The 104,137-nt window shown below is 42.0% G+C and overlaps 4 protein-coding genes and 1 long non-coding RNA gene across 11 annotated transcripts; 2 read left to right on the forward strand and 3 right to left on the reverse strand.

Annotated features, from left to right (window-relative positions):
• Nucleotides 1-16,407: 16,407 nt before the first annotated feature.
• On the reverse strand, nucleotides 16,408-27,411 carry LOC126649438 (uncharacterized). The gene is made up of 3 exons (XR_007631041.1): nucleotides 27,368-27,411; nucleotides 25,884-25,962; nucleotides 16,408-16,707 (listed from the first exon to the last, which is right to left on the reverse strand). It is a non-coding gene; the product is annotated as an uncharacterized LOC126649438 (long non-coding RNA).
• A 57-nt stretch (nucleotides 27,412-27,468) lies between these two features.
• SAP18 (Sin3A associated protein 18) lies at nucleotides 27,469-30,747 on the forward strand. The gene is made up of 4 exons (XM_050333356.1): nucleotides 27,469-27,587; nucleotides 27,839-27,948; nucleotides 29,480-29,602; nucleotides 30,273-30,747. Exons 1-4 carry the CDS (start codon nucleotides 27,474-27,476, stop codon nucleotides 30,427-30,429), a joined length of 504 nt encoding a protein of 167 aa, XP_050189313.1. The 5' UTR covers nucleotides 27,469-27,473; the 3' UTR covers nucleotides 30,430-30,747.
• A 7,488-nt stretch (nucleotides 30,748-38,235) lies between these two features.
• SKA3 (spindle and kinetochore associated complex subunit 3) lies at nucleotides 38,236-50,182 on the reverse strand. 2 transcript variants are annotated; one of them, XM_050332644.1, is made up of 9 exons: nucleotides 50,063-50,182; nucleotides 47,845-47,909; nucleotides 46,765-46,930; nucleotides 44,070-44,475; nucleotides 42,246-42,346; nucleotides 41,262-41,452; nucleotides 40,853-41,059; nucleotides 40,608-40,726; nucleotides 38,236-39,762 (listed from the first exon to the last, which is right to left on the reverse strand). In XM_050332644.1, the coding sequence occupies exons 1-9, from the start codon at nucleotides 50,163-50,165 to the stop codon at nucleotides 39,729-39,731; spliced, it is 1,392 nt and encodes a 463-aa protein (XP_050188601.1). In that variant the 5' UTR covers nucleotides 50,166-50,182; the 3' UTR covers nucleotides 38,236-39,728. The 2 variants fall into 2 exon arrangements, with proteins under 2 accessions (XP_050188601.1, XP_050188599.1); XM_050332642.1 differs by having other exon boundaries at nucleotides 40,853-41,065.
• A 161-nt stretch (nucleotides 50,183-50,343) lies between these two features.
• Nucleotides 50,344-51,933, forward strand: MRPL57 (mitochondrial ribosomal protein L57). Its single transcript, XM_050333184.1, has 2 exons — nucleotides 50,344-50,430; nucleotides 51,452-51,933. The coding sequence occupies exon 2, from the start codon at nucleotides 51,457-51,459 to the stop codon at nucleotides 51,766-51,768; it is 312 nt and encodes a 103-aa protein (XP_050189141.1). The 5' UTR covers nucleotides 50,344-50,430; nucleotides 51,452-51,456; the 3' UTR covers nucleotides 51,769-51,933.
• A 754-nt stretch (nucleotides 51,934-52,687) lies between these two features.
• Nucleotides 52,688-101,480, reverse strand: ZDHHC20 (zinc finger DHHC-type palmitoyltransferase 20). Of its 6 annotated transcripts, XM_050333168.1 has the most exons (15): nucleotides 101,324-101,465; nucleotides 99,117-99,224; nucleotides 83,842-83,868; nucleotides 78,965-79,059; nucleotides 74,817-74,937; nucleotides 73,364-73,433; nucleotides 72,168-72,200; nucleotides 71,232-71,352; nucleotides 66,244-66,279; nucleotides 64,992-65,124; nucleotides 63,243-63,369; nucleotides 61,898-61,987; nucleotides 60,924-61,039; nucleotides 60,437-60,514; nucleotides 52,688-58,273 (listed from the first exon to the last, which is right to left on the reverse strand). In XM_050333168.1, exons 1-14 carry the CDS (start codon nucleotides 101,439-101,441, stop codon nucleotides 60,477-60,479), a joined length of 1,233 nt encoding a protein of 410 aa, XP_050189125.1. In that variant the 5' UTR covers nucleotides 101,442-101,465; the 3' UTR covers nucleotides 52,688-58,273; nucleotides 60,437-60,476. The 6 variants fall into 6 exon arrangements, with proteins under 6 accessions (XP_050189125.1, XP_050189129.1, XP_050189126.1 ...); XM_050333172.1 differs by lacking the exon at nucleotides 99,117-99,224 and having other exon boundaries at nucleotides 101,324-101,480; XM_050333169.1 differs by lacking the exon at nucleotides 60,437-60,514 and having other exon boundaries at nucleotides 101,324-101,469.
• Between the last annotated feature and the right edge of the window lie 2,657 nt (nucleotides 101,481-104,137).

A 104,137-nucleotide genomic window follows, 5' to 3' on the forward strand; every position in this document is an offset into this window, starting at 1 on the left:
ATTCTTCTCAGGTACTATCATCATTTAATTGTAGAAATCTTTAATTATAAAATTGTAAAGACATATATATCTAATTTCCAAACATATCATTTTGTACAGTCCCTGTATTTTCCTTTTACGTTTAACTGATGTATTTCTTCCGATATGAATTGTAATTATTTCTTGTTCTATTTACTATTATCATTAATTGTCATCTATATAAAACATCTCTTCCAATGTAAATTATAAAACAAAAAAGGAGGAGATGTTGGCGACCAGGTCTATGAAATTGTGGATAAATGGAGTCAATTTCATATCTGTATAGAGCCTAATCATGGTGGTTAAAAACAACATGTATTATAAGTGATTTTTAGGTGACATTGCCTTCGAGCTGCAGCTGCAAGTATCACCATGTAGCAAGTGGTTGCCATGGACCTCGAGCCCAAGAGCAGGTGTCAGCAGCCATTGGACAATTCGTGGAGCCACAGCAGCTCGACCAATCCCTGTTATTCCCTGTCGTTATGTTATCCCTGCATACATATGCATGATCTCGCCATGTTTATGTATTACCCTTTACCCAATCCAAGTTGGAGGATTAGCATGCTCCTCCTATTCTCCTCCCATGTTCTTGAACCTTCCTCCCACAATCCTATATAAACCCTCCATTTTGTGTTAATAAAGATTCAGCCCTGTCGACCCTACACCGAGCTAGCTGGTTCCTGCATTCCACCAACAAGCAGTGACTCCAACAGGGGGTTACTCGTTTTTCATGTTCTTTCACCATGGTAAGGAGACAAGAGGTACCAGAGGAGGGCAGACAGGCACTTCACATCTGGAACACAAGCTGCAAAGGATTTTTGGATGCAAAGGTCATGTTTGACCTTGTTATGGATGTAGCTGCCTGGAATCAGAATCATAGAATAACTAAGATTCGAAAAGACCTCTAAGATCATCAAGTCCAACCATTAACCCAGCATCACTGTGTTCACCACTAAACCATGTTCTCAGTGCCACATCCACATGCCTTTTGAACACTTCCAGGGATGATGACTCTACCACTTCCCTGGGCAGCATGTTCCATACCCGACCACCCTTTCAGAGAAGAAATTCTCCCTAATATCCAATCTAAACCTCCCCTGGTGCTACCAGAGGCCATTTCCTCTTGTCCTGCCGCTTGTTCACTGGGGGAAGAGACCGACACCCAGCTCACTGCAACCTCCTTTCAGGTAGTTGTAGAGAGTGATAAGGTCCCCCACATGAGCCTGTTTTTCATGAAAGCATAAATATTATGGGTTTTGATATCTCAATCGTCTTTAATAAAGACAATTCTCCATGAGAAATAATCCCCACATACCAAATACAGTAATGTCTGGACGTGGGAGGCTGGCCCTGACCCCTCAGCATGACAGATACCCATGCTAGCCATAAGCAAGGGGTACTGATACAGGGTGAAAACAATAAGAGAGTAAACTTTCCTATATATATGCATATATATTTAGATCATTAACATGGAAGTAGCCTGCAGTCCTGAAATTCTTCAAAATTCTTAAAGTTCTGTTGCAAAGCTGAGAGGGGCTCATTATAGAGTCCCTCTGTTCAGCAGGGAAAATGCCAGTCTTGCAAACACTTAAGACACGTTTATCTTCAGTCATGTGACTAGTCCCACTGTTTTCAGCTGGACTGAGAGCACGTATGAAGAGAAGTCTGTGCATAACTGTCTTTCCAGGATGGTAGCTATATTTACAGCCTTTTCCAAGCCATGGACACTATTTTTGTAAGTAATATTACTCATGGGCAGTCCTATCTAAGGATGTTTCCTGAGCTTGTTTATCATAAATATTTTCCATGCCTTCCACGCAAAACTGTCAATAGTGCTTATAAATTAAAAGTGCTTATAAAAAAAATAGTGCTTTTAAAGTTTTGGCTTGGGAGAAGAAGTGACTGCCAATAGAGTGCTACATTTCATGAGAAAAATGCAGCCTGGTGCAGAGAAATTGTTTAGCACCTCATCTGAAGGCAGTCACTTACTGTATATAAATTACTGTCAGAATTTCAATAGTGTCATTGACTGGAATATATTGCAGGGTGGGGCAGGGGGAAAGAGAAATCTCTGAGTCTGGAAAGCTGAAAAAATCCATCAGGTTCAGACCAGATTCCAATGTCGGCAGTATATTGCAGGATAATGTGGTTCATTTTGCAATCTTCAAATACCTGCAAAACTGAAGTAAATTTCAGATGATACGACAGATGCAGCATGGCTTCATTTTCTGAATTACTGCTGTGCTTATCCGATGAAGCATAGCAACAAGATTGCCCAAACCAGACATTGCTCAATGGCTTGAGACCTTTTCCCAACAAAGTTCAGGCTTGTTTAAAGGAACAGCATGAAGATAAAATTTGCTTACTCTGTGCTAATATGCTCTTTTGTAAGATTTGCTTGTCAACCACATTCTTAAATCTAGGTAAAACAGATCTATTCATTTATTTTTCTCCTTTGGAAAGGTTTGTTTTCCTTTTGCATTCCAATCGATCTGGGAATGAGACTCAGCTGCACTATTTCACTTCCTGGTTCCATCCAGCTGCACTTTCTGAATTTCATGTGTTTGCACAGAGTTGCTGGGATAGAATTCCCGCCAGCAGAGCAGCAAGAACAGGTGAGATGGGTTGCATCAGCTCTTCAGGAAGTGCCTGTATTCAGCTGGTCCACTACAGATGAGGAGACTATTTCTGCTTTTACCCTTTAGAAACCCAAACTAAAGGAAATCACGTTCCTCAAAAGTACTAGGGACATTGAAATCAGCTAGGTTATAGCATGATACAACAACTTAGTCAAAACATGAGTTGATTTTTGTAAGTTTTTTTTGAGATTACTGTGTCATCTCTTTGGTGATTACCATCAAGTCTTTCTTCCCACCTATCTTCTCTACGTAAGGTTTCTCCAGAAGGAAAGATGCTACATAAAAAGAGCAGTACAGTTTGTCTGTGCGAGCAGCAAATCTGTTCACAGACTAGGCTATGAGGTAGTAATCTACCATGAGTGAGGGTCAGTGTGTTTATTCATGGCTCCACTTCAGTGAATGACAGATGTGGATCTGTGGTGACTACAGCACTCATGTCCTGCCTTGCCTGAGCAGCTGTCTGCCCTGTTTTGTGGGCACAGTGGGAGAGACCACAGCTTCACCATTTCACATTCTTTCAGCCACCTGAGACAGTGAGGGATGTGGGAGCTCTGTGCAGCTCTATCCCCTTGCATATAATGCTGTGAGTTGCCTCATCCCCTCCCTGTACTCTTGTTTCACTGTTTGCTGGGCCACAGTGTGACTCTTTCTAAACCATTGTATTTGGAAACAATTACCAAATCGTGCTGCTAAAAATACTCCTAGCAACCAAATCATTATGATGTGTGTGGGATGAACTTTTTCTTTACACAGCACTGGTAGCCAATAAAAGCTTGAACCCATTTAGAAAACATGAAAAGGGAAGGTAAAGTAAGAATATCAGCAGCAATGTCTAGTTCTCTGCCAGTCTTCTTCAAAAAGAGGGAAGCACACATGTGATATGATTGTGAACATGTGAACTTAGGTGTGTATTAGCATACAGGCACAAAGACTTTGCTGATAGTGACATCCTTCACTAGGAAAACATGTTTAGAACCAACCAATGTAACACAAAATGAATTATATGAAGAAAAAAAGGCTTAGCAAAATCATCAAAATGTTCTTGTTTCAACACATTGATTTTCTTTGCAGAATGATACTGGGCAATCATTCTTTCCAAATCATGAATGCAAAACCAGTTTGAAACAGGAGTTATGAGTCCTCCAGCACAGTACGGACAACACAACCTATATGTGAAAATAATGTATATGTTTTACCATGATGCAAAATTGCATCTGTGTCAGTCAAAGTTATGCTCATTGCTTCAATAATTCAGTAGGTGTATGGTTTAGGTATGCTTTTTCTTTTCTTTTTTTTTCCCCTCAGGAGTATGTCTGTGGGATCTATCACAGCATTCTTTTGGGGTGGCAAAGGTGAAGTGAACGTAAGGGTACTGGTACTTCAGAAATTCATTTTACTTCAGCACAAAAGATATGAAATAGAACAAATCTGATATGGAAACTGCCTCAGCTTTGCAGAGAAACACGAACCCAGACTCTGGTTAACTGGGTAAGGCACCCTGGATGCTCAGACTGCCTTTATAGCCCTCACACAGAAGGTTCAAAACTGAATTTCACAAGGGCCCATGTTCATATGTACTCTGCTTCCAGCCCCACACTTTGTATCAATCATTGACTGCAGCTGGAGCCCAGCAGCGCCCAAGAGGACTGCAGGAATGTCGGGACTTTGTGTGGAATTTCACCAGTTCGAGCCAATTGTGCTCTCCATTTGGAAATGAATAGCCGATGTTTTCAAGTCCCTGCAATCAGCATAATGGCAACACTTTGTTCAGATGCAGTGCAGATGGCTTTTGAACATCACAGCCAACCAATTCTGAAATTTTAGGAAAAGTTTTTAGGCAGTGTCCTTCTGATCCTGGAGAAAAGTGAAGGGGGTAATGCAGGTCATGTGAAGCCCTGGCATCTGGTCTGGGCATCAAGCAACCATCAATCTGCCCTGTAATTATCTTTTCATCAACAGCCTGGCACAGTAGCATCTCCCAGCATAACAATACCCCCACCACAGCTTTGTCCTTCCTGCCACAGATGCTCTGAATGATTCACCCTCTGGACAGAAAGAAAAGGTGTGGGAGGAACACATGAGCTTTCAAAGCCCTTGGCTTGATGCAGAAAATGAGAGACTCAAACTTGTCTTCTGGTGAGGACAACGGTAGTTTCCCAAAATGCCTGTGTGGGGAGAGAAAAAAAATGAGAGAGTTGTGAGAAACACCTACCTTGGGGGAATAAATGAGGCACTTTTCTTCTCCGGTGCTCTGGAGAAGAAAATACAAAGGAATTCCCAGAGTGGCTGGTATGAAGGTGAGGGTTTGTGACTATGAAACTCCAGGGGGAACACAGCATGGGAGACCAGCACCAGAGCACATGGGGAAGAATGAGCCATGTGTGTAGCCTATGGAGACCACAAAGTGCCCCCTGCCCCATGCACACACCCACCCACCCACACACCAGTGCAAGGGCATTTAGGGACCATCCAAGGCTTCAGAACAGTGACTCCGTGGAAATGTTTCATGTTGATTTTGGGGGAGGAGGTGGTAGCCTGGTCTATTGAGCCAAAGATAACATAGATCAGCTTTTCTCCATCCCTGCCCCACTTCAGGACTGACAGGAAACCATTTCACTTCTCCACCTGAGCTTCCCTGTATGCAAGGAAAGAGGAGTAATTCCCATGTCTTGGAAAGACTAGGAAATCTCTGGATGAATAGCTTCTGTGACCTATCGTCATGTTGAATTGATATCTCAAAGTCCAGCATCTTAAATTAACATCAGTTTAAAAGAAAGCTGTGTTCATTTCTCCAATAATGTACTGTACCTATTTAGAAGGCCTGATATTAAAGCCCCGTGTAGCTCTACCCATGAGAAAATTATGTATACTTTTAAAGTAGCTATCAAATTTGCATTTTGCATTAGACTGATCTATCAGTTTTAAAACTGTTGGCCGATAAGGAATTTATATTTTTACCTTTACAATAAAGGACACATTTTGAAGTGAGTTTATCAAGGAAAGGATGTCTTTAATATGTTTCAACTGTTATCCTGAATCCACTGTTTTGTTTTCTGTTATCAGCTTTGAGAGCAAGAGAAGAAAATCTCCTATTTCCTGTGATAGAACTGGTTAATGGAAACCCTGAAGTCTGGAAAGCAGAAAAATAGTGTTCAATTTCACAGAAAATATAGAATTAAGTTATTATATCAGTATAAGATGACACATGCTTTGTCCACTGAGTAGCTCATACGTAGGGGAAACCTGAGATTTTTTTTTTTAGATAAGACCCTGGAATAAGAGATAAAAATGACTTATGAGACAGAGATCACATTTTACTCATATGAATCCCAAAATAGCAGTGAGCAAAACTTTCCTGAAAATGGGTACTTCCAGTTAGTTACCAGCTTGCAATTAATGCCTGGTCACTAAAGCTAAATGTCACATTCCCCAAAAGCACCACTGGAAAAGCACCTACTAGACACCTTAACAGAGAAACTTGGCGGATAATTGCCAACAGGAAGACAAAATGTTATAGAGATGAAGCAGTCACAGCAGGGGATGCACCAGCTCACATCCACAGGGTTAGTTAGGAACCCACATCCATTTGATTGCAAACCAGCCTGAGTCACGGACATTTTACCACAATTACTCCTAACTGTTCCCAGAGCAAAAAACAAGACCATTTCAGGAAGCCTCAAGGTGTCAACATCTTAAACATTTATCAAGATCCTTCTTGTCCTAAGTAGGGACAATAAGATACGGCTAGAGAGAATAAATAGGGTAATAAAGGAGTTCAACAGTGAGGGCCAGTAGTAGTCCAGTATCCTTGGAAAAAAAGACTAGACAGACTACAACCATCTCAGCTTACAAACATACAAATGGTTCTCTCCCAGCTAAAGGGTAGAATTGAGTCACAAGTTAGCAGTTTTAATGGGCTGCCTTATCAAAAACCATACAAGGAAAAGTGATACTTCAGAAAAGGACAAGAAAGTGTCAGATTAGATATCAATTGAACACATTTTGGGCTCCCAGCTTAATGTGTGGTTTGGACTACATGTGGGTCTCAGAGGAAACCATTCCTCTTCTGAGATTTTGCTGGATCTGCCAGACTCTGTAAAAGGAGGGAAGTATAGTTGGAAGATTATCAAAAAAACAGTGACCATGGTAATGAGCTTTGGATAAGATCTTTGAACAAGACTTGGATCTGTCCCTGTAAGCTTTGTTATTATGACTAAGTCAGCTCTAAAGGAAAAGAAATAACAGTAATGATTTTCAACTGATTAAATTCCGAGAGAAACTGGTCATGAAGCATAGTAAAGGAAGGAATGGGACAGAAAAAGGGGCACTGGCATCTGTTCAGAAGCACTATTAATGTGCATTCAAAGACAATTAAAATAATAGTACAGATGGGCAAGGAAGTACATGGATGAAAAATAGACACATAGTGCAAAGGAAGAGAACTAGACAGATTGCAGACTGACATCACTAATGCACAAGGAAAAACGGATGAGCCGATATAAAATGTGGAAATCAAACTGATTGGAGATTGAACTATGTGCATTCATATACTCTAGATACACTGAATAAGACTTCACTGGAAACAGGGAAACAGAGATAAACATCAGCTGTAGACAGAAGCACTGAGCTCTTAAAAACCCCCCTATTTATGCCTCTGGTTTTAAAAAATCTGCTTTTGTATCAAAGAGTGAGGGAAGTAGGTGACAGAAGTAGCCATAAATTAAAAAAGAAACAAAAGTAAGACCATGCTGAAGCAAGGCAATCACACATGTCAAACAGCTACTAAACGAGAACATTCCAGAGAGGCATGGGGAAAGTATCTGTTAATCTTGCTATACGTAATGGTGCACCAGAAGGCTGGAATTGCTATCAAAATAACCCCAAAACCATAATAATGGACCACCTCTTCAAAGCAGAAATTAATTACATCTCTGCAGAGAAGATGGACAGAGGAGTTGAAGAGAGAAGTGTGAATGTTCACAAGGAACACAGCAATTCAAGGGCAAAGCCAGGACCAGAATCCTAGAATCCTCACCTCCTGAATAATGATCAACAACTAGATCATACTGTCAGTTTAAAAAAAAAAAATTACAAAAGGATGCAAAACACGAAGAGTCTGAGGGGAAGTCCAATTTCTTGGTTACGAGGTATTGCCCAGACACAAAGCTCTAGAGTAAACCTGTAAGACTTAGATCTTGCTCAGATCCTCACTGCTAGGCCTCTCTTTGACACACAGTAATTTTCCAGTGGTGCTGTAAGCCTATTGCTCCATCTCATTTTCCTAAATAAATTGGCTTTTCGTGGTGACTGTGCCAACTGAGCTGGCCTGACGCTGCATACCTGCCACATCTGCAGGACGGCGCTGAGCTGCAGCGGGTGAGGCGCCAGCCGCTGGCTCACGGCATCTCACGGCATCTCACGGCACAGCAGGGCTGCAGCACTCTCCTGCTCAAGTTCTGCCCACAGAAGTGGCAGGTTTTCAGAGCTCCTGCTGAGCCCAGCACTCAGCCACCACTTTTCTGGCGCTCTAAGAGAGGGCCTGAGAGCTGAGCAGTTGTGTGGTGCAGTTGTGAGGGGCAGGGCTCCAAGGGAAGCCTCCACTGTTTGGATTGCCTGCAGGAAGGAAGTGGGATAACATACAACTTGGCAAGGCATCTCAAAGCAGCATAAGAAGCTCCAGTCAACAAACCTCACATATTTTCTTGGGGGAGAAAGAATGATACTGAGTACAGGAAAAAACTTCAGTCACACCTCTGTGTACTCTGGGAGCCGAGATCCTGTGTGCTTTATGCTTGTTTACATAGCTTTATCAGCACAGAAGGACACCAGAAAACCCAGAGAGGGTATTTACTGTTGTCCGTGAGGTGAGCGACTTGCACAAATAAAGTAACTTGGCCCAAATCCTACAATTCCGTTGGTATAATCACTAGCAGGATGGAAGGATGGGGGTTAAGTATCACGAGAACAGAAACAGGAAATTGCATGTTGGGACTTATCATGTGCCACACGTCCATTTTAAAGAGAAAATTCTATTGAAATCAGGTTCAGGATTGCAGCCCATAAAAATTTGTTGGGGAAAATTCTGAGAGACCACTGTAGGTGTACTGGGTTTGCATGGCAAGGTTTGGGTAGCGGGGAGGCTACAGGGATGGCTTCTGAGAGAAGCTGCCAGAAGCTTCTCCCATGTCTGGCAGAGCCAATGCCAGCTGGCTCGAAGACTGCTAAGGCTGAGCCCATCAGTGATGGTGGCAGCCCCTTTGGGATAACAGGTTTAAGAAGGGGGTGAAAAAGAGCTGCACAGCAGCAGCTGGAGAGGGGAGTGAGAAAATGTGAGAGGAACAACTCTGCAGGCACCGAGTTCAGTGAAGGAGTGGCAGGAGGTGCTCCAGGTGCCTGAGCAGACATTGCCCTGCAGCCTGTGGTGCAGACCATGGTGAGGTAGCTGTGTCCCTGAAGCCCATGGAGGTCCATGGGGGAGCATAGATCAGCTGCAGCCCATGGAAGACCCCAAGCCGGAGCAGGGGGATGCCCAAGGAAGGCTGTGACCCTGTGGAAAGCCCATGCTGGAGCAGGATCCTGTCAGCACCAGTGGATCCATGGAAAGAGGAGTGAATGCTGGAGCAGGTTTGCTGGCAGGACTTGTGACTCTGTGGGGGACCCATGTTGGAGCAGTTCATGAAGAACTGCAGCCTGTGGGAAGGACTCATGTTGGAGAAGTATGAGGTGGACTGTCTACCGTGGGAGGGACCCCACACTGGAGCAGGGAAGAAGTGTGAGGAACCTCCTCCTGAGGAGGAAGGAGCAGCAGGGACAACATGTGATGAACTGACTGCAGCCCCCATTCCCTGTTCCCCTGCACCACTGTGGGGGAGGAGGTAGAGAATTCAGGAATGAATTCAGGAAGAAGGGAGGGCTGGGAGAAAGGTATTTTAAGAATAAGGTTTTATTTCTCATTATCCTTGATTGATAACAAATTAAATTCGTTTTCCCCAAGTTGAGTCTGTTTTGCCCATGACAGTAATTTGTGAATGATCTCTCCCTGTCCTTATCTCAACTCATGAACTTTTTGTTATATTTTCTTTCCCCTGTCCAGCTGAGAAGGGGAGTGATAGAGTGGCCTTTGGTGAACACCAGGCATCCAGCCAAGGTCAATTCACCTCAGTGGGAGACTGAAAGTAGGACTCAGCTGTCCACAGTGTTCTACTAGGATATCATCAGAGAATAATATAACATGAAAACAGCATCAAAACTGAGACTTCCCCCTCCAAAAATGCTCCACCACCACATGCTCATGTTTAATGACTACCATTATCACTGCGTGTCTCCTAGTCTTCCACAGTTTTTCAACCCACACCTACCTTGAACTAACCTCCCACATCAGCCACTGCTTTTAGCTCACTTCAGGAATAAACAGTTCCTTGTCTAAAAAGCATCACAGCAGTCCTAAACATACATTCAATTTTTAGTTGTTTTCTTTTAGTCTCTGCTGTATGTTACCTTTGCATACTGAGCTAGAGCTCATAAAATCTTAACTCCAGGATTAAAGCAAAAAGGCTCTGAATGTTAGGGTGGAACTTCTGTTCATCACCAGTCAGTAAACTGTGGATTGGATGTGATTTGCAAATAATTAAAATACAGAATTTGGTTACAATCAGTTTGTAACTTAAATGAGTAAAGTCTTCTTTAAGTCTTGGAATGTGAAAAACACATGAATAGGAATATTGTTATACGGTAAATCAAAGTGAATAAGGACACAGAAGTCACAACAAGTTGTTTTAGAGCAGCATCTCATGACAGCATGCAAAACGACTTGAGTGACCCTTGCTTTTCTATCACCATGACTACAAATCATGGAATCATAGAATGGTTTGGGTTGCAAGGGATCCTAAAGATCACCTAGTTCCAAACCCCCCGCCATAGGACTGGAACACCTTTCACTAGACCAGGTTGCTCAAATGCCATCCAGCCTGGCCTTGAACACTTCCAGGGATGAGGCATCCACAACTTCTCTGAGCAACTGTGGCAGTGCCTCACCACCTTCATAGTGGAGAATTTCTTCCTAATATCTAATCTGAACCTGCCCTCTGTCAGTTTAAAGTCATTGTTCCTTGTGCTGTCATTACATGCCTTCGTAAAAAGTCCTTCTCCAGCTCTCTTGTAGTCCCCCTTTAGGTACTGGAAGGTTGCTATAAGGTCTCCCTAGAGCCTTCTCTTCTCCAGGCTGAATAATCCCAACTGTCTCAGCCTGTCTTCACAGGAGAGAGGCTCCACCCCTCTTATCATCTTCATAGCTCTCCACTGGACTCACTCCAACAGGCCCTTGTTATATTGGAAGCCCCAGAGCTGGATGCAGTTCTCAAGGTGGGGTTTCATGAGAGCAGACTAGAGAGGGAGAAGGGAGAATCCCCTCCCTTAACCTGCTGGCCACACTGCTTTTGATGCAGCCCAGGTTGCAGTTGGCTTTCTGAGCTGCAATCATACATTGCTTCTTGTCAATGAACACTCCCAAGTCCTTCTCCTCAGAGCTGCCCTCAATCCATTCTCCAGGTAGTCTGTATTTGTGCTTGGAATTGCGCTGGCTCAGATGCAGGACCTTTCACTTGGCCTTTTTGAACTTCATGAGATTCACATGGGCCCACCTCTCAATCTGTCAAGGTCCCTCTGGATGACATCCCTTCCCTCCAGCATGGTGACTGCACCCCACAGCTTGGTGTTATCGGCAAACTTGCTGAGGGTGCACTCAATCCCACTGTCCATGTGGCTGACAAAGAGGTTAAACAGCACCAGCCACAATTCCGACCCCTGAGGGACACCACTTGTCATTGGTCTCCACTTGGACATTGAGCTGTTTACAATAACTCATTGAGTGTGACCACCCAGCCAATTCCTTATCCACCAAGTGGCCTATCCATCAAATCCATGTCTCTCCAGTTTAGAGACAGGGATGTCATGCAGGACAGTGTCAAACGCTTTGCACAAGTCCAGATAGATGAAGTCTGTTGCTCTCTTACCCATCAACTCTGTCACCCCATCACAGAAGGCCACTGAATTTGTTAGGCATGAATTGCCTTTAGTGAAGCCATGTTGGCCACCACTAATCACCTCATTTTCCATGTGCCTTAGCACAGCTTCCAGGAGGATCTTGCCAGGCACTAAGGTGAGACTGACTGGCCTGTAGCTCCCTGGGTCTTTCTTTTTTCCCTTTTCAAAAGTCTTCTCTGTGCTCTGGCCATTTCGTGCTTCAAGTGCTATAATTTATTCACAGTTACTCTCCATGCTCCTTTGTACTCCCTTCAGCCTAAAAAGATCAGTCTAATTGCTCTTCCGTCTATTTTCCCCTTCTCAAAGATTCCAGATGCTCAAACGCTCTCCGCAATGCCAACCCCTTGGTGTGTATGGAGCAAGAGGGCAGGCTCAGGCTATGACATGAATTTCAATGCACACCAGATCTGTTTAGCCATCCTCTGTGTACATAGCGATATGGGTGGGCAAATTTGGAAGTTACTTTTTAAGCCTTGTGCAATGTTGTGAAATGCAAGCAAAGACTGTGTTTGTGTGCAATGAGTGTTTTTTGGGCCACTTGGAATTTCTTCACGTCCATTTGAAACATCACACTAAATCCTCATCTTGGCAAGTGACAGGAGGTGCATAGAGTGGGTGACACCAAACGTCAGTATCGGTGTAGCTGAAGTTTTTTGTCTGGTGACCCATGAAACATGGCACTCCCCTCATTGTACCTCACCATTTCTGCCTGCACCTTTCTAGAGGGGAAATGATTTTCTATTCTGTCCATGGCTACCCAGTTTCAGATCCCTGTGGCTTTTTTAATTTCTTCTCCTGAAGTCCTTGCCATTATTACATATTAATTCCACCTCAAGCTGTTCTTTTTTCAATATAAAAGAATCAGTTCTTTCAAATCAGATTTCATTACTTCCTCTATTTTTCTGGGTTCTTTTCTTTCCTTTTATTTCACATTGTTGGTCTCCCAATAAAGACCTAATCTGAAGCTTTTAGTTTCTGTCTCAGTACTTCTTCTTGAAGTGGTTCTTGCTTTTCTATCACCATGACTACAATTTTTCTCTATGCTCTGGCCATTACCTGTTTCAGCTACTGTAATTCACTGACAACTACTGTTCAGGCTTTCTGTACTCCCTTTAGCCTAACCAAAAGTTTGCTAATCTACATTCTCACACACACATAAAGGATCCCATCTTGTTTCTTATGCTTGCCATTGGTTCCCTGCCTTCTCACTCTTCAGAGGTTTTCCTTTTCTTTGCCCCTGTTCCCTTTCTTGCCTCCTGAGTGCCTCCTGATGCTATCCTGCCACAGTACCTCTAGCCTCCTCCCAGCCTCTGTTCCGTAGCCTGCCTTCATTTTGGAAGCTGTTGAAGTAATACCATTTTACAGGGAGATTTATGTGCACAGATTCCTTGGCTCCTGAAGGTCATTCATGAGGTCCATGGCAGATTAGGAAAGTTTTTTCAAACCCTAGTGTTTCTGAGTGGCATCCAGTCACTCAGCCCAGGGAGTCTCCTTCACCAGACCTGTCATTCAGACCTCTTGCTCTGGTGATTCTTGGTCTCTGCAGGATCCAGTTTTTCCCTGCAGGCAATTGTGTTTTTTCTTGACCACATTTGACTCCGAAATCTTTGGGAATGAGATTGGTGTCTTTGTATTTGCAAAGCACCCAGTTCACCTTTATAGTGCCATATAAATGCTTACCCTATCCTAATTATAGTAGCCAGTGGATTAGACACGCTGTGCTGTTCTCAGGGAGGAAGCAGACAGATTTCTGTGCATCACACAGAGGAAAGCGACAGACTGTGTTTGCTTGCTAATTAAAACATTTCACTGACTTTAGCTTGAGTAATATAAAACTGCCTTGAATAGTCTAAATGTGCCTCTGTGAAGATTTCAGATAAGATCTCTTGCCAGAACTGAGAGAATACCCTGGTAACTGTGATGGTCAGAGCAGAGTGCTGGCTCGGAAGCATGGGAACAGAAAGTATGACCCTGTTTGTTCCCTTGTCTTCTGGAGTTTTAGGGACAAATATTCCCAGAAAACTCTTTGTGTCTTACAGGATGAAAAATCTCCATAGTTTTTCTGGATTTATTGTTGTAACAGGTTCAGAGACCCTTGGTCCTCCTTCTACTGAATTAGCACAGCACTGGCTGGACTAATGGTCACCCCTATCCTGAACCAGGGGAGTTCCTACAGGGCCACAGTGTGTTAATCCCATGTAGCACTCAACTGTCTCTTTGACTGTCTTTTTCTCATAATTATGCAACTGCGTTAAGTATGGATCAGCCTTGTCCCCCACTGTTTTATACCCAGGCTCACCAGAACCAAAGTAAATGAGTATCAAGTACATTTATTCAAGTTGTACTTTAATAATTTACTGTAAAGGTGAAAAGCATCAAAATAATCTGTATTGACATCAGGTCTCTGGTCATTGCCTGTCCATTCAGAGCTGGAGCGGGTTGCCCACAGAGGCTGCAGAGCCTCCATGTGTGGAGATTTGCAAAATCTGACTGGACATGGTCCTGGGCAACCTGCTGTTGGTGACCCTGCTTGAGCAGAGGTTTGCACTAGATCACATCAAGAGGTCTCTTCCTCTACTACTGAGACTCAGTAAGGCAAGCCCTACCAGACTGGTATCACCTACAATCCCTATGTTCCTCCCAGGCAGCAAAGAAATCTCCTACATGGGATGCAAAGCCCTTTGTCTGAAATCAGACAAAGGGTGGGGGGAGGAGGACCCCTTTTTCATCCTGTAATGAAAGTTTAGCTGGAGAATTGTTCTTTTCCTAGCCTTATTCTCCTATTCACAGTTTTGATCACTAACACTTGGGAATCCAGAGTACAACAAGCTGAATTTATTCATAGTCCGAGCACTATGAAAGCACCCTCTGAGGCAGTTTCCTCTCACACTGCCACACCATTGAAGGCAGCCCTGACCTTCGGGGACCACCCTCTTCAGGAATGGAGGGTTATTCAGCCTGCATCCTGTTTGAGAACCACACGCCCCTCCTGAGTACTGGCTCACTGCTGTTTCAGAGTGTTCCCACTGTGGAGTGGCGCTCCTGAAGTGACTGGTTGTGAGAGTGTGACCCCCTCTTCCTGGTCCTGGCTCAGAACTGAGCTCCCTTTGGGTCTACACAGCTAAAGCAAGACTGAACCCACAAACCTGCAAGCAGAGGTGTCAGCAACTTGACTGGTTTCAGAAGGAAAACACACCCTTGGGGTATAGCCTTGCATATCATAGCTAAATACACGTAGGAAGCAGTGATCTGGCTCCCTCTAATCCTTATTCAAGATAATGCCTTTGAAGTCCGTGTATGCTGCAGGCAGGGCCAGCTTGGCATTTTTGCCAAATCGGTGAAGCGTTTTGACATCAACTGCTTTCCTTTTCCCCAAAACAACAACTGGCTCTTGTTCTGCTTATTTTAATCCTGAAAAAAAACTTCATCCCATTTCCGTCTCGCTCTGCATTACTATGAGAGAACACCATTGCCACCACGGTTTCTCTGATGCATGAATACGCAGGCTCATTGCATACAAATCTCCCTTTTCTCAGTGCCCAGCCCCCTTGATTTGGGAGCAGCGTCTGCGCTGCGTTTCACACTGATTCCGGTGAGAGACTGCAGAAAGAGTGAGCAGGTTGCAGAACAGAGAACAGACTGTGCTTGCCATTCTTCATGCCGGGGAGAGTCAAACCAGTCCTTCCTCACAGGGAATAAGGCTAGAAAAGATCTAGTTTAGGTTGTACCTCTTACTATGGCAGAATTTTGTCTAATAGTGCCAGTACATACATGCCACACATTTTGCCTTGGGAGTTTGGTCCAGTGTTTTATGCTTGTTGGAGGTTTTGACTTGGGGCTATCCTGTGTCCAGATATGCTAAGTGTTTTCTTTTTATGCCCAGAAAAATTGCCTGCAGAGATGTTTGAGTATTGTCTGGACTGGAGCTTGGATAGGAAGGCTACGCATGTGGAAAACATGGACATATCCCCAGGACCTATACTGACCTATTGTACAATCTGCGTGCAGGAAACCAGACCAGGAAGCACTGATCTTATTCTATGAACGGGATATAATTACTTGGTGAATACACAGTAATTTCACAGTGTCACAAAAGTGTGAGATTTACCTCATATAAACAACATATCTGATTACAGAATCAGAGGAGTAATGGATTCACTGCTCAGCCACTACAGAGCATGACAGAAGCAGTCAACAACATTGAAACTGGGATCCTGAGGACACACAACAGGAACTGTTGATGCCAAGGGTATTAGACACCAACATTGCCGTAGTATCTTGGGTCCTGCTTTGAGTTGTACTTAATCCTTTGTGGTACGGCACAGCCCTCCTGGGCCTCTACCTTCTCATTCTTCCCCACTTATTTTTTCCCCACTAAGTACCAAACATGCTTTGAGGGACATCCAGCCCTATGCTGGCTGCAGGACGTGACACACTCATGCTTATCTTAAGCATCCTGAGGTGCTGCAGCTGCCATGTGCACTGCAGGTACAGGGTGGCAGAGCACTGGGATGAAGAGCAGGGGGAAATCAAAAGATACAAAGTCAGATACACAGGAGAAGTGTTTAATTTTGGGGAGCAGTACTTCCCTCCTTGGATTCCACCACTCCTCGCAGTCATGCTTTTATACTGAGGCACAGCTGTTTGCACGACCACAGGATGACCTAGAGAAAGGGAAATTCCATACTAAATAATGTTTTGGGTTTTGCCTGGGTTGTTTTTGCTTCAGCCAACAATCAGTTGTGCTGGTTTCATTGAAGCTGCCATTTGACTGCCTCTGAGCAGAAAGGATCAGCAGGGCCAAATGTCCCTTAGACCAGTGCTGTGCTGAAGAGCACAGCCAAGGTGGCACAGTAGCAGCAGGGATACCTGTCCAGCTTCTTCATTCCTCTCCACCACGTCACCGTAACCCCGTCATCCTCTCCACTGACACTTGGGAATGTTGTGCAGTGCCATGGGTGGCTGCTCGGTGAACTGCCCCAGGGAACCAATCCAGCTGAACAATAATCTGTTGGAATAAAACCAGAAGGGACCATTTTAAGTACCATCCCTTCCTTGGTGGGATCCACGGTACAGGCGGAGAGGAGCAACCAGGGGATGGCTTGGCTAACCTCACTTCTGCCAAAGAAGGCCCCCACGACCCTCAGCCTTTGGTGTGTGAAACCATGGCCTGAACATGGGTACCTTCCTCGTGCCTAAACTAACTGTATTCTCTTATTTTGTTTCTGAGGACAATCTTCCAGTCTGAAGGGAAGGGCGATAATGTTTCTTGAAAATTCACATTGTTTTGTTAGCAAATACACTCATGTTTGACACAACATCCACGATGTCTGCCAGATCAGCAGGGTTTTCCTTCTCTGCTCTGGCTCTTTTCCTCCTTTCTTTTTTCTTTTTTTTTTCCTTTTCCACTACCCTCTTAATTTAGACTGAACTCTCCTGTAACAGCAAGTCAGTGACTTGCTTTGGGCAAAACAATTTGTACACTAGATTTATTGTCTTCCTGCTTGAATGTCCATCTTGTAATATCTTCCTCATCCAAGCCCATCCAAGTTTTTCTCTCTTTTTTCCTCTTTACTTCAAGCTTAGTGTTTTGAAGGAAGTTGATCAAACTGAGCATTCTTGTGAATTTGAGCTGGCTTGCCAAGAATGTAAGTGATTCATCACCGTGTAAGGAAAAATGCTGGCAATAAAACATTTTTCCCCACTACCCTTTTTTTAAATGCAAAATACTGTTACTGCTCAAAACAAGCAGATTATTTTACTCGGTACAATGTTACCCTATTAATTGTACAACAACCAGAATTCTTAAAATACCTTTAAGCTCTATTCTTAGAAGAAGGAAATATTACCAGCAGAGGCCTTGAAAGCAATGAGATGTGAATTACAAGCACTAGTAAAGCACAATGACATGGTAACTTGCCTCATATCCTTCATATTGTTACCTTACCCTCAGCAGGACCAAATTCCAGCAGTTTTTCCTTTGCACTTTGTGTCATGGATATTTAAAGAACCCCTTGGGAAATGCAAAATAATTTCAGAGGGGAAAGGTATTACTTACTTGCCTGGGGACAGTGCAGGGGCTGAATCATCTAAGTAGTGAGGAGAGTTTAATATCCCAGTTTGTCCCCTAAGAAGGTGCTGGTGTGGCTGGACAGGTGCATGCCTTGGCTCAAACTCCCTGGGGGCCTGCCATGGCCACATTCCCTGTGCCAGGACACCTCAACTGCACTGTGCCTGTCTCACCCCTCTCCTGCTACAGGGCTCCAGCAAGTGAAGGTTTTCACACATCTGTCAAGCAGAGAGCCTGGCGTTCTGCACACTCCTCCCTAAGAAGTCAGAGGGCTTGTTTATAATTTGGCAACAATCAAAAAAAAAAGTTAGTTTGGGATTAGATATGCATTGTTACACTCAGGAAAGCAGGATTCATATTTTCTGGAAGTCTTCTTTTAAAAGCTATGACAGTAGCAAAAGACTGTGCTGCTGTTTGTCACAGCTTTGGCTTTGCTCCTGGCTGGGCCAGGAAATAGCGTGCACAAAACATAATTCCCACATTTCATTAATGTCCCGCAGCCTTCCTTATGCTCCATCCGTGACACACAGGTAGGACCTATAACACTTGCACCTGACATTTTTCAATCTTGCCAAGGACCAGCTGCTTTCAAGCATCTTTTACCATCTATTATCTCTGCTAGCTAGCCTTCAGTAAAGCCTCTCACAATCCTGGTGGTTGGGGTTATGGGATTGCTGTCCCAGCAAGAAGTCAGGACTCATTGAAGCAGCCTCAAGAAACTGTAAAATCCCCCACAGTTCACCTGTCAGCGTGTGTACAGAGCTGACTGAGCCCTACAACTCACAATCTGCAGAGCAGGACGAGGATGAGCTGCAGAGCTCCCAGAAGCAGGTGCACAGCCCATTCTTGGTGGTTTTCCACTACTGACACCACCAAAAATTACCAACTTAAGAAAAGAGGCTCTAAGAGTGTGAGATGAAAAAGCATTCATTAAAATCCAGGCATCCCTGAGTTTCAAATGGACTGAGAACTTCTCCATGAGTGACCAAATGATTTCATGTGCCATGTAAACATATAATGAAAACCATGTAATGCCTCCATACACCAAGTCATTTGTGTCCACTGGCCATATTTTCAAAGAAGAACTACAGCTATGTTAACACAAACACACAAATCTTCCTGCTTTGTTTGCAGCCCAAGGTGGATGGACACTCACGAATCTCTCATTCTGACTAGTCTTCATGGCTTCTGATCAGGAGCCAATTAATTACTTCTACAGTGTATCATTTCATCTTTAGTCTAAAATCCTTTCTGAATCTCTTTCTGAAAGCACGGTTGAAGCATGTTTGAGCAGCAGCTCCATATTTTTTTGGGTAAAGCCAAGTCTGAAAGAAGCGATCAGCAGTCAGACTGCTGAACTTCAACAGCATTTTAAGATTTAGCCCATACATCAGACTCTGTATGTAGAAGTAACTGTGCCCTGTCTTCGTAATATTTCACTTTAATATTTTCAAACCTTCATGCTTAGTAATCACTTGTCTCTAACAAGCAGGGAATCTATCCATACCTCTAGGAATAGAATTTTTACACTTCTTGTGCTTGAGACTTTCACTTCCTTTCATATAATGGGGTCTCTTTCTCTAGTATTTATTTCCTAGAAAAATCTGAGATCTCTTTTTAAAGACAACTTTGAGTCATTATCACTCCTTATCTTTTAAAATTCTCAACACTTGCACTAAATTTGTATATCAGCTGGTAATTACTATGCCTTTACATTCCTCAAACCCCAAAAACTAGAGCTTATTTTATGTTGCTTCACATTGAACAAATCTAATTTAAGAGGTGTAGAAGTGCCATTTCTCCTGCTCTTCTATGCCATGAAGTTTTAGAGAAATGATTCTGAGTTATTCTCAGCTTTGTAAGAAGGGGAAAAAAGCACAAAGTTAACTGTGAAGTAGTGTCAACCTAAGATTATGTTTTTCCTATAGACTTTTAAAATTGTTTCTTTCCTTTACCTTTCTTCATGTGCAAGAGTTTTCCCCCAGCAAGTCTGTGAGGCACTTATTTATACTTTTTGGAGTGCTGCACTTTCTTATACATCTTGTGAACACAAAGAGCGCTGCTCACAGCAATCTGAAATGTCACAGTCTGTCATGCTGTCACATAAATTGTCACATCATTCAGCTTGTCATTTGAAAGCATCGGGTTATGGACAGATGTTGTCTTCTGGCTCCAGCTGAACCACTGCAAGGAGGATGCCTTTTATTACTGTCCCCTCTGGCCCACTGATGTGCCAGCACAGCTGCTTGTGCGATCCCCTGCTCACCCACTGCCGGCAAGAGCAACAGGATTACTGTAAACTATTTAACTATGAAGCCTTTGCTAAGGTGTTTCATTGTAATCAGTCTATGGAGAGCTCACCGTGACCAGCTCTGCCAAGAGAGCTGACTGGGGAAGGAACAGCAAGACACGTAAAAGCATTGATTTCTTCCTGCCAGCACCCTGGCTGCTGAATGCACCTCTCCCCGAGTCCTTACAATCGCTGATCTACAACCCCCATGTGCTTTCATTGCTCTGCAGCAAGACTTCACACATTTGCAATAAAATGTCCCTTGAATTTCCCCAGCACCTTCTGCCATGTGCCAAATGGAATATAATACAGCTCTTAACTCTAGTCAAGCGGTACATAGAGAGATTAATCTTTCTTGGTCCCAGAAATAGGCATGCACAAATTTTCTATCAACTTTTCTTTCGAAGTTACTGTGACCTGGGGGGAGCCTAAGGGATTCCGCCTTACATTATGCCTGTTCAGGCATTACTCCTGCCACTACCATTAAGATTATGTCAGTGTTTCCACTAAACACTGTGTCTCCGAGGACGTTATGGTAACCAAGCTGTCAGAATTCATTCTGGACTCAAACATCACATATTGTAAACTCCTAGCGATGGACATTTCCTTTCTGTAAAAAAACCTGTTAGAGTTAATCAATATTGCAATATATATAACATAGCATTCTGAAAACAATTTGGTTTTATACTAAACTATTCAAGATGTTGCAGGTAATTTATTGCAGCCAGAACATTTTGGTCATATGTGGCCACTTAGAAGAAAAAAAAAAAGAAAGAAAAAAAAGACAAATTTAGAGCCACAAAGGACACTTCTGTGAGGCAGCTGAGCTGTCTCAGGGTGCTGAGGCTTTGCTTTGTGCTTGACAAGGCTTGCCACATGGAACTACTTATTTTGGAGAAAAGTTTTGCTTGATTCTTTATGATGATGCTTCTGGAGGCAGGACACAGGTTAATGGCTTACACGACATCAGCCTTTGTTATGAAGGATAGGCACTGCTCTCGTAAACTTTCTGCAGGACTCTGTGAGCCCCAGAAGGAAGCCAGAAAAAACATGCCTCTCACTGTGGCTGCCCAGAGAGGATTTACTTGTCAACAGTTCTCTCGTCATTAGAGAATCAGTGTGAAATGCCACAGACATGGGAGGTTTTTTTTGTGTTAAGATCTATCATACTGGGGCAGAAAACAAAAGGAAATACCTGTTCTGAGTGTGCAGGATGCACCTCTATTCACCTACTATTTTCAATAGGAACAGTGTGTGCCACAGACTGAAAACTCTTAAAGATGTATGGAAAGCTGAAGAGAACCACAGCCAGAGAGCTGTGTGTAAAATATATGCACTTTGGTACACTCAATTGGATATCTTGGAATCTTCTACTTTAGGAGACAAAGCTTAAGTATTTTAATATTATTCTTCCATGGGAAGGGAAAAAGATATTTGGGGGAAGAATCTGAAATAACCATCAACCTAATCTGCTAACACTTATTCATGGAAATATTCCCACCAAGGCATGAGCAGGACTATGTCTATTAGATGGAGGCACTCGCCCCCTTCTCAGACTTCTGTGTCGTGTTCAAGCATAGGATCACATTAATCCAGGAAGCAGGAAGGGAAGGAATTTGTTTGCACAGGAAACGTGGAAGACAATATTAAGGGCATCTCTTCCAGATGATGATGTTGCACGGGGACACACTGCCTTTGCCCTGCAGGGCATTTGGACAATACTGCTGTTGCCCTCAGAGCAGCTGGGGCAGGGGCTGCAGGTCAGGCAGCCTCTGTGTTACCCAGGGAAAATGCGTTTACTCAACAGGTGGCAGCAGTCCCTGCAAGCAGGGAAAGCACCAGCAATGAAAGTAACCTTCACACTGGGTTGGTTTCTCATGACTGCTTCCAGTACTGGAGCTGCCCCAGTGAAGGAAAACCAGGAAACAGAGCTACCAGGGAGCATCGGCAGGGGCCCACACTGCCAACCTATCTGCAGTGAATTACGGGCTGACCAGCTGCTGATGCTGGTTGTCCTCTCTATAAAACACATCTCAAACACAATTTTTAAAATTTCCACTTGCTGAAATGACAACCCATTTGTTCCTCCCTTACAGTGCACGAACGTTTCTGTACTGAGGTAATATCATACAAACAGTAGGGGGGAAATCAGGAATCTATGGTAGAATATTACCCAAGTTATAAATGCAGTTTATTACTCTATTGTGTGTCTACAGTTTCTGGAACATTGTAGCAGATGTATTTTATAGAGAAATGACAACATGTTTTAATGAAATCCAGGTTTAGATTCTGGCAACATTTCTTCCTTAATTTTATATTTTGTAACTGAGTCTACAACTCCACCAGGAAAAATCAATAGAATATTTAGTACACTTCACCATCTCACCTTCATAGGTATTTGTACAGAGAAGAAAATAAATTTACGTGACAGACCAGGAGTTACTTTTTCTTTACTTGAAACTGAACTCTGTTTTCCTCTGCTGACACCTACAAGTTCCAGCTTGTTCTGGTCTCTTCCAGGTGAAATTCAAGCAGTCATTACATTTTTCGCTGGATCTCTCTTGCATAACACATACTTGTTGTGTTGCACTGGATTGGCCTGAAGTGCTGTGGCTCTCCAGCTCCCTAATCACACTGCTCAGGGGAGGTGAACAGGGTCACACCCTGCATCCCTTATCGCTGCCCACTGCGGGGAGTAGTGCTCTAAGTTAAAAATAGGAAGAGCCCCACTGTCCCCAGCTCCTGTGCCCAGGCCTGCCGCAGAGCTCACAGACTGTGGACATCCTTCTGAATCCCTCACATGCCCAGGTGGACAATGTAAGTCTCAGCTGACTACAGAGAAATCACAGGGGCTTTTTTAAAAAACGATGACAGTTCAATCAAGTGTATTTGCTTTATGAGAATATTTCTGACACAGGAGTAAGCATCCCTGCCAAATTTTATTTCTTCCTCAAAAGCATGTGGATGCTGCAGGTTTTCTGACAAACTGCTGTAGGTATTTAAAATTAACAACAGAAATATGAATTGATAATGTTCATCTGCCTAATATGTTATTCTTGGAATATTTTTTTCTTAAACTGAAAAAAAAGCATCCTGAGGATGCTCTTTCAGGAAACACCTGATGTGGAATAGTTCCAGTCGAATGGCAGAATCATAAAATTTGGCAACAGCACAAACAACTTTCAACTTTAATCAAGGTCTTACACTGTAGGAGGCAGCTTGTTTACAAGGCACAGCAGTGGCTCTGCCTTGCATACACCACCTGTGTCCCTGGAGTGTGCACAAGGCTGCACAGACTGACCAGTGCTACTGTCATGTTAACAGTTAAAGCATTTGGTGAGACTGCATAACAGCAAGTGATCTTCAAAGCATTTTTATTAACTTGTGGTCCTTCTGATGACTTTACAAAAAAAAAAAAAAAAAGAAAAAAGAAAAAAGAAAGAAACATGTATGTAATTTATATACAAGTATACATTCCTCCCAGGCAGCCAAGTCTTGGTGGTCCTGAATTAGGATACCTTCTTGGGGTGTCTCTGCATGCTTTACACACGCAGTGACAGAGTCCTTTTCTGCATCCCAAAGGAACAGCCCATTCCAGCCAGTCTGTACCACACTGACTCACTCACCTGCTGGCTCAGGTGCAAGTTGAATAGGATCACAGAAGCCCAAGAGTTATGGTGCATTTTGTGAGCCCAAATCATCTAAATTCAAAACAGGACAGTGAACAAAAACTGACGATTAAATGAAAACAGTGCCATTTTCTAGCAGCACTACAGACTTCTTGAAATTCACACTAACTTTGGTACAAAACACAGGAAATTAAAACACTGTAGTGAAATCTACTGCACACAGAGCACTCTGAACCTAAAACAAACCTGTGATGTTACCATGACACACCAGTGATCGTATTTACAAAGAAATTGTGCCCATGTTCTTTCCTCCACCAGTTAAAGTTGGTTTGCAGTAGAAGCTCTATCAAATTTGAGACTTTGCTCACTCAGTTTATTGCAAAGGTGCTCAAAGTCGATTGTGTTGTTGCCAGAACAGGATAGTTGAACATTCTGTAATCAAGATAAAGACCAAGTCCTCTGTCAAACAGGCTTCATGACATACTTGTATAACCATGAAAAACTGAGGAGCTGTATGTCATCCTGCTTAGAAAGAACTCACAAATGTAGCCAATAAGCCAGAAGTTCTGGTAGCCCTGGGAACCTGGAAATAGAGTGCTGCAGAGGCTGAGGACAATTCATCTCCTTTGAACTTGCAGTCTTTTGGTCTTTTTCACACCACTTTTGGGTCTGAAATGTTTGGAGCTCCTTGTTCTGGTCATCTGTTACAATTTTTCTATTTCCTTGGAGGTTTGCTTCAATGGTTGATATCCCAGACTCAGCTGTGCCATTCCTTTATGTATCTTCCCAAGGACATTTTTTATTTGCTATCATCTTTCTGTTTTCAGTCATCCCATTATCATCCCATTGGTTTTAAGTCATCCCATATCAACTGCTCCTTTTGTTTTTCCCTCTCAATCGCAATTTACTTATGGTGTTTCATGGGCCAGTGGGGTACTTGACCCACAGTGCTCTTCACTAAATGGCTGTGTCAGCTTTGCCCAGTCCCATACCCTAATTGCACCAACATGACATCTCACCCATACCTGTCCTAGATGCTCCAACAAACAATTAACAGTTTGCTATTTAAATAACCACTTCCACAAGAACATGTGTTAACAATTCTTAAAGAGGCAATTCACACTTCTGAACCACTTGTCTCAGTGCTCTACGGGCATTCATATCTGAAAACGTTTGAGTCATATTTTGGGTGTCTCCTTCACAACAACAAAGGCTGGAGACTTGCTCCCAGACACAGTCTAACTCTGCCTCACTACCTCAGTGAAGGGCTTTCATTTTCCCTATAGCATACACTACATATGTGTTTGCACACATACACACTGTTTGCACAGAACACAGCGACCCTAAAAAGCAGAGGGGAGCCCTCAGCCCCCGAAACGTAGGGAAATGTGAAGGGAGAGTGAAGCAATGAGCCATCGCACTGTCACCAAAGGGACATACCCTATTCCCTTCCTATTCTCTCCCTCCACCTCCCAGCTGCTCCTGGGCATGCACTTCCCACTGCTCACCTTACGCCAGGTGTAGCAATTGTGGAATCAGTTTAGAAAGTGTCAAGTGCAAGACACTGACAGAAAATCAGCCCCTCAATGGAAAGTTTTACGTTAAATTATAGAACGTAACTTACTCTTGGAAGCACCTAGTGAGGGCACACCTGGCAGAAGGGAGGGGAAAAGCCCTCACGTGATTGAGAGTAAGGGCAGGCAGTGGTAGCTAAATCCCCTGCCTTTGGCAAAAACAAGCAGTTGGACTAACTTAGGTACACTTGGGACTTTGGCCTAAGCTGGTGGGAATCCAGTTTATGGTGTTATGCCTTGTTTAACCAAATGGACCCTCCCCAGTAAACCCCGCACCTCACAGTCCAGGTTATGGTTCACATAACTGCATTTTCATTTCCAAATAATTTTCAACCTTCTTTCCCAAATATGTAACATGAGAAGCCAAGATTTTAGACTAAAAATAAACTGTGATTGTTAATACAGTTCGTGAATAATAAATTAATTAATGCTTAAATTTACTTAAAACTCAATCCCACTAGGATCATTTTTCACATAAATAAAGCACTCCAAAAGTTCTAGCAGAAGGAAATACTCAGATTCAGAGCAGAACTGTGTTTTATTTGTTACAGCTGTTCGTTTATGATACCTGATTCTAGACACAAATTCCTTTGTTTTAGAAATGGTGGTTCATACACTTACCCAAAATGTGTATTATCAGCACAGGTATAATTAATTTTAGCAGCGTAGTAAACTGTGTTGTTGCCTGGGAAATCAAATCCTGCAAAAAGATGGCAAGGCTGAGTCATTCCCTTTGGTAACTCTATAACTTAATGTAGAGTAAAAACTATGCAACCCTATCCAGACTGCTATAAAAGGAAGTCAGTAAAATCTGAGGGTGAACTCTAGTAGGTTGTTGGTTCTTTTGTCTTATATTAGGTGAGCTATAAGTTCACATTTTAAATAAAATGCAGTTTGTTATATTAGGGTGAACTGCAAGAGCTTTTTTTTAATATATAGTATGGACTCATAACCCTTTTTCTTCTTTATAATGTACACAAGACACTTCATATTGGAATATAGTTTTATAACATTTTTCTCCTCTACCTATTTTTTTAATAAATAATACACTTGAAACATTTATCTGTGGTGTTTGGAAATGTGAAATCAAACCTTAGCGCACAGGTTGCTTTGAAGTTACAACACCTTAACAAACACCTGTCTTTTTTCGTGGTGCAGAACTTATTGTATTTATTTCTGACGCTAGACTTGTACTTGGGAAAGGAGCCCCTTAAACCTCCTGACTGTGAGGAGCACATTGCACCTGGGGACCCCGAGACACGGCTTCAGCGGCACACAGCTCTGTGCTGCAGCCTGCTGAAAGCACCAACAGAGCACTGAGAGCAGTGCAGGAACACTGCAACAATGCAGCATCAAATACAGCCGAATGGGATGGTTGAGGGACGGGAAAATGTGTCATACAAGGACAGGCTGAGAGAGCTGAGAGCCTGGAGACAGATATCTCGCTGTGTAAGAACATCTGGTGGGAAGGAGCAAAGAAATGACAGCCAGGCTTCTCAGCGATACCCCATCACAGAACCAGAGGCAACGAATGGGCCTATGCTGACATGCTACAAATTTAATTTAAACATCATAAGGAAAACAAATTAACTTTTTTTTTTTTTTTTTTTTTTTAACTGTGAGGGTGACTGAGCACAGGAGCAGGTTGCCTAGAGGTCTCCATCCTTGGGCACACTCAGAATCCACTCAGACCTGGCTGTGAGCAACCAGCCCTTGCTGATCCTGCTTTGAGCGGGAGTTTGGATCAGGCAGCCTCCTCTAGAGCTCCCTTCCAGCCTCAGCAAATCCCTGAGTCCCTGATATTTGCTCATTTTGCACCTGTAAGCATATACACTCCTGCATAATTTTACAGCAAAACTTAATTTTGCTTCACCCTCGAAATGAGAAATAATTTCCCAGCACCCGAGGAAATAATCTAAGTGTAAATCCTGTGAAGCAAACAAACAAACAAACCCCTCTTCCCCCCGTTCTGAGTAACAAACGACTTTCCACATTTAAAAAGAAGCTACCGCATCAGAAACGCGTATTTTGTGGTGGGTTTTTTTTTTTCATATATACTATATATTCCCATTTATTTGGTGAAATACATTCTAGATATGACCTACCCCTAATTTAGTTCATTCGAGTGGTACTTCCCTCACGCACAGGGCGGGGCGCCAGCACTGAGGGCGGCGCCCCACGGGGCCGCCCCGCCCTCCCCGCTCTCGCGAGATGGGCGGTGCGCGGCGGGACATCCGGGAGCGCCGGGACAAGATGGCGGTGGAGTCGCGGGTGACGCAGGAGGAGATCAAGAAGGAGCCCGAGAAGCCGATCGACCGCGAGAAGGTGGCCGGGATGGGCGGCGGTGGTGCCGCGCCGCCTCTCCGGGCGCGGCGGGGCGGACACCGGCGGTGGGGCGAGGGGGGGAGTGGTGAGGGTCTGGCGACGCCGTGAGGCCGCGGGACGCCGGGGTGGGGAGGGGAGGGCGTGGCGAGCGGTCCCTCATCCTGGTGCCCATCCCCATCCCCTGGCCCCTCATCCTGGTGCCCATCCCCATCTCCATCCCCTTGGCCCCTCACGCCCGCCTCGCCCCGCAGACGTGCCCGCTGCTGCTTCGCGTGTTCACGACCAACAATGGGCGGCACCACCGCATGGACGAGTTCTCCCGCGGCAACGTGCCCTCCAGCGAGCTGCAGATCTACACCTGGTGAGTGACCCCCCCGATCCGCACCCGGCGAGGGGAGCGGGGCCTCGGCTGGATGGTGCCCGGGTGGCAGAGGGCGTTGGGTGGGCACTGGTCGGAGAAGGAAGCGCTGGGGACGGTTTTGCCGGCGCTGGATAGAGCCGTTCTGGCTGTGCCTGAGAGGGGCACCCCTGGGAGCACGGCTGGGGCTGAACGCTCATTGCTGCACACTGAGACTTAGCGTGGCTGAATTGCCCAGTCCCAGGTGCACGGGATCGGTGGCTTGTGCTGTGGCCTTGGTTATCACAACGAATCCGTTCAGTGCAGGGGTTCTCCCGCAGTGGTTAAATTTTGTTCCAACAGCCCTGTTTTTCCAGTACAAGTAGTTGTCCCAGAAGGCTTGAACTGTTGTGTGAATGGCTTGTTGGTTTAACTCTCGAAAGCAGAGTAATGTGTTTATTTTTGCATGGTCAGGTAGCAGCGCTTTAACAGAGAGCTGCTTTTTATTACTTTCAAATTTATTTTGGAGAACTGCTTTACTCTCTGTTTGCAAACATGTTAGGTTTTGTTTGTAGTGTTTTGAAGAACGCGTTTGAAAATCAATTATGCTCATTTTTAAACTTTCTTTTTCCTTAATGGTATCTGGCACGGTTGTAGCTTGTGCATCGTGTAGTTGAATAAATCCATTTTTGTGGCTACCAAAGCATACAGTTCTAATTTACTTCTAAGTGGGATTTATGGACTCTGTCCAGACTGTTGGTGGTGTCTGAGCTGTTTGCCATCTGCAGAAGTTAAAATGGGCATTGTCTGTCAACACACTGCCCCTTGGTTGTCTGAAGCTCGGAGTGACTGTACAGTCTGTATAATTACAGATGCTTTAGTTGTGATGATTAAGTCCTTTTGTACTTGAAATTCTAGAAATGAGCTTTAGCCCTGCTCTGGTTGAAAGCTGGGAAAAGGAGTGCTGCCTGCTAGGACAGAAATGGAAAACTGTTAATTTCTTTCTGCTTTTACATTTCCACTAGTATTCAATAAACTATTTGAATATGCATGTTAACTTAGGTGAGGAGACTCTTAGACTCTGCCTTGTATAAATGCATTAATGCTTTACAAAAAATAAATAGACTCCTGCTGTTTAAATGGTAGCTCTTCTTAGAGACCTGGAAAAGCAGATGATGAAATGTGTACAGAGGTGAAGGGGTTTGCCTTAATACCATGGTAAATCAGACAGTAGGTAGAAGCTACATTTGTGTTAGGCTGTGTTGTACAGTAAGTGGCGAATTATCACAGGTGTTATAACCAATAACTAGAGTGACTTTGTGTGACTTGATTGTTTGATCAAAAAGTGGTGTTTGTCCTGTGGTGCAGTTGTGAAATCAGAGGCTCCCAGTGATGTGTCGGATCTGACTTTCAGGTAGGGATATAGAGTGTGCAAAGGCAAGGAAACATATGGTTAAGTTGTTGCAATGCTTTGATTCCATCTTAAATGTTGGGAAGCTTTTTTTACTGTTGCTTTTGAGAACATGAAGCACTTTAGTTTGTTTGTTCAATCTAGGATGGATGCAACTCTGAAAGAGCTGACCAGCTTAGTGAAAGAAGTTTACCCAGAAGCACGGAAGAAGGGCACACACTTCAATTTTGCAATTGTTTTTACAGATCTCAAGAGGCCTGGCTATAGGTAAATGGCATTTCTTCTCTGGCTTACTACTAGACTTTGGGCACCAAAGCAGTAAATTATTATTCATTAGCACTGATTTTAAAGTTCAGAACCCATATACCAGACTTTTGAAGTTCTATATGATGACCACTGCAAACCCTAAATTGTGCTTGGTGACCGTCCCTATTAATGTCTTCCCAAAACAAAGGCTCTGTGTGCATGAAGGCCTTGGTTGCTGTAGTGGCAACCAGCCGGAACACAAACCTTCAGCTGGAGGTAATGCTTTGTTCCTGGTAGGTCTTGCACCTGAGTTATAGCAATGATCTTGTTGCAGGTATCTCTCTTCCAAAATGGCATGAGCTAACCTTTGCCAGCATCCAGTGGATATACCCTGCTCTGGAATCTGTGGAGTCTTGTGCTGTGTCTGTTTGGAAAGGGGCAAGGGGTTCTTGCTAGTATTATAACAGGGTAAAAGATTCCCCCATCCTCTTCCCTGTCAGAAAGAGCATTTGCTGTAGCTTTTCTTGGTGCACCTGGTTCTGCAGAGAAAAAACCCAGCATCTTGTGTACACAGTCAATGCTACCTGGGGTGCAGAGGATGGCGTGAGAAGGGGGTTGTGAGCCAATACTCTTCCTGTTTTGGAGAAACCGGCCACTGATCACTAACTTGCATTTCCTCTGCTGCTCACAGGGTGAAGGAGATCGGCAGCACCATGTCGGGCAGGAAGGGAACAGATGATTCCATGACACTGCAGTCTCAGAAATTCCAAATAGGAGACTACTTGGATATAGCCATCACTCCTCCGAATCGCGCACCGCCCCCATCAAGCCGCATGAGACCTTACTAAACTACTGCTTCTTTGTATGATTACACATTCTCTTTATTCCTACTTGCTGTTCTAAAGCAGGCTTATTTTTTTGCTTTTGTTGCTAAGCACCTGAAAACAAAGCAGAGCACCAGAAAGGAAAGTTAACTCTTAAACCTTTAGTTTATTGTTTAGTAGAAACCCTTATTTTTAGCAGGGCCATCATCCTATCCCTGATTGTTGCAGTTTGAATAGCAAGTTAGTGTGTCCAGTGTTTCAAGGCTTCCATAAAATATGACCAGGAGGATTACAGGTGTTCTGTAATTCTGTCTTGTTTGGAATAAAGATTGATGTTATTAATCTTTTTATAGTGTGGTCGTGTATGGAGGTTCAAGGGTCTGTGTTAAAAGTTACTACTGAAGCTGGGGGTTGTTGAGAGTTTTTAGCAGTCAGCTTTTAGAATCTGAAAAATGGAGGGGGGGTAGCTCAGAGGTCTCAGTTGTCCATGGGCAAACTGGGCTGTGGGTCTGTGTGGTGTTGCCTGGTACCTTCGTAGAGGAGCAGGATGAAGAAGCGGCATTTCACGGCAAAACAGTGCAGCACCAGGAGGATGGGGCCTGTGGCTTCTTAGCTTGGTGCTTGTCAGCTTCTTCTGTCACTGCAGGAGGAGATGTTGAGACACACGGGTGCCTCTGGTCTGTGGCTGACCAGGAGCATCCAGCTGGTCTGGGCAGAGCCCAGCACTTGGTTCCTGCACACTGAGCCCCTGTGTGCTCAAAGAAAGGCCAGAGCAGGAGTAGAAGCCGTAGTTGCTCCGTAGAGCCTTTACCTTCCTTACTTGAGGCCTGAGCAGAGGCTAAGACTGAAGTAAGTGTTCCTGTGTGCTGAGGACAAGGCATGCTTTGTGTCATGAGCTGGGATCTATAGGTTTGTTTGGTTTTTTTTCTCTCAGTCCCTCGGTGCAGTATAGCCTGGGGGTTTTAAGTTCAGTTCTGCCCATGGCTTACTCCTCTGTCCCCCTTCTCTGGCTTCTAAGTTGAGTTGTAGTTTCAGCCTTCATGAATGTCTGTCATTCAGAGAATCACCTGTGCCCAAGTCACTTTTCCCCTGAAGACTGAAAAGTGTTCCCCAATTTTTAAGAGAGCTCAAGAAAATACACTACAAATGGTGCTTATAGAGGACTGCACCTGGAAGTGGCAGTGGAGCTGATCTAATGTTCCCAGAGTTGGGATGGATGGGATGGTTTGCCAGGATGCAGTCAGCTCTGGTGTGAGGGAGGTGCTCCACGATACTGCTGCTGTGAGGAACAGTTCAGTGACTTCTGTGTCACCCAGGGGCAGGCTTGGTCACGTTTGGGACCCCTGCCCACCTGCCTGCTGCCTCAGCTGTCTGGTGTTTGGCACCTTACAGACCTGGACAGACAGAAGAGTGAACACTACTGCCAAGTGGCCTCACCAATTGCCACAGGGCATCCTCTGTCCTGCCAAGTGAGTGAGGTGAGCACTGCAGTAACTGGCACATAATTACAGAATTGTACAGCTCCTACCTAAGGCAAGGACAGACCTACCATTAGGGGTATGCAGGAATATGAACATTTCCTCATTTTTGGGTCCTGGTTTTTGCTTTAATTGCATTTCATAAAATGAAATGTAGTCATTATATAAGGCAACAGTGGCAAGTGAGCCTGTGTCAGTGATTCAGCTGCTCTGGGAGGCAGCTTGGCTTTGCTGCTAGAATGGGAGACATGGCCCAGTGAAGGCTTGTGCCTGCCCAGCTGGCAGAGAAAAAGAACACCTAATGGCCTTGTATGTGGTGGCCCATGAAGCAAATTCACCATGAAATGAACATGTAGAAGTGCCTTCAGTAGCAAATATTACAGCTTGACTGTTTAGGTGAGGAGTTCACCTTCCCTTGACTGCCATGAATCTATAAACTTCAGCTGATCTCCCCAGCTGCTTTGGGAAAACATCTTGGGGAATGAGATTTGCCCTCAAACACTTGCACTTCACACAGAAAGGTGATGCAAAAGTGGAGAGAGTTCAACTTTTTGTGCCTATTGTTATGAGAAAAGACACTTGAGAGCCCAGTGTAGTTCAGGTTAGGAGTTCCCTACATCACAATCCATTAGGCAATCCAGGCCAATGGCAGCAGCTGCGAAAGCAGACAGCACCAGGGCACAACCATCCAGATGGGGCAAGAAGTGAATGGGAAGTGAAAGCTGTCACCTGCTGAGCTCCTACTGCACAGGAGGGAATTCACTCACAGTAACAAGGTTGAGTTTGTCTCTCTCAAAGCTACTATAAAAATTGAAGGATATAAATCCCTAAAAAGAGCAAAATATGTAGAGTGTGGTTTGGGGAAATAAAAACATGATCTCAAAATTCATTAACAGTGAGCAATCCCGTATGCCCAGGAAGTGGTGTAGACAACATTACATCCGGATTTGTCAATCCATGTGATTTTCTTTGTATGCAGCAATTTGATGAGGAATTTTTGTCTTCATCAAGGCAGCTGGATCCTTTTTTTTTTTTTGAATGCTTAAAGCCGTAACAAACACAATTCTGTTTCATGTCTGCACTTTCACCAGTAACCACCCTTCCAAAGCTTTTTGTCTCCCAGCTGCATAAGACAAAGAACAGGGATGACAGCTTTCAAAAAAAAGGTCTCCTGGCTTTGACCTTTCTTAGCGGTAAATCCCATGAACAGCCGAGACAGCTCTTGCCTCCTGCCCAGGCCCTGGCAGGGATACCACACCTACCTCACCTCCCTTCCAGGTGTTCCTCCAGGCCTCGCCTTATCCCTGTCCTTCCTCAGAGGGCTATTTTTCTCTGCCTCTAACCGGTGACACATATCTGGACCACTCCTGCAGCTCTCCAGCCCCTGTGTATCCTGGCTCCTCTGGTTGCTGCAGCAAGCCCAGTGAGCTGGGGTCCCCAGCAGGGCCAGGAGAAGTACTGCATGTCCTGCCTGTGGGGTGCAGCACAGTCAAAGGGACCCAGATATAGGAACCGAGGTAACTTGCCCTAATTTCTCCTTTTTCACCCTCAATAGCACTGGAGGCTGCTCTGCTCCCCTAGGTGGGGCTTTATGTTCATATGTTCCCTCTGATGTGCCTTTTCTGCATGTTCAGGTTTGGCTTGTCATGAAGGACTCTCTGCCATGCTTCCCCAAACAAACTTAGTTCTTACAACTGCTTTTCCCCCCCTGTCGCCATCATTTTATCCACCTAAACCAATGTTTTTTTCAATTTGATAAACAGGAAAAAAGTGTATCAAAAATGCTAATTTTTTCCACACCAAGAAACCCCCCACTGTTACCTTGTCACACCTCACAGAAATACTGCTCCTGCTGTTTATCATTAGCCAGGCTTTTCAGTCAACAGGGGGAGGAAAAAAGATTCTCTGCACTGTGCTCAGGCCTTAAATTAAGGGCTCTGTTTTCAGAGTCCCCTTCTGATTTCACCACCTCTCCACCACAGGTGTAGTGACACTTATGTACAGGAACAGACTACAGCCTCAGAGGTGGAGCCATGGCCTTCCCTGCGGTGGCAGCACAAGCCTCATAAACATTCTTCTGCAGCACTTTTGGGAGAGGCTGCCTGTGTCTCTGGTGGAGGAACTGGTATAGGCTTTAATTAACCTCCCGAGTTAAGGAATGAGGACAACTCACACACTTTGTCAATAACCTGGGTAGCATCAGACACACTCCTTCCAGCACCATGTTTGCCCTCTGACTGGAGCAGTTGTGGAGGCTTACATTTTACTTTACAACTCTGGTCAAAAGCAGAAACAGGTGTGAAGCAGTAGGAAAAAATTAAGCAAATAACTCAGCAAGTTCTTACTTTTGTAATGGAAAGCATGGAAAACCAAAAAGGTCTCCAAAATCATGTTGTGACTGGTTTCAGAGGGGCTAGGTTGTTTGGGACCCTCCCTGGGGTATTTCCAGTTTCATAGAACAGGCTTCAAGTAGAGACATCCTGGCCCAAAAACTCACTTGACCTCTTCAATGCACTCAGCAAGAAAATCGGTGCACTCAGCAAGTGACAGCTTCAAGGGCGCCTCTGGGTGAGCTGGCTGAGGCATGAGTTCTCCACACTGTGCTCCAGGCAAACACGAGTCAGTGTCTTCAGACTTGAGGAAATGGGGGGAGTTTAACAGGGCCTGAAACTGCACCTGTCCCAGGCTTTAGAGGACAGGAAGCAAGAGCTCCAGTAGTGATTGGTGGGGCATTTGAAAAACAGCACCCAGCACGCAGCAGTCTTGCACCAGCCCCCGGCTACCTGCCTGTTCAGCTGGGGCTGTGTGGACTCCTGTCCTGGGGCCTGTTGGAAGGCATGCTGCACTCCTGCTGCCTTTGGCTTAACCACTGCACTGGAGGGCAGGAGGCCTATGCTAAGAAAGGAGAAGGGAAGCAAAGGCACATAGAATTACTAAAGGTTTGAAATACACTCCGCAAGTGCCACAACAGCCCATGACAGCCAGAACAAACCACACCACCCTGCACCTACAGGCTAGGACAAACCTCACTTCCAAGGGTGTGCAGCAGCTCTGTTCCCTCCAGCCCAATTTATGCAAAACCAGCCAAGCAGTTGTCCCAGGAAGGGAGAGTTTGTGAGAAGAAATGTTGCGTGCTGGGATGAAGAAGAGGAATTGCTTCAGCTGCCACTCAAGTGCTTGTGGAGAAACAGTGTTAGGCAACCTTTCCAGAGGAGCTAGACAGACAGGCTACAATTCACCCAGCCAGGGAAGGAGGATGTCCTGGCTCCCACTCCCTCATCCTTTCCCTTCTCATGCCTCAGCAACCACCAGTGCCTTCGCGGGCAGACAGTGATTTGGGTCAGTGCACAGTCTATGAACAATTTAATCTTGGAAAACAGTAATTAATTCCTGGTGGTTGAGCAAGCAGGAATGGATTCCCCTGCAGCCACAACTACAGTGACACAACTGACAACCTATGGCGTGGGACCTGCAGCTGGGTCAGGAAAGGCGGGGCCACGCAGACTGCCTTACAACAATTGCGTAAGCAATCATTAGGGAACCAACCACAGGGCTTTGAGCCAGGAGTACATTGTGCCAAGAACTATGGAAGCATTTGAACACCTTCCTGCTGGGTATTCTGCAAACTATGCTTTGCTTGGTCTCTTCCCAGGAGAAGTGCCTGTGTAACACAGCATCTTCTTCCATGGACATTTCCCATGAATATGCATTTGTGCTACTTAAAACTCTTCAACTTGAATTAGGCAAAACAAGATCAAAGAAATTCACAGATCTGGTCAGCTCCCTACCATGCTGTCAACTGCCCCTTTGTAATAGTAGGTATTACTGTAAGGACAGCATGAGGCTTTACATTTAAGTTGATAGATAATATATAGCACCACCAACCAATGTCTTCCTGATAGAAAGTTGTATTCCTGTGGACTAACACACATGTGATTCCACAGTGCAGCCACTGGATGTTGTCACTGCTCTATATGAATGCCACAATCTCTGTATTACTGTCCCATGGGTAAACAAGGTGCTCCCAAAAGAGAAGGCAGATTCAACATCAGCTACAGCTGTTGATGGAGTACATGCAACTACCATGAGTAACGGAACATCTGAATTGTGAAAAGAGGGAACAAAGCAAATATTACATATTACAGAAAATTTAAAGGGTCCATGGTGCTTTAAAAAAAACCAAGGAAGCCTGGAATATAATTATTGCTCCAGTGATTTATAAAAACACCAATAAAAGCACAATGGGCAGCACTGAAAGCAACGCTTGTCAATTATCCCTTTGACAACCATCTGGGAAGTTTCATTTCACTGCAAGAGCTATATTTGTGTTCAACCTTAGGCAAAGTATTTCCCAGATAAGAAAGCACAGACCACCTTAAGGGACTTCCTTGGCAGAACTATTGAGATGCTTCTTTGACAACAAATGGGATTATGGAGAGAAGCTTCTGTTAGCTGACACATTTGATATACTTTAAAAAAATTAAAAAAAAGATTAAGAACCACAGAAAATGAAGGAAAACTAAAGGCTATGCTTTTTTGTTTACTTTCCAGATGTCCTTAAATACTGAAGTGCAATTTTTCACTGGGTTCAATCCTTTCTGACAGCAGGCTACTGCTAGAGGGTGTGACCCCATTCTCACCCTTCCTTTCCATCTGATCTAGCACTCACATGGGCAGAAGCTGAGTTTGAGATTACTGTTGGGAAGGACAAACTGAAAGAGAAAACAAAATTAATTAGCCTTTTAGTGTCTTGGCAAATGCAACAAATCCATTGTAAAACTGCACAGCCCCTAGACTCTGTGCAAGAGAACTGGGGAAACAGCCTCTAGTGGAAGCAACCCCCAGTTAAAGTAAATAAAGCACAACACAGAACTGAGTCAATTTGGCCTGTTTTCAGGTGACAATTGTCTCTCACAGAACTACTGCATTTGCTACTTATTTAGCTACTGTTTATCCAAACTGTACCTTCTGACAGGCCAGCGCTGTTAAGAGATTCATCCCACAACAAACCAACATGTAAATTTTAAGTTCTTTTGCATCATTCCCACTCTGACAGGTTATTACTTTAGTTTGCACCAGGACAAGCCTTTCTCCAGCTGCAACACTAGCTTAAGTGGAGTTTTACCCTCCTCCAGCCCCATGGCTACATCCTCAGTTGTTCCAGTATATCAGACGGCCACCTGTGTGAGAGGACTGTTCTGAGTAGGAGAAAAACAAAAAGACAAAACAAACAGGTAAATTTCTCTCCAGCTTATTTTGAATACAGATCAGTTTCCAACAGAACCACAGAATGGTTGGGGTTGGACAGGACCTCTGGAGATAATCCAGTCCCACACTCCCTGCTACAGCAGGTTGCACAGGATTGCGTCCAGGCAGGTTTTGAATACCTCCAAAGAAGAAGATTCCACAGCCTCTCCGGGGCAGCCTGTTCAAGTGCTTTCACTTGTCATTTCCCTCCCCTACCCCCAATACTCAAACTACTCTTCAGGCCTTCCTAAAAGGTTGTCAAAGGTGAAGCATGACAAACTCAAACTAGCTTTTGCTTTGCTGCTCTGATTGTATCTACCTCAGAGCAATGCTCCTCCTATAAGAAAGAATACAAGTACAAACAACATTATTATGTGTATTAGTGTAATACTGTAGGCAAGAAAAACAAAGCCAACTAGTAAAACTCCATTTTCAGATTCCAGAAAGTCTCATGCCTGTATCATGTCATAATAGCTTGAGTAGACCAGAAGATTTTAAGATTTCAATTGTCATATTGAAAATAATTTCTTTATCATAGTATTAATTGAATCCTTTTAATATTAGTTAACGAAATAGCTATTAAATGTAGCAGAAAATGTTAATAAGTAAGTAGAATGATGTGAGTGGCTTACAGTGAGAAGCCCAGCACTGCTAGGTACAACTCCATCGTTCCTAAGGGAGGAAAAGACAGCAGAGTGCTGAACTGTCCTCAAGTTTAGGGGAAAGACTTTTATAAGCCCTTCTGTGAATTTTGCTAGTTGTGGGTAGGGGGAATACAGCAAGATCCAGGACAGTAGTGCTGCTTGTTCCGTTCCACATTAAAAGGAGTCTTTCAGGATATTTGGCTTGCTTCAGGGCAAGAAAATAGTCACAAAGTGCTGTGGGGGGAGAATGAAGACTGTGAAACACTTCCTGCTTAGTACTGGTAAATCTGTCTGGCTGAAAGAGTCTTGCTTTGCAGCAGAATATTTTGTACCTTTCCAAGGCCACGAAATTCCAGGACTAGAATCCACACCACCGTGTGGTTTTAAAGATGCTGGAAGCAGGTTTGGCCTTCACTCTGAAGGAGTTGGGTAGAACAAAGAAGTGTTTCAGAGCAGCCACCAAGCATTAGTGACAGATTTATTTAGTAACCAAAACTTAATCAAGCTCACAGACTGACACATAATACATAGGTATTTTTAAACAGAAACTAGCATTTAAAATTACAGTGTGCTCAGGTCAGAATTAGTAGAAAAATCACTTTCTCCAGTTAATATGATGTACACTTATCCTGGAGAATGATGACAATAGCAGGAAAAAGGCACCTTTACTTGCTAAGTTTTAACAAGGACAAGTCTGTCTAAGCCAAGTGGAGAAACGCCTCTGGGCATCTCCAGATATTTGCATATCTTGAGGATTTCAAAGAAATGCAGACTGAGTTCTGAAAAGCATACACTTATCCCCATCTCCTGGGACAGTCTCTCCCTTCTCAGATGTTGCATGTTTGCCCTCATAAAAATGACAACATTTCAGCCATCAAGAGGAAGAAAACTGGTAAGAGCAGTCGTGGAGGCATTCGGAAGAACAGCCGATGCTGGAAAGAGCAACCTGGCTCCAATCAAGGGTATGTACTGGGTTTTCTTGTGGACAACAGTAAAAGCACTGGTAGAAAAAAGTCCTAATTACTATGATTACCAGATACCAACAGATGGCCAAACAGCTCTGAGAACTTAAGCTTGGTCAGCTATTACAGGAGCACATGTGCCCTTTTCAGAGGCAACACCACCACTCAGAGAATACACAGGGTAGCAGCACAGGAGAGTAAGCAATAGCCAGATGCCTGCCAGCAAATTCTTCCAGCAGCCAAAGACATATATAACCAGCATCAATTGCACAATACCTTTTCAAATAATTCACATTCGAGCCAGAGTCACCCTCTAGAGCTACAGAGTAACCAGATGCATAGCACTTGATACTATGCCAATGTATATTATGGAAGAAGCCACATGGGAAGTGCCCTTCTGACAGGGCATTGAGCATTGAGACTGGTGTAGGAATGCGTCAGGTAGGTCTCAGTGCTGCAGAAGTGACCGAAAGCACAGAAGTGCTTTGAACAGTAAAGCAGGAGTTACTCTTCCAATAAAAAAAGACTTGGTTCTGTTGAAGTACTGTTGAAGTACTAGACTTCAAACTCAGCCCTGAAAAGATGTACAGTGTCACAAGAACAGCCAGAGATAACCACTTTTTGGGGCAATACACTGGACTTTCCCTTTATGACAAACCCAACTGCTCTCTCTGCAGCCTACTGCAAATGCAAGCCTACACAATAGACAACTGAAGTATCTCCCTCATTCTCCGTTCCTCTTTGAAGCATAATATATTTAAAAACCCTTAAAACATTTTGCCAATAATGTCAGTAGGAAATTAAGCACAAGTTGTTATTTCAAACAAGTTTATCCACATTGTGGATAAAGAATTTTTCTTCATTTAAAAAAGCTTTCTCTTGGTATGGCTCTTTCTTCCCACCAGTATTTCCTTTTGCTTTTTGAACTTGTTATGATTCAGTGATAAGATCCATAAATATGAAACAGTCTCAACATGGTCTTCAGCTTGATTTCAGATGTTTGGCTTGAAAACTCCACGATATCCTCTGCAAATATATCCAGATGAGTTCATGAGCTTATTTCAATCACATTTTGAATTAGCAGAAGACACAAATATTGAGAACTTGTCTTTTTTATCTTGACAACAAAAAATGGAGGGTCAGCTAAAGTGAGAGCTTTGCTCTATTTGACTAATCAAATGGATTCCAACACCCAAGTATAGCAAGATACCAACTTTTATCAGTCTCACTCTGCTTTGTTGTGATTATCATTTGACTCCATATATGTTCCTTACACTTCTTACCTAAATAATCTGTAGAGGCTCCAAGTTTAACAGATAATCAACAAGCATAATATATAATATGTTCAATCAGGAATATCTACACTTGATAAACTCATCGTAAAAACTCCTTTATATTCAAATTGATGTTGTTCTTTATAAATCTATTGTTCCATTGTTCAAAGATTATTCATTCTTATTGTAGCTTTGCCTTTCAAAGAATTTTGTCTTTGCCAAAACCGTGAAATCAGTTCTCACTTATATGCTTTACTCCAATTTCCTTATTTTTATTGCCTAAATTTATTCAGAAGAAAGCATTTGCTGGTGCTTTGATTGCCACCAAGTAAAATATAAATACAGATAAACCAGTAAAACCCTATTTTTTTTTTTTTTTAAGTTGCGAGGATTCAAACACACAGTCAACTATAATATTTGTTCTTTACAAACAGGCAGTCAGATACCACCCCCAAATCCAGTTATTTAGTCACAGAAGCAAGCGCTATCCTGGTAGCTGAAGAGCAAGCAGCTGCATTGATTTCTAAATGCGTTAAAGCATCTTTGTAGCTCCTACAAATTAAACTACCCAACCAAATCTGTAAAATGCAATCATACCTGTTCTCTTTGTCGCTGTAATCAGTGGAATCACTTTCACATCTTGTAGTATTTCCTGCCTTGGTCTCTGTTTCCTTGGCATTAGAAGAGCCTACCTTATGATTGTATTTGGACAGAATCTACAGGAAACATTAAATGGGATTAAAAAAATTATGTAAGAACTCAAACCAGATGGATTACAGATAGAACTAAGCCCTTTTAGTTTTGATATTAAAATTATTTAGGAAAAAAGTATATTAGCTGACCTGTAGAACATCATCTGGTATCCTTGTTATTTCTGGAGGTGGAGGAGTATTGAGTAACTGGTCATAGTGTTTTATTGTGGGAGGAGAAGGGTCCCCCAGATGTTTAAGATACGCATCAGGGCTCACAGCAAAAGGAATGTTATCTTTGTATTGTTTATCTCTTGCATCACTCTTTGTCACCGACTCAATCTTTCCCCCTGGCTTCACCTGCTCCTGCAAAAGAGGTATTAAATGCCTTCAGTTAATTCACATTATGTGAAGTATTTAGTAAATTTCTTACAAAATTACTATTACAAAGAACTTCTACAGTTACGTAAGAAAAATAGTATTGGAAAAGAATCCCAAATGAAGCTTTTAAAAACTGCTTTTGGCAAAGTGTGTGAAAATGTACATTGCTGCTATATACTACCTTAGCTTCTGTTTTCAGCCAGCTTGTGTGAAAGTTTGGACACTGTGGTGTTGCTGTATGACTGGGAAGAGGTAGCTCCTTTGTCTCTGGTGACTTTGGTAATACTGTACTATTTGTTTTGGAAGAGACCTTCACGTCAGGAGTACAGAACACAACTACCATAGGAGAAGCCATCCAGTCAGCTGCTGATACTAAGAGTGAGCAAAATATAAATAAAAATACATACATAAACACACACACATATATAAATATTACCAGTTCCACCTTCATTTCTAATTCTAAGCTTTTCATAGATTTGCATATTCTAAAATGCCTGTATCATTTTAGCTGATACTTTTTGTTTGATCTATGCAAATTACAGTATTCCTTAAAATCAGCAAATGCCAAAAAAAAATGTAATCATTCTAGTCCCACTACTGAATGTAACTGGAAAAGCTCAACTTAAATTGGCATTGCACTACCTTCTCATGTATCCAATTGCCACTGTGTTTGTCCCAAGATTCTCACAGATTTTTAAAAGAACATATTTCTCCTCTCAAAGAAGTTTACTTTTTGTCATTACTCTTGAAAGACCTAAATTACTATCTCACTAGCCTCTCTCAAAGTGGTTTCTTTCCTGTCTTTAAAGAGATCTAACGGGTATTCTCAGGCAAAAAAAAAAGGCTAAGTTAGTAAAACAGTATTTTTATTTCAAAAAAGGATAAGCTGCAGTTACAAAATGATTAATTCCTCTGTATAATTCCAGCTGGATATGAGCAGAAGAATGAGGAAAGATTTATACTGAAGTGAGAAACACTCCCACAGAAGCCATCAACATTTCAATTTTTCGACATTAGTGCTCATACAATGACTAGGCCTGAATTAACTATAATTAACCTGAAACACAATCTGAAACTGAAGTTTACCATGTGTTTATAATGCATTTACACATGCATCCTCTAAAAAAGTGTGTATGTGTATTTATTTCACATGTTTTGAACTTACCATTCTCAGCTCTCACATTTGATTTTGGCAGAGAAGTAACCACGATTTCCCTGGGTGTCATTTCTGGAACATCTCCTCCATTATCATCTCTTTTAACCAACCTGAAAAAGAAACCCCTCAATTAGCTCTCAAATATTAAGAAGAAGTCACAATTGAAGGAATACTGTCAGCCTGATCTAGTATTCATTCATCAATATGCAAGTCAAAAATTAATTTTCTCAAAGATTATTTTTTCATCTATGATTCTACTGTGGCAGTTTGTAGTGTGCAAATATTCAGTCCAGCCACAGACTATCAAATACACTGAGATTTCAGTCCAAGGCATTAGGAAGAAACCAACCCCAAACCAATCAAACAAAAAGATGTCCAGGGTAGGACAAATGCCTCAGATTACCAATTCTGTATTAGGTGTACAGCCTATTTTATTTTGAATTGCCTGTTACCTACAAAATTTTAAGCAACAAAAGGAAGTAGTTTTTACTTTAAAACTAGTACAAGTATTGTGAACACTAAAAGATTTTTAATTCCATTTTCAAGTTTGAATAAGATTACTTATCTTTATCAAATACTATAGAGCTTTACAGTAATTATAATATTTACATAACTATTTAAAAGGAGAAATCCCAAAATTATTTTAAAAGAAAATGTAGCAACTTCAGAGTGAAAGGCCATTTAATATCAATTCCACAACATCAGAAACTGAAATTTTAAAATTATATTTTCATATCCAAGATATTCTAGCAGAAGAATGACATATGCAGTTAAGAGGCATATTACCAGGCAAAAAGTGGAAGCTTACCTGAACTATATGCAAAAGTGTGTCCATAAGAAAATGATTTTAACTGTTTAAAAAGTTATTTTAGCTAAGAGAACCAAATTTAGAGCTTCTCTACAAAATGCCTAAGCTTAAAAAAAATACCCACCAAACCATTTTGTATATTTTACTTAGATGAATATGTCTCAAATTTTGGGTTAAAGAAAATGTAACTTTTGAAGTCAGTTTTGCCTTGGAAGTATTATAGATACGTGAAACAATCTGATTTTTAGTTTCTACAACAAGAAGGATAAGTAGAATTTTTAATGTGGTTTTCATGAATATGGCTCTTGTTTTTTGAACGATTTCTCTAAATGTCAAATATTTAGCTACTGTCAGCTTTCAAAATTGAACACGTTGCTAATAGTAACTGTAAAAACATGACCTTTACATTACCTCTAAGGTATAGAAAAATAGTTATACTTAAGATGTTTTTTACCTTACTGCTGCAATTTTTTTCTTTATAATTAGAACACTGAAAATCTGGAGATATCTTTTCAAGAGAAAACTGGAACAAAACTACCAAACTTTTTGTAAGGTGGGGCTTATGAAAGAGACAACACAGTGCTTCTACAATGAGGCATTTTACTGAGTGCTTTACAAGTTGTTTTCTGTGTTTATATCCCTAAAGCTTCTGAAACCTTTAAATTGGCAGTGTAGTATCTACTGCAGACAACACATCCCCAGAGCCGAACCCACGGTTAAGGAAAGCAGATGATCACAGATACACTGTGTGTTTTCCCTTTGTAAATACATTGTGCATGGAAGATTCTTATCGTGGTGCAGTCAAGGGAAGGAGCATATCAGATGCATTTCATGGTAGCATTTGGCACTGTTGGCACTGCAATGGGTGCGTGAAAAGACACGTAGAGAGTTGAATAAAGACACAGGACCAACCAGCTGGTAGGTATCACCCTATCACCTGCTTGAAGAAAAAGAGGAGGGCCATAGCAGAAAGAAATTAGTTCTGCAAATTCAATAAACAATCTGAACTCCAGTAATGTACTTACTTTTGGATTGTCTGAGCAGTTTTATGAATAAGTGATGTGGTATAATCTTCATTCAGGCACATGGTATGTTCACTAATGCCAAAGTGTTCAAGTTTTGGTGTTGCAAACTCATAACCATCCATCTTCAGCTTACATTTTGGTGTTCTGGGCAAAGTACGGGGGGTTTGCACTTTCAGTGGAGTATCATTCCTTGACTTTTGCTGATAAGCATTTGTTGTGTGCTGTGTTTTCACTGCACTCCAAGGCCTGGAGAAAGCATATTGTGAAAGACCAAAATCAGAAAGCCGGGGGCTACGCAGTGGGTTTTCAGCCAACAGTGGCGTCTCAGTACAAGCAGGAAGATCATTTGCTTTTCCTTCATCAGATTCAGACACTGTTGATTCATTGTTAACTCCTTCCTCTTCATCTTTTTAAGAAAAGAAATGAAAAAAAATTATATCAGAATTTCTGTTCTAAGAATTTATAAAATAAATTGGGACACCTCCCCACTATTCAAAATTTTTCATTTATTATTGTAAAAAATAGATTCCTTCATTTGTTTTAAAGGACTGAACCTGACACTGCAACACATATCAAAACCTCATATCAGGCTAAGTTATATTTATAGTATAAGTCACACATTTACTGAATTTCACCCTGCTGGTATATATTATTTCTAAGAAAAATGAAATTGAAAGATTTTTACACAAGAGTATTTTTCATAGAATTCATGTCCTTGCATGGAGATGATAATGTTTTTGGGGAAAGAGCAAAGGGTGCACAGTACTAGAATGCTCATTCTTCAGAAAATCAGTATTGAAGAAAGGGTATGAAGCAGCAACTAAAAACTTGCGAAAGAAGAAAGCTTTTTGGGTAACAAGACTCCACTGCAAAAATATGTAAATATGTAACTTGTACATTTTTGGAGTTAGTTAAACTGAAACACCCCAAAACATTAATGAATTTCTGTATGATGTCATAAGTGTAGGACAATGAAGCTGGGAAAGGGCCTGGAGCACAAGCCCTGTGAGGAGTTGCTGAGGGAGCTGGAGTTGTTTAGCCTGGAGAAGAAGAGGCTCAGGGGGACCTTGTCACTCTCTACAACTACTTGAAAGGAGGTTGTAGCCAGGTGGGGGTTGGTCTCTTCTCCCAGGCAACAGGTGACAGGATGAGAAGACACAGTCTTAAGCTGTGCCAGGGGATGTTTAGGTTGGACATTAGGAAGAATTGCTTCACAGAAAGGGTGATTAGCCATTGGAATGGGCTGCCCAGGGATGTGGTGGAGTTACTGTACCTGGAGGTGTTTAAGGAAAGACTGGACATGGCACTTGGTGCCATGGTCTAGTTGGCATTATGATTTTTGGTCATAAGTTGGACTCAGGTCTTTTCCAAGCTAAGTGATTCTGTGATTCTGTGAAGTGGGTAAGGGGAGGGAGGCTATTTGAAGTAATACACCTTTCTATGTGCATTGATATCATGTATTCAGATGCACTTAGCTTAAAAATACATCTTAAAAAATAAAGTAACCTCACAGCTCTGTTTGGAGACTTTATTTAAAGGCAGAGAGAGTACAGGAAAAAAGGTACTATAACAATCAGAGCCTTCTGCCCTATCTTCGTAAAACAGTTGTAGTAGCTTAACTCAGACATGAGTATGGTCCATGACCACAATTTTGTTTTGTAATGATGGGATAATGGTCAGGTGTGGGAGACAGCTGGGCTGCAGAGAGCTTAAGCCTTGAATTTGATCAGTTACAGTTGTGAGCTTGTAAAAGAATGTAAACACTGGGAAGGTGGAAGAGCAGAAAAGGAGGAAGAACTGCAGTAAATAAGTTTTGTTTTGAGATTTGCCAGCATGTGAAAAGGACACCGACTACCTATCAAAAAATGAGCTGCTGCGCATGAACAGGGACACTTAACCAATGAATTATAGCACGTACATGCATGGACAGAAGAAAAGACTATAAAACTAAGCCTGCTGTTAACAAATTGCCTATTGCCTGCCAGCCCATGGAGAGAGCGTCTTTTTTGTCCGCCGCACTCAGGGAAGGTGAAGGTGTGCCCTGCCAAAGGCTTTTTGAAAGCTGACTGGGCCCTGGGTACTCAAAGAGGTATGTGTCGTACTGACAGCTGTAGTGTTTTAAACTCATTTGGCGCATCTGGATTTTTCAAATGTGTGTGCATTTTCTGACTGGATTAAGGATCTCCCTCCCCTCCAACGATCAAGCTACGACTGCTTGTCACGTCACCTAATCCCTGTACATAATTCTCCTGTCCCATCTGTGCTGAAGAACACGTTATTTTAAGATTTTCTCTATCATGATTTAAGTTAATGGAACCATCACTTATGAGTGCACTGAGGTGCATCTACAATACTTTCTCAAGCGTGAGAAGCTGAAGCAGTGTAATTCTCTGGGTTATGAAACCAGTCTTGGTAACATGTTTTCTGCATGTAATTATTACTGAAAAAATGAAAACAACCAACACATACTAACATAAAACCATGCCAGGAGACCTAACTCCAAGTGTATGTGTTTTGAATTATTCTCATGGCACCAGTCACAACAAAATCTTTTACCCTCTATAGGATATTATCATAAAGTAAATGATATGGATGTACTTGATCTCTTAATTGATAGAAATATACACATAGCTAAAGAGAAACATTTTATAAAACTATATTTTTCTTTACATTCTGTATTGCCAAGAAATATTACCTGTAGAGTCTTTGACAGGTGGTTTGTAGCCATACTTCTGGAACAGCTCTCTTATTTTTCCAAGATCTGCTGCATTTCTTTGCATCAATATTTCACTTGCCTTCATAAACTCATGAACTGCTTGGTTTTCAGAGCAACTCTTATCAAAGCTGGCATTAGCCTGTTCCTTCATGGGCAGAGAGGGGAAAGGAAAAATTAGAAATATTGGTTTTCAAATCACCATATGGTAGTTGTTTAGACATGGAGCATTCTGGGAGTAAATATTCAACTGCAATTCAGATGAAACAGCTAATTTAGGTCTTATCTTATCTATACCTGAAAACTATCAGGTATATATACACCTACAGAATATCAGGAATACATAGGCATGAGTGTATAACAATTTAGAAAAGTTAAATTATGATAACAGTTCACCTTGTGAACAAAAATACATGCTTTTACTCCATAAAAATATGAGATGACAGCAATTAGTTTGGACTCTTACTCCACATGTACAAAGAATTATGCAGAGTAGAAGGTAAACTTCAAGTTTACATCCTAGTTTAACTCTCAACTATTTCTATACTTGCTCATTTCTATAACCCTTTTTTCCTACTTCTATTTAAGAAACAGAGAACATTCTTCACAAGTTTAACTGAATGGCTGAAGGTACTGACACTTCTGTGAAGCTGATTGACTTTATTCTAAGGGCCAGTCACTGAACACAGGCAAGCTTACCTCTTCTGCTGGGAGCTTCTGCTCCTGAATCCTTCTCCTCATTCTTCTCACCTTGGCACAGCTACAACTTCCCTGTTACCTTTGTCCCCTGACAACCTCAGTGACAATAATGACTGCAAACTAATCAACACTGCTAAATCTACTTTGGGTCACCCACAAGTTTTTGGGCATTACCCCGATATCCACAGCCGTTATGAGGACTTAGAGGTAAGTGAGTAAAAATAAGGGTCATAACTGCTGAATAAGGAAGTAGAATTGTGGTTTAATGATTATGGTTTCCATAAACCATACGTTTATGGAAAACACACCCCACACACACACACTTCCACAATTTTTCATGAAGGAAATTAGTTAAGATGTTACCTTCAGAGTCTTGACTTCACTTTGAAGGTCATGCAAGACCCTTGCTGAACATTCCCCTTCAGAGTCTTCAATACGCATGTTCGCATAAAAGGGTTTGGAAAATAAAAAGGGTGTATTAGTGTTTCAGCATGTAAGTACATTCTACATCAGAATGCAATCTCCTGTATTAGTGGATGAGAGACTGGACATGACCTGTCCATGTGCACTTGCAGCCCAGAAAGGAAACTTGTCCTGGGCTACATCAAAAGCAGCGTGGCCAGCAGGGTGAGAGAGGGGATTCTGCCCCTCTACTCTGCTCTGGTGAAACTCCACCTCAAGCAGTGCATCCAGCTCTGGGGTCCTCAGCACAGGAGGGACATCAACCTGTTGGAGCAAGTCCAGAGGAGGCCACCAAGACAGTTGGAGGGAAGGCTAAGAGAATTGGAATTGTTTAGCCTGGAGAAGAGAAGGCTGTGGGGTGGCCTAATGGTGGCCTTCTAGTACCTGAAGGGAGCCTACAAGAAAGATGGAGAGAGACTATTTACAAGGGTGTGTGGTGACAGACAAGGGGGAACAGATTCAAACTAAGAGAGAGTAGGTTTAGATTACACATTATAGGAGGAACTCCTTTGCTGTGAGGGTGGTGAGGCATTGGAACAGGTTGCCCAGAGAAGCTGTGGAGGCCCCATCCCTGGAGGTGTTCAAGGCCAAGCTGGATGGGGCTCTGATCAACTTGATCTAGTGGAACGTGACCCTGTCCCATGGAAGGGAAGTTGGAACTAGATGATCTTTGAGGTCCCTCCCAATCCAAACCATTCTATGATACTAGAGAAGCTGGAGTTGCGTGTTAGAGAAAGAGAGTCGAGACAGAGAAAACCAAAGAGAACTAATTCTAATTGGTACCTTGCACAGTAAGAGACTACTCTTTGTACAGTGTGTTAAACTCCACAGAGAAACTGTCCAGGTTTCCATTTTAATGTTGCACCTAATACTGTAGAAATTAATGTATGGCAGATGTTAATAATATAGGGCTGCAAAGAATTATTTATGGTAAAATTTTATCCTTAAAGGGCTCGAATGAAATTGAAAAAAAAATAATACAGCCACCACTGAAAAACACATATCAACAGAAAGCTGAATTCTTCCGCTATATTTGCACACGGCAGATGCATTGTTCACTTCCACAACACAGCACTCATTGCTTCTTTCACTGGAAACCAAGGCTAATGCAAATAGTGTAAAAGAGGACACCTGCTACGTGCCAAGACAGAGCACAGTGATGCACACAATGGGATGCCTGAGCTATCTGTGCAGAGAGAGCACATGCCCTGTTTTCCTATATCAATCCACAAAAAGAAGGACAAGAATGCAATTCCCATTTTGTCCTGTTCATCCTGGTTTTTTCTGTGACAAAACCTCACCTGTGCCTAGCTTTGGCTAGGGTAGACTTAATTTTCTTCGCAGTGGTTGGTGTGGGGCTGTTTTGGATTTGTGCTGAGCACAGAGTTGATAATACAGAGATGCTTTTGTTGTGGTTGAGCAGGGCTTGCACAGAGACAAGGCCTTTTCTGCGTTTCCTACTGCCCACGCTGGTGAGAAAGCTGGGGGTGTATGGGGAGGTTGGGAGGAGACACAACCGGGACAGGTGACTCCAACTGACCAAAGAGATATTCCAGACATCGTGCTCAGTATGTAAAGCTGGGGGAAGGAGGAGGGCGGGAGGATGTTTGCAGTGATGGTGTTTGGTTTCCCAGGTCAGCGTTACGCGTGATGGGCCCTGCTCTCCTGGGGATGGCTGAACACCTGCCTGACCGTGGGGAGCAGTGAATTAATTCCTTGCTTTGTTCTCTTTGTGTGCGCGCCTTTTTTTTTTTTTTTTTTTTCCCGCTATTAAACTGTCTTTATCTCAACCCACGAGTTTTCTGGCTTTTACCCCTCCGATTCTGTCCCCAGTCCCGCTGGTGGGGGAGGGAGCGAGCGGCTATGCGGGCTTTGGTTGCTGGCTGGGGCTAAACCACGACAGCAGCCGCGACGGAGCTCAGAGACATCAACACGGGCAGGAGCCCAAACAATTCCCTCCCGAGCTACTCCCAGGCTCATCCCCGCACCGACCAGCCCACCAGAGGAGCACAGGGGCACAGTGGCAGGAGGGAACGCGAGTCGAGGGAGGAATCCAGAGGAACTCCTGCAGAGCCACCGGTCCCGAGGCGCACCGCCCGCCACCGCGGGCTGCGCTTACCCGAGTCCTCACTGCGCAGGGCCTGCTCCAGCTGCTTCACCTCCTTCTCCAGCGTGAGGCAGAGGCCCCGCAGCCTGCTGAAGAAGGTCCCGGATATGTCCATGGCCGGGGCGCTCCGGAGGTGCCGGGCCGGGCCGGGGCCGTCCCTCAGGGAGCCGAGCCGAGCCGGGCCGGGCCGGGCCGCGCGCGCCGCGGAGAGCCTTCGAATTGCCGCCAGCGCGCGCCCCATTGGCGCGGCCCGGCCCCGCCCCCCGCGAGAGCCTCGCGAGAGCCGCGCCCCGTCCACGGCCCGCCCGCCCGCCGCCATCTTGGTCCCCGGCGCGGGGCTGGAGCTGCCGGAGCTGCCCGGCCCTTCCCGGAGCTTCTCGGTGAGTGACGGCGGGCCGGGAACAGGGCCCGGGGCAGCGCTGCCCCGCCGAGCACCGCGGCTTCGCTTCTCAGTCGGGTCACGTCCGCACCGCGGGAGCTGGTTGGTGTGGCTTCTCTCTGCGCCACTGCTGGGTTGTGCCGTATAAAGTGCTTGTCGGACTTCCTCGGTCACAGCACCGAGACTGACGGAGTCCAGGAAGCGTTTGGATAACGCTCTCAGGCACATGGTGTGATTCTTGGGGATGTCCTGTGGAGGGCGAAGAGCTGGAATCAATGATCGTTGTGGGTCCCTTCCAGCTCAGAATATTCTGTGATACGAGTTGATGGAGTACAGTTTAATAAGAGACCTGGGAGGCCTGTTTAGGACTAATAAACAGGTTATTGAAGAGCACGTGTGAAAAGTCTAAATGTAGCTCGGCCTCTCTTGCCCCTGCTGCACCCTCTGTGTGGTGTCAGTCTTAGTGCTTTCCACGTTCGCCAGTCGGTCATTAATGCAGGATGTTCTTTTTCTCTACCGGCCAGATTTCCCCCACTCAGAATACAAGACTAGGTGATTGCACACTAGTAAGATTACGGAGAGACTGTGGTTCAAAAGCTGATACCGAGGAAAGGCCAGGTTTGGATCTAGAAGACAGACCTGGAAATAACCCGTTTTGACAGTGCAGTTAGCTATTCGAAGAGGGCATGAATGAAGGGAACCCTTTGTTCTAGAGTACCCCGGGGCTGGATTTCTCTTAAATAGTGTGTGGGGGATGTGCTTTAATCGCCGCGTAAGACTAAATGAATAAATTCTTAAGATACATAAATATTTCAGGTTTCCCTTTTCTAATCTTAAATTTCCAGCACTGTCTGGCATTGTTCTGCCTGCTGTGGGTGATGGTTGTATTAGGTTCTGAACTTGAACCTTCAAACCAGCTAAAAGGCAGTGGAGAGTGTTCAGAGCTTTTAATTTTTCTTGTCAAAAGTTTTATTTTTGTTCCTAAGGTAACGAGCATTTTATGTTTCTCTTTACGTTTTGAGGCACGATGTTTTTAACAACAGTATTGCTCCGAAAGAGAATTCCTGGACACCAGTGGATTGGGAAGTACAGGCGACCAAGAAGGGTTACCCTTACGATGATGCAAGCAATGGTCCGAAGACTGGAAATCGAAGCAGAGAATGAATACTGGCTGAGCCGCCCTTACCTGACCCGGGAGCAGGAGTACAAGCACAACACGGAACAGAGACGTGCCAAGTGGGAAGCTTTCAAACGCCTGCAACAAGCCAAGTTTCCTGAGCACAGATACATCAGCGATCACTTAAACCACTTAAATGTGACAAAACAGTGGACATGCTGAATAATGCAGCATATTTATATTTGGCATGTGCCATGCACTGCCATGGGATCTGCCCTTGTACCCGTTATGGTAGTTTTGTAATTCAGGGTAATTAGGGTGGATGAGAAGTAAGACTTTGCTATGGTGTACGGAATGTTACATTAAAAGTAGTCCTGTGGAACACTGTATGTTTTGTTTTTATTGTTTTCTTAGAAAAGGGCAGTTCTTTGTGTGGCTCTCCACCACCTGCCTGCCCTCTGTTCTTCAGGGCTCAAAACGGTATGTTACCAGATGCAGTGGCAATGATTTATACATAACCTAGATTTATAGCTTCACTAATTTCCTTCCAAAAGCCTGGAGAACACACCTGCTGTGTTGAAAGGGATTCTCTGCTGGCACTGGCCAGATAATGCTTGCTGGTAACTCTCTCCCTTCTGAAAGGGATTCTTCTGTGTACAGCAGTGCTTGAGACACGACTGACGGCACTTGCCATCAGGCATGTAAGGACCAAGGCGAACTAGAGTTACAGAGATGGGCTATGAGGCTGGAACTCAAGGAATATTATAGAATGTTCAATTTTTTAAACACTTTCTGGAAAGACCTGTTTTAATTTAAATGCCAGTGTCACTGTCACGTCAGTGCCAACTTGAGTGTTGCTGCCCTTTTACACAGATTGTTTCTGATCAAAAAGGAACATGGCTGATTCCTGTTTGACTGACTGACTTCTAAGTCAGGCTTAGTGTCCTGAAGGAATATAGTTAGCCACAAGTCAGGTTTTTTGTTTTCCCTCAAGACCCAGTGACCTGGAAGATGTGTCAAGAAGCGTAATCTTAGGTTTGTTGCAGCTGGAGTGTAAAAAGTGGAGCAGTTACACAGTGTTTCCCAGGGAGGCAGTTTTTCTCACTAATCTAATACGTATACACATGCTACAGCTGAGCAATTTTCAGATTCTTTCACATACTTTTATTAAGTTGATGTTGCATTCACCGATGAATTCAAGTGTCAAGTCCATTCATATCACTTTGGAAAAGAGGCTTAAAATGGTACTTTTTTATTTAAACATGAACTGTACTTCAGAGAAGTATGAACAGGTCTGAACACTGATGTACAAAATCTTGAGTGCACTTCCATTGGTTATAAATGGCTTAAGAGAACTTCTATGGAAAAGTATACATACGGGGAAATTGCAAATACAATTAAAACATGAAGGAACTTCCAGGCAAAGCAATGTGATTTTGTATTTAATTCCTTTATAAAAGCCCATTTAAAAAGTTACTTCAAGTATTAAACTATAAATGGCAACGTTTTCTCTGTGCATAGGACTAGTCCTATCTGTAACATACAAAAAAATACAGTAAGTGCGTATTTATTACATGTCTCTTCTACACATCACCCCAAACTTAAATACAACTCATTACAAGTTTAGGCAGCACAATTAAAAATAACCATGTGGAAGTAGAACAGCTGGGACGTTGTGATTAGTGCAAATGCTGATGACCCTTGCTGGCAAACACAAAAGCAATTGCAGAGATAACCCAGGGATGTTTTATTCATCTTAAGTTCAAAAGGGGGCAGACTTAGCAGCAGGAATGCTGCCTCTTTCTGGGATAGCTTTATGATTGTAAACTGTCATTCAGAAAGATTTAGGTTTCCCACGATAAAGCTGATAACAACAACGGGCTCAGGGACAGGAGAAATCAGAGAGGATCACACTAAGCATGTAGTGGTCAGCTAAGCAATGTAAACGTAAGGGAATCTGCACGTCACCATGAATGCTTTGGTAACAATAAATGCGATCCAAATACTTCATCCCTGACACATCTGCTTGTCTGCTCAGCATGAGCTCTCTGTTTCTCGGGGCAGGGACTGGGAATAAAGATGGGGAAACCTCCCCCCCCCAAACCAAAGAAAGCCATCCTGTAAACATTATCAGACTTCACTACCTAATGGAAACAAGATTCAAGTAATTGCTGCAGAAAACAAACAGCCAAACACCAGTTTTAATCAGCATTAAAACAAACTACAACTTCATAATGTTTTATGACAGTTACGTAATTAAGAAAAATGCGTATAAAAAGCTATATATACAAAATAAATTGATAGAAATGAGTGTAGTAAATGTGTTCAGTATTAAATCACTTAATGTGCAGCTGCTCTCTTTGGTGCCATTTAGGGATAGAAGAGCCTCTAGCATTGCATACCTTGCTATCTTTTAAGTACTGGGAAGGACACATCCTTGATGTGCTCTGCATTCAAGCAGTTGCTGTTTGCAGCCTCTCTAAATGCAGATCCAAATCCCCCTGCTAGATTCCATTTTAGAGGGTGTCCTCAGAGAACATACATTATGAAGCTCAAAGTTGTCACTGTTTTGTGTTATTTCTTTTATTTTTAAATTTTCAATAAACCTGGTCAGTCAGTGCTCCAGATCCAGGCAGCTCTGGTCAATCCACGTCAGAATCAACACATCTCTTGGTAAATCTGCCAGACACAAATGCTGTGTGCAAACGCTGCTGTTTCCCTCCTCTTGGGGCTCTGCTTAGCTACCTTACTTCAGAGAGATCATGAAGGTCTTTGCATGCATACCGAATGGTATTGAAATGAATCAAAACCTCCCAACCCAAAAGATGATTTATAATTAATACTGAAGAGCCACATGAAGGAAAAAAACAGTACCTGAAAACGGACCGGTTTCTAAGAATAGCACACCAAAAGTAGTTTGGTACCTGCAAATTCCACACTCAAGGGGCAGCTTTAACCAACAAAAACGTTACTGTAATTTCTATTCAAATCACTAAAAAGAGTAGTGCCCAAACTCCTTCTAAAATAACCATCTGAATATTTAAAATGGAGGTTTATAATCAAAGCTTATCACACATCCGACTTATGTCACTGCAGTCTCAGAATAACACTGAAGGAAGTGAGTTATGACACATGCCTACTCCTTTGCCTGCCCTCCTCCCATAATACAGCTTTGGTAGGTGCAGCAGTGATTTGTATGTTGTACACTCTGCGAATAAATTAAAAGTAAGAAAAAAACCCCCAGTATTAGCTGTGCAGTTTTAAGTAATCTCCATTTACGGATTTCCCCTCATCTTCACAGGGACAGGTTTATCTTAAGACATTCAATTCTGGAGGGGAAATCACACTGAAATCTTGCCTTGTGTCAGACTTTTGTCCTCACACTGAGGATTTAATGCCATTTTTTGGCTCTTTAAATGTATGTAGACTTTTTTAAAAGAGAAAAGCATGAAGAAATACACAAGCAGTTTCTAATTGCAGCCAATATCAACTATCCTACAGTAACTACTATATATGGTTTGCAATAGTAATTATTTTGATGGATCTAAAAGTTTAAGGGCTGCTGTTTTTAGTGACAATCTAGGTATTTTCAAGACTCCATGGTACCAGAGTAGGTTAAAGCACAAAACAGCACGTGCCATATGGCCCAACACCCTGAACAATTGCTTTCTAGGGATCCATCTCCCTTCCAATCTCCTGAACATGTAGAGTTGTCCTCACTGCATTTCACTGGAAGTTTCCAGCTCTTCAGTGCACAGGCTAAAAGTACCTACTTGCTGTTGCTGCAGTGCCCTGGCTGCTTGCAACCCCCAGCTGAACAGCTGTCCTGCTCCCTCATTCTGCCTGTCCGACACAACACAGGCTAAGGAGCTGTCAGGACACAAGTCTAAAAGACAGAAGATATCATCCTGCTGCCTCGGACAAGGTATCTCCTCCAAGGCCCAGGCCTGACAGGAAAACCTAACCCTTCCATCCCACTCACTGGAGTGCCCTTAGAGTTCATCAATACCAGTTACCTTAGAGAACTTAAATCCTTTATATTAGCCTGGGGTTTCTTAGTCACCAGTTCCCCAAGGGGAAGATAAAAAGGGGGGCTTGGAGTGGTGAATTTGGAAGAATCATATTTGAATAATTTTACTGCATTTCATATTTGTCAAAGTGACTTTTAGTAATACCTACTTTTACACCAACAGTAACTCAGCAGTATCCTAAAGCCCACTGCTCTCCTCCTTTTCTCACCTCGAATATGAAAAAAATCTAGGACAAAATATTCCTGTGATCTGCATAAAGATGTCAGAAGCATCAGTTCTTCATGAAAAGCCACAAAAATGTTCCTCAGATATACAAAGAACTGGTTTCAGGAGACCAGTGCTTGCTAGGGAACGCACATGGAGTTAAGCCCAGTCTGTTTACTTGCAGTTTTTCCTGTAGAGTCACAGTCCTGACTTAAAAAAATCAACCAAGTTATACTGATATTAGCCTACAGTATATATACATTCATATGGGGGTATATCAAGCTCTTTGGGAAGTGGGTGGGGGGAGCAGAGACCATATTGCTGAATCAGTGATACTTATGAGACATACATTTTGCTTATAGTTCTGCTAGATGATGTCTGTGCATGGATGTGTTATTTCAGCTGTAATACACTGATGCAGTAATAGCCAAATGATATCCCAGGCCCTCCATTGCAGTTCCACCAGTTTTTGGGGCTGCGAATTTTGGTATTCAGAACAAGCCATCTGAAATTGCAGCCTTCTCTCTCTGTATCTGTCCCATGAAAGTTTGCTGGTGCAGTACTGTGGAGAGCTTATATTCAGATGAGCACATCTCACTTGACATTTGAGAAGAAAAAGGTAAACCTTTCAGTTTAATGTGTAGCAAATGTGTTTTTTTTAAGTTTTGAAATAAGCAAATGCAAAATCTCTTGTACAAATTTGAAGAAACCTTATGCAACTTTTATAAAACATGCAAGTTTGGACCATTACTTCTGTCTCAAGAACATCCAACAGTGACCAAATCATGTTCATACATCCTCACAGAGTTCTTGTTCCAGAAGATGAATATTTAAGAAAAGTTTATTATTTCCAAAGACAAAAAATACTTATTTTAAACCTCAGAGTATACTCAATACCTTAGTATTTCCATCATAAACATATTTAATTGAAGTAGTAATCAGTCTGGGAGAAAAAAACAAACAGGTTCTTTTGGACTAGATCATCAACTCAACTACTACCTGCAGTCTGTATCAAAAGGGCTCATGTATATTTGTAATCAGCATCAGCTGAACATCAGAAAAGTTACAGACAGAAAAATAGTATTTGTCACCTTTCCAAGTGCAAAATTCCAATACCATTCAAAGATGAGTTAGCAGTCTTCTCTGTAGAGGAGTGAGGAAATAAACCCCCTCCATGTTGTTTGCTGTAGGTCTTGAGCTATGAATGGACTTGATTCCATACACAGGAAATACATTTTGCCTTTTGTGAACAGGTACATCACTGCATAAAGCACTCACTCTTTAGCAATTCCAGCATCACTTAAACTGGACTTGAAAGTGGGAGACTACAGGATGCAATTTTTCAGTGTGCTAACACAGATGTATGATTCAAAACTGATTTTCTTATAAGTACCTGACATGAGTTTAAATGGTACTTTAGAACCAATAAAACCTTGTGCCTTTATTAAAAAGATAAAACAAAAGTATAAAACAGTATTTATAAACCATCAAGAGACCCATGGAAAAAGCAGCACTCTTCTGGTTCCATTTTATATCAACACACATCTGCAATAAGGTTTTTCTCAGGGATACTTTACCATTTTGCTGCTGCCTCACAGGAAACACTGCAAACAGTAACAGAAAATGTAACAATTATTAATTCCTTTTTGGATTGGTGTCTCTTTGTATGCTGACAGACAGATGTTGGAAAGTAATATTCCATGTTTTTTCAACTAAAACCCAAATTTTCTTCTTTGAGCTCTGTTCTTGATATGGTTAAATAAATCAAGTTAAAATGATGAGGAGGCTCAATCCTATAGCAAAAAAAGCAACACCCAAGTTAAAGGCTTTTATGCTGTTGGCATTGCCTTACTCCAAAGCACAGCTAGTAGAAGGAACCCTCATTCCTGAAAGACTTGGAGAGCTATGATCATGGGGTAGACTGGTTAACAGGAAGCGGGAAGAAGACATCATCCAGTCCCTTCCCCATCACCTGGCATCTGAACGATGTATACTTGCACTTCAAACTCGCCAGCCATGCTTTGTGCCGATTCTTCTTCTCTTGTTTTGGTTTGGTTTTTTTTTTCCTCCTTTCTTTTCATCTTTTCTTTCCTTCTCTACTCTGGAGACCTGCTATGGAAGTGACTTCTGCAGTGCCTAAGGTATGAAGTTTGCCTGTGAGGAGGAAGGAGTCTCTGCAATCTACCCCCACCACTGCAGCATAACAGAAATGCATAGTTCCCACTCTGGACCTTGTGCATCCAAGCAGGGCACTTCAGGATCTGGCCCTTTGGTAGCAGTATATAATTCAGTGTTGCATAAATGCACATTTAGAATCTTAAGGCATCTGTCTTAACTTCCCTGCTCTGCAATAGTGCTTACAAGAATCCATTGTACTGTGCAGAAACTTGAATTTCTTGTCTCTTCCTAAAATGTTCATCTTCCATTTTTCCGGCTCAACTTCTTCCAAACAAAATTAAGTAATATTCAAGCTCAAAATGTGTTGCAGAAACCTAGTGAAACAAAAGAAGGTAATAAATAGAATTATTCCATTAGTTTTGAAAAAGAGCAGATCGTAGTGTATCACATGAATGCAGCAGGGTAACGTGATTTACAGACTTCTGTTTGAGGACAGCAGTTATGGTAATTAGTGTTCTGGGAGGTGTGGGTTTGTTTTGTTTCTGTTTTAAACCTCTTATGTTTTAGAAGATTATCTGCCCTAAGAACATCAATCCATCACCACTGACCTATGGGTCAAGTCCCTTGGAACCCTGATTAACAATTTAATTTTTGAATTAAATTGATAGATATGAGGACACAAATGGTATTTTCCTAGGCGAGACTGGGGAACTGGCCTTCTTTTGCAAATCAAGCTCTTTTCACTAGAAGAGTTTGGGCATTTTACTTGTCAGCCATGACTTTGCTTCTGCTGCATGTTATAGGCCTAAAATTGAAAAATACAACTCTTAGTTTGTTACAGTGTATACAAAAGTGCATGGAACAGTTGGATCTCACAGCTACTGCACAGTTGCCTACAGCAGCAGGGACTGCAATTAACCAACTCAGCTTACAGAAACTGTGATCAAATCCAACTGAACTCTGAACATTGTGCTACTGAGTTAGCCTGAGGTAAGACATACCCAAAATGCTCTGCATTGGGTACAGTTATGCACTATTTATTTATACAACTTTTAAAACTAATGCAGTTTAGGCACGTGTGACACAATGTACAAATTCTTCATTCTTAAATCTGGCATGACTTGAGGAAGAGAGGGAGGATAGAAAGGAAATTCATCTCAAACTATTACCAGTTAATTGTCTAGTTTAAGCCAGTCATTTATGCTCCCCCTCTAGGTCAATGGAAAGAAAGATTAAGACTTTTCTATAATACCCTATATCAAAGGCTACTGGGATGAGCTGCTCTCAGAAGACATCCATTCCTTTCTATGAAGAACAGAAAAGCCTTAGTAACCTATTTAGATCAGATTAAGTTTTATATAGCTAGAGGCTGAAAGGAATCCCTTGCTTGGGACATTGTTTTGCAGATTTATATAGTATTAAGAAAAGGTGCAAGGGGAAACTTAACCACTGGTGAGTTCTCATGGTTGAATAGTTTTTCAGAAGTACCACTAACTAGTCTGATTTTGGTTTTGTATGAGTTTACACTGAGCAGTCTGACCAATATTGGTGCAAATATCACACCATCACCCACAAAGACATTCAGAGATATTTTTTCTTTGAAAACAAACCAAACCCCTCCCAAAAATAATTCTAGGTCAGAAGGCTCATTAAAAAATAAAAAAAGGAAAGGAAAAAAAAGTGATCCTAAAATTACTGAGCTCACCAAACTTAAATGTAGTGCTTTCTTTCCAATGAAAATGGGAATTACTTGCAAGAACATCCCCCAACCTTCCCCAAAAAATAATTAAAAAAAAAAGGCAGGGAGTAACGACTCAGCCCTCAGCGTCGACAGTTGTTAGTTGACCAAATAAGATTTCTCTTCCAGAGAGAAAAAATTAATTGGAGCTTATAAGCTCACCACAGTGCAAAGTCAACATAAAAGAAGTCTAATTTAGTCACTGGAAATACACCAAGGGAAGTTTCCATATGCACCAGCACTCGCTGTATTTCCTAAATGCAAAGTGGGCGCAGCGCACTTTATTGTAAGAACATTACAGAAGATCGCTGTCAATTCCAAACATGATGGAGCAGTCTGTATGCAGACACCTGTATTCACTTACTTGTTCCTTCCTTGTGCACACACAGCCTCCTAAAGTATAAGAGCAGAGCATGGCCAACCAATATAAGATTAAGAAAAAGACAGTTAAGGAGCTGTTCCCTAAGAACAGCTCTTCCTCAAGACAGCACTTCATCTTGAGATTGTATTAACATCAGATTCTTTTCCCTGGTCGGCCAACAAATCCAGCACTACACAATCTAAATTAAAGGATTAGTCTGACTCATCCCAGACCGAGCCAGCCCATGTTTCCTGCACTACAGCATTACACCCATTCTTGTCTTCTGAACAGCCATTCTGAGCTTTATTTAGACTTTTCTATTACTCATCCAACATCAGAGGACTCCTCCGCATTCCATGACTAGCTGATTTTTGACTTCAAGATGTCTATTTTTATTTATACATATACAGAAACAACAATCAATTACGTTAGTCTTACCTGTTTCTCATTGAGATGGTTGGTTAGTAATAAGCTGAGATCAGCTTTCCAATGAAACTATAATATGCTTTTTTGCACCTAGAATGTGAGAGAATCTCAATTATGTGTTTTCACACATTTGCATAACAAATAGCAAAGATTTCAAACGAGAAAGAACAATCACCATGTTATGCCTATTTTACAAAAATATTTTCCTCCCCCTAATCAAATATAAAAGATCCCAAATCTCAGATAAGAAGCGCAAAAGTGAGAATTATCTATCTATCCATCTACCTATCTACTTAATATAATAACTAAGTTTGGATCAGAGTATGGGATGCAAGTTAGTAATAACTCCTAAACATGCTGACTTTATTCTAGGAAACAAGTTTTCTTCTAAATCACTCCAGCCAGGGACTACCTAGGCCTAAAAAAAAAAAAGAAAAGAGGAAAACACCACCACAAACAAAACCACAGAATCATCCTGACTGTTTACAGTTCAGGCTACCTGATTTCACATTTTCCTCTTCAGGGCCACTTTCCACCCACTGACAATCACCGGCTAGCAATCGGTTTTGTGATTCACTGAGTGGTCGAGTAGGAAAGGACTGACTGGCTCCAGAGCTGAAAAGTAAGCAAAGTCAACAGGAATTCTGTAATACCAGTAGCTGCTTATTTCAGACATTTCTAGAGTAGTGAAGTTACTTAACAGCAAAGCCAACAAACAAAAAAACCCCCTACAGTGCCAACTGAAAACAGCCCCTTTTCCCCAACCCTAATTCCCCTCTAGCCTTGTTCCAGTCATTAGTTGAAACCCTTACCTCACATAAGCCACTCAAAATTCTAATGGAAAAAAAGCACAGTTTAATACACAAGAAATGGCACACTGACAACAGTGCTGCTGCCACACAGTTAAAAAGAAAACCTAACCAGTACCATTTGGAAGAACAGCTAAATGCCATCTTATCCCACATAAATGGTCAGGCCTTCTTCTGAACAATCTTATGAGGATAATGTGCTGTTTGCACAAGGGTCCTGTTCTTGTGTAAATTCCACAGGTTATGTTGCACTGGAAGCAACTTCTTCTCAGCATTGCATTTGAACCCTCTAATGTCTGGTAAGTCAGGTGATTGCTGTTGACAACAACCTTCAGCTACAAATTCACCAAACTATACAGAAGACTTCTAAAATGGCAAATGTAAACACCCCCACAAGTTGCACATACTCCTGTCTCTCTGAATCTAAAGAGGGCTTCCTGAAAATACACTGAAGACACTATTACTGTTTCCTTAGAGCCATATCCTCTACTACAGCAAAGCCAAGAAACTGTCAATTTTTTAGTATTAATCCATTCTGTCCTTCTGTGAAGTACCTTACTCTGAAGATGACAATAAGTGTAAAGAATTAAAAAACTTGGTAACCATTTTTTTCTCCAGGTGAAGTACAAAACTACAAAATCAGCACCTTAAATGCTATAGTTACCTTTTGGCAGGTTCGTTTTGGCTTGAGACAGTAAGTTGCTCTGGATCCATAATCACCAAACGAGTTGGAAAATTGCACCCATCACCCAAACTATATGAGAAAAAAAAGGGCTCAAATCACTGTTTGTAGCTGACTTCAATGAACTGAACAAAGACCCATGCAAAAGGCAAATACTACAGACTTGAATCAATTACCTGAGTGCAGTGTTGAACATCAGACTTGAAGCAAGGCAGTTCTACCACTAAACCAGATGATCAGTTAATTGAATCTTGGAGCTCAATTGATTCCCACTCTATTATACAGTATGGATTGCTGAGCACAGGACTAGTGTATATATTTCAGAACCCTGAATGTATTCCTGTAGACTGTAGCCCCAGTCTTCCCCCAAACCATCGTGCACACGTGGTGAGACTTTCTCGTATTTACAACCCCCGAAACTGTATCATAAATAACATTTTGGTGGCCATACTTTCCCCTCCACCCGTAATTCTGAAGTTAGTTAAGCTTTCTTTTAAAGCAAGTTTATCAGGATAAAATAGTGGTAGCAAAGCAGACTGACCCACCTGCAGCATTGCTTCTGCCTTTAATCACATGGCAGCTGAGCAAACAGCTGCGGCAACTTTTACCTCTGCTGTTTGCTACCAGACCTCAGCTTCACAAATAGGTTCACCAACACTTTAAACTGATACACAGCCCCACAAAAGTAGTGTTGGAACACACCTCCTACTTTGTTCTGCTGAATTCCGGTGGTGGTGGGAGTGGTGAGCAGGTCAGTCTTGCTTTATCGAGATTGTCTGCAACTCCCCAGCACTGGCTCAGCTGAGTTTTAAAACCAGCATTTTGCATCATATCAGATTTTTTTTTTGCTCTGAACTTTTTTAGATGGCTTTTAATACTGAAAGTGTCAAAAGGAAAAGGAAAGATGGCAGCAAGAGGAAAGTTGCCAAGTGTTTTCAGAGGCAAGAGGGGGTGTTTTTAAATTGATGTTGTTTTGATGCAGCTGAAGTTCAAGCATTTCTATCTCCTCCAAGTTGCGGATTTCTGCTCTATAATTAGACACAAATACTAGCACTGAAAGGTGTACAATTTTTGCAATACAATTCTCAAAGCTTTCCTAACTTCGGTATTTAAAAGGCCCTTGTCAACAAGCTCCTTGTCTTGGACTGAAAACCCTGTGCAGAGTTTGACAGTTTTCTCCTGCACATTTTCCCTACACTAGCATTCATTTGTACAGGACTTACAAGTTGGCTTTTCAGTTGTACTTTATTTTTCAGGAGAAGAGGAAGCAAGGTGAAAGCTGTGGAATCAATTTATTCCCCTAGTCATTCCTATTCACACTGAATACCTGGTAAAGATAGGGAGTAGCCAATACTTCTTTTCATCTCCAAAAACTTCCTTCAGATTTTTGCTGCATCCAAGAGAAAACCCATTTTTATCAGGGCCATTTCGAAATGTGGGTGCACGGAATGTTTCTGTAAAAGAAAAACATGGAATCTCTCTAAACTGGTAAGGAGTAAGAGAACATGAATACACAAACTTCTCTACTGTGAAAACACTGTTGGACAAGCTGAGACGATCTTGATGTGTTTTGTGGGGTGACGGGAAAGAGAAAAGTTATCTCAAGTAATGAGAGAGAAAAAAATCACAGGTTAGTCACAAAAACAGAAATGAAAAGTAAGAAAATCAAGTAAGCAGAACAGACACCTTGTCAACTTTCTCTCTTTACACTTAACATAATGTCTGAACAAAGCTAAGTCCCATCAGCATGCCAAAGACAGCATATCCCTTGTTCCTCAGTGACTAGCTCTCTCATCAGCCTGTGAAGCCTTCTTTGAGCAGAAGACTTGCCCTTTTAGAATTTACCATAAGCACTGCTGGACCTAAGCCCATACAGAAGAGATTTTTCCACTTCTGCCACGGTCTGAAGTTGAATTAAGAGCATCCTGTGCTAAGAGAGAAAGATGAAATCTATTTTATTAGAAACAGACACACCACAAACTATACCAAACCACCACTACTTTTCTACTCAGTCCAGTTATACCCTTGGCCAAGAACTGAGAGCACTCATTGCTCTCTCCATACCAGTAGACTGCCTTTTTACAATCACAATCCAAAAAGTAAAGTACTGTGTTGCCAATTATGACCGCTGACTTTTGGGAAAGGAATATGCTGAAGTTTTCTTCATAGCTAAAAAAGAAACTGTGAATAATCCTTACCTGTAAATATATAAAAAGAAAAAGAACTCACGTCTCCTGTCATGAAATTCCTGTTTTCTCCAATTTTTTCAAAATTCCTTTTTTCTCCACCAAAAAATTCTAGCAAGCTGAAAATTATTTCACTTTTAATCAACCCAGTTATTTTTGAAGTTCGAAATTTAAACTCCATTGAAAGACATAAGATTTTGACCTATTCAGTTGTGGAAATATCCATCAGTCCCTGTCCCACCATACCCTGCAAAAAGCCCTTCCAAGTGTTTCCTAGCAAGAACTTCAGATATTTTAACTAACGCACATAACTTGGTTACGCTGACCAATGCCATTCAAAACATTTAGGCATAGAAATTATGGGAATCTCTTCTCTTATTTAGGAAATGTGCATCAGTGCACATTTTTATCACACTGCTTTTACAAGCCACTTCCTAATAATAAGGTCCATATTCTTTCATGGGATTTAAGAATACTCTTTTGGATCTAAGTTCAAGATGTTGTACATATTCATATTAGAGCCTTTGACTTGGCAGGAGCCATCCAGCTATTAAAGTATTAGAACAAGAGAGTGGCAAGTAGCAACTGGCTTACATACTTCACACGATATAAAAACCCAATAAAAATGCACAGTGCCTCAGAGGTCTCAAAAATACAGAGGAAATGAACAGTCATCGTGAATCTAAATGCTTGGCTCCAGCAGAGGACCCCTACACAGGCTTCATTTCCCTAGATGTTTCACCTTTAATTACTTCCACCAAATATGCTTCTTATTGCCTGGTATTTAAAATTTTGGTTTATATTTGATGGCATATCACGTAGGCATCAATATTCTCATCGAATTGTCGGTTTTCTGGACAAGGAAAATTTCCATATTCCAATTAACTGACCTATGGTTGATCTGTTTTTGCCAACTAGCCAGCAGTGGTAGCTGAAGAGAGACAGTATGCTGATGAAGAACATGGCTGCCACAAAGAAAAGGAATAGTACGTGGAACTTTGCATGGGTATCTGGCAATTCATTCTGGGGAGAAAGAGAGAAAGAGATTAATATGTTAACACTTCCAAGCAAGTAACACAGTATTGTCGCTGAACACTCTCTGCCACACCCACTTTCCTATAGGTCTTTCATCTCACTTTTCAAATAGAAAAAAACCCAAAACAAGCCCAGCTTTCCTTTCATGTCATGTTAAACTGGTTTACAAGAGCATTTCAATCTCATGGGTACTCCTTCCCCATGAGTTCAGTAGCACAAGTGTATATGTTCATCTGTGCTTTTTAAATGTGCAGTAAGGGGCAAGGCAAAACATTTCCTATATTAAACAATATTCACTGTGCAGCCACAGAGACATGGGAAAAATATTTCCAAAATCACTTTCTTTGAAGGGAAAAAAAAAAAAGGGTAAAAACCCCATCCAAACCTTTTACTGGCAAGGTAATAATACTGGACCTAATTCTGAATTGCTGTAATGAATGTAAAAAGGAAATGGTTGTCATATTATGTTTCTAAGACTGAACCAGTCCTAGACAAGACATGGAATAGATCTTCAATTTTTTATGACCTCTACGGTTTAAGCAACAACCAGCAAGCACGTAGTGAAACAAATTTGCCATGTCTGACCAGGCAGAAGTGATTCACCAGAAATCTATGTAAAAACCAAGGATTTCAGTACAATCACTACAGAAAAAAACTCATGCCCATATCAGAGAGCCAATTCCACCCCCACCTATTTTTAGGCTTCCGCTTTCAAAAGGCCATTGGGATTTGCAACAATACTATTCCAGTTCTATAGCCTCAAAATCACAATACTTTAAAGCAGTTAACCTTTCACAGCACTATGAAAGCAGAGAGGCTATTTTTATTCAGCTGTTTAGTTAGCATTACTGCCATTACTTTTTCCATTACTGCATTCACTATACCCATTTATCTAAGGCTGACTTTCTTTTTAGACTAAAATACATTTCAATTAAGATCAAGTGCACATAGGTATATCCATATCCCTGTACGCTGCCTGCAATCACAGGCAACAGATTACAGGTCTCCTTCCTTCTGTGATGGTGTAAATAGCTACCATTAATGACTGGACTACAAAAATTATAGTACGAACAGCATTTAAATAATTACAGCAATATTGGATTTTACCTTTGGACAATTCTCTGCAGCTTTCCTGCGGCAAAGCTTTGCGCAAACAAAGACAATTTATTAAACACTAGTATTACGTTAAGATGAAGCGTTTGAAAACAGCACAGGCTTTGATAAGAACAAAATGGTTGGTGTGCAAAATGTGCTCTTGGACGTGCCGAGTTCCAACGCCCATCAGCAGTTGTAGCCCCTGTTCTCCAAGAGAATGGAGGAGAGAGCACGTAAGAGCACACTACTAACTTCAAAGGCATGAAATTTTCTACTGAAGCCCAGAAGTACTGCTATTCATATTGTAACTGGATCACTTTCACGTGGTTCCTCAGCTTGAACAGCACGACTACACCAAGTGCCTTCTTTGCTAGTTGTTTCCATCACAAGTAAGATTTATGTGAATATTCTGTAGGATGAAACCATTCGTAAAGGTCTGAAAAGCTCAGAATAATCCTGAGGTATAAAGTAGTGGTTTATTAATTACAAAGTTTTTCTGACTTCAGAACATATCTATTACCATTAGATGCAACTTCTGTCAAAACCATAAAAAATAAATTGCCATTCTTTGCACATATTTCTTTGTTTGAAAAAGAACCCATAACACAGTACAGTTCTAATTCTTCCCAATTTCCTTCAATACGGAGATGTTTTTAAGATGTTATCTTTAGTGTAACATCTGAAATTGAACCAATACTTAAGAAAATAAAGGAAGAAACTGGAAAAGTTAGTTTAAATTCGTTTTTAAATTCCAAACTTTACACCTAAAGAGCAGTAGCCATCTTAGCTAAGATGCTAGCACTTAGTGAATCTATTGTAGGCAAGACATATGGCTTTTAAGCTACATTAATGTGTGTAGAAAGCCTAGGAAGAACCCAGGGATCTACCTTTGAGTCTGGCAGATATACAGTGTTTTCAAAAATGCTGGCTACAGTCAGATCATGCTACATAAGCAAATGATAAGCAGAGTCCAGCTCTCCAAACTGCCATCTAAAATCAGTTTCCTTATTTACTGCCTGTTGTGTTACTTATTTACTGACAATTTGTCTTCCCCCTGCATTAGGGATATGTTGCATTACACGATCACCTGAAATCCAGGCTAGCAAAATACTCCAATTGCTGCTTATTCCTAAACTTCATGTTGAAGTGATAATGATTTTTCCCACCTCAGAGCACACTGAGGGTTTCCTCAATTTCCTAACTGATTTTGGTAACTTGTATTTCTATGACTCTTTTGGAACTGCATATTTAACCAAAGTAGTTCTCTACAAAGAATTCTCAGGCCAGTTGATTTTGAAGTTCGAAGAGCAGCAGCAGCAGCTTAGTCTTTGTGTTTTCTGTGGGCCAGAAAATCTAAGTTTATTTCAGTTGCATCTTCCTAATTCAGTAGCTCTATAAACCTGGAGAAAGGTTTTTTGCATCATGTGTGATTGATCTGCATGATCCCCAGGGAGCATCTACCTCTTCTGACTACCCAGTTTCAGCCACTGGTTGTTAAGTTCTTGAATGACAGTTGCAGAACTGAAGCATCTTTGAAAAAAGGCCAGTTTTTTTCCTGGAGAGAAGCCTGCAGTCTTTGAGTATGTATAACAGGCTTCTTCACAGTGGTGTTCTAGTAGCGGTCCACATGTCCCAGCATGTGAAAAGAGAGTGAAACTTCACACATTGGTTATTTAAAGTCATTATGCTCAGCAGCAGCACAGAAGCACAGACTTACAGGTGAGAGAGCTGTAGAACTTACAAAAGGAAGCAATTTTCACAATAAATTTGAAATGCTTAGCACACATAATAGACCGAAGCCAGTCCCTATTGTAAAGAGTTCCCTACAAAGCCCCTTCACAAGAACAGAGTCATTTGAGCATGTGTCAGGTCACAAACCCCCCCCCAAACAAAAAAATGCTATCTGAGTTTGATTAAACCCTTAGATATGGTCTATGTCCTTAGCGTATGTGCAAGAGGAATGAGGGTTTTTTTCATGCTGCTCTTAATACAATCAAAGTTTTGCAGAAGCATGTGCCATCCACCCAGAACGCATATCAATCACATCCTTGAATTAACTTTACTCAGGATTGCAAATTAATTTGGAGGACCAAGAAAAACACTGAAAACAACTGGAAAATATAACAGTTTCAAGGAGGAGGGAGTGCAGAAAGAATATGAGTAGATACAAATATAAGCTGGAAAGCACCACCATGCACTATGTAAACAAGGCATCAAGGACTGGGCGTTCAGCCAGTGCTGGTGTTTGTGTCAAATACATCTGGCTAAACTGACATGTTATCTGCTCATCTTTAACAATTTCCTAGGTAGAAATAAAAATTACATGAGTATAGAAAAAGCAGTTATGAGTATAAATAAAGAAATCAGTCACGTTTCCTTGATCTACAAAACAGATTTTAACAGCAGCATCAGGGTGCAAACTGTGGTGAACATTTCCAGCCAGTGTGGTTGCTGCACCACTGTATGAACAGCATCAAGACCTTTCTTCAGCATTTCTGCATAGAACATGAAAGGTGCTACATCAAAGTCTTGCATGTGCGAATTGGGAAACACACAGACTTTCTTCAATAGAAGAGTTCTGTAGGTGTGCACGTCTCACAATATTTCCAAGTATCTGCGTATGCACATCATGTCTCCATGCAAATATTATCAACAGCTCAAAACAATGCACGACTAAGTTTTTGTAGTTAGCACATACATCTCCACAACCTCATTACAAGTTCTGAAGTGACCAAGGCTACACTCCCCAAGAAGCAGTCCATATGCCTTCCCAACACGCAATATATCCAGCAGTTTGTTGCATGGTCTCTGTAAAGCATCTGTGAGGAAGCACAAAATAAGCACTACCTTCTGAAGTTACACCATTTCTGATACTCAAGTTTTGCGGGGAAAAAACAACATCTAGAGAGCCTCAATAGCAAAAGTCCAAACTGCAATCTGTCTGATGCTGCAGCGGACAAAGCTGAGCACTAGCAATATATTGAAGCAGTCTACAGACAGCATATATCAGCAGCATTCTGCTTTAGTTTGGATACAGACGTAGAGAGAAGCTTCCAGAACTCTATTCTGCAGTCAGCAGCAGTTGCCTAAAAGCTTACATACAAGACATATACAACATCTTGCAAATCTATGTGATTATGGTGCTGCCGTCTCTTTCTGAATATATATAGTTTTATCAGGCAGTTATAAGATCTTTGCTTCGTGGACTGAATGACTTAACATGAGTAAAGTGAGTCAGAGATCTACTCTGATGGTAAGATCAGGGCATCACCAGATTCTGTATTGCAAATATCCGGAACTGAAAGCAAGAAGTGCAAGCATACAACTACATTGTCTATTGTTACATTTCAGAAGTAGCCCATTCTTGCAGGAAGCATTTCTAACAGCTAAATCAATAACAAAAAAATAATCCCTCTTGAGTTTACTTCCTCTGCTCAAGAGTCCACTTCAATGTTGTGTCCGATGGGCTTTGGAAGAGTCTTGCTGCAAATGCTGGTATTAAATGTTCTTTGTAGTCAGTTGTCCTGTGGACTTTAGTTGCACTAACACTTACAAAGTAAGATGAGAAAGCACTGACTGGTAAATATGTAAGAGCGCATCTACAGTTTCACTAGAAATTGCATACAAAGCACTGGAAAGCAGCCAGGCAGATGTTTGGGAATAGCACATTCACAAATTAAAAATTTAACTATTTATAGTCAAGCAAGACTGAACAGCAGAATCTGTCAAGCCACAGCATAAACTGACAAATACATTTATGGCTTTCATCTCACAGTACTGACAGCTCAGTGCCCACATAATTCCTTGCTCTCCAGTGACAGGTCTCTGTAAAGAACTGACAGACTAATAAAAACACAGTAGTTTGGCAGATCAGACCCACAGGCTTAGATGAACACAAAACCCCATGCTCTTTTGCACCATTTATCTTACCTAATGCAAACTGTCTCAAAGTACAGTTATCCTGAATATGATCAAGCTTCTCTTAACCTGACACAACAGCAACATTTTGCTCCAATAAAGATTACTTCTACTGCTGCAGATAATGACTGCTTTTCCCAGTTACTCTGACAGCAACTAGCATCTAAGAAATACGTGCTGTTATTTATTGAGAAAGATGTGATGGAGACCCTTCCACTAAGAGTAATTTTTAATGTGCTAGTTAATGGAAACAGATTAAGGGAATTCTGACACGAATACTTCAGCCTAGATATAAGGAAGGCACAGTACAAGTTTTCGTAGATGAAAAGGAACAAGTACAGAAGACACTGTTCAGCCAGCGATGTGACTGGAACAAAACTGATAGGAGGAAAGTAAGACTGACATACAAGTTGCCCTTGACATAAATGTTATTAAATCTATTAAGATGCATGTACGTGTATCAATCATTTGACAACTGATAATAGCTGCAAGGAAGATGTATAGCATTCACACTGTATATATCTTAGCATTCTACCCATATCAGATCAATAAAAGCTACTAAAATGAAGTTCGGACATGCCTACGTAGGGACTCCAAAACAGAGCTCAGTCAATTTCCAAGAATTCAGTCTGCCTTATCTGGCAGCAGATTGTCCATAGACAAGTCTAGGAAGATATAAAATTGTTACTTATATTTCACATTTGTCAGTATTTTTATATATAGATGTATATATACACACACACGTTATTGTTTGATATGGCCAGTTCTTTATCTACATATCTATATTCCATAGTCTCAAAAAAACCCAAGCTGTGCCACTCAATTTCGACAGAGCAGAGAAATTACACAGTGTCCTCATCCAAGACTTCCTCCCCCAGTTAACTTATCCTGGGCAGTGTAATACATTTAATTCATTAATATTCAGAAGGTTCTTCTGCTTCAGTCACTTTGATTGATGTTGTTAATGATAATGAACCACAGAACAGAGTAAATGCTGAGTGACAACATGCTGATACAGCCTCTAATAACACATGCAGGATTAAACAAATGAACAACAAACAAAAAAAAGCCTTAGAACTTACTGTCCAAAACTTTATGAAGTACTGCAAGACTGTAGCAGCAACAAACAGACAGTACAGTAAGGAATACATTAAAAACAGGAGGAAGAATTTGTAGTTAGAAAATCCCACACAATTATTCACCCTAGAAGGAGGGGAAAGAGAAAGAGGTTACTAAGATATACAAAAAATAAAACAAACAAAAACCCCACAATACATTCAGCTTTTGCAGAGCGTAATGCGTATGATGTCAAGTGGTATGTCCGAAACATTCTGGCACTAGTGTTTCAGAAGCATTTTAAGCCACTATTTTGAAGGAAATCTCTTTCCTCCAGCAAAATGATCTGGGCCCCTCACGCAGATTTTGCCCCCATGATTCTACAGGACAGGACACGAGCTGGCAAAGCGTTATGATACATACAGTCTGCATAGGAAGCATCTCACACTACAAACTAACTGCAGTCATCATGGAAGGCAAAATAAACCTCTCCATCACTTTCAGCGGATGTTGCTTTGGTTACAAACCCACCTCTACGTCAACTACTGATAGCAGCATTTTTCATAGTGATAGCAGACAATATTTTTAGTGTCAACCAGTAAATACAAACTGCAGAAGGGTAACTGGCAGAGTGGGTCATATGTATCATCTACGATCGAGAACTGATTTTCACATTGTAGAGTATCTCCTCTCCTGGTAAAAATACCAGAGCAAACAAAAGAAATAAATGCCTTTTCCCATAGGGCTCGTAAAGCCAAGGTTTCTCTTACATAAGGAGAAACTGCATGATTTGGACTAGTGGGCTTACAACTCTACACTGCAACACACATTATGAACAAGATTTATTTTCACATATTAAAGAAGTTCTGTGAAAATCAAGTTTTACTTCAGAGTTTCATTCTTAAAGCAGCATCTAATTCATTATTATTATACTGAGTTTTTGGTTTTAAAAATAAACTTACCATGGACAGTGGTGGTCCATTTTTAGTACACATCTGAAAGAGATAATTTCCAGCAAGTTAAAGCAAAAATAATTTTTTTTTCTAAGACACATAATTTTAACTTCTACAGGTTTGGGGGTTGTTTTTTTTAAAAATATTTGCCCCACTGTATCTTTTTCAAGTCCTCCTCAATCATGCCAATTCTCTATATTAGAGCAGCCATTCTTTCACCCAAAAAGACCAACTGAGATTCAAAAGAGTTATAAAGAGAGTTTCTTAAATTAGCATGGGGAGCATTACTGAGCAACGCCATATACTGGTTCATTAAGCCACACTAATTTTATGTGCACACTGAGAGGAAACAAATCCAAAGGACCTTTCAGTGCTGTGTGGATAAGTATGTTATGCCTGGCATTCACTTCAACTAAGTCTACCTTAGGGCTATATTTATTACCTTTTTTTGTTTGTTTGTTTGCTGCTTGCTATTTTTTTTTTTAAAGCTAATTGAGGAAAAGAGCGGGGTAGTGGATAATTTGAATAGTCCACATGCCATTTTAATCCAGTTATAGTGTAAGGACAGATATGAAACATTTCAGACACATTTTTGCTAATAAATTTGATTTTAGAAAAAAATGTGCATTAAGTTCCTCAGTTAACTAGATTTCCTGAAGTTCAGCCTACTGAAGTCTCACGCAGAGCCTCAGTTTTCAGTGCTTGTACAGATTTCTCTGATGATTCAGAATGAAATTAGGGAATAGCAGTGATGTCTTTGGAATGGTTAAGGCATGTGATTCCACTGTCAGTCTTTGAGATAAAGATTTTTAGTGTTATTAGAAGCATATATCTGTTTCAAGATTTCAGAAGCAAGATAAAATAAAAGAGTTGGATAATAAGCATTTGCCGGGGCTGGTATCTCAAAAATACCTTTCTTTAGTTTCAGCTTTTTTTTGAGTTTCTTTTTTATTTTAATATAAGCTCTGTTTTACAAAGCTGCAAGCAGGTTTCTCAAAAAGTTGTGCCATTCTAGACAATGATGCTGCACCGTAATATTGCACCAACAGAAGGAACTTTGCTCTTTCATGAAATCCAAGTATTGAGGGTTTGAGAGAGAAGAAATAGTAACTGTTATGCAATGGCTGACACACTGAAGACATGAACACACTGAAGTGATGACTGCAGGAGAGGTAAAGTCCATAATTTCAGGTTCAGTAACTTACACGTCACATGCAGAACAGTGGTGGCAGCGGTCAGGTTTGATTAGCTGGCATCGATCGCAGTATCTGATTGCTGCATTCAAGTGCAAGGGGCGAGTCATTAGAACTGATTCAAGTTAATAAAAGTTTTCCCCCTTAACATGAATTGAATCTTAAAGAGCTTCCTGCCCTCCCCTGCCACACTTGCTTTCAAAGACTGTCATGTACCTACTCTCATATATAGTTTTGATTTTTTTAAAGAAATATAAGATATAAAAGTATTTAAAACAAACTATGATTACTCAGTACTGAGGCCATTTTCATTTACTTTTTGGTTCCCAAGTATTCCCATCCTTCATCCTCTGGCACTGATCCCCTTTCACTTCTGCACAAGGTACCCAGGCATCCCACTGTGAAACGACATTCATTCAGCAAGGTAACTTTCCGAATGGCTTTCTCTATCCTCTTTACCAAACTCCAATCTAGCAGACTGTTCAGTAAATCAGTTCTTCTTCATCTTTACTGGATATTTTTAAACAAGCCTTCAGGCTTTTCTCAATGGAAATAAGACACCAGCACAGGCAGTTTGAAAGGAGGAGGAAAGCCAACACCTACAGCTGAACAGTACTGATAAGAGCTGGCAACAGCTTCCCAGACCACTCCAGGAACTTAAGACTGGGATTCCCTTAAAGAGAGGCTTGTATTAAAAAGAGCCAGGTGTCCTTAGGCTTTGTTTGGAAAAGTCACAGTAAATTTTGGTAACAGTTATTCCGAGTAGTTTGTGCTTTTGGAAATTCTACAGCACTGCTAGTTTCAGGAAAGAGAAAAAAATATATATACATATATGTGTGTGTGTATGAAAAAGCTACAGATTTTTAAAGAATATACATATGCATAAGACAGCACTTTTCACAGATATTCATATATAAGTCGGAATAAAAATGCCTATATGTATTAAAGGCAAATACAGAAGTAGCCCATCACTAACTTCGTACTGAATTACAGATGGAAATGCAACAACATTTATCTGTTTGTAAACTATAAAAGTACTTTAAGATCTTCAGTACATTTCTCCTCCTGCTGAACCAGAATAACTCAGAAAGAGAAGTTTAAAGTGGGGACAAAAGCGATTATAAAATTGAGCAATAAGTTTAATTTTCCCTATTGCTAGCTGTGTTAGCTATATTTCTTTGCTGCGTTTATTTTTAATAGCCACAACTAGAGATAAATGTCCTCATTGGCTTGCTAGAAGGTGATTTTTTTGTAAAATTCCAAATAGTGGCTTTATGTTGAGATCCCCAGAAAAAGGACTGCAGCTTCTCTTGGGGGAATTAAACACTGGCCCAAATAAGTAACAAAACAAGGTCATGGTATTTGCAACATGTGCTTAATAGACTGTTCATTCAGTGACATCAAATGAATTTCACTGAATTAAAACTAGCAACTTCAGGAGCATAGAATGATCTTTATATCTCACCTCTCGATGCTGTTGTTGTATAGATAGGCAAGTCTTTAGCAGCTCTTCTCAAAATCTCCTGCTGGGATTCTGGCCTCTCTTCTCTTTCATATTGCTCTTTGTCAGCTTTTGACAAGCAGAACTAGAAGGGATGGAGAAAATGGAATGGAGGGAAGAGATTAATTATTACCTTGTGTTGCAAGGAGAAGACCTTTCAGATGCCCTCTCCCACTAATCAAAAAGTGCCACATAAAGAAAAAAAGACTGCTGCAAGAATTATAGGAGATCCTTAAAACTCCATGAATTACGTTCCTGGATGTATTTTAAAGAAAATAATCTTTATCCCTGTTCCATTATCTACAGCATTTTCTCTGCAACACAAGGGAATCCAGAGACTCAAAGTGAGTTTTACGGTGCAAACTTTCCTTTAGTTCCCAATAAGCATGAATTAAGTGATCTGTGAACACGAGGAATGCTCAACAGTCCCTTGCTGCTACAAAGCATAAAAGTTCTCTTGTCCCACTTCCTCTCTAACGCTGAGAGGGGTACAAACCAGATGGGGATAAAAAAGGCAGGTAGAGGGCTTGTGGTGAGCTTCATTGCTTCAGCATAGAAGCTGAAAGAGTTTAACTGAAACTTTAACCTAAGAGTAGCCAAGACTAGTCTCAAAATTCATGAGTTGCATTGAAAGCAACTTCAGCAAAGCCTGTAGAGTATGAGAGTGAGTTACAATTCTGAGTAAAGCCTGACAAGCATTCTTGCTGAGACCTCACTAAAACGTAAGCCTTTACCAAAAGAACCTGGAGACTTTTTTACTCATTTGTGAAACACTTAGTTCGGTATCTGCTGAAATAATATTTAACAATAAGCCCCATAAAACCCAGTGTGCTGACAAGACCCTTTGTGGTGGGTGCTGAACTCATTATTTCCTTTGGTACTTTTCTGTTTCAAAGAACTTCTAAAGTCTGAGCTTCCTGCATGGATTATGAGAGCCCTTTTTATGAGCACACATAGACGAAGTATTCATGGTAATGAGTGGAAAATGCTATGTGTACAGCTGGAACAAAAACTGGCTCTGTGTGATTTAATATGACTGTATTGTCCTACCAAAAACATGTGCATGATTAGTTCACATGGATTCTCCTCGCATGCTGTACCTTTTCCTCTTTTGGATTACAGTCAGTTGGCAAGCAACAACGAAGACTCCACTTACAGAAAGGAGGAAGCAATAAGACATTGCTGCAATTTCTCTGTGCTATTTCCCAACCCAGAACGCAAACAAGCTGCCTCACAGCTCACAGAATCTAGTTAAGCCTCCTGTCACATATAGCATCACCCCAGTTATTGAACCTACCCACCCTTCAAGGGTGAAGCATGAAACATGTTTAAATAACGCCGTTTTAAATAATTGGACACTAGAATTAATCTATGCAAAGGGTGAAATAGAAGTTTAACATTTCTGTCACCACCAAGAGCTTGACCTCATTATTAAGTCTTAGTCACTCAGATAGATATTTATTCAAGTATGAAAACTGGAGATGGTCACATCAAAAGTTTAAGACAGATGTAAAAAGCATCATTCCAGCAAACAGGGGTGTGATATGCCTTCATCCCTGCTACCCATGTGAGTCTGAGAGCTGACCCAATGCTTGTCTCTATGACCTGCAATCAAGCAGAGGTGGCAAGAAACATGAGTACTACTCCTAGATGACATTTCCATGGCAAATCGTTAATGCACAGAAAAGGAACAAAATCACAATATTAAAAAATTTTTAAAATTTGTTCAAGTAACATCGTAATATTACTCCGAAAATCCTGGATAGGGTTTTAGTTTTCCAAAAAGCTACACTTCTGTTTTAATTTCAGAAATTAATAGGGCCATGAGACCACAGTCTCTTTGGACAATGGCAGGATACGTTCAAAGACATCAAAAGTTGTCTGTTACCACACAGCAAACAGAATTTCCAATGAGGTTCCAGCAGTTCTTATTGAAAACAGAAAGAATCCCTTTGTTTCCTTCCTCTTTCTGGACCTTGTATAATGTTGATTGTTCTTTCTTATGACAAATGTACAGGGATTACACCAAGACAACAGCAGCTGCATAATCTTTTTTTAGTTCAATAGTAAGATCACAGGATGCTATTTGTTTTGCAAGAATGGCTAATTTGAATGACTAAAAATATATACGTTGACACTCTCACACAATGGAGAGATTCTGAAGTCTGGCTTTGTTTTTAAGTATAACCAGCATAAATTACTCACTGGTACATGAACAGAAGGGATTTGCCCAGACACAGAAAAAGTGGTGCTAGGTTTTTAATTTGGTTGGGTTTTGTGTTTTTTTTTTTTTTTTTTTTAAATTTTGTGTGTGCTTTTTTTTGTTGTTGTAGTTATGGTGGAATTTTTGTTTTCTCCTTTTTTCCATTTAAAGTCAGTTGTAGAAGAAAATTGTATTAAATCTGATCTACCCCCACAGCTGATATACAAAAAAAGTCATCACATGCCATATGCCCAAACCATCCCTTTCAGTTGCTGAATATGAAAAGCTTGCTACAACATCACTGTAACTACAGGGTAAGTACTGTCAGAAGAAGTTTTCTATTAATGAAGAATCCAAGCAGACAGTAAAAGTTACTAAGCATTAGCTTTATGAGCAGCTCTAGCTCATATAGCTTTATAAAAGGTGGAGCAACACAGTTCCAACCACATTTTAATTAGCTAACATACTTAACTTTGTAATTTTCTTGCAGAACCATCCCAGATAAAGCAAAAACAATCACCCCGAAGACAAGTAAGTCCCTTTGAATTTTTAGGTTTAGCAATTCATGGAGTCATTTAGGTTGGAAAAGACCTCTAAGATCATCGAGTCCAGCCGTTAACCCATTACTGCCAAGTCCACCACTAAACCATGTCCCCAGATGCCACATCCGCACGTCTTTTAAAGACCTCCAGAGATGGGGACTCAACTGCTCCTCTGGGCAGTCTGTTCCAATGCTTCACAACAAACCCTTCAGTGAAGAAATACTTAACAATATCCAATCTAAGCCTCACCTGACACTACTTGAGGCCATTTCCTCTTGTCCTGTCACTTATTACCTTGGAGAAGAGACCGACCCCCACTCCACTACAACCTCATTTCAGGTAGTTGTAGAGAGCGATAAGGTCCTCCTTGTGCCTCCTTTTCTCTGGGCTAAACAACCCCAGATCCCTCAGATGCTCCCCACTGGACTGTGCTCCAGATCCTTCAACAGTTTTGTTTACTTTTATTGCTTAGCTTAATAGCAGAACAGCGTTTAGCTTTTTTACGCTTTATATTCTGTAGCTTTAACATACAGAAGATCTTAAAGCTATAATTAAACACTGCAGAGCAGTGTTTGCTTTTCCTTAGAAGCACGGGTTTAACTCTTCTCAAAAATGTTTCAGGTTGACATTAGCACTAAACATCAGTCTTGCCAAAAACAGATTAAAAATTCAACCCCCACAAAGCAACCAAAGCCTCAAACAGTTTAGCCAGTTTAAAAGCTTTCTAAAAAAAAGGAAGAGAAGGGAAGTATTTTAAATTTGGTGCCAGTATTTAATCCTTACAAACACACACATTAAAGAAAACACAAAACAAGGTAATCCATCTCAGACTTATTGCAATTAATAAAGTTCTTTTTCAAAACAAAACCTCTTACAGTCATCATGCATTCTTCTACCATTATATAACCCTTTCTTATGTAGTTACTTCTCAGTTGTCCCTAAGTCTTAACCCTTGACTTACTAATACATGGGTTCAGTCCTCCAGGTCATGAGTATACATTGCATTATTACTTTCTTACCCCAACAGTGATCAAAACTGCCTATAAAAATAAAAACACTGTTGCTGTATTTATCATTTTTAAAAATTCCAGATTTTGAGCAAGCTATTTCATAGCAAATCACTGGACACGACTGCCAAACTTGTGATGATTTAAACCCACATTTCATATAAGGAAATGTCATGACAGCAAGCACAAGGTATTTTAAGAGTAACTTGATAATTTTCATTCATGATGCACTGTCATGCTGTTCTATTTTAGATAATGACTAGGGAAAGGTGAATCATGCAGTACTGCCAACAAGTTTCATCACTGAAAACAGTTCAGCTATTTATAAAAAAGGCATTGACATTTTTCTAACATATTTACCTCGTTAGAGGGGGTTGCAGGAGATGTGAAAATTGTCTTCCCATAGGACCATATAAACATGACAAATGACAGATGAAAAACCACAAGGTAGACAACTGCAATAAAATACAAGTGAGAGTTTGGTGAATATAGCTGAAAAGAACAAGAAATAAACCCCCTGATCTTTGAGGAGGGCTAAATTACTACACTACTAATCACCCGATAAAATTAGGTTAATCCCTTTTCCCTGGGTAGATTTAGCAATCTAGGACTGCTCACTTAAAAAAACTAAAACAAAACAAAAAAAACCCAACTCATCAAATGTGATGGTTGCTATTCCTCAAGAAAATAACATGTTTTTATCTCAGAATCACAGAATGACCTTTAACAGTTCCAGGGATGGGGTACCCACAACTTCTACAGGCAACCTGTGGCAGTGCCTCACCACCCTCACAGTGGAGAATTTCTTCCTAATATCTAATCTAAATCTGCCCTCTGTCAGTTTGAAGCCATTCCCCCTTGTGCTGTCACTACAAGCCCTGGTAAATAGTCCCTCCCCAAGTCTCTTGTAGACCCCCTTTAGGTACTGGAAGGTGCTATAAGGTCTCCCCAGAGCCTTCTGTTTTCCAGGCTGAACAACCCCAGCTTTCTCAGCCTGTCTTCATAGGAGAGATGCTCCAGTCTCTGATCATCTTCATGGCCTCCTCTGGACTCATTCCAACAGGTTGCTGTCCTTCCAGTAGCGGGCACCCCAGAGTTGGATGCAGCACTCCACATGGGGTCTCACCAGAGCAGAGTAGAGGGGCAGAATCATCTCCCTCCACCTACTAGCCACGCTGCTAGCCCAGGATACAGCTGGATTTCTGAGCTGCAAGTGCATGTCACTGATCCATGCTCAGGGCTGCCCTCAATCCATTCTCTGCCCAGCCTGTATCTGTGCGTGGGATTATCTCGACTCATGTGCATACCCCAAAACTCCCCCCAGAACTGAACACAGCTTCACCTGTAGTATATAAGTGACTAACCTTTTTGGATAAAGATGATGATGCTGTAATTCTGTTCTAGATTATAAATTTGATTATTGGCCTACATAATTCAATTTAATTTCTACTTCTAATAGAAACAGCATAATACTGTGCCATTATAGAAGGCACTGGTCATCAATGACAGTAAAAATCCCCAAACAGGGATTTGAAGAGGACTGCACTCCAGTTGTGCTAGCTGGGAGTTAAAAATTGTGTTATTATATTCCTTCAAATCATCTGAGGAATACAATACAGCCTGGAAATGTCCTATTATAGTCCCAGTGGCAACAAAACGTAAGTTGATGATGGCTTTAATAGGGAACTCAGCTGATTTACTAATGGATTTGTGTGATATGGTTGCCTTAAAGACCAGAGATCCAGACTTTATGACTCAGGAAGCCTCTTCTAATCTTGTTTCCTCTAGCAGTTTCTTTTACCACTTGTCAAGAGGAAACAGATCAGTTGTGCCAGAAGAATAACTCTTAGAAAAGTCATATTAAATATTTACATTATTTTCACCTATATTATCTTCGGTTGCAGGAAGAAGAAAACTTGGCCTAGTTTCCTGTGCAGATGAAGAGAGACCTTTAAGAAGGTGTATGACATACTTTATGGATGGCAGAACTTGGGTCTGCCAAGCTTTCTTCCAAACTTTGGGAACCTCCAACAGCTCAGAAAATCCCTGTACACAGCCACAGAAGATGTGGTCTTAATTTATTATCTTTCAGGATTTTCACGGGGCTTATGGCAATGAAAACAAACAAACTGCATTTGAGATTTCTTCAGAGAATTATGCTTTTTACCTTTGCCTATGACTCTTACAACCTTACTGACAGATTTAGCAAATTTTCAGCTGTGAAGCTGATTGAAAATGTAAGAACAACCTCTTTCTAAAGCCATCCTGAAACTCTCATCCTGATAGGAAAGGACTTGTGTATTACTGTACTAGGCACTGCATAGTTAGAAATTGTCTTTTATTAAAAACATAATCTACATTCAAACACACTGTGGTTAAGCAACTAAAACATGAGAAAACGGTTTGGAAGAGAGGAGAAAAGGACATAAAACTAGAGTGGAATCAGTGGCACAGATCAGAACTTTGGTGTAGAAAAGGGCGAGAGGAATTGAATAGAAAGGAAAGAGGAAATGAGACACAGGGCAGAGCAGGGCACAGCAACACTAACTTCCACAGTAAACAGTTGTATTCTGTCCATAAAAATCACCCCCAGAATTCAGATTCTTTTGAAGGATTATTTTTAGTGCAAACACAATACCTCAAACAGCAGAGCCTCAGTCTTGTCACAGACTGTAAATACCCCCATACAAAACCAGGCATCATGTCTGGTTGCAGCGAGGGTACAGATCTGTGCCAGTGCGACCAGAATTTACTAGAAAGAGGCAGCTGTTGAAGTGCCCTTGCACTTTTCATGTAGCTGAGGTCTTGCAATCTGTCACCATCATTAAAAGCCAAGAGCCTGACTTCAGTAGCCAGTGACAGGCACCACCCAGGGAAAGACCCTGCAATTGGCAGTCCATACGGGCCCCACTCTGAATAAATTCTTGCTTCTTTTCAGACTCCCATGCTGCCATTCTTCCTGTGATTAAAAGTCACAGTCAGTGCTCCCCAAGAAATGAGAGGGAGGGAAGAGACCATTTTTGACAGCTTTACTTTAGCAGTCCCCTGCACTTTGGGTAGTGGTATCTCCTCTGCAAGCTCCTCCCCGAAGCATCTTGTATCTGTTTCCAGTACAAGGAAAAACCGGGCTCATTCCTAATGAGCTCATTTTCTTGTAATTACAAGTTAGATGGAAAATACAACTAAAACCTCAAAACCCAATATCTGCCAGTTTAGCCACACTCAGTCATGAGGAAGTCCTGGCTAAGCTAAGGCAAACCAGGATTCTTGGTGCCGTGCTGTGACTGAGAGAAGTCAATTCTCTTTAAAGGCACTGATGCATACCAGACTGTAATTTATGGCCTCAGGAAGACAATGTCTTAAGTCATGTTCTCAGAATCCTCCTAGAATATGCTAAACCCCTCCTAAGATTTGCCCTTAACATCCTTTTCTGAATCATTCTTAATATTACTTCCAAGACAAAGTCAGATTACAGAGAAGTAATAATACAACAGTAGTATATTATACTGTTAAGAGAGATTCAGAGTTGCCTTTTTCCCCCTATCCTAATGGATATAAATTCAGACAAGAATATAAAATTACAAAGAAAAAATTAGCCTTAATGGGGTGAAAAAATCACCGCTAATTTAATCAAAAGTTGCAATTATGCATCAGGGTAAAAGGATTTGAACGTAGTACACTGAAATATGGAGCAAAATACACTTGCTAAGATGCACATTATTGATTTACAGAGCAATGGTCCTGGCACTTTGGCCTTTTGACTCTTCTGATGTTGATTCCTGGCTATTGGGAGTTAGCTTATAAGAACTTTATAAATCTCACACTAGCTTTCTTATCAAATGAAAAGAGACTTCACATCTCATTTTAAAATCAACCTTCATAGTTGAGAAATCCAAGCATACAGGATGCCTATGACATGAGTCAGAATTGGAGGTGAAGGAAGCATGCAGGTGACAGCTATTAAAAGCCTAACAGTCAGGTTCCAATGATACTGTCACTCTCACTAATTAATCTAGCATTTTAATTCTGTGGTAGATATAGAAGCACCTGGTTCAGTGAGACAGGCACTGCGTTTGTAATAAAGCCAGAGACCTGACTACGTAACACCAATATCATTGCTCTGCCAGGCTTCCTTAACTGAGACATGGATCTTGCTATCTTGCTTTTCCAGAAGAAACTAGTAAGTAAAACTTATTCGTATACAGGTCAGCAGTAAGCACAGCAGCAACTTGCAGAATTTTGTGAAGTCTAGGTAAAGCCCAACAGTGAAATGCAATGTAAAAATCCAGGGTAAGACAAGCTCACCTCTTGAATGGGCTTACAGTTCACACTTTGAAGGTTTTCCCACTCTGAACTCTTAATTAGAAGATGAAAGAGGACAAATTCTGCCAAGGTTCCCTCATTTTACAGTGTTCTTGTAGATGTTTCCCACCAGGAAGAAAACTGCTAGATTAGCCTCAAATTCTGTGCTGTTTCGCAAAATATCTAAGAGGTGAGAGCCTCTTACCAGTCTGAAACAGCCCTCTGTGGATAGTCAAAGTGCAAATCTATGCTTAATCTACTACTCATGTCCCCCCCATAAGCTGGAATAAAGTCCCAAACAAATATCCCATCAATAATACACTAGAATTATTTTGGTCAGTTTATACCTCTGTAAGTAGGACTTACCGTGGCATATTATTTGCCAAAGCCAATATGAAGATTAAAGTAACATTTGTCAAAACAAGGCCCTAACCATTTGACCTGGACATTTAAAATTATAATGTGTAGCCACTTTTGAAATGGTTGTGTTTTGCACATTTCTAACTAGTCCTAAAGAATGGGGTTCTGTGAAATTTGGTAAGCTGTTTGGAAAATAGCAAGCAGTACAGCAACAAGTCATCCTCTTCCAGAAGTCTTACACGTCAGTTGATTAAACAGCAAATGGACTTGTGGATCTGCTGCAGTTCCTTCTCTCCTCTCCTTTTTCTCTTCTTACAAGGTACCCATTTAAAAATATTTGCAAACCTAAATCATAGCTGCCTTACTTGTATTAGTCACAGGTCTTGTCATCATCCCAAGTTTGTGATATTAGAAGCTAAACAGACTCAACTGTACAATATTTACCTTGTTTCTTAGCACTAATCTACTCACTACACAGAGCTTATACACAAAGGAGTACATTTAAATTCTGTGTCCCTTAGGACTTGTGTGCAAAGCAGCTATTCACATCTTCAAAAAAAAATTTTAAAAATTACCTTTTTCTGCAGTTGAAGAAATAGTAACTGGAAGAGAGAGAAAAAAAAAAGTGTTAAGTAAATCAGAATTGAATTGAGTTTTTGGCTAAAAGCAAGATATATGAGGTAGTCAACTTGTTCCAGAGCATACTTTTGGTGTCAGTAGAGCCTCCCTACCCAACACTAGGGTAAAGCAGGAGTTAGTATTCCTCCTGTCAGCCCTTGATGATTGGTGAGTTAGTGGAAGAGCTGAAGGGATGCAGTTCCCTGCACTAATGAAGCAAACACATTCCACAGACAACAAATAGACTAATTTTATGCATATCCCCCTTCAGATATGTATCTAGCTCATTTTTCTGAGTCAACAGCTAGGCCAATAGGTGTACCACTGAAAAACAGAAAATTAAAAAGACAGAAATCCCTCTGAAATTGTTACAAGTTTCCTACTTCCTTTTCTTAGTTGTTCCCATCACTTCTCTCCTACTGTCACATACTATTTTTGACCTTTTTTTTCCCCTGACCTGAATTCTTCAGGCATAGTTAAAACCTCTCCACTTCCCTATCTCCTAAAGCCTCATCTCCTTTCATGCCAACAGCAATTCTATTGTTCAAATCTACCTTGTATACTGCCTGACTACATCCTCCTGCCCCCAGGCTTCTCCAAAACCTTCACACTTAGTTCATCAGTTCACGTACAACGCTGAACAGAGAACTGCTGTACTTATTGGGTTGCTTTGCTCATATCAATTCCCTTGCTGGATCTCTTCCTTGCACACTGAATTACTGAAATTTTAGGAGGAAAGGATTTTTTCCCAACTCTTCATCTTACACAGAAAATACAAGCTTCTGGTAAATGGCATGACTGAAAGGTTAACAGAGCACACCCTGGCTACTGCAGTTTACCTCACTCCACTCTGTCTCCCTTCTGTCAGCTCTGACATTTTGACTGTCACTAGACCCAGTTCAAAAGAACTTTTACCTGATGCACACTAGAGTCTTAAATCTGCAGAGCTTCAGTATGTATAGCAGACTTCCTTCTGAAGGGTTACTTTGGTTACAGAGGTGGCATGTGCCTCACTTACCTGTAGGTATCTACAGTTAAAGGGTCTGCAACTGTGCCTCATTTTATAGCAAGAGACATAATGAGGTGATATCTCAATTTATAGATGACCTCTTTTTGTTCAGATATGTTTTGGGTTTTTTTCTTCTTTTCCCCCCCTCTCCCCTGTCTCCCTTTTCTCCCTCCTCCCCCTTTTATTTAATATCCACACTGTCTATGGAAGCCTCAGTGAAGTTAATAGAAAAGGTTCTGGTTTCTCCCACCTAAGGAAGGAAGAAATTATCATTTAGAATAGAACATGGTTGGCTTCAAACTCAAGGAGGTAAATCCTGAAGAACAGCTTAATTTCACATTAGTTATGTACACTTGTACGGCCTCCTCCCATGTTTCTGTCAAACTCCACCGCATGCTACAGAAGTCTAATTATTTTTAAAGAAAATCCTGTGAGGTTTTTTGCTTGAAGTTTTACTGATGTGTTATTTCTCCAGTTAAAACTTTTTCAACAATGCAAGGAGAAGATAAGAATCACTGAAAAGGTGAAAATTAAAATAAACTCGCCCAGTATGGTTGTTTGTTCAACTTAAGAAAAATACTAAAAGTACTTTAGATTAAGCATTGTCTTTGACTCTTCATATCTAAAGTAAACACCTTTGCACACAGCTGGATAAACACGCATTTCCTTAGACAAGAAATATAAAACAGTTCTTTATTATCCTCTAATGGGATGGGAGAACATCATTATACTTTTTAAAAGTAATTCTGGTTAAAGCACTCAGTCTGTAGCCTCACTTCTGCTCTCAGCACTAAACAAAACTGTGAGCCAAATTTGATGTTTGAAGACTCAAAATAACGAACACGCTTTACAAGTAAAAACAAAATAAAACAAAAGCTTAATATTGTATCACCTGTGAGACCTAATCAAAATGGTCCCTAAAAAACCTTCATAGAAATTAATTAAAGCTTCACAGCACCAGAAGATAATTTCTCTTTCATACTTAGGTCCCTTAGGTCAGAATGCAGTTATAAACCTGTGTAGAACAATTTTCGTTCAACAGAATCCTGCAGTTTGAGGTAAAAGCCAACCCTGAAACACTTGTTGATTTTCATCCTGCCTTATCATCCTCAAATGAAATAAAAGATGTCCAGTTCTCTTCTGTCTCAGAAGAAGTTGTCTTTCTGATTCTCTTCTTTTCACTGTTGTTATGCCCATTGTCAGGTAGATTAAACGAAGAGCAACCCTACTACACTTGTCCAAATGCACTCAGCAAATGGCACATGAACAGTTTTACAAGCAAAGCCTTCCTTCACTAAGTTCATATCCAATCTTTATGTAAGAAAAACCCCTTTAAATATTAGCTAGGCTGGTCATTTAACAGGCAGCTTTACACCATCAAGAAATCAATTCTAGCTTTTGAACTCTGGTTCAGGGAAAAAAACCCCACATAAGACATTGCCGTTGTGGTTTGCCATCCCTGGTGTTTAAATTACTGTAGTTTAAATTACATCCCTGTAGTTTAAATTACAAGCTTAGCTCTCTATCACTTTTCTCCCTAACAGTTTTCTTCTAACTATTAAGATACTGCTGCCAGCTTCCACTAATTTAGTACCACCTTCACTTCTAAAACATGGTTTCTTGTTTGGGGTGTGGGATGGGGGAAAAATCAGCACTGTCTTTTTGCTTACTGATATTTTTTTTGAACAAAATAAACACTGCATATGATTTAGATGTTAACCTCGGGATGCAACAGCACTTTGCACGAGATATGTGTCAGCACAAGTTACTGCCTTTAGCATTGCAGTCAACACAAACCTGTCCATGTTTCAGAAACATAAGTACTGCAAAACAGCTGATCTTCGAGGATTTTAAAATATATGGCCATATCAGTTTCCTGCTCAGCTGGAAAAGGAAAAATATTCTTTGGATTGGTTTCTTAATATTAAGTGGGTTTTGTTTTGCAAGAAGATTTATGAAGTTCTAGAAAGATATGCTAAGGAAGGATAAAACAGGACTAGACAGTGAAAGCTGCAGTTTACTTCAATGCAAAGAGCTCAGAAGCATGCCCTCGGGGGCTCAGACACACAAAGTTTTCACTATGGCCTCAGATTTCAAAGGGTTCAACACCTCAGAATTACACCATCAAGCAAGTCAAACAAAGTGAACACGCCATGTAGGTCTGATTGCATCGAGAGCTTTACCTTGGCTACCTCAGGGTTTCCAAAATCAACCTGACTAAGGAAGGAGCTCAGCAAAGCCTGCCTCTCTTTATACGAGGTAAACAGGCCTTCACTGAATGACTTCATGCTGCTGCAGCTTGTCTAGGGATGTACAATACGCTCTGTCAGTTGGTCCTGTGCCACTGAGCAGCTCACACACCGGAGACTCCCAATGCTTTGGGGTCACTGAAACATGAAGCACACAATACGAAGTATGTGGGTTCACTTTCTACAGAACACTACTTCCAAAATACACCATTACAGCCTTTTATTAGGTTGGATTCAAATGTACTTAAGAACTCAGTTCACTTAATAGGATAAGCAGAAATTGCAGTTCTGACTTTAACAGAGGAAACAGTTGCCTTAGTTTTGATTTAGAGACCTAGCATCACCCCTGGCAGCAAAACCACTTTTTCCTTCATGATCCCAGTCGCTGGTTACACCTTTCTAGATGCTCTTCCTTACATTGTTGCCCGCTATCTCTCATCTCACCTATGTCACAAGAATGAAAGAGCGGAAGCCTATAGATTATCACCGGAAACAATCCTGCAGACATAGGGCCATCATTAGCTGAATAATAAATTAAAGTAGGGGAAAATGTCATTTGTTGGAAGCATTCTTCTTGGAGTACAAACTAATAAAGGTGTCAACTTCAGAAAGTTTTGGAGAATTTTTTAAGCTGCTTCAAGGAAACGTCTCAGAACATCTTGAAAGAACAAGGAGCTGGTTAGCTTTCAGTTTCAGGCTTATTTTCAGGACTGCTATAGAGTGTTCAAGCATCTTCCAAATCACTGTATAATAGAAGAAAGCCAAATCTCTCTATTCTGAGGCAAAGAGGTGCAATGATCTGCCAAGACCTTTCAAGAGGCATGCTAAAAAGATGAGACATTTCACTTCAACCTTGAAGGAAAAGAACCCCCACATCACATCTTCCTACTCCCCAAAGCCAGATATTCTTTCTGTGGAGCAAAAAATTCAACTGCAACTAATATAAAAGTATAGGAAAGGACAAGAACTGATCTTGTTACTGAAGTGCTATGCTTATTTCCCCATCCCCTCCCACGATGGCTCCCAACGGGAGTCACACTTCGGTTATTACAGCCTTTCCATGAATTTCAAGAGTATCATTCACATTCTGGCTGACATTCCTCATGGGTGGGAAGAAGAAGTGATAAATGCGCAATTGCATCCCTTCACCAGATGTACAGCCTTAATTTTTCTCAGCTTTTAAGGAAAAGGGTTAAAAATATTAACAAAAATAATATATATGCATACACACATGACATGTATTTCCAGAAGCTACCAGTACTGAAGTCAAGGCAGACTCCCCACAGGCACTGTCCTGTCTGCAAAGGCAAGCCCCACTGACATCATCTCAAGTTTTTCATTTGTTCAGAAAATTGGCATTTTATTGGAAGTATAACTTAGGTTTACAGATACATAATTCCCATTTGCAAATGCAGACCTTAATCACACACAAGAATATGGTAGAAACAGTACTTACTGACGCAAGTGGGACAGACAACAAGTGAATTTCCTTGAGCAAATACTCATTTGGCTTCTGTTACAGGGCAGCGTCAGCGCATGAAGACCTTACCACTTCTCCACTGTTCTCTAAAAGCCTAAATTCTGTGACCTTTCCACACTGAGCTATTTCTTATTTCCCAACTGGCAGGCTCCCACTAGGTGCTTTCCTTCCCAAGCAGCAGGGAGTTGTTTTTAGACAAATGACTCAATATGACTGAGTTGACAGCATCATGTAGCCAAAAGCCAACGCAGGAAGAAGACGCTGCCAGGTCCCTGCTGAAAGGCTATGGGGGCCCAGGAACTGCACACACCTCCGCCACCAGCCGGAACGAACGTCTTCGGCAGGAATTTGAGCCGTACAAGCCTAGAATTCTTTTATCTTCATGTGGTGCTGGACTGATACATTTTTTTTAAACTTCAGAGATCCAGGAATAGGATACAGGTATCCCTCCCTCCCAGTGCACTGCCAAGTGATTCAGAAAGCAACATTTTATAGAACGGTGATGCAGGAGATGGGGCTCCACAGGCCTTCTTGTTGTGCTGGCATGAGGGGTCAAGCACTGCCACACTGTGTGCCTCAGCACTGCCTGGGGCTGGTCTGCAGCACAGGGGCACCACTGCCCAGGTCTAACACAACGCTTGTCTCAGAGGCATGACTTGTGGTGGACAACTCTTGCTGCAGGGGTGTATGCAGTTACCCCCCCTCAACCATCTGCCCGCTCCCCTATGTCAGACAAACGTAACAAAAGTGAGCCCTTGCCTTCCCAGACACTTCAGGACAGGTCGGAACTGCCAGTGAAAGCAAGTTTGCATGACCACAAACAGCAGGGAACTGCAGTGAAAAAGGGTGAACAGCAGTGAATGACCTCTCGCTGTCCTGGGTCATGCACAGTCAGTCATGAAAGGGAAAAGAAGCCCTATCAGGGCTGCTGATGCCTTAAAGCAGTGCAGCTGTTTCCACAAGCACATGAGCTGAAGCCTGAACTCCTCACACACACCATGCACAGCAAGAGCACTTGAGTGAGCTACCTTATGACTTCAAGTGATCACAAGATGATGCCTTCAAAGGCACTGCAGGTAATGTGTGTGTGTGAGAAATGTGGGATGGGAGGAGAAAGGAGGAAGAAAATGCAGCCGGGGAAGAGACACCTTGGTACAAAGGGGGATGCTCTGTGTTTTATAACCACCAAATTTTCCATGTCACCGATGGCCATACCCATTGGTACAGGATTCAGAGAAGCATTATCACAGGGACAGGTAGAATGAATTCGTATTTCAAATAAGGCAGCTCAAGCTGCCTGCACAACGTTTCTGTAATTTGTTACCAGACATCGTTACAATTTGTTGCATGGTTAAAACAATATTAACACAATTCTTTCACTATAACAAGTAATTTAGAGCAGCCAGCAGCTTGCTGCCCAGAAAACATTCTCTTACCACAATAACGGGACTTTTCATTTAGCCAAGGTCTTTTCAGTCTCAATGCAGAGAGTATGTGCATAAATACAAACAGGCTACAGCAGAAATTAGCATAATCAAGGCAAGATACTCCATTGCTAAATGAGCTACATTTAGCAATGAATTTAGCTATGACAACTGAAAAGATTTCTGCCATATATTCTGGGAACAGTGAATTCTATGCTACCACTTGCACAGTTCAAAAACACAGCTACAAAGGCATCTAACTTCTGGAACTCCCAAAATCCTACAGATGGCTCCTTATCTCTGCATCTACAAAATATTCTTGAAAGTTATACCAAAAGTCTCCCAATGGTCTTCTCAGCAAGAGTGCCTGCACATTTTAAGTGACTTCAAAACCAAGAATTACAGTTGTTTAATACGCAGGAGGAGGTGTTGCCAGGTCTTAACCTCACAGTCTCACACTTGTGTCCACACCAACTATCATGTGCTAAGAGATCTATCAGCCCAAATAACTAAAGGTTTTTTCTGCAAGTGAAGTTAGCATTTATCTCCAGCAATGTACCGAGGTTTGTCCCTGAAAACACTATTCCCCAGGAAGCACTATTCACTTTCAATTTACCATAATTGCTCAAAAAAACCCCTAATGTAACTTGATTTTCTTCAGCTATTTAATCACTATTGCCGCTGCTCATTCTATTTGCATTTTGATGGATTTTAAACCCTAGCATTACTTCTACACACTTTTCCTCAGCTGCTTACTCCAATTACTGAATTTTCTTCACTCAATTCTTTACCAAAAATTCTGCTTTATTGTAACAGTAACAGCTTTATTCCTCAGTAGTTTGGAAGTACTGTGCATAAATTGCTTCCAATATTGCCTTTAAGCTATCAGACCCAGCCAAAAGAAAGCCTGGTTTCTTCTCAAAAGACAAAGAGAGCTCTTACTTGCACCAGTCAGTGAGCTGTGCTCTCTCTGGCACATCAGGGAATAGGAAAAAACAGAATCGGCAGAAGCTCAGAAGTGTGTGAGTGGAGCTAGCTTATGTCCACACCACAAATTAATTACATTTACATTTAAAGGAGGCGTATTTATACTCAGGCTGGCCAGATCAAGCTCATAGTAACACTACACTCAAGTATCTGCATATGTGAAAGTGCCTTCTGTGTTAGGAATAACTCCAGTGGGTCTGTAGTTGACACTACTAGGACACTTGTGAGAGACAGGAGTGACAAAGAGGATAATCAGCTGGTGTTGACAGACTGCTAGTTGTCATTATGTTGGACAGAGTTGTTGTACACACCCTGCACAGCATTAGGTGTTCTGCAGGTGATACTAGAAACTGTATATTTAAAGTGAAAAACCAAACAAAAACCCCCACCCAACCAGACACAGCTGCTGTGACCTGCAGACGGGGACCCTCACTGCACAATAGGGACCTGCTTTGTTCACTAGGCATCCTTCTTCACATTTGGCTTCAGACTCTTCCAAAATCAGTTGTCTCCTTACTTACTTACTGGTCTGGCTTGCAACAAGTGTTTCCTCAAGTACTGGGATAAAATCTCCTGCAAAACTTTGTGGACAAAAATCTCCTTGTAAATCTCCTTACAAAGTATTAAGCACTCTGTTTTCTCAAAGAAGGATTTTGTTGTCACCAAGTTCATTGAGTAATGGAAGAAATCAAACTGCCCAGTGAGCTTTCATGTATTAGGTCACTGGATTCCCCAAATTAAGTTTTAACTGTGTAACACTGGTCAGGTTTGATTGGTATTTGTCACTTGAGATTAAATATGGAACATACCTATAAGAGCTAATTTTCAGCCAGCAACACGTTAACAACAGAGCAGCCAGTAATGTAATTTACATGAACTCCCATCAAGATATTAATAAGCCAAGCTTTTGAATACAGCCCTTTAAGGAAGCTGTTTTGAAAAAACATGTCATTTATAAACACGTATACTAGTTGTGGAAAAGTTTAGTGATGGGGAACTCCTGCCTTCAACATACTGGATATGTAAATTCTAATAAATATTTAGTATTTTATTGCTCTTGCTCTGATTGACAGGAAGCTGAACATGAGCCAGCAGTGTGCCCAGGTGGCCAAGAAGGCCAATGGCATCCTGGCCTGTAACAGGAACAGTGTGGCCAGCAGGAGCAGGGAAGTGATTCTGCCCCTGTACTCAGCACTGCTGAGGCTGCACCTTGAGCGTTGTGTCCAGTTCTGGGCCCCTCAGTTTAGGAAGGACACTGAGGTGCTGGAGGGTGTCCAAAGTAGGGCAACGAGGCTGGTGAAGGGATTGGAGCACAAGTCCTATGAGGAGAGGCTGAGGGAGCTGGGGTTGTTTAGCCTGGAGAAGAGGAGGCTCAGGGGAGACCTCATCACTCTCTACATACCTGAAAGGATGCTGTAGCCAGGTGGGCGTCGGTGTCTTCCCCCAGGCAAACAGCAATAGGACAAGAGGGCCCAGTCTTAAGCTGTGTTAAGGGAGCTTCAGGTTAGACATTACAAAGAAGTTCTTTACAAAGAGAGTGACTGGACATTGGAATGGGCTGCCCAGGGAGGTGGTGGAGTCACCACCCCTGCAAGTATTAAAGAATAGACTGGATGTGACACTTAGTGCCATGGTCTAGTAGACCAAGTGGTGTTGGGCCATGGGTTGGACTTGATGATGTCAGAGATCTTTTCCAACCCAGCTGCTTCAGCGATTCTGTGACTCTAAGGTCAGCTGAAATCTACAAACCCTAATGCAGTGTGTGCCAAGGGAAGAAACAGTTCTGCCTACTACACCTCAGAGATGCGTTAGGGCTCCCACGGCAAAGCACTGGATGTAACACAGCAGCACTGGCAAAGTGCCTTGCGAGAAACAAGCAGGGTTTGATGCATGAATGACACCTATTAAGAGAATTAAATTTTTCTGTCATCTTCCTAGGCTACCACATGCAGTTGCAGGAAGATCTATAGTTGCAGGAGAAGTACTGGAGTGTGCTGTCCTGGTGGGAAATTACGTCTGTGAAGAACAAGAAATGATTACTGCTGGCTTAGGATGTAAGTTGGCAACCACACTGAGTTATGGGAACACCAGCAGAGTGATTACTTATAAACATCTATGACTAGGTGTAAGTTGACTCAGACCCTTAAACTTTTTGTCTCCTGAGAAAGCTACACAGAAACAAAAATTGGGATGGGATCAGGGGGAGCACCCACTTCACTGATGACTCCAGAGAAGCCATGCAGCAAGAGGAAAGCACTATCACACAGTAGGAGACTATCACAAAACCATGCAGCTGAGGAAAGGAAGCACAGCTCCTGAAGCCCTGTATGTGCCTAACAGCTCTCCAGACCATCATTTCTGCTCACAGATCCCTGCTTCCAATCCCAACAGCTTCTTGGCAGTAGGGTTTCCCAAGTGGGTCTGCAAGTGTGGGAAGTAGAAACAGGATATTTACAAATTTGAGAATATTAACAGGAAAAAAAAGGCCACACAAAAGAGAAAAAATGCTTGAATCTAGTGCTCAATGGTTTTTAAGCTTTACGTTGTCAAAATTCAAAATCTGTCTAAATAATGAACTATTAGAAAAGTTCAAGCCTACTCCCTGCACCAGTTGCTGCTTTAGCTTTATCTCAGCAGGTAGCAACCATGAGACACAGCAAGTAACATCTCTGTATGCAATTACTATGCTGAACTCAAGCTTTTTAAAAAATACAATTATTTAACCCCCCCCAACATGAAATTTAAGGAGCAGCAGATTAAACAGATTAAAAAATATACATACACAAACAACATTCCCACAAAAATCCTATGCATAAATTGCATCCTTTTTCAGATACTGTAAAAAACTAACTTGAATGTTAGTAACATAGGGTTTTTCAAAACAGAAGAGAAACTAAGTTTTGCTGCAAGCTTTGGGCTCCTTTGCAACATTTGAGTAAATCTGCATGTCAAGAAACAGAGATGAAAGTCTTTAGGTACAGTCAATTGCAGCATTGTGGAAATGCACTTTATTTCTCTGTTTTTTTTAAACCAAACTTGACAAAGCTAAAAGCAATGACTACTTGCCAACAGGAATGGTACAATACAATAACAGGTTCTCTGCACTCACTCTATGACAAGGCAGTAGCTGAGGCACTTAACATAAGTTCTAAGTCTACCACAGACAACTGCAAAACAGCTTATACAATAACTATCTGCTTAGGTCTCTTCAAACACAAAGTCTGTTCCTCTCGAGATCAGATTTAATCTATATTTTGTTTCATTCTCTCTGCAGTGGCAGCTTGCCTAATTCTAGATGAATTATTACTTCCACCTCTAAATTATTTTCATCACAAAAGGCTTAAAAAGAGAAAAAAACCCAAAACAAGCCAGCTTTCCATGCTTAGTACTTCACAACAGACACATAAAAATTACCCTGTCTGCAGACAAACACACATCAAGATGCACAAGTGGAATACCACAAACAAAAAAAACCCTCGCTGCATTAAAACCCTCACTTGATCTCTCTGTAAATCATATGATTAAAATGGTTCCGTGCTTCACATTTGAGACAATGCTGCGCCATATATAGCATCAGAGAGACTGCTGCAGAAACTGCAGAGGCAAAGCTGCTGCTCTTGTGATCCAGTTCTCTTTGCCAATCTTGTAAGACAATTCTAATAGTCAAAAGGGAATGTGAATAAGGAATGGATGAGGCATTTGGCCTTTTGGAAAAAAAGAAGGAAAAGCAGAAGCCTGAAATGCTGCAGAGGAGGAACTCTATTTTTAGCACAGATAAGAGAAGACAGTCAAAGGTTAGGTAGGAGGCACTCCACTGAGGATTGGGGTGGGAGTGGGGTGGAGCAGAAAAGGGTGAAAAATCTGTGACCCAGAACAGGAGAAGTTAAGCACATCCCATAGAAAACAAGTTAGTGACAGCAGAAGGAGGTAATATTGGGGAAGTGGCTAAAAGAACAAATGTATTTGTTACATTCTGATTATCTCTTTTATACATGATTCACACGTGGGTGGAGATTCAGCTTACACTAAAAAAGTGGTCTGTGCTTACTTCTCAAATGTTTCTAATAAATTTCAAACATACCAATGAGAGAAAAACGGATACTCATCCTGTTACAGGAAGATTATGGACCAGCTGAGAAGGAGTAAACAACTGATTTGAAAACTCCATAAAAGCTGTTTCAGGAACCTCTAGTTTATAACACTTTTAAGGGAAGTACATGTTAAGCACAGACTCTTACAGTTGTAGGATGCTGTTGAACAAACACCAATGTATTGAATGGATGAAAAATGAACAGGCACAACTTCAGACAGACAATTAGAATCTGTCCTACTCCCATTTTCCATCACAGGCAGTCTTGAGTTCCAAAAGTAGGTACACTGCCATCAAGTGTTTCACCTGTCAGAGGTGTACAAGAACTCAGCTCAGATATCCATCTTTTAACACTGAAAATTCTTCTATTAAGAAAAGCATGTCTACATTAACTCATAAAAATATGAGTCACCAGAGAACAAAGTTTTAATTACTGAAATTTTGACAGAACCTGAAGTTCACAGTATGCAGAGGGTTGATGACCTCAAAGTAATGTCTACTGACAGCATACACTTGAAATTCTGGTCCTTTTATCCACAGTATCTGGTAGGAAAACAGACTCAGAAGTGACCAAGTAACGTAAAACCCCTGATTAAAAATGAAAGTGACTTTTAGACCACTGTTGTAACTCAAGAAATACACAAACATCCTACTGTTGTTACTAGAGAAATATTTGAGAGAACCTATTTTCCATAATCTTAAATACTCATACTACCCGAGCCCTTTGAAAGCAAGAAGAAAAGCTTTACAGTCCGCACCTAAAAGGCAATCAGAAAGCGCTGCAGCAATGAGTGATCACAGCTACACGAAAGTAAAATCACAGGAAGCCTTCTTGCTTCAGCTCAGACACTTACTCAGCTCCTCGCTTTCCCTAAGCTCCTTCTCTCCCCTACTCCAAAGCCATCCTGCCCATGGACCAGTTTCAGATGAGTGCTGAGGCTCAGTGGAGGTCTCACACTAAGTATATGCCAGTAAGTTTCATCAAAGCTGTTGGATGGGTAGAAGAGACAAGCTCACGCTCCCTGTTAGCAAACAGCTGCTCTGAGCTCAGATGGCTCATTCTCTGCCTCGTCCCTTGGGCAAGCCAAGCAACATCAAACTGGTCACTGCATCACACTTCTTTTTAACCAAATGGTAACTAGGGATCAAGGAAAGATGCCAACTACTGCAGAGCTGTCAGGAATGGTTTAGCAGATGCAGAGGAAAACTGACAACAGAGGGCTGGGGCAGGCACTGCAAACAGAAGGCTGAGAGAAAAGAGAATGATGGAGTCCTTCTGATGGCAGAAGAAAGAGCCAACACAAGACAACTCCTCAAGAAACTAGGCTGACTAGTTCTGTTGCACTTGGAACAGTTTTTTCATTAGAGGACTGGCAAGAGAGCAGATTTCAGGGCATACAAAAGGCACATGCCCACCTGTTCCTATAAACTAGAATGACCAGTACAATGCCAACCACCACACAAGAAGATAATATTTCTACTCAAGCTGAGCACTTAGTTTTCCAATAATCTGTATCCAGTCTGAGCACCTCAACAGGAATTCTACTTATTTATAATTACAGAAAAGGTTCTCATTTAAGATGGTAATATTCATGCTTACATCGAGACATTACAACACCACTAACTGTACGCAGAGTTGTTCAACGTCCGTACTTTTAAATTCCTGAGAGGCACATAAACATAGTTAAATGTAACTAATGATCTAACCTGTTTAATTTGCTTTCGTTTTCTTGCAAAGGTAGCCCTCTTTTCCTACGAGAATGCTTTTTACATGCTTAACATGCAAATGTTGTACATCAGTGCTGATACTTCAGCGTTTTCTGTAGTTTGAAATCAGAAGTTACTGACACTGCTGTTAGTATCACCTTGCCATTGCTTGGGAGATACTGCATTAGCATTTTCAGTAGAGATTTCTTCTGAAGGAGGCAGATGGAGTTACCTTCTCTCTATTTATGCAACAGACTCCTCAGATGGAAGCACTACAATGGATCACCACGTGCTTCTCATATGGATTGTGCTTTGGGGAAATCAGAGCTATCTCCCTACTGACAAGAGCTATTGCAGTCTCCTGGAACAGCAAGGAGTATAATTTGAACTATTAACGTGAAGTTGCGCATTCTAAATTACAAACTGCTTTGTTTGCTGGGATTTTAGACACATTAGACATTACCCTGTATTAACAAAAAAAAGCAAACCTTTCTGCAACGAGATGCTATGAAAAGAATGCACAACTAGTTACTCCCATAGCTTTGAAAGTCACATTTTTCCATACTTAGCAGAGCTTGCTGCATGAAAACAGTCATACATTCTCAAGCCTCGCAAATAGGTAAAACAAGTCACTGTCCTTAAAACTCTTGCCCCAGGAGAAGAGTAAGGACTGTGTTTTTCAGAAAATATAGTTCTTACTACAGAAGTAAAAACCTAACCTGAACAAGATTTTTAGTTATTACCTTTTAAAAAAAACAAACAAAAACCAAACAGCCAATACACTTTAGTTAAGAACTGCATACAATTCAGCCAAAGTTAACTTTTTCTCAGTGCAGAATGCACTACCAAAGTCTGCTAGTGTTTTAGCACAAGGGTAAGAAACAGGTTGGCTTCACCCACAAACTCTGACTACGTGTGTCAAAACAGTGTCTTCTGACCACCCTCTAGCCAGTCTGCGTTAGAGCCCCTCACCTACAAAAACAATAGATGGGATAGATAACAAAATACAAGTCAGCCATAAGTGAAAACGCACCACAAGAGAAGCACTCCACTCTCTCTGGGCATCTGAGAGATGTGGTAAGCAGACACAATCAGTCCAATTCAACAGCAGCACAGTATAGCCATTGTTCACAAAAGCGATGTTAAAAGCAAAACATGTTTTGATGACAAGAAAGAACACATGAAATAGTTTTAAACTAGCAAAAAAGCTATTTTACAACATCCTTTATGTATTGCTAGGTGTGCTTTCTTGCAAACAGAGCTCTGGGCAAGTTATGCGTGAAAAGAAGAAATAATCTAATAAGAAAGTGTTCATGTTTTTCTAGTTCAAAGCAGTTAAACCTCTGAATGAGATGCTGCCTTGAGCCTTTTGCAGTTCCTTCAGTGTTACACATGTTCACAGATTTTCACACTCTGCTGACATTTCCTCAACTTACACACATTTGGCTGTTTTCACCTTTCCAATTAGCTTAATAGCTTATTTACCTGATGGATCACAACTACACAGCAACAGTGGTCTAAATAAGCCAGTGTTCAACAGCTTCAGAGAGATATAACAATGCTGGCAGTTTCCAAGGGAGGAAAACAACAGACGAGCTCATGAGTCTCCTTTCATCTTATCCATACCAGTTCACAGTCAGCATGTAAGTAATGTAATTTAAGGTTATAGAAGAGGCCTAACGAAATAAATACATACTGGTAGTGAATTACAGAGTAAGACTGATTCCATCAGACACCAAAAGAAAGACATTGAGCAATACGTGAGCATCCCAGCAGAGGAGGGTGGGGCAAGCAGCACAGAGAAGCAAAACTGAAAGGGAAAAGGGGGATGTGATCAAAGCAGCAGGATCAGCTTTACCATCTTCTACTTTATTAGGAATATTTTATGGCACTACACTAAGCTCAGCTTCCCACATGATTTACTAACTGCATATATACGCTTAACCTTTAATAAATGAGCAAGGACTACAAGGAAGCAAAAAAAACCAGGAAGGAGAAACAGTTGAGGAAATAAAGGCCTTCTCTCTTCCTGTTACCTTGTTAACCTCACATCTTAACATTTATTTAATCTTTAAGTAAAACTTTTGAAGAAGCACTGGTGTCTGTGGGGTTTCAATTTCTCTGTCAGTATTTACTTGAAGTTTTCTATTGTGTCTTCTCTTTTCTAAAGCTTCCCTTCCTCCATCTCTTTTTCCTTCACCAGGCACACATCAGCTTTTACCACAAGCCCTGGTTCGTTCTGCACCCGCCCTATGTGACCATCTGCAGAGACCAGCATCACCTCACCCATTAGCTGCGTGCTGAAGGCACATCCTTGCTCTTCTTCATAGTACACAGCGCAGTAGTTCTCAGAACATAAGGAACATAAGGAACACTGGGAGAAAGTAAACATACCTGCCAAGAGAAACAGAAAATCCTGTATTCCGCTATAAATCCTCTTTATGCTACTTTGAACTCAACTGCAGTGGAAAAGCACACAAAAGAAAAAAACCCACAACACCAAAAAGACTGCACAAAAACACAAACCACCTTTCCTCTCCCTTGATGACATGACTTTTTACTAAGAGCGTAAATAAAAATCAATGGATTAAAAACAAACCCAAAAAACCAACAAAAATCTCCAAACTCACAACAGAAAAAACTCACAGAAAAATAAAATCCTTGGTCATCAAGTATGATTTAGACAAGTAACAACTGTAAAATTCAGTGACAGTAACAGAAGCCATTAAGTAATTTCATATTAAATTATACCTTTTCTTAATGATCTGTATGTGCAGACATTAGTAAAGCTGATTTGTGGGCAAAAATGACACCAGATGTCTAGAAACCAGATTTATAGATGCAAAAGTTCTCGCAGGAACAGAAGCCAACCCTTTCAATAATTTTCACACAAATGAAACTCTAACGAACTCAGAAGGGCTCTTTGCAGCTTCTCTATGCTTGCAAAGGAGAAATCATCCACCAATATCTGGTCCTGACCCACTCTGTGATCAAAACATAAAGCTGGGACTTCAGGAGCTTGAGGTTCTGCTCCCAGTTCAGCCAGAGACCACCTGTGCGACTCCAGGCAAGTCTCTTAATCTCTCAGTTTTTGTTCTTTGCTTAAGAGAAAAAATGAATAGCCCTAATCCGCCTTTTGTCATATTGATCGGACTGTAACCTACACAAAACCTGGAAAATGTGAGTTTATAACCTAATAGAGCCCCTTTCAGGACTACTTCGACAACAACCCATACCTCCAGTATCGAAGATTGTCTTAAACTTGGTTCCAAGTGTTTATAGTTTTAAGCATGATTTTTAAATACACAGACGTATTTACAACTATCTCTTGTCCACATTTCACAGAGTATCTCAACAAGCATTATTTTACAACTATATCTCTACTATTTAAAGTCCAAGTAACTTTTTGCCTGTGGTTCATGTTCCAGTCCACATCTCTAAACACAAAAGGCTGTGAAATAACATAAGCATTCAGAAAAGTTATCAAAAACACTCCTTGCAGAAAAAGTAACTGATTACTTCTAATTATACAGATATAAAGTATATGCAAATCTTTTATTTCTAGCTAGAGATATCAAAGCACATAGTTTACACAAGTAGCAAGTACAAGGAGGTACAGATACTATGCATACCTATCTGTAGCTTAAAATAGTTCTTCATTCTTTTTGATTTTTTTTTTCATTTCAGCTTCCTTACTTAAACATGCCAAATGCTCAATAACGCGTTCCTTAGTTTTCCTATGCTGCTTCCAAGTTTTACCAAGTCTGATGAATACTGCACATCACAGTTCCACTCCACTGACGCTGCCCAGAGAAAGCCAACATCCTCCCGAACTGAAGTTTCCTCCCGAAGGCAGTAAAGGGTAAATATCACCCTGACCAACACCGGCTGCAAGTCAGATTTATATAAGGACAAGCCCTCGTCCAGAAAGCCTGGACACAGCCTGACAAAACCCCATAAGCCCTAAATCCTCTCCCCAGCCCGCTTAAGTTGGATGTTTCCAACCTCATTACGCTTCAATGACACTGGGTATCTTAACTAAAGGAGGGAAGGAAGACTCCTATACACCCATAAGGAGTTATTTGATACATCAGCAAGAAGGATGAACTACACAGAGAGGGGAAACCCCTCCTAGGGAGACACCAGGGGCTGAGCCCTCGAGAGGTGCCTGTTCCCAGAGGAAGCGTCCCGGACGCCCCACCTGGGCCTCCTTCTCTCCCCCCGTTCCCGTCCCTCGCTCCTCCACAGGCGGCCCCGGGCCGGGACCCCGCCGCCATGAGGCGCCTGAGGGCGGGAGGACAACAGGTAAACCCGTCCCCGGAGGGAGGGAACGCCCGAGGCAGGGGTCTCCTCCCGCCTGCCTTGCAGGAGAGCCCGGGGCGGGCGCAGAAGGAAGCCAGCCCGCCGGGGCGCGGCGGAGGAGGCGGGCGGCGGAGGGTCCTGCCCGCCCGGGCGGCAGCTCCCGGCGCCCGCCACCCTCCCGGTGCACTCACACACACACAGCTCCACCACGTAGGCGTAGTAGGACCAGGCCACGACCAGGGCGATGAAGGCCACGGGCACCCAGGCCAGCACCCTCTGGCAGCACTTGAGGACGTGGGACGGCGCCATCTTCCCTGCCGGGCACCGCGGCAGCGCCGGCGCTGCGACGGGCGGGCGGCGGCTGCAGCTCCGGCCGCCGCTGCGGAGCCGGCCCCGGGCGGGCCCTGGGCGGGCCGCAGTGGGCGGGAGAGGGGCGGCCCCAGCGCCCGCCACCGCCTCTTTCCCGGGGCCGCCGGAACGTCTCACAGGAGCACCCGCGATCGCTAGGGTTGGAAGGGGCCTCTGGAGATCATCCAGTCGAACCCCACTGCCAAGGCAGGGTCACCTGGGGCAGGTGACACAGGAATGGATCCAGGTGAGTTTTGAATGTCTCCAGAGAGGGATACTCCACGCCCTCCCTCGGCAGCCCGTTCCACTGCTCTGCCACCCTCAGTGTAAAGAAGTTCTTCCTCATGTTGAGGTGAAACTTTGTGTGTTTTAGTTTATGGCCATTGCTCTTCGTTCTGGGCACCACCAAGAAGAGTCTGGCATCTTGGCACCTGCCTGGCATCTGCCTCTTGCCGTCTGCCTTTGAGATATTTATCTGCATTAATGAGATCTCTTCTCAGTCTTCTCTGGACTAAACAGGCCCAGCTCCCACAGTCTCTCCTCCTAAGACAGATGCTCCAGTCCCTTTATCATCCGTGTGGTCATCCATTGGACCCTCTCCAGTAGCCCCTTGTCTTGTACTGAGGAGCCCAGAACTGGACACAGCACTCCAGCAGAGGGGACAGGATCACCTCCTCCGACCGGCTCGCCACACTCTTCCCGATGCACTTCGGGCTCCGGCCCCTATTCTCACAGGAGGGGTGTTCGCACCGGCCCGGCCGCTTCGGGGCGGGATCCTCCCCCAGCCATAAAAGCTGGTCTTAATGCTCACTTTTGCTCCTCTCCGCGGTCCTGGCCGGGCGGGCGGGGCGGTGTCGGGCACTAAGGTGGGGACGGGTCCGGGCAGTCGTGCCCGGGCGCTGCCGGGCTGCTGCCCCTCTCCGCTCACCGAGCACGTACAGCGCTCAAACAGCCTGTTGTGGTGCCTCAAAGTGATATTTATTTATAAATAACTTACTGCTACTTGTTTTATTGGCTGTTTTCTGAACGCCGGTGAGCGCCTGACGGCCGCGACCTCGGCGGGCACCGCCACCGGCGCTGCCTTGCGGGGCTCGGCCTCTCGAGCGCGGGTGTTTCCAACGCCTGAAATCTTTAGCCTTACTCTGGCATTGCTATCGGTGGGATCCCGGGGTCGGGACGGCTCCCGCCGTGACCCAAGTCCCCGCATCCCTCCCGGACCAAGGGGGTGCCCGTACCGGGACCGCCGCCCCGGCCCCGGGCCGCTCCCGCGGCGCTCTGGCGCCACCTGGCGGCTGCGGGAGGGGCCGCGCGGGGCCGAGCCGGGGCTGCCCTGCCCGGGGGGAACACACCCATCCAGGGATACCGATGATCCATAGGGCTACAGACCCGTCCAGAGGGCTACAGATGGGTTCACAGGGCTACAGACAGCATCCATAGGGCAAGGGGTGAGGTTGGAACCGCCCAGAGGGGCGCCCTGAAAGGAGAAGGCTCGGACAGAACAGGACGGGGAGGCTGGTGTGGGTGGGCAGGCAGGATCCAGGCGGTGTGGCCCGTGGTCCCAGTGAGCAACGGGAGGTGGTGTACGGAGAGTGTGGTGGGATTGCCTTGGCAGGGGCAGGGAGAGGGGCAGTTGTTTCAGCCTTGCTTGTTCACAGAATCAGAGACTCATCAAGGTTGGGAGAGACCTCAAGATCATCGAGTCCCAGTGTCAACCCAGCACCACCATTATTATTTGTAATCTCTCCTAATCACTCCATAATCACACATATCCCCAAGTGCCACATCCACTTGAACACTTTCAGAGATGGTGAATCCCCCACCTTCCTGGGCAATTTATTCCAGTGGCTAGCCACTCTTTCAGTGAAAAAAGTTTTTGTTCTAATATCTAATCTGAACCTCCCCATGCACAATTTAAGGCCATTTTCTCTTGTCCTCACCTGTTGATGAGTTGACAGAACAAATACTAAGAGGAGCGATCAGGAATTCAGAAGCCTGTGAGCTTTTTTGAGCTCCATCCCAGGAGGTGTCAAGGCCAGGTTGGATGGGGCCCTGAGCATGCCCGTGGCATGGCAGGTTTGAAACTAGATGATCTTTAAGGTCACTTCCAACCCAGCCCATTCTGTGATCCTCTGATCCTGTGAACAGCTAACAGGCAGGAGACACCCCAGCCAAATGGCCAAGCAGCAGCCTCTGTATGTGTGTGAATGTGTGTGTGTGTGTGTGTATGTTCGTCTGGCTATCAGAACAGAGGAGTGAAGTGGCAACCTCTGACCCTGAGATGTACAGAACTACTCAGAGCAGGGAGATGTGCCCAGGGACCATGGAAAGATGGAGATCAACTGGGATCAACTCTCAGTATACGGGCATGCTTGATGCATGGGAGCAGGATCTGGACGGTATGGAAAGGGATTACAAAATTGTATGTAGGGGCTGTTGAAGAAAGAGATTGCAGGAGAGGGAGAGAGTTGATGGAACAACTTGGGTTGTTCTGGTGGAAGAGCCCATTCCCAATGGAGAGTAGTATTGTGAGGGAGGAGCAACTGGCTACACAGACAGCATCTTGGTTTTGGGGCCTAGTCACTCTCAGGAAGTACTGACAAGGGTAGAGCAGTTTGGATTTAATGTGAACTATTATAGTCTTGGTCTGATGTGCTGTT

The sequence above is a fragment of the Myiozetetes cayanensis genome, unplaced genomic scaffold, assembly GCF_022539395.1.
Source record: "Myiozetetes cayanensis isolate MyiCay16 unplaced genomic scaffold, myiCay2020 scf5-8, whole genome shotgun sequence".
In the NCBI taxonomy this organism is placed as follows: Eukaryota; Metazoa; Chordata; class Aves; order Passeriformes; family Tyrannidae; genus Myiozetetes; species Myiozetetes cayanensis.

Coding starts and splice junctions, on each gene's coding strand:
- SAP18 (XM_050333356.1), top strand. CDS start 27,474: ATGGGCGGTGCGCGGCGGGACATCCGGGAGCGCCGGGACAAGATGGCG. Junction 27,588..27,838: donor AGCCGATCGACCGCGAGAAG/GTGGCCGGGATG, acceptor CTCGCCCCGCAG/ACGTGCCCGCTGCTGCTTCG. Junction 27,949..29,479: donor GAGCTGCAGATCTACACCTG/GTGAGTGACCCC, acceptor TGTTCAATCTAG/GATGGATGCAACTCTGAAAG.
- SKA3 (XM_050332642.1), bottom strand. CDS start 50,165: ATGGACATATCCGGGACCTTCTTCAGCAGGCTGCGGGGCCTCTGCCTC. Junction 41,066..41,261: donor GGCTGAAAACAGAAGCTAAG/GTAGTATATAGC, acceptor CCTCTTTTGCAG/GAGCAGGTGAAGCCAGGGGG. Junction 40,727..40,852: donor TACCAGATGATGTTCTACAG/GTCAGCTAATAT, acceptor TGTTTCCTGTAG/ATTCTGTCCAAATACAATCA.
- MRPL57 (XM_050333184.1), top strand. CDS start 51,457: ATGTTTTTAACAACAGTATTGCTCCGAAAGAGAATTCCTGGACACCAG.
- ZDHHC20 (XM_050333168.1), bottom strand. CDS start 101,441: ATGGCGCCGTCCCACGTCCTCAAGTGCTGCCAGAGGGTGCTGGCCTGG. Junction 74,938..78,964: donor CTGCAACCCCCTCTAACGAG/GTAAATATGTTA, acceptor CATCCCTTCTAG/TTCTGCTTGTCAAAAGCTGA. Junction 63,370..64,991: donor CAAAAACAGATCAACCATAG/GTCAGTTAATTG, acceptor TTTCTTTTACAG/AAACATTCCGTGCACCCACA.